The following is a 127,123-nucleotide window of genomic DNA, read 5'->3' as shown; positions in this document are numbered from 1 at the left end:
GCTCACTGTCTCCTACATTCTGGGAGCAGCGGTGTGCAATAGCCTATCCGCTTATTTTAATCAGTAGTTTCTCCAAATTATTGTTCCTCTTTTTTAATATACTAGTATATGTTTTTATTTACTTCAGAGAGGAAGGGAGAGAGAGAGACAGAAACATTGATGATGAGAGAGAATTGGCTGCCTCCTGCATGCCCCACACTGGGGATCGAGCCCGCAACCCGGGTATGTGCCCTTGACCAAATCAAACGGGCTACCTCGGTTCCTGGGTGGACGCTCGACCACTGAGCCATACCGGCTGGGGTTTCCTTTTTTTTAAACATCTTCAAAGCACTAACTCTGTGACCCGGAGAAACTGTCTATCTGCCGGAAGCCCGTTCCAGCATGTCATAATTGCAAGAGTTTCATCGAAAGGTTGATGGAACTTGGGGACTCAACAAGGGCTGAGTCACATAAGTTATCACCTGTTGGGAATGGCTAAAGGCATTTCCCCAAACCTGAAAAGGATGATTGTTTACTGCCAGACAGCTCAGGGCATCTTAATCTACATGTTATTGCCTCCTGCTAGCCAAATACCTGAACAGCCGTAGGCTATTCCCCATCCTGACAATGGACTCTGTAGCCGGAACCCTACCTTTTGAAGTGTATATCTCCACCTTGCCTTAGGACAGTGGTCAGCAAACTGCGGCTCACGAGCCACATGCAGCTCCCGAGCCGCGGTTTGCTGCTCTGTTGACTAATGAGTTTGCTGACCACTGGGATAGGGGCTTAATCACAAGGAACAACAACAGCCAGTAATTATTGGAATCGAGAGTCTAGGTCAGTGGTTGTCAAACTCATTAGTCAACAAGAGCCGCAGTTTGCCGACCACTGCCTTAGGACAATTTGTGTTAATAAAAAGCAAGGGGTCCTGAGACAAGGAGAACTTGGTTTCTTCGGCCAAGCTCCTCTGACCCCCAATGCCTTTCAAAATTATCTTTCGTCTCTGGTCTCTTAAGTTACACACAGCCTTTCTCCAGATTGCTGAACCCTTCTTAATGCCGGAACCAGAACTCTGGCATCTATCAAGTGAAACGAAGGCTCACCCAACCTGCTGGCACCCCTCTGCTTCCTCAGAAATGAGTGTGCAGCCCACAGAGGGTCTGCACGGCTGTGTTTCCCATAGTGTTCATTCGTTAGCTTCCAAGAGATCGCAGGCGGCAGTGTTATCAAAACCCCAGCGCATAACAGAGATCACCATTCTTCCAGCTGACGTTGCCCTAGGCCAGTGCCACCATGCCACACCCGTCTCTGCCTGTCAGTCTTCATGACGCACAATACAAAGCCTTACGTCTCGTTCCTGCTGCGTGCCCGTGGCTGGGGCCTCGCTCGGCACCTCCGCCCTCCAGGATGCAGGCTGAGAGAGCAGGCAGGACCGTGAGCACGCCAGGCTCAGAAGCAGAGGGAGAGTCGCAGAAGGTCACAAATTGACCATTGGATGCTATGGCCCTGAATGGCACACATACTCCTCTTACAACTGATTGGCCAGAACTAGTCATGTGGTCCCACTCAACCCAGAGAGCCAGGAAATGCAGCCTACCGTATGCCCTGAAGGCAGCTAGCAGGAAATACTTGGTGTGCAGCATACCCCAACTGCATATGTGTAAATATTTCTCTCTTTCCCGCGTCCAGCGTGGCTAGAGAGCGGGTCCAGTTCCTGAGTAGGAGCGGCTGGGGATTGAGAAAAACGAAAGAAAGGGACAAGACACAGAGATAGAAGGAAAAAGCTGGGGCAGGGTCGGAGCGCTGCCCTCCTCTGATGGAGACACAGTGACCCAGAGCCGATGCAGCGAGTTTATTTTATACCCCAAATACCAGGAAGCTTTCCTATTCCTTCCTGGTGCTTGGCTGGATTTACATAATAAAACCCGCCCCCTGCACCTGGGCTGAAACGAAGGTCAGGCTGATAACACGTCTGCCTTTTCGGCAGAATGTGTTTCCAGGGCGTGGCTTTGCCCACCGCCCTGGATTCAGCTGGCAATTTAAAGAAATGCCCATGTGCCTTCCCAGGCGCTCTCTACACCTACGGGGTGTCTAATCAAATGCACTCTAGGCCTGGCCGGTGTGGCTCAGTGGTTGTGTCAGCCTATGAACCAGGAGGTCACAGTGCGATTCCCAGTCAGGGCACATCCCGGGGTTGGGGCTCGATCCCCAGTAGGGACATGCAGGAGGCAGCCGATCGATGATTCTCTCCCATCACTGATGTTTCTCTCCTTCTCTCCCACTCCCTTCCTCTCTGAAATCAATAAAAATGCATTTTTAAAAAAATGTTCTCTCGATGGGTGAACCGAGACCCAGGTCCCCAGAACTGCAGCCGCCGCCCATTCCTGCCCTGAGGCCCTAGCGCTTCCCAGCACAGCCCATGCTCCCACGTCTCCCAGTCGCCCAGAGGTGTCTGTGGTGACTCTGCCAGGTGAGGAGACCAGGTAAAGGGGAACCCCCAACACTTGCATTTGCAATTCACCTGGACTCCGAGATGAAGCCAGTTCCTTGCCCCAGACCACCAAGCTGGTCCCGCACCTAGCTGGTCCCCCAAGCAGGGACGCAGAGCGTCAGGTCATCGCGGTAGCTTTGGGCAGAATCTGCAAGCCTGCAGGGTGACCCCAGGTCCTGAAGGTGTAGCGAGAGCAGACGCCTCACTCCCGGGAAACACCCCGACTCCAAGACCCGGCCAGTCTGTGGACAGGAAAAGCCCCCCAGAAGCCCTCCTGGCTCGTGGGCGAAATGAAGAGCAAGGTCACTTCACGCCGGCCAGGCGGGTGTCCTCCACGCGAAAGGACCCACGGCTGCTGTCCACACGGGAGGGGCCTGGCTAAGCCCTCGGAGAGCTGCGTGATGGACGGGTGGTGAGTCCTTGTTCTCCCTGAATAACTGACACCACGCCAGATGCAACCCGCTTGGCAGCTTGAAGGAACCGACTGGTTTTTCTCCTTCTTGAGCTGGGATTTCAAGTCAACCGTTTGAAGAACATAACTGGGTAGGAACAAAGCATAAGGGACCTGAGGGTAATTCTCTAAACACTGACTTGTTTTTTTTTGCGTTTTTTGCTGTTTTGAACAAACATCTTAAATATCACCATAGTCCCCACGCTCTTGTTGTCTTTTCCTTTTGTTGTTGTTGTTAATCCTCCCCCAAGGGTATCTTCCCATTGGTTCTTAGGGAGAGTGGAGGAGAGGGAAAGACAGAGAGAACCATTGATGTGAGAGAGACACATCTATGGGTTGCCTCCTGCACGCGCCCCAACCAGGGCCCAGGGCCGGGGAGGAGCCTGCAAGCAGGGCCACTGTGCGTGCATTTGACCAGAATCGAACCTGGGATCCTTGGGTCCGCAGGCCAAGGCTCTAACCACTGAGTCAGGCTGGCGAGGGCTTATTTGTTATCTTTTTTTTTTTTTAAATACATTTTATTGATTTTTTACAGAGAGGAAGGGAGAGGGATAGAGAGTTGGAAACATCGATGAGAGAGAAACATCTTTCAGCTGCCTCCTGCACACCCCCTACTGGGCATGTGCCCGCAACCAAGGTACATGCCCTTGACCGGAATCGAACCCGGGACCCTTCAGACTGAAGGCCGAAGCTCTATCCACTGAGCCAAACCCGTTAGGGCTCTTTTCTTTCTTTTTTTGTTTCTTACTATTAACCCATTCACGTCCCTCAACTACCAGCCAGGAGCAGGGACTGTGACTTTGTGTGCGCAGGGCTCAGTGTCCGCGGCACCAGTACAATTCGGTTTGGTCTCCATTTCCCCGGCACGGTTGGAAACCTGTTGTTGTGCAATGTTTGAATGCGTTCATGCTTCCAACAGGGTTGCCAGATTTCGCAGATCAAAATACAGGCCACCCAGTTCAATCTGAATTTCTGGTAAACAATGGGTTTTTTTTTTTAAGTATAAGTATATCCCCAGTGCTGTACAGACTACACACTGATTCCTTGTGTATTTGACATTTCAATGCAGCGAGGGGTCCTACGTGTTGTCTGACAACCCTAACCCGCTGTGTGGAGACGCAACGCCCTGTTTGGCTCTGGCTGTCCTGACGCTGACAGGTGGTTCTCCTTTGACCTTCCGCTGCCAAGGTTTTGCCTTTGCGGTCTGTTTCCACAGGGAGGCCGAAGCCCGCCCTTTGCCCCGTGTCCCCAGGCTGCCAGTTTTCTCTCTTCTTTCATGGCCATCTCTGTTTTTACTGATACTTCTTTTTTTCTTTTTTTTTTTATATATTTCTTTATTGATTTCAGAGAGGAAGGTAGAGGGATAGAGAGATAGAAACATCAGTGATGAGAGAGAATCATTGATCGGCTGCCTCCTGCACGCCCCCTATTGGGGATCGAGCCCACAACCCAGGCATGTGCCCTTGGCTGGAATCGAACCTGGGACCCTTCAGTCCGCAGGCCGACGCTCTATCCACTGAGCCACACCGGCTAGGGCTGATACTTCTTTTAGAAACTTACTAGAGGCCCTTTGCATGAAGATTCGTGCAATAGGCCTTCCTTCCCCTGGCTGCCGGCACCCGGGACCCAGGCCTTCGCTCCGGCCGCAGCCGAGAAGCCAAGCCTCTTCAGTCTTCGCTCCGTGCCTGTGCATGCAAATTAACCCGCCATCTTTGGTGGGTTGATTTGCATACGCACTCCTGATTGGCTGGTGTCATGGAGGTCCAATTTGCATATTTCTCTTTTATTAGGGTTGATTATATTGATTTCAGAGAGGAAGGGAGAGGGAGAGAGGGAGAGAAACATCAATGATGAGAGAGAATCATGGATGGACTGCCTTCTGCATGCCCTCCACTGGGGATGGAGCCCAAAACCAGGGCATGTGCCCTGACCCGGAATCGAACCCGAGACCTCCTTGTTCATAGGTCGTTGCTCAACCACTGAGCCACACAGGCTGGCCTTACTGGCACTTCTTATCCCTGCTCCGTTTGCTGGCTGCCACCTATTTGCCGCCTCATTTTCCTTCCTATGACAGCTGAGCGCAGTGTTTTTACGTTTAAAGGCAGACACATTAGGGGCTGCATCCCAGCTCATGTCTCCGTGGGTAGAGGAACCTGGGAACAGGGTTTAAGGGCGGAAGGCCTCAGGGCTCCTTCCCTCAAGTGCAGGACTAGGGCTGCCTGGCCGGGGAGGGCTGCCTGAGCTGAGGCCGGCACACTCCTTGCTGCTCCTACCATTCAATGAGGGAGCACCCGGCTCCATGCGGCCTGCGCTCCAGGGCTGGTGCCGGAGCTGCCCTGCAGGCTCTGCCTGCTCCGGGACGTGGCCCCCGGGAGCCCAGCCCAGCGGGGCGGGCGGCAGGTGCTGGACCCGCCCGGACCCAGCGGCGCCAGGACAGCAGGGCAGGGGGATGGGTGTGGACCGGATCCCAGCCCAGAGACGTGAGCGCATCCCCTGCAGGTGCCCAGACGCCCCAGAGCTGCGGGGCGCAGGAGGAGCCAGGGCCCGGGAGGGAGGGAGGGAGAGGGAGGGGGAGGGGGCGCCGGGTCCGGGAGGGAGGGAGGAGGGAGCCAGAGCCCTGGAGGGGGAGGGGGCGCCGGGTCCGGGAGGGAGGGAGGGAGGGAGGAGGGAGCCAGGGCCCGGGAGGGGGAGGGGGCGCCGGGTCCGGGAAGGAGGGAGGGAGGGAGGAGGGAGCCAGGGCCCGGGAGGGGGAGGGGGGGCTGGGGCCGGGGCCCGGAAGAGCCTGGCGTGCGCTGTGGCCCCGCAGGCGGTGTGGCCCGGCCCCGCCCCTGCCCCAGGCCTTTGCCCCGCAGGCCCGGCCCTTCCTCCCGGGGAGCAGCCGGCGGGACGGGGCGGGGGGCCGTGCCGAGGCGGGAACGGCGGGGCGCGGGCGCGGCGGCGGCCGGAGCGGCGGCGGAGGGACCGGCACCGGAAGCGCTGGCGGCGGGGACGGAGGGGACGGCGGGCGGCGCCGCGCGGCAGGGGGCGCGGGGGACCCGGCGGGCACGGCAGCCCCGGGCGCCCGGCCGAGCTGAGCCGCCGGCCCCCGAGCGCGCGGCCGGCCGAGCGGGGCAGGTGAGCGCGGGGCGGGCGAGGACCGGGCGGGGGCGCGAGTGACACGTTGCCGCTCCCGGGCGACGTGCGGGATGTGCGGGCGGAGGAGGAAGGGCCCGGGGGAGGGCACCGCCACGCGTGGGGAGCCGGGGCGAGGGGGCCGGGCGGGGGCGTTCCCCGTGACCCCCGGTGACCCCCGCGCCCGATGGCTCCGCCCACCGTCCCGGGCGCCGCGCTGAGAAGCCGCAGGGGCTGCCGGACATGGTGAGGCTGGTGCGGGGGCCACGGGGTCCGGGCCAGGGGGTCCCGGCCAGGTGAGGTGGGGGGGGGCGGCCAGGTGAGGTGGGGGGGTCCGGCCAGGTGAGGTTGGGGGCCCGGCCAGGTGAGGTCCCGGTGGGGAGGCCGGCCAGGTGAGGTGGGCGGGGGCCGGCCAGGTGAGGTCCCGGTGAGGTGGGGGGCGGCCGGGTGAAGTCTCGGTGGGGGGGTCCAGGCCAGGTGAGATGGTGGGGGGGGGGGCCCGGCCAGGTAAGGTGGGGGGTGGGGCGGCCAGGTGAGGTCCCGGTGAGGTGGGGGGCCGGCCGGGTGAGGTCCCGGTCGGGGGGCGGGATCCCGGCCAGGTGAGGTCCCGGTGGGGGGGCGGTCCTGGCCAGGGGGGCCCCTGTCGGAACCCCCGGGGTGTCTGTGCGGGGAGGAGGCTGTGAGTTCAGGTTCACTTACAGCCGCTGAGCGGCCGCGGCTCCAGTGCAGCGGGAACCTTGGTAACTGGCGGCCTCGCTGAGTGCTTCCTGCTTTCGAGGAGGCTGTTAGGGCGGCACGTGAAAGCGGGGCCAGAGTTAGCCGCTTCGTTTCTGCACTCCTCCGGGCCGGTACGGATGGGACTTGGGGTTCCTCCTCCGTGCCTTCCCTCCCTCGCCCTGGTGAGCTCCGTTCGCCCCTCCAAAGAGAAGGACTCCTGAGCATCCCCGCGGCCAGCGCCCCCCAGCCTGGTCCTCCTGCTGGGCCAGCGCCCCCCAGCCTGGTCCTCCTGCTGGGCCAGCGCCCCCCAGCCTGGTCCTCCTGCTGGGCCAGCGCCCCCCAGCCTGGTCCTCCTGCTGGGCCAGCGCCCCCCAGCCTGGTCCTCCTGCTGGGCCAGCGCCCCCCAGCCCTGGTCCTCCTGCTTGGCCAGCGCCCCCCAGCCCTGGTCCTCCTGCTGGGCCAGCGCCCCCCAGGCCTGGTCCTCCTGCTGGGCCAGCGCCCCCCAGGCCTGGTCCTCCTGCTGGGCCAGCGCCCCCCCAGCCCTGGTCCTCCTGCTGGACCGCTGGGACTCAGCTCTCCACTGCTTGCTCCCACCGCCCCGCGCTGAGTCTGGGAAACTCACCTCCGCTGTGACCTGCACAGGAGCGGGGTTGCCGGACCACCGCTGCCGCCTGCGCCCTCCCGTCCCCCCTCCACGTGCGCACAGCCCAGGCGAGGCCCCCTCTGGTCACTGCTCAGGTGGCTGGGAATAAACCCATGTCATTCAGGGCGGCCTTCAAAGCTGGGAGCTGTCCTTGGCTCCAGGGTCCCTTTCTTTTTTGTATTTTAAATTGTTTTAAAATTCAAAAAAGAAAGAGCGGAGGTGTTATCCCAACCAACCGGAGTAGTGGCTTTGAAATGTCATTTCGAGCCTGGGCCCGCTGCCTTGGCCTGCTCACACCCTCCTTCCTGCCAGGCGGCCTTGCGTGCCACCCCTTCTTATCCGCTCTCCGAAGGCTACCGTTCGTCCAGCGCATTCTTCTTCTCTCGGGTGTTGGGCTTCATGAATCTTACACTTGTTCTGTTTGCGTTGTGCTGTGGTTATTTGAGGAACTCATCCTATGAGAGTATAAGCGGTTTTGTTGTTTATTGACTTCAGAGAGGAAGGGAGAGGGAGCGAGAGATAGAATCATCAATGATGAGAGAGAATCATTGGTCTGCTGCCTCCTGCACGCCCCACATGGGGGATCGGGATCGAACCCCCAACCTGGGCATGTGCCCTGACCGGGAGTTGAACCATGACCTCCTGGTTCATAGGTCGATGCTCAACCACTGAGCCACACTGGCTGAGCTAGAACGTAAGCTTTTTAAGAGAAGTACCTATATCTTTTAAATGCCTTGAGTACTTTAATACTTGAGCACAGTATTGAAGATACTTTAGACTCAATAAATAATTGCATTAAGTCAGAAAGACAGCCAAATTCTCATGGTGCTCCCGGGGGTCAGGATACTCCTGTGTTGTAGTGTAACCTGGTTTCAGACTGTCAGTAACAGCCTTTACTTGAAAGCCCTTTTCTGTTCCCTGTTTTAGTCCTTCATTTGATCCTAGGAGTCAGTTTTTGAGATAATATAGTTATTCTCACTACTGTAGGAGGAGGAAAGTAATTTGCTCTCTGCTCTTCTGAGTTCTTAGCTGAGACCCCTATAATAAAAGACAGATTAACGAGAAAAGCAGAAGTTTATAAACACGCATGCTTAAGGTCAATATGGATGGGCGGCCTAACCTAGGTTTCAGCCCGCTAACAAGCAAGGGCACCCTAAGTCTGCGCTCTCGGTCCTGGGGTCCAGAAACTCGCAGCAATACTGCCGGGCTGACGTCAGAGAACAGAGTCAAGGAGAGCTTCCTGGAGCAGGGCGGGGGGCCCCGGAACCTGCCGCACGCTCGGTGTGAGAGCCTTCTGGAGCCCCGGCCTGCGGCACGCCTGCCCACAATCTTACGCCCGTTCTCACCGGGCACCACCTGGAGGGGCTGGGCGAATGTGTTTGAGTTTAGCCACGTGGACATAATTGAATACGAGGTGCCATCGTTCCCTGTGAGAGTGCCCTGTTGCCCTGCGGAGGCCTGGCCAGACTCTTTCTGGAATTATTTGAGTGACGCGCGTCTTCCACGCGGGAGGATGCGCCCCAGGAAGAAACAGATCCTGTTTGTCTCGTTCATGGTTGTGTATCCGCAGGAAGTGCCTATGAAATACGGACGGCAGGTGTGAGATCCTACTGTTTACTGCTGCCCCAGTCTCCTTAGTCCGAGCCTTTACTAGGGGCTGTGGCTCGCGGGCCCCCCCGTCTCCACTCCCGCCTGCTCTGTGGGGCACGGGCAACTGCTGCCTTGGGCTGCGTGGCAGGAAACCAGTCGGAAGCGGTGGGCAGGAGAGGCAGGTGGGCGAGGAGTCCCTGCGACAGGTGGTCTTCCCAGTCCTTGGCTGGACAGAAAGTACAAACCGAACACTTCGTAATCTAAGAATGAAAATGTAAATGTGATACGATTATAGAGCTGAAGGAATATTGATTTTAACAATGTGTGATGCAAATTCCACAGACTATGAAAGAGCAAGGTAAAAATTAACTCGCAGAAAGTTGACATTATGGTATATAAACAGTCTCCTGATACCTGGAGGAAGAAAGGGCGGGAGAAACAAGGAAAAGTTGTCTAATGCCAACGGTTCTAGGGCCGTAAACCCGTAAAGATTAGAGTCGGGCGTGGCAGTGGGCAGGGTTACACTTTCCTCTGAGCACTTAAGAGGGAACCGAGTTCGTGGAAGGGTTTGTTTCCATCCTAGAGGGAAAGTAGAATATGCCCATAGTGTGAATGACCTGGCTCACTTCTTGCACTTTTATGAAAAATAAGATTTGGGGTTTCCCCAGCACTGCCATGGATTCCAGCGACAAGGTACGCTTGCCCCTTTTTGAGGAGCTGGTCTCCTTCGAGGTCTCTGGCCAGCTTGTCTTCTTCGCCTTCCAGCGTCTCCTGCTACTGGCTTCAGTGTTCGGTCCAGAGCAGAACGAATGGGGTGGGACGTACATACTGCATCCTGTTTGCGGCCTGATGGCTCTTACTGGCTTTTTTAATATATCAGTTTGTTTTTTCCAGTATGGTTTTTAATATATAAGTTTATGTTTTTTGTTCACTTGCCCTGTTTGATTTGTTTCTCAGGCAGATGCAGATAAAACAATGTCTGCGAACCTCAAATACCTTTCCTTGGGGGTCCTGGTCTTTCAGACCACCAGCCTGGTTCTCACCATGCGCTACTCCAGGACTTTAAAGGAGGAGGGGCCTCGGTACCTGTCCTCCACGGCCGTGGTTGTGGCTGAGATTCTGAAGATAATGGCCTGCATCTTATTAGTCTACAAAGACAGCCGTAGGTATCCAGGTTTTTGTTTGTAAGTCATTGACATTTATTTAATTGTTTGGTATTATTTGTATACTAGAGGCCTGGTGCACGAATTCGTGCAGGGGTGGTGTCCCTCTGGGTGGCCCGCAGGGATTGGCCGAAACCCGCAGTCCAACGCCGCCTGCAACTTCCTGCAGCTCCTACCTGCTGCTCCCGCTCCTCCCGGCCCCACTGCCTGCCGCGGGCTCGCGCCCCATCAGTCCCCATCAGGAGAGCCTTGCGCTGCTGCCGTGCTTGCCAGCCATGAGCCCTGCATCTGGTGCCCTCCCAAGGGGAGTGGCCTGCGGGATCGGGCTGAAACCGGCTCTCCAACATCCCCCGAGGGGTCCCGGAATGCGAGAGGACGCAGGCCAGGCTGAGGGACCCCACCGGTCCACAATCGAGCCGGGGAGGGACCACAGGAGGGCTCCAGGGCGTGTCCGGCCCATCTTCCTCAGTCCCAATCGGCCGGACCCCAGCAGCAAGCTAACCTACCGGTCGGAGCATCTGCCCCCTGGTGGTCAGTGCACATCAGAGCGACTGGTCGACCAGTTGACTGTCTGCTCCCTGGTGGTCAGTGCACGTCATAGCGAGTGGTTGAGCAGCCTTAGCATATCATTAGCATATTACACTTCACTTTGATTTGTGGGTTGGTTGTTCTGCCATTCGGTCTATTTGCATATTACCCTTTTATTATATAGGATGACATATATGTAAATACATGTTGGTAACTACACATTTGAACACTACTGCATTATCTAATACTCTAGTATTAAGAACATTTCAATATTTGTCGTTTTATTAAGACTGCTTTTTTTTTTTAACTGATTTTTTAGAGAGAGGGGATGGGAGAGGGAGTGAGAAAGAAACATCCATGTGAGAGCAAAACATATATCGGCTCCCTCCTGCACGCCCCCCACCAGAGAGAGAACCCGAAACCCAGGCACGTGCCCTGATCGCGAATGGAACGGGCCACCTTTCTGGGCACGGGACAGCACCCCACCGGAGCCACATGGCCGGGGCTCGGGGACCAGTAGAAGGGTGTACGGATAATGCTGTTCTGAATATGCTTCCTGATAATACTTAACATTTGAAAACGTAGCCTCGTTAAAGGTGTAGCTTAGACCTAAAGTATCTTAACATGTAGCCCAGTACCCTGTTTTCACGAGAGAGAAGGCAGGCCTGGAGGGAGGGTACGAAGTACCCAGTCGCCCCCTGCCTGACGTCCCTGCTTCACGTTTCCTCTAGAGTGTAGCCTGAGGGCACTGAACCGAATGCTGCGCGATGAAATCCTGAACAAGCCTATGGAAACCATCAAGCTGGCCATTCCGTCCGGCATCTACACGCTTCAGAACAACCTGCTCTACGTGGCGCTGTCCAATCTGGACGCAGCTACCTACCAGGTGCCCAAGGCGCATTCCTCACGGTCCTCTTCACCAGCAGACCCTCGGCCGTGACTCTCTCACATCGCTGTCTCTCTTCCAGGTCACGTATCAGTTGAAAATTCTTACGACGGCGCTGTTCTCTGTGTCCATGCTGAGCAAAAAGCTGGGTGTGTACCAGTGGCTGTCCCTGGTGATCCTGATGACCGGAGTGGCTTTTGTACAGGTAACTGTTCCACATCCGCACACCTGTCATCGTAGCGCAGTTCCACTGCCTTCTCTGCTGCGCAAGGACAGGGTGGCTCTGCTGCCTGGTGAAGCGAGTCAGCGCTTATTCTCACCCCTGAGATCTTCTGAGAGCTTCCTGTGAGCGATACACCGGGGCGGTCACTGGTGCTCAGAAACGTGTGAAACCCCAATGGTCTCACCAGCCAATTAGGGAGTAGGACACTGCGGTGTGGAAAGGAAGCTCATGTCCAGCGGTCCCCAGGAGCGTCGGAGGTGACGGACACGCTCTCCCGCCACCAGCGCCCGAGACCATTCCTTCCGCTCTTCGCCCTCCGTTCTCACGGTTCCTCACTGGTTTCCTCCGGGTCCCCTTGCTTGGCACCGCCTTTGAGGGCCTGGTCCGTGGGAGGCTCGTGACTTCTTTAGTTATGTCCTTATTTGTGGAGATCCCGTCATTTGGAGCTTTCATTAGCACGGCGTGCGCGAGGCTCCTGGCTGGCTGCCAGCTGCTCTGGCTGTCACAGGCGGTGTCAGATTTGTGTGTCGAACCCCTGCTGGGCATCATGGCTGGGCTCTTCAATCGGTGATAAGCGAACGTGACCTCCCCGCCCCACTGCTGTCTGTCCTGCCGTCCCTCTTACTCAGCCGGGCTGGGCCTGGCCCCTCCCTTCTGCCCGGACGTCCAGGAAGCCCCCGCCGTCCCCTGCTCCCCCAGCTCTGTCCTGCCGCCTGCACAGCGCTGCCCCGCTCCTGCCTCTTTCTCATGTGGTCGTTTGGCTCCCCCAAAGCACTATCGTGGTGGGCTAAAAAGGATATTTTTCCTTCAGGCCTACCTGCCCCCCACATTCAGCCTCCACGCAGTCACCACTGTGGTCTGTCCAAAAACAAATCCTACCCCGTCACGTTCCTGCCACTCAGCGGCCCCTCGGCACTTTCCCAGAGTGAAGTGTGTGTGCACCTTGACTAAATCTTTTCCACGTTCATTTTAAACGGGTTCAACCCAGGAGCGCTGAGGGCAGGGTGCAGCCCCGGTGGTGGATGGTGAGCAGGGCCGGGGTGCCAGCAGGGCCTGGATACAGGGGAAGGCCGGGGTGCAGGGGAAGGCCGGGGTGCAGGGGAAGGCCGGGGTGTAGGGGAAGGCCGGGGTGCAGGGGAGGGTCGGGGTGCAGGGGAAGGCCGGGTGCAGGGCAGCCCCAGGCTCCCGTAGCTACTCCACACTTCACACTCGAAGTCTCGGCGGCCGCGGGGCTTGGAGAGGCTGCTCCGAGCGCTGCAATTAGTCCCTTCCTCTTCCTCGGGTCGGCTCTGAGGTTAGAGTCGACAGGGATGGCGCGGTGGGGTGTATAACCTCTCTATGGCTGTCTCTCAGAAGCCCTCTGCAGCCCCAGGGCAGCCGTGCTGGCACCGTCCTTCGGGCTGAGCTGGCCCTGTGCACGGGGGCTGTGCGGGGATTGAACTGCGTTGTGTTCCTTCGCCCAGTGGCCCTCGGATGCCCAGGAGCTGGACGCGAAGGCGCTGTCGGCTGGCTCGCAGTTCGTGGGGCTCATGGCCGTGCTCACGGCCTGCTTCTCCAGTGGCTTCGCTGGGGTGTACTTTGAGAAAATCCTAAAAGAAACCAAGCAGTCGGTGTGGATCAGAAACATTCAACTGGGTAAGTCTGACGTATTTTCTAATGTGCTGTTTTACGGTGGTTACATGGTTACATTTAAAGATTTCTATAGCCTTTCATGAGACGTGCTGTGGATCCAAGTATCTGGCAAGGTTTGGGCGCTTTAAAAAGGTTGTATTTTAAATGAATGCCTTGTACTCAAGAACGTGGGGTTTGAGGTCTGTGACGTGAGGTGGGTGGAGGCTGTTTCTGTCCTCAGCATTTGGCGCCTGAATAAGTAGCCACAGTGGCTGCGTTTTCCCCGGAAGATGTTGCAAGTAACATATGGATTTCCTCTCCTGTAAAATGATCTTACAGGGCTTGCTATGTTGCTCCGAGGATTAGAGAGAGAACACATGTGAAGTGTTGGGGATAAATGCCTTGCACACAGTAGGCCCTGATGTCAGCTGTTGCCATTCAACATGCAAATATCAGAGGAGAGAGAGAGATAGTCAAGGTTTGTGTGAGTTGCCCCAGATTTCCTTGAATTATAAACGAAACATGGAATCAGTTCAGAATGATGATTCTGTGGAACCTCATGGAATTCTGTTCATTGCTCTGACCTCACACACAACCCAGTGGTGAGCTGGCTGAGGTCTTGAAAGGACACACCGGTCAGTACAGAGCTTGGAATCACAAACCATGAATTACAACGCTGTAGCATTTTTCAAACGCGCAGATTGATATAACCTGTTGGTCTCCGTTTGGGAGTGTTAACACCGTTTAAGTAGATAAAGTCAGCGATGCACCACTCCACACCGGCAGGGGAGTGTCGCTTCCGCTGGGCTCGCAGAAGCTCGGGAAGACAGGCTGTCATTTCCGCTTTGGTTCCATTGTAGAATGGGGTGTGGAGAAGGCTGGCTAGTCATTGCCAAGGGCTCACCTAGTGCAATGGTCAAGGTCGTGTCTCCAGGCCGCGGTGGGGACCCAGTCCTGAGCCCATCCCTTAGCTGTTGCGTGAGCCCAGCATGTTTACTTAGCATCTCTGGTCCAGTTTCTCCAGCTGTGAAATGGACGAGACTGTCTACCCCGTAGGTTTGTTGTGAGTTCACACGCGTAAATCACCCAGAACAATTCGTGTTGTATGTGCATTTCATGTTATCGTCCATACAATGGACAACTATGCAGCAGATAGGAAGAAGGCAGATCTGCACATACTGTACCTCTGTACCCTCCACATCTGGTGCCCCTTGGCCCTTACCCAGTGTTGTTGTTCTAAGAGGAGGCCGGGGCCCGTGCGAGGACTGATCTCTGCAGCATGCCCGTGTTACCTTCGCGCTCAGAACGAGACACACTAGAAGGCTGGAGTTGGCATAAACGCGGTTTTGGAAGGATGACTGCCCTCCCCGCCAGTCCCCTCCGTGGAACACGTTGGTTCCTTACGGCTTCATCGAAACTGCTGCCCTGCGCCTGCGGCTCATTTCCTAAAGGCGGCCCTGAGGGTGTCTGTGTGCCCCCTAACTCCACTCCCGTGGAGGTTGGGAACCTCTGAGGTCAGGGTCCTGGGCAGCCCTGCGGCAGGAGGGGGGTGGGCGCCGTCAGTGAGGCACCCTGCTGTCCTGGGTGACCTTCCCCCCGGAGGCCTCGCTGCCCGCGACTGGCTCTCTTAGCGCCGATTTTCCGTTATTACTCACTGACCCTTCACAGCTTCCTGGTAAGGAAGGAAAGGTGCGTGCCACACACATGAGCGCATATGCCTGCAGGTGCATGTGACTATAGGAAAGTCTGTGTCTGGCTGCAGGAAGGCGCAGATGCACTGACATATGCCCAAAGCGAGCATTTTCCAAATCTGCGGGGGGACAGCGTGGATCCATGTGATTTCTGCATTGTGCTGTGTTAATGCTCCGAGGTTAGACCGGTCACCACTGCTCCTTCCTATCCTCGTGTCTTCCTCTTACATTCATGGCACTGCGTGCACGTTTGTTAAATTACACGGATGTCCCAGTAAAAAGTGTAAAAGAATAGAATCACTCCGAGTGGCCAGGCCCTCTCCCACATGTGACGTAGCCTCGTTTCGCAGGTTTCTTTGGGAGCATATTTGGATTGATGGGCGTGTACGTCTACGACGGGGAGCTGGTGTCACAGAACGGGTTTTTCCAGGGATACAACCGGCTGACCTGGGCAGTTGTTGCTCTTCAGGTAAAGCATTTACTTCCCTATGTGACGCTAATGCGCTTGCTCTAATGCAGAGGATCAGAGGGGTGCAATGAGCTGGCATAAGGGGGCGGGTCCCCCTGACCGCGCTCAGCCCCCCAGGAAGTGGCTGTGAAGAGGGGCGGGGGTAGGGGCTCCAGGCCTTCACTTGAACCGGAGGAGATGCCACGGGAGAACAGGAGGCTGGAGCCGGGCAGATAGAACTTCCCGTTTCTCTGCCATCACACAGGAAGGCGGTGGTCACCCATCAGCGCAGGAAGCAGGGCCAGAGGTGCAGCTGGGGACCGCGCGTCCCTCCTGTGGTTACATGTCGGCTCAGTTTATGCCCTGAGAGGGTTCAGGCTGAGCAATTCCATCTCCAGGCCTCTCCCCAGCCCGGGAGGTAGGAGACGCAGCTGCAGGTCCTGCCTCGCAAAGCCGCTCGGAGGAGCGAGGGTCCCTGTGGGAGGTGGTCAGGGAGGCCAGGGAGCTGGGCCGCGAGAGCAGGAAGGATGCTCTGTCTAACACAGAAGGAGACGAGGGCGAGTGCACGTTCAGAGAAGCCGTGTAGACAGGAAGTCAGGAGAGTTCCGTGCGACGGCTTTGACCTTGGAGAGGAAGCCCTCTGCCCTTAGGAAGTGGCTGTGAGACAGAAAGGATGGGACCGCCGGGCTGAGGGACCCACAGGCGTGAGTAGGAGAGAGAGCATTGGGAGACGGGACGCAGACATCCCTGCGGTGATCGGGGCCTCTGCTGACTTCCTCCCTAAGGCTCTGTCCCTCCCTGTGGCGAAGTGAGGCTCCAGGCGCAGGGGAAGCGGTCCCCGTGGCCTGGCAGGAGGGAGACTGCGAGGATGGCCACACCCCTGCTTACTAGCCACAGTGGAGTCTGAGGGGTTTGGTAGGCGTTTCTCTCTGCTCCTAAAGAAAGAGCACGGATAAAACTGCTTTAGGAAAGTGATTGAGAGCAATGAAAGGTGGGTTGGATGGGGAGAAACGGGGCGGGGCGGGGGGGAGTGAGTGAAGTTAGGAAGCCATGAGATCTGGCCAGGGTAACTCTCAGGTGACTGGCCAGGGTAACTCTCAGGTGACAACGGCATTCTTACTCAAAGGGAAACACCGCACCAGCTGGCAAGCAGCCTTCCACCCCTGTCTGCACTGTGCTGCTTGCACTAACTTGGGTGAGGGCCGATACTTGATTGGTGATCTGATCGGACTCGTTATAACGCCGCAGGTTACACTGGGGGTCACTTTGTCAGACAGCCTCGGAAATGAGGGCTCCGGAACAAAACCCAGGAAGGAGGCCACTGGGTGGAAGAGGGTCTAATGGAAACCACTCACTAGTTGGGGTTAAGTTTGTGGGACAAAAGCTTAAAGCTCCACTGAGTAATGACATCGTTTTGAAAGCAGTTTCATATCTGTTTGTTTTTAAAAACAATCTTTTAACACTTCCGCAGGCACTCGGAGGCCTTGTAATAGCCGCTGTTATAAAGTATGCAGATAATATTTTAAAAGGATTTGCAACCTCTTTATCCATAATATTATCGACACTGATATCCTACTTTTGGCTACAAGATTTTGTGCCAACCAGGTAACATCTTTTCTTTAAATCTCCAAAAGTACAGGAAATAAGGATTTTTCTTCCGATCTGGTCTGAAAAATGTTGTTCTGTTACAGCTTTTGAAGAATCTTGGAAAGGTCATGAGGGTTCCTTTTAGCTCTCTTTTTAAAAAGGGTTCAAATTATGTGCACGAAAATATCTTCCCCTGGAAACGTCTTTATACAGATTTGGCTGACCAGGAGTCCCGATAGATCTGAATGGGGTTTTTCTCCCGGAGGAACAGTCATATAGAAGTCATATTTAACAGTTCATTGGCCTTATAAAGTCATAAAGTAAGCCAAAAAATGACATTTAAAAATTTTTGAAGCTTTCATTTTCTTGAACGTACATGTCAAAAGTTAGGATTGGTATTCTAGCTTATGTCCAGTTTAAGGTCCAATACCAGTTTAAGTTCATTTCCAATTCATAGTAAGGGATCGTATTTATGGATAAAATAAAGAAAGCAAGGGTCCCTGCATTGAGTCTTATTTTCTTTTCAAGAGCATCCTAAAAAATTGGTCCTGAGTTTTGCTGATTATACCTTGGATTTTAAGCTGAAATTGACTTTGGTTTGAAAAGAGTGTCAATTTCCCTTTACAGTTTCACATCTTAAAAAAAATGAGGTCTTATTCAGTGTATTGCAGGCACAAGGCATAGTAAGATGAAAAACATTTAGACATCTTTGCTTTGGGGGACAGTACAGTGAGGAGGAGGAGGAGGAGCGAGCTGGAGCCAGAACCGGAGCTCTGCACCCCGCTTCTCGAGGAGTGGTGGGGCTGTGAGCAGGTGACTTCACCTCGCTGCCTTCCGTTTCTCCTCGTGTTGGAAAGGGGGCGCGATGCCGCCGCTTCCTCGCGGTGGTTGTGAGAACGGAGAGAGAAGGCATGTGGACACAGCGGGGTGGCTGGGAGGCAGCGAACACAGGCTGGGTTCACCCGGTACCGGAGCATGTCCCCAGCCAACTTGCTAGAGTAAAGAACGAGAGGAACTTGTTTGCTTTTGATCTGATTTTGTCTTTTTCCTTTTCTCTTCTGTTTAGTGTCTTCTTCCTTGGAGCCATCCTCGTAATAGCAGCCACTTTCCTGTACGGCTATGACCCCAAGCCCGCAGGCAATGCCACCCGAGCGTAGCGAGCGCTGCGCTCACGGCTCGCAGCGTGCCGGGTCGGCGGGAAACCCGCGGGACTGCTCAGACCCCGGAAGGTGTCGCGCCGCTCTGCATGCTGTCCGCATGGCTGGGAAACACGAACGATTCGGCTAACGTGTGTGTATATGTAACAGAACGCCTATCGCATCTAGAGAGCCAAGCTAGAAAGCATTGCCGGGTTGGAATCGCGGCAGGGAGCTGGAGATCCGAGGTGAGAGGGACCGGCCGTTCGGGTCGCCGCAGGGTGGCCTGTGCTCTCTGCCAGAGCGCACGCAGCGAGCGTCAGCAGCCACTTCTGCAGACGAGCTCCTTCCCTCCGCTCGGGGTCTGTGTGCCCGCCCCTGGACAGGTCAGCACCCGGCGGGAGAGTCAGGGTTCGACAGTGCTAACCATTGCCCGTAAAGCTGTGAGGACGTGGAAGGACGGCCTGAGAAACCCTTTCGCGCCCCCGAGATTTCTGTATTTATACAAAAGAGTGGCAAACACGCGATCGCTCGATGTTGTTCACCTACATAAAAGCTGGTGAGGTGCCCTTCTGGGTGTGGCTTGTCAGAGTGCAAGGCAGAGTCCACATTCACATTCCACGGGGAGAAACACACCCATTTCTCCATCCGCCTGTCAGGGCTTCCAGCGCCTCGGAAGCGTCCCCGCTCCGTGCGGGTGGCCCTGGGCCCTTGGGTGCTGGCGGAGCGGCCCTCACCACCTGCTGCTTTCCTGTAAACCACATCAGTCTTTAGGATTGCTTTAGCTGAGTCCCCGTGTGCTCCCTTAAAGTCTTACTATGTCCTCTAAAGGGATCACATACTCATTCAGTAACTTACAATAAAATAATTCTTGCCTAGTATCTCCATTTGGAGACTTTTGAACTATCAGAGCATGAACTGTGCACATGAGGACGTTTTTAATGAGTATTTTACTCATTGATCGGTAAACTCTACAACTGTTGACAAAAACAACCACCGAAGTAGGACTGACATCAAGGAATTGAGACCAAAACGACTTTCCTTGGAGACATTCCAGGTGGCCACGGTATCACCTGATATCAAAGGCGCTCCGACTTACACCCAAGGCCGCTCGGCGCTTCCCAGGCGCTCCCACCCGGTCCCGGGGGCTCTGAGTCCCCGGGGCCCTGAGCGCGGGAGGCGGGAGGCGGAGGCGCTGGCTCCCTGTGCTGCTGACACGGGTGTCTTTTCCCTTTGCTCAGCGCCGCAGGTGAAGTGGCAAAGTGCCCGAGTTATTTACCGGGTGGTACAGGGGGAGACCAAGCAGAAGAGACGAGAGGCCGTGGTGGGCAAAATACTTCCTGAAGTTGGAATGTGGGTTTATTTATTGACGCCAGGATCACCAGAGAGTAGAATTATTTTACTTTATGTTTTTCATCAGACTTAATATATTTTTAAAGTTTCCTGTTCTAATCGTATAAAAACTAGAAGGTCACTGTAATGGACTTTGCTAAATGTTATTGACTTCTTCTCTCTCCACTACTTCATTCATTACAAAAAATACGCTAATTCATGGGAGGAAAGTGCCAACTGATAGTTCTGTGAAAACTAAGAACGTGGTATTTGGGAATAGAAGTTGAGATGCCGCATGAGGTTGTTCCCTCGCCGAGATGGGGTCACAAGCACAGAATTGGGCTCAAAATAGTATTTTCCAAACTTGGGAGCTTGTCGCCAGCAGGCGTGGCTCTTTCTTGGTTGATGCAAGCCTGGTCTCTTCAGGGCACAGCTGCCTGGTCCTTCGGAGTTTAAATGTGTGCGAAGTCACAGAGTCCTTCCAGGGCCTGCTGGTGACTCCAGACGGGCCCCGAGGAGATGTTCTTGGAGCTGGCTTAGGTGTTCGGTGACCAAGCGAAGGTCCCGGTCAGGCTGAGTGTGTGTTCAGTAACCACCACCCGTCGAGGGGTGCTTTCAGACGAACAGCATTCACACTCACATCTGTGACCTCCTGCGAAGCGAAACCCAGTCTCAGATGCTGAGAACTCAAGACTAAATACTGTAGGAAGACGTGCGTTCAGCCCATAGGAAGTAGTGGTCAGGTAATTACAGTCATTCATATGTGCTCACAATTAATTAATCGTTAATTCAGGTACGGTCTGTTCCTATTTTAACATTTCAAAAAGTAACCCAGGAGCGTGATTGGATGTCAGATATGCTATCTACAGTGATGATATATTTTCAGGTGTCCAAAATAACACAATTTTCAAGATTCCTAACTAAGTTTATAAAATTATAATCAAGAGTTGTAAGAAAGGAGAAAGTAGCCTAAAGTATATTTTCAAAGCAAGTTTTATTTTGCTTTTCTAGTCAGTTTGAAAATGTTATTAGAGATTGGTTTTAGTTTATACTTTTTAATCCCTAAAGAAATAGTTACATTTGAGAAGATGAACCTTTATTCCAGATCATGTCATATATAGGGTGGCCCCCCAAAATGTATACACACACACACTGAGTAATTATAAAGGCAGTGTTTATTAAAATACATTTCATGCCCGGCCAGCGTGGCTCAGTGGTTGAGTGTTGACCTATGAACCGGGAGGTCATGGTTCAATTCCTGGTCAGGGCACAGGCCCGGGTTGCAGGCTCGATCCCCTGTAGGGGGCATGCAGGAGGCAGCCGATCAATGATTTTCTCTCATCATTGATGTTTCTCTCTCTCCCCCTCTGCCTTCCTCTCTGAAATAAATAAAAATATATTGAAAAAAATAAATCCATTTCATTTTCACAATTGAGCTCTCAGCTGTTAAAGTGTGTAAGCACTTTTTGGGACACCCTGTGTATGCAGACATGCCATTTTCTTGTGTGTGGCGTGGGTTTTAATACAATAAAAGCCTTATTGTATTAAATCCTTTATGACAACTCCTTGATTATTTAAATTCTTATACTTTTTAAAGTTTACTCCACTACTTTGTTCATTATAAAAAATATGCTAATTCATGGGAGAAAAGTGCCAATTGACAGTTCTATAAAAATTAAGAACATGGTATTTGGGAACAAAAGTCTGAAATGCCACATGAGGATGTTTCCTTGCCGAGATGGGATCAGTCCTGTGAAAAGTGACGTGGAGGTGGTGTAGGCTGTTTCACGGAGGATGCAGAATCTACACGGTTACATCCACTTATATTGAATGCCACGTTTCATAGAAGGAGGGGTGGTTTGATATGTAAACTAGATTGTAAGGAGACAGACTCTGAAAGGAAATGAACTTTGTGCTCAGTAGACCTAGTTAATGCTGACTGTTCTTAAGAATGGGCATACTTTTCCTGCTTACCAAATTATTAGACTTCTACAATGTGTCCTATTGTCATTCAACTGAGTTTCTTTTATTTTTTTTAAATATATTTTATTGATTTTTTACAGAGAGGAAGGGAGAGGGATAGAGAGTTAGAAACATCAATCAGCTGCCTCCTGCACACCTCCCACTGGGGATGTGCCCGCAACCAAGGTACATGCCCTTGACCAGAATCGAACCTGGGACCTTTCAGTCCGCAGGCCGACGTTCTACCCACTGAGCCACACCGGTTAGGGCCAACTGAGTTTCTTTTAAAAACAGGGTTTTGCATTGCTCACTTTCATCGTTACCATATGTCATCACATGTGGATGCGTGCTGTCTGTCCGGGGTTACAGAAGCCGGTTGGCTCTGTGGAGTCACGTGATCGACCTGTAGGACATGTAGCACATTCAGAGTCTTTACGGACCAAAGACAGAGCACCTTCATCACAACCTGTTCTGTGCCTGGCTTCGCCCGAATCCCTGACTGTTCCCTGGAGGCTCTGACTGTGACTCACAGCTTTGGGCTCTGAGGAAATTCGGTGTTTTAAGAACAACCAATCCGCTGTGTTGGCTGTCTCAGCATTTGCTCAGGACCCCTTACCCAGCAGGCTGTTCGGGTGGGTGCCCTGTACAAACACTGGTGGCGGCCTGACGGGCTCACAGGCTGTTGGGTGGGTGCCCTGCACAGGCTCGGGAGGGGTGGGGGGTGGGGGGGGACAGAACCGACTAAGGAATCGCCCAGTCCTCCGGCACTGCGCTCCTCCGACCTGGACAGTCGGATGGAACTGTCATGCTTTCGCTTTATCTCTTATGAGATATCATTTACTGTGATTTAAACAACATTTTACAGTAATTTGGGTTCTGAGTTTGTCTGTATGTCTCTGTATTTTATTTGTTTAGAAAGATTCTTTTGGGCTTGGGAATGTAATTTGTATGTTTAAATTTTGATGACATAATTCAAAGAAATATATAAACTGGCCTTTTGTTAAATGGCTTTTTAAATGGACAGACTTCGTTGTCCTTTTTTTGTACCCGGTTACCCACTTAGTGGGCTGGTGAAAGTGGGTCATTTTCACTGTCAGCGACGTAAACGTCTGTGTTCCCTGGCTCCCCACTCCCATGTCAGACATGACCCGTGAGTTGCCCCCATTCTGTGCCAACAGCGACCCCACACCTTCCCCGCCTCTCCGGGTCCCGGCCCCACAGGTGACCTCTCCTGGCACAGGCTCAACCCCAAGAGACTGGGTCTCACTCACCCGAGCCCCGACGTCTCTCCTCCCGTGGTGAGGCCAGCCCACCTAGGGAAGGGTTTTGTCTCAAATTTATTCTCTCTTCGCTAGCCTCAGGGTTGGGTGATTACCGTAACTAGGACGGATCTTCTTCGTAATTTGAATATAATTGTTTCTTCCATGGCTCTCAGCTCAGTGCACAGAGGTCAAATGATAAGCCACATACAGGGTTTCATTTGCACCTCTACCACTGGAGTAACCTTGTACAAAATGCTTCATCTTCAAAGATGGCTAAAATAAGAATATCAGACTTTTTTAATGTATAATTTTCTTTGGTATCTTCTCATGAAAAGCACTTATTTAAATTTGGGGGGGGGGTAATGGGAATATTTCTTTTGTTGAAAGTATTGAAAAACTAAATAAGTAAAAGAAAATGTCCACCTGGAAAAAAAAAAAAAGGAAGTACTGTCTACCCCAGTTCTTGAGTCCCGGGGCCATGCAGACACACCTGGGAGTCTAAACCTTATCGAAGCGACTGCTGTTCCCGTCAGAGAGTGACACGGTGGCCGTCCGAACGGTCTTTCTGCCTGTCCTTCCAGCGCCTTCCTTCACAGCCGGCCGTGTGCGCACCCACTCCAGAGAGGAAACAGCCCACGGGAGAGATCAGTGGGAAGCGTCCCCAGGTCTGATCGGGTGAGACGATTCATCCGCAGACCAGGACTCACGGGAGCGGTGTGACCCGCAGTCCGCTCATCACAGAGGAGCCACAGACCAGGAGCAGCCGCAGGCAGACGGCGCGAGTCCGCGGGGCACCAGGCGCGGGAGCGCTGCCAGCCGACAGCCCCACGCTGCGGCGCCCACGTTTCCCTGGCAGCTTTGCTCCTGGCATCACCGACGGGTGCTTTGCCCACGTGGTGGACTCACGCTAGCCCTGCCCCTCTCTGGAGATCTGGGTCCAGGGACGCCCCCTCCCAGAGTCACCTTGTGAGCATAAGTTACCAGCTGTCATCTGGGGGGCCGCCAGAAGTCACAAGACACCCCATCGCCTGGGCCCCCTCAAGACCAGCTCCCTTACGCAGGGACTATGCATCGCTGTACGTTCCCCGGGACTAAGGAGGGAGCCACAGCAATGACAGCTGTTCATAGAGGCCTTTCATGATACACTGTCATTTTTTTAAAATACGGAACACTTCATGAATTTGCATGTCATCCTTGCGCAGGGGCCATGCTAATCTCTGTATGGTTCCAGTTTTTAGTGTATGTGCCGCCGAAGCGAGTACTACACTGTCATTTTTTAAAAATATATTTTTACTAGAGGCCCCATGCACAAAATCTGTGCAGGGGGCTCGGCCCTTGCAGCCTGGTTTCGATGCGAAGGTCATTCCGCTGTTCGGTCTAATTAGCATGTTAGCTCGTTATTCTATAGGATTGATTTCAGAGGAGAAGGGAGAGGAAGAGGTAGAAACATCAGTGATGAGAGTCATTGATCGGCTGCCTCCTGCACGCCCCCCACTGGGGGTCGAGCCCATGACCCAGGCATGTGACCCTGACTGGAATTGAACCCGGGACCCTTCAGTTCTCAGGCCAATGCTCTATCCACTGAGCCACACCAGGTAGGGCTACACTGTCATTTTTAATTTCAGAGATGTGGTCAAATGATTCTGAACAAAATGTGACTCAAGGTTAGGAAAACGTGGCTGTAATCAGAGAAGCAGCATGTATAGTATCATTTAATTTTCAGTTCTGCTGTTTAATGACAACTTCATTAAGTGCTGTGAGGGCAGTGAGCTGCGGTTCCTTTAACACAGGGTGCGTTCGGGGTTTCAGACTCTGTGGTGCACAATCTTGTTTCTTTAGGAATATTCACTCTTAGTCACGTGCCCTCTCTCCAAGGGGCCCACTCTCCCCCAAGGTGCCTCATGAGTGGCTTCATGAGCTTTCTACACCCCCCTTGTTTCCAAGCCTGGTTCTCGGCCTTCACACTAATCTGGGGAACCCCAATAGCCTTCCCCATCGTTCCCTTGCTTATGTTAGCCAGTGCTGTAACCCAGGCACCCTACATACAACCTCTTCACTGAAGTGTGAATCCTCACAACCCAAGGCGCACACAGCCACCGCGTATAACCATGAGTCTGCTGCAACCGGACCCCCGCTCCCTTCCTCCGCAACCCTCCCAGCACAACGTGTGCGCGCCAAGCTTCCCCTCGGTGTGTCCGGTGTGTCCGTCCTCCGGGTGCATCACTTCCAGCCCTCTTCCTGCGTCACGGCGCCCTCACCGCCCTGCAGTTACCTCCCGTTTGTGTTGGTTTCGCAATGTGTGCTCCAGTCGAACGCGAGCGCCACGCAGATGACGGCAACTGCGCTGTTGACCGGTCCCCCGAGTCGGGCAAAGCTGCGTGTTTCTTTTTTAATGACTGGACGGGAGTCAGTTGCTAAGGATGGCAAACGATCTTGCCAGCCCCTGTCCATCCACAGGGAGACCCGGGAGGGCGGCCAGCGCTCCAGTCCTCACTGCTCTCTCTCAAGAGCTCCGGGCTGGCCTTGCACTCGTGTCTCAGGCGGAGGCCTTTGGAGCAGACGACGAGTTTCCCTGTTGATGGGCACGTGTCGCTGAAGTACCTGTCGGCTAAAATGCCTTCCTTTTCCCCATGGAACTTGGTTTGGTTTGTAAACGCCGTTACAGGAACAGAACAGAAAACTCAACCGAATTTATTTTTAAACTCTATTTTGAAACGCTTCAAACTTACAGAAAAGTTGCAAGAAGAACACAAAGAACACCATTCCCTTGCACTTGTGCGTTCGTTGTCTGGAGCTGCGCGAAGATGGCCCCAGGCTCAGCGGCTTGGCACGTGCTCCTACTCCCCGTGCCCAGAGCCGGACCAGGAGTGGCGGCGGGGCGCCCCGGGTCTCCTGACGGGGCTGCAGGGGCGGGCAGGTGTGGGCAGGGGCTGCAGGTGTGGGCAGGGGCTGGAGGGGCTGCAGGGCGGGCAGGGGCTGCAGGTGTGGGCAGGGGCTGGAGGGGTGGGCAGGGGCGGGCAGGGGCTGCAGGTGTGGGCAGGGGCTGCAGGTGTGGGCAGGGGCTGGAGGGGTGGGCAGGGGCGGGCAGGGGCTGCAGGGGCGGGCAGGGGCTGCAGGGGCGGGCAGGTGTGGGCAGGGGCTGCAGGTGTGGGCAGGGGCTGCAGGTGTGGGCAGGGGCTGCAGGGGCTGCAGGGCGGGCAGGGGCTGCAGGGGCTGCAGGGGCTGCAGGGCGGGCAGGGGCTGCAGGGGCGGGCAGGGGCTGCAGGGCGGGCAGGGGCTGCAGGGGTGGGCAGGGGCTGCAGGGCGGGCAGGGGCGGGCAGGGGCTGCAGGGGCGGGCAGGGGCTGCAGGTGTGGGCAGGGGCGGGCAGGGGCTGCAGGGCGGGCAGGGGCTGCAGGTGTGGGCAGGGGCGGGCAGGGGCTGCAGGGGCGGGCAGGGGCTGCAGGGGTGGGCAGGGGCTGCAGGGCGGGCAGGGGCTGCAGGGCGGGCAGGGGCTGCAGGGGCCGAGGGCCTGGCCGGGACAGAGGGTCTGCTCCCGGGGTGACTGGCGCGCGCGTTGGCAGGAGGCCTCAGTTCTGGCACCTGGGCCTCCAAAGGCTGCCTCAGTGTCCTCCTGGCGTGGCCGCCGGCCTCCCCAGACCCGAGGGAACGGAGCCCGCAGGAGGGTTCTGTGCTGCTGTGACCGGGGCGCCCCGCTGGCGTCTGTGCTGTCACGTCTCCATTCTGTGAGAAGGGAGCCACCAGGCGCAGCCCACATTCCGGGGGGCCGGCGCCCACCGGCTCCGGAGAGCTGCAGGCGGTGTAAGCGCATCATGGACCGGGACGCTAACCCCCGCCACGCCCGGCTCGCGCTGCATCCGCGCCCCGGCATCCGCCGCGTCACCGCCCTCCTCACGCGTGCGCGCCACACCTCTAACCATTGGGGGGGTCGCAGCGCCCCGGCCTGCACTCCGTAAGGCTCCGTGGATATCCGAGCAAAAGGACAATCTCTTACCCAACAGCGAACCACCACCATCCAGACCTAACGTGCCCTACGTTCACCTGCAACTGTCCTTTGTAGCAACCCACCCCCTGCCCCTCCATCAAACTGACTTTTAAACAAAATGGCAACACAGGAAGCGGGCTCCGAGGCGCGGCAGGTAACACGTGCAGACAGGCCAGGCAAAGGGCAAGGCCCGGGCCGGGCGGCTGCGGGAGGCGCGCGCTCAGTTCGGCCCTGGGGGCCGCGCCCCAGACGACAAGGCTATTTCTGGACAATGGTTTGTCCTGGCGATGCGAGCTGCTCCCTTCGGTTCCCTTTGCTTAACAGCGGGAGAGCGCGCTCCGATTCCGGGGCGACCGTTTGAAAGCAGGTGATTTACAGGCACGAACGTCTCGTCACCTGCGAGGGGGCTCCAGCGCTCCCCGCCGCCCGGGCTGTGTGAGGGCCAAGCGGGCGGTGGGCGGAGGGCACGGGGGACCCCGCAGCTCCAGCGTCCCCGCCGGCTTCCCTCCCGCGCGGCGCAGCCCAGCGGCCGAGGGGGCGGGGCGACGGCGTCACGTGGGTGCGGGCGGTGTCGCGGGGCGGGGCAACGGCGTCACGTGGGGGCGGGCGGTGTCGCGGGGCGGGGCAACGGCGTCACGTGGGGGCGGGCAGTGTCGCGGGGCGGGGCGACGGCGTCACGTGGGGCTCAGGCGGCGTCGCGGGGCGGGGCGGGGCCGGGCGGCTCGTCGCCGATCGCACGATGTGACGCGCCGCCCGAGGCAGGCCGGGCCTTGAAGATGGCGGCGGGCTCCGCGAGCGGCTCGGCCCGGCAGTAGCGGCGGCACGGACTCGCCGCGGGGCCGCCGCCCCGGGAGTGGCAGCAGCAGCGGCGGGACTCGAGGATGGTAAAATGACCCAGGGGAAGAAGAAGAAACGGGCCGCGAACCGCAGTATCATGCTGGCCAAGAAGATCATCATTAAGGACGGAGGCACGGTGAGCGGGGCCCGCCGGGACGCCCCGGGCCCACCCGACCCCTGCCCCCGCGCTGCCGCCCCGCCCGCAGGGGACCGCCGTCTCGGGTCCCCGGGCCCCGGCTCCGCGGGCTTTCCTGCCCGGCCCGGCCTGCGGCCTCCGGGGCCCGATCTCGGGGAGGGGCCGCCGGCCCGTCCTCACCTGCCGCCCTCGCCCCCGGCGACCCTTGGGGCCTGGCCGCGACCCACGTGCGCCTCCGCCGGGGACAGGGGATGCCGGGCCCCGCGAGCCGTGGCCGCGCTGCCGAGGGACCGGGAGCGGCGCCCGCCCGTCCATATGCTGCTCACCGGGGCACCTCGCGCGGCCACCTCGCAGGGCCCGGTCCCCGCTCTCTCCTTCCGGTGGTTCGGGGTCGGCGTCCGCCCCCGGTTGCCCGCCCCCGTGAGCCGGCGGAGGGGGGCTGTCCCCGCCGCGCCGGGGTCACCTGGGCCTCGACCGAAACGGCGGTTCCCGGTGGCTTTAAAATCGCCTCGTGTGTCTCAGTGTGCAGCGACCCTCAGCAGGACCGACCCGGCCTGCGGGTCAGGAAGACACTCTGCAGGAGGACGGATGGAGGGCAAGAGAAAGTTTTGCTTCTTGGAAACAGTTGTCATCGCGATAAACTTCATGCCGAGCGCCGTGGGGAGCCCGCCGGGCCGGGGGAGGGGGTTAATTGGGAACAACTCGCCCAGACGTCCTGAGGCTGTAATTTCTCCGTCGCTGCACTGGGCGGCCTTGCTTGCATCCTTCGGCCCCCCGTTCCGCAACGGAACGGAAAGGTGAAACCGAGCCTCGCTTCCCTGGGAAGTGTGCAGAAATGGTTCCTTTTACCCCGTATTTCTTCACACGGGGGCCCGGGTCGGCGGCTAGGCCAGAGCTACATATGCATGGGCCACGGAGCGTTTGCTGAACTCATTTGAAATAAATACCTTGTTTTTTGGACATTGCAGAATAGGGCCAGTAAGCATGCTAAAATTTAGAAAGCTTGGGACATACGGGACAGTTTCAGAGTATACTTTTAGGTAACTGTCAAGTTTCTTAGATGTCATAGATTTGACATTTGGTGGGGGGAAACTTTGCCGTTCAAGTCCTAAGACTTTTTGTTGTTCTTGGTTAATGAAAGCATCACTTGGATCAGGTGTGGGGAGTCCTGACTCTTGAGCACGTTGGTGAACAGTGCCAGGTAGAGAAAAGCTTGAAAGAATACGGGATGCCTTTGTCCGCCGAGGCGCTGCATTAAATTCCTAATGCGATCTGCACATCGAGGCAGCACAGGGCAGGATTGTATAAGAGCGAGTGGTCAGATGGAGCTGATGAGAAACACTTTCCTTTTCTTGTAAGTCCGTGTTTCCTCTCCTCACGGTTTTGACTCACTTCACAGATGCGCTCATTGCTCATCCTGTGAGAATGAGATTATTTTTCATCTTCTTGCTTATCAGCGCTGTAGTGAATTCATGGCTTGGTTTTGGACACAAGCCAGTCTTCACACCAGCAATGGTTTCAGGCGGTGCAGAGGATAAATGAAGCCTTGGGGGTGGGGGGCGGTGGGGATATCATCGTGTGTCATCTGGATGCACTTAGGTTGTGCCTCCCCTCGGAGCACTGGACACCCCTTTAGAATAGGGCTTTGTTTGTGCCTTGATTCCTTCAGGGCCTGGTATGTGAGTCCAAAGTGGCAGAAACACATTTAATGTGATAAAATGTGTGTGCCAACACATTGCTAGATGGTTTTTATTGTAATTTTGCTTATTCCTACATATAATCAGGAGATAGTTATATTTCTGTACGTGTTAGGGTAATATTTTGCAGGGTTTATATTTTAACCCACTCTAGCTGTTGTTTTTTTGTTTTGTTTTGTTTTTAATATATTTTATTGATTTTTTACAGAGAGGAAGGGAGAGGGATAGAGAGCTAGAAACATTGATGAGAGAGAAACATCGATCAGCTGCCTCCTGCAACACCTCCCACTGGGGATGTGCCCGCAACCAAGGTACATGCCCTTGACCGGAATCAAACCCGGAACCCTTAGTCCGCAGGCCGACGCTCTATCCACTGAGCCAAACCGGTTTCGGCCACTCTAGCTGTTAATGAAAACAAGCATAACTTTGCGAGTAAAACTTTTGCCCTGGCCGGTGTGGCTCAGTCGGTTGGGCACCCTCCGGTGCACAGGAAGGTCAGGGCACTTGCCCAAGTTGATCCATCCCCGGTGGGGGGCGCTGGAGGCAGCCCATGGGTGTTCCACTCTCTTTGTGGTGTTACCTTCCCTTCCTCTCCCTCTAAACATCGATTTAAAAAATAATAAATAGCCCTAACCGGTTTGGCTCAGTGGATAGAGCGTCCGCCTGTGGACTGAAAGGTCCCAGGTTCGGTTCCGTTCAAGGGCATGTACCGGTCAAGGGCATGTACCTTGGTTGCAGGCACATACCAATAGGGAGTGTGCAGGAGGCAGCTGGTCGATGTTTCTCTCTATCCCTCTCCCTTCCTCTCTGTAAAAAATCAAAATATGTTTAAAAAATAATAAATAATGAAAGTAAAAGTAAACTTTTATAAAGTCACAGACATGATTTTAAAATGGCCTTTGGTTTCCGGCCTCTCTGCTTGTAATTGGTCAGATTACCACCGTTACAGACGTTTCTTAAGAAAGGGAGGAAAACGGCCGTTTGATATTGTTCACTTCTTCCCGCGTGTAAGCTGCACGGGTGGGCGGGTTTATTCAGAGTCCAGTGCCTGGGGCACCTGGTCATGCGCAGCTCTGGACGCAGCTCGCTCCTGCCCGGGGTGCCCTCCCCCGCAGTGGTTCTGCTAGGTGCTCAGTAACCGCAACACAGTGGCTTTGCTTTGTCCTTTGCTACGGGCGTCTTTCTAAGCCTGGCCAGTCACCCTAACATGTTTCACAGGACGAAATCCCCGCTTCATCCTCAGCTCCTGGATTTCAGCGGGCTCTGGGCCTCTGGGGTGGGGTGGGGGCGGTGGGGGGGGAGGCTAACAGTAGGCTGCCGTTTGAGCCCGACACAATGAAGGTAAATGACATGGAGGTGTGTGATTCTACACACAGGGGCAAAGTGGGCTTACAGTTGTGCGTGTGGCAAATACAAAAATAACAATAGAAGAGTAAACTGTTTCACACACTCGCACCTGTAAACCCACTTTCCCCACCCTGGGTGCCCGAGGTCCTTCTTGGGTCTGCTCACCTGGGGCCTGTTTGCACTGTTCGCTTGGACTTATGTTTTTCTAGGCAGGTTTCCAAAAGGGTCTGTATTTCCTGGAAGCGTAACATAATTCACTAGAAAAGTCCCCCAGGTTAAACTCAGCAAATAGGTAACCACCTGCTGTGTGCCATGTCACCGATGAGGTGCTGCGGCCTTATCCCAGTACTGGGGGCCCGGTGCCGGCCGGCCGGCGGTCATCTCCCGAGGGGTCCTGGACTGCGAGAGGGCGCAGGCCGGGCTGAGCGACCACCACCCCCCTGTACCCCCCCACCCCCCCCACCCCCCGTCCCCAGTGCACGAATGTCATGCACTGAGCCCCTAGTGCAGGAATAACAGTTTTCATTAAAACCTTTATGTATGCAATGTTTTGATATATCTCTTATTCAGTGTGGACCATTTGGGACAGATGAATTTAAAAGTGTTTTTTTAAATTACAGTTGACATACGGTATTACATTAGTTTCAGGTGTACAACATAGGGATTAGACATTCATACACCTTACAAAGCGCTCACCCCAATAAGTCTAGCACCCATCTGACACCATACATACTTAGTACAATATTACTGACCATATTCCCTATGCTGTACTTTACATTCCCATGACTTTTTAAAATACATTTTTATTTCAGAGAGGAAGGAAGAGGGAGAGGGAGAGAGAGAAACATCAATGATGAGAGGTCGGCTGCCTCCTGCACACCACACTGGGGATTGAGGCACAACCGGGCATGTGCTCTGACCAGGAATCGAACCTGGTTCATAGGTCGACAGTCAACCACTGAGCCACGCTGGCCAGGCTCCATGACTCTTTAAAACTTGCCGTTTGTACTTCCTAATCCCTTTTACTTTTTCACCGCCCTCGCACCTTCCCATCTGGCAGCCACCTGTTTGTTCTGTGTATGAGCTGATTTCTGTTTTTTAAATTCTGTCCTTTAGATTCCACAGATAAGCTAAATCATGGTGTTTGTCTTTCTCTGTCTCACTTCACTTAGCAAAGTACCCTCAGGGTCCATCCATGTTGCAAGTGGTAAGATTTCATTTTTTTTAAAATATATTTTTATTGATTTCAGAGAGGAAGGGAGAGGGAGAGAATCATGATTGCCTGCCTCCTGCACGCCCCCTACTAGAGATCGAGACGGCAATCCAGGCATGTGCCCTTGACCCGAACTGAACCTGGGACCTTTCAGTCCACAGGCCGAGGCTCTATCCACTGAGCCAAACCAGCCAGGGTAGATTTCATTCTTTTTTACGGCAGCATAACATTTCACTTCACATACACACACGTGTACATGTATAGCACATCCGCCTTATCCATTCGCCTGTCGATGGACACTTAGGTTGTTTCCGTGTCTTGGCTATGGTACATGATGCTGCTGTGAACACGGGGAAAGGGTACGTAATGTCTTTTTGGGTTAGCGTTGGGGTTTCTTTGGATGAAGCATACCCAGAAGTGGGATTGCTGGGTCATAAGGCGGCTGCGCCGCTCTGCATTCCCGGGGACAGGGCACGGAGGGGGGGCCCTTTCCTCACACCCTCCCAGCACTAGTCTGCTGATGGCTAGGTGAGGCCATCTGACAGGTGTGAGGGGCACCTCGGGGTTCCATGGGCGTCCCTCAGACCCGTCCCCATGTCTCCAGCCGCCTGTGTGTCCTCCTGGAGAAGCGTCTCGGGGTCCTCTGCCCATCTCTGACCGATCGCCTTGGTGCGGAGTGCGCGCCGCCTCGGCATTGAGACCGGCAGTCCCCACCGGCTCTGTCGCCGTGACCCGTTCCCGGCGCAGGCCGTCTGCGTTCGCGGGTGGCCGCTTTGGTGGTGCCCCACGTTGAGGCTGCTGCAGCCCCGCAGCCTGGTTGTTCTCACGTCTGACCAGGCTGTTGATGAGCGAGCGGCCTGTGAGAGCCGGGAGCCCGAGGAGGCTTGCGTTTCAGCAGAAACGGAGCTGCCCTTGGAGTTCTCTGCAGCCTGCTTTCTTACACGACCTCTGGGTGTGCCGGCCGGCTCGGGGACTGCCTCTGACACACGGGACAATGTGCACGTTCTCCCATGTGAACTGCTAAAATGCCCTTCAAGAGGCGCTCGAGGGCGAGGCACAAGCTGTTGAAAGGAGAACTGAGCAAGATGAAGTGTGCCCGGGAGGCGCGCACTCCTGGACGCGGGACGCACGCACTCCTGGACGCGGGACGCGGTCCCTGCTCACGCTCACTTGCTGCCTGCTCCCTGTTTTCCAGCCTCAAGGAATCGGCTCCCCCAGCGTGTACCACGCGGTCATCGTCATCTTCCTGGAGTTTTTTGCTTGGGGGTTACTGACGGCACCCACGCTGGTGGTAAGTAATCTTTTCACTTACCACTTCCTTTAAAATCTCTTCCTACAGTTCCGGGGGGGCTGGGGGGGGGTGAGAGCCTTTCTTCATTTCCGTGTTAATTCTCCTCATACCGTCAGCCCTGCAGAGCGGGTTCTCCTGCTTCAGCTGCTTCCTCAGCCCTGCTCGCCCTCGCTGTCGGGAGGGCTGGGCGGGGTGATTCTGCAGGGGACCTTGTGAGGGGCCCCACCACCGTGCCTGGCGGGGTGGAGAGGGGTCTTACCCGCAGGCTCGGGGACAGGAGTCTGCCCTGCATCACTCACAGGCTCGTTGTGAGATTCACTCATGTGGTTGCATGTCCACATGCAGACTTGGGTTTCAGCCCAGGAGCTAGAGGGGAGCGTGTAGAGGGGATTCTTTGCACAGGCCGAGCTGATCTTACCCAGACGGTCCCACCTCGGGAGCCTTGGAAAAGACCTCCCTGCCAGAGTGAACCAGCCAGGTGCTGGCTAGTGTTCCCTGGTGTAGACGGGACAGGAGGGAGGAGTTAGTGTAGATGGGAGAGGAGGGAGGAGTTAGTGTAGATGAGGGGCAGGAGGGAGGAATTAGCGTACATGAGGGGAGAGGAGGGAGGAGTTAGTGCAGATGAGGAGGGAGGAGTTAGTGTAGATGAGGGGGGAGGAGTTAGTGCAGATGAGGAGGGTGGAGTTAGTGTAGATGAGGAGGGAGGAGTTGGAGAGGAGGGAGGAGTTAGTGTAGATGAGGGTGGAGTTAGTGTAGATGAGGGGCAGGAGGGAGGAGTTAGTGTAGATGAGGAGGGAGGAGTTAGTGTAGATGAGGGGGGAGGAGTTAGTGCAGATGAGGAGGGTGGAGTTAGTGTAGATGAGGAGGGAGGAGTTAGTGTAGATGAGGAGGGAGGAGTTAGGGGAGAGGAGGGAGGAGTTAGTGTAGGTGAGGAGGGAGGAGTTAGTGTAGGTGAGGAGGGTGGAGTTAGTGTAGGTGAGGAGGGAGGAGTTAGTGTAGATGAGGAGGGAGGAGTTAGTGTAGATGAGGAGGGAGGAGTTAGTGTAGGTGAGGAGGGTGGAGTTAGTGTAGGTGAGGAGGGAGGAGTTAGTGTAGGTGAGGAGGGAGGAGTTAGTATAGGTGAGGAGGGAGGAGTTAGTGTAGGTGAGGAGGGAGGAGTTAGTGTAGGTGAGGAGGGAGGAGTTAGTGTAGATGAGGAGGGAGGAGTTAGTGTAGGTGAGGAGGGAGGAGTTAGTGTAGGTGAGGAGGGTGGAGTTAGTATAGGTGAGGAGGGAGGAGTTAGTGTAGATGAGGGAGGAGTTAGTGGAGATGAGGGAGGAGTTAGTGTAGATGAGGAGGGAGGAGTTAGTGTAGATGAGGAGGGAGGAGTTAGTATAGGTGAGGAGGGAGGAGTTAGTGTAGATGAGGGGAGGAGTTAGGGGAGATGAGGGGAGAGGAGTTAGTGTAGATGAGGAGGGAGGAGTTAGTGTAGGTGAGGAGGGTGGAGTTAGTATAGGTGAGGAGGGAGGAGTTAGTGTAGATGAGGGGAGGAGTTAGTGTAGATGAGGGAGGAGTTAGTGGAGATGAGGGGAGAGGAGTTAGTGTAGATGAGGAGGGAGGAGTTAGGGGAGAGGAGGGAGGAGTTAGTGTAGATGAGGAGGGAGGAGTTAGGGGAGAGGAGGGAGGAGTTAGTGTAGATGAGGAGGGAGGAGTTAGGGGAGAGGAGGGAGGAGTTAGTGTAGATGAGGGGAGAGGGGTTAGTGTAGATGAGGAGGGAGGAGTTAGTGTAGATGAGGAGGGAGGAGTTAGTGTAGATGAGGAGGGAGGAGTTAGTGTGGATGAGGAGGGAGGAGTTAGTGTAGATGGGAGAGGAGGGAGGAGTTAGTGTAGATGAGGAGGGAGGAGTTAGTGTAGATGGGAGAGGAGGGAGGAGTTAGTGTAGATGAGGAGGGAGGAGTTAGTGTAGATGAGGAGGGAGGAGTTAGTATAGGTGAGGAGGGAGGAGTTAGTGTAGATGAGGGGAGGAGTTAGGGGAGATGAGGGGAGAGGAGTTAGTGTAGATGAGGAGGGAGGAGTTAGTGTAGGTGAGGAGGGTGGAGTTAGTATAGGTGAGGAGGGAGGAGTTAGTGTAGATGAGGGGAGGAGTTAGTGTAGATGAGGGAGGAGTTAGTGGAGATGAGGGGAGAGGAGTTAGTGTAGATGAGGAGGGAGGAGTTAGGGGAGAGGAGGGAGGAGTTAGTGTAGATGAGGAGGGAGGAGTTAGTGTAGATGAGGAGGGAGGAGTTAGGGGAGAGGAGGGAGGAATTAGTGTAGATGAGGGGAGAGGGGTTAGTGTAGATGAGGAGGGAGGAGTTAGTGTAGATGAGGAGGGAGGAGTTAGTGTAGATGGGAGAGGAGGGAGGAGTTAGTGTAGATGAGGGGAGAGGGGTTAGTGTAGATGAGGAGGGAGGAGTTAGTGTAGATGAGGAGGGAGGAGTTAGTGTAGATGAAGAGGGAGGAGTTAGTGTGGATGAGGAGGGAGGAGTTAGTGTAGATGAGGAGGGAGGAGTTAGTGTAGATGGGAGAGGAGGGAGGAGTTAGTGTAGATGAGGAGGGAGGAGTTAGTGTAGATGGGAGAGGAGGGAGGAGTTAGTGTAGATGAGGAGGGAGGAGTTAGTGTAGATGAGGAGGGAGGAGTTAGTGTAGATGGGAGAGGAGGGAGGAGTTAGTGTAGATGAGGAGGGAGGAGTTAGTGTAGGTGAGGAGGGAGGAGTTAGTGTAGAGGAGGAGGGAGGAGTTAGTGTAGATGAGGAGGGAGGAGTTAGGGGAGAGGAGGGAGGAGTTAGTGTAGAGGAGGAGGGAGGAGTTAGTGTAGATGAGGAGGGAGGAGTTAGTGTAGATGAGGAGGGAGGAGTTAGTGTAGATGAGGAGGGAGGAGTTAGTGTAGAGGAGGAGGGAGGAGTTAGTGTCGATGAGGAGGGAGGAGTTAGTGTGGATGAGGAGGGAGGAGTTAGTGTAGATGAGGGGCAGGAAGAAAGTGTTCAGTCATCTAGACCAGTGGCCGGCAAACTCATTCGTCCACAGAGCCAAATATCAACAGTACAACGATTGAAATTTCTTTGGAGAGCCACATTTTTTAAACTTAAACTACTTCTAACGCCACTTCCTCAACATAGACTCACCCAGGCCGTGGTATTTTGTGGAAGAGCCACACTGAAGGGGCCAAAGAGCCGCATGTGGCTCGCGAGCCGCGGTTTGCCGACCACGGACCTAGATGGAGAGAAGAGAATGACCACAGTCTGAGGCTCTGGAATGCTGAGGAGTGGCTTCCCTTTTTGACTGCCCTGTGGGCCTAGAAACACGGCCAGTGCGGTTGGTCCCAGCTGCTCCCCGCAGGTCCCTGTGGGGCCAGGACCGGCCCTCTGCCCCGGCGTGTCCGAGGGGATGGCTTCTGTCCTTCGCTGGAGACCGTCCTGGGCACTTCGTGTTTCAGGACTATTGACTTTACTGTCAATTTTTATAAGTTCTTAAAACGCCTCACTTCTGATGTTCTCGAGTTCCCGTCTGAGCCACTTGGGTGGATTGTCTGGTTGATGGCAGCAGAGGAACGGGGTCCTCTGGTGGAGGTTTTCCTGAAAGGTGACGGGAGGCACACGCAGCAGTTTTTCTGCCCAAGGGGAGCCCCCCCTTCCTGTCCCCACTGCCCTCCTCTGGGTCTGAGGGCCGGGTCTGTGCGGCGGTGACGGAGCCGGTGCAGAGTGATCGGGGCTGAGCACGCCGTGGAGGCCCGGCGCAGGTTCAATCTCGGCACCTTCCCTCCGGCTGCTGTCACACCAGGGCTCTGTGGCCCTGCCCCTCGGGAGCGGACCCAGGCCTGTGGTTTCCCCCACGGGGCCTGGGAGCACAGAACAGCTCCTTGGGCATTTCCATGGGCGGGTCCAGATCCACTTTCTGCAGTTCACATGTCCCTAGCGTTTCCCAGGCTTCCCTCGGGCCGCTGAGAGCACGCGCCTGTCTGTAAGGGAGTGACAGCAGTTGGTCACACGTGGGAGCAGACTGGCCGGTGATCACACACGGACGTGCACACTCTACTTCCTGGTTCCGTTTTGGTTGTGCCACTTGCGTGCGGCCTTGGGCAGAGTCTGACCATGTCTCCGTGTCTGCATGGGGTCCTTACCGGGGACAGGGTGTCTGTGAAGGGCCTGGTTAGGCCTGGGATGGTGGACGCCCCGCAGTGCTCGGTAGTAGCATTTCCTCCCAGGCCCAGCATCCTGCAGAGCTGAGCTGCAGGAAGTGAAATTAGGTTGTATTACGACAGGATGGTTCAAAATGGAGGTAAGACGTTTTACTGAGACAAACGTAGCCTGAGGTTTTTCTTCTGTTCTGGTTCTTTAGGTATTACATGAAACCTTCCCTAAACATACATTTCTGATGAACGGCCTGATTCAAGGAGTCAAGGTAGGATCAGCCGTGTATACAGTCATGCATGCGTGTGCTCACACCCAGCACCTAATACACTGGCATGCCATGTAATGTGCCAGGGTGTGAGGCTGGTTAATTGACCCCGTAAGTGTCCATGTTTACAGCCAGAGTGGGTCTGGGGTTAAGTGTGTAAACTGGGCTTTAAATCTCACTGTAGCCAACTGGGTGCACGGGTAAATCCCTTCCCGCGGCTCCCGGGAGGGTGGGTGTTGGCAGAGATCTGAACGCTTTTGTAAACCACCGGTGAGAATATAAATCGAAGAGAAAAGAACTATTGTAGGAAGGCAGAAATGTAGAACTTTCTCAGCCTGGCCAGGTCTTGCATATTCGGCATGTTCTGTGCTCTGGGTTTCCTGTGGCCAGCAGGTTTTATAAGCAAGTAGCCTGTGACTATAAAAGCGTAACACGATAGTCTTCCTCCACCTGCGCACGTGGCGTTCCCGGGGCTGAGGAGCCACTGGAGCGTTTCACAGTTAACGCGCAGCGCGGCCCTGCAGGTAATCAGACCAGCGGCGCCAACCTTCTGGGCCCCGCGGACCGACCACCGGCTGGCGGCCGCTGGTCTGGACGGTCCTGGGAAATTCTGAAATCACACACAGACGAGAAATGAGTCGTTCCTCTAAAATTTGGCGACACGCTTGTTTCAGAAACAAACCGGTTAAGACTCTCCGTGGATCCCCTTTGGCTCATCGTGTGCGTGACCGCTGTTTCCCTTCCCGCCGCAGGGCCTGCTGTCCTTCCTCAGCGCCCCGCTCATTGGTGCTCTTTCTGACGTTTGGGGCCGGAAGTCCTTCTTGCTGCTGACGGTGTTTTTCACGTGCGCCCCGATCCCTTTAATGAAGATCAGCCCGTGGTAGGTGCCCGCCGGGTTGCAGCAGCGAAAGGCACCCCGCTCATTGCTGCCTCTCCGTCCCCGTGCCCCTTGGCGGCCCTCCCGTCCGTGGGTTTTCATTGTGTGCTTGCACTCGAGTCTTCGAGGCGGAGAAGAGGCCCTTGCAGGCGGAGTAGCCCAGTGGTGGGTCCCCAAGTTCTCAGAAATAGAGGCGACAGGCAGCGTGCAGACACCTGCAAGCCAGCCGCTGGAGTTCAGAGCCTAAACTTCAAAACCATGTTTCAGGGACTTTTCATTTTGTCATGTGGCGTGTTAGCACAGGTCACCGTCACTATCTGTATTAATCAGCAACCGCTTTTGTTACGTACCAGCAAAGCCCCAAATACTAGCGTAAAGTTAAGGAGACGGATGCCTGTCCACGTTCGGGAAGCCTGGCCGTGGCTGCCGCCGAGCAGGCGAAATCGCACACAGCCCTCCGGGGAGGCACACCTCCTGGGCCGTCGTCCGCTGTCGCCTCGCTGTCCACGGGGCGGCCTGAGCTCCAGCTCGTGTCACACTCCAGGCAGCCAGGTGGCAGGGCGGGCACCGCGCCTTCCTGGAACGTCATGGGGATCCCCCCGCCCCAGCGGCGTCTGAGTCAGGCACGGGCTGCTCGTGGTGTCACAGCTGGGCTCACTGTCCCTGGTGCAAGGCGGCATCTTCACCGGGGAGGGCGGGCGGGCGGGCGGGGAGGCGCCGGAGAAGGGCTGGCCCAGGCCCGGAGCCCAGTTTAATGGCAGCTCCGTTCGCGCTCTGGCGGAGGTTCTGGTCCGCCGAGTGTTGGCGTTAGTTCGTCTGCATCAGAGGGACCAGACCCTTATGAACGCGAGTGACCCACAAAACGTCCCAGCGGCTGCGGCAATGAGCGGAGGCCTGTGGGAAGCAGGGCTGGAGAAGGTCTGCGGGCAGCACGGTCCCTCTGCCGACTTGCTAACGCTCACACGCGATGTTGAAGCTGCCGTCAGCGTTGGGAATCAGCTCTGACCATCTCCTGTTCGCGCTCTAGCAGCTTCCCACTTCCCGCCGAGCACTCCGTGGCCTTTCCCTTGAGAAGCCGGGGCTGCCCGCCTCGCCAGCACCCGGAGCTGGAGGCGATGGAGGACTGTCCGGTTTCTGTACACCGGCCCACAGGGGTGCGGAGACCTGACGGACTGACGGGGCCTTGTTTCTGTGTTAGTGCTGTGGGCCACAGCAGTGGTTGGACTGCAATAGCTCTGTCGCTGTTTTAAGTAGAAACAACAACAAAGTCACTTAAAAAGGCCATCCGGTTGTCAAGGATGGGCGGGAGACACTGGCTACTCTGAAGTGCTCCTCACGGTCATGCGTGGAGGGCGTTGCTGCCCCGGGGCCGCCAGCCGGTGCTTTCCGAGCCTGCAGAGCCGAGCGGCCGGGGAGGCCAGGTCCTCACCGCTCCTGTCCCTTCTCTCCCTCCAGGTGGTACTTCGCCGTCATCTCGGTGTCGGGGGTGTTCGCAGTGACTTTCTCCGTGGTGTTCGCATACGTGGCCGACATAACCCAGGAGCACGAAAGAAGCATGGCCTACGGACAGGTGCGGGCGCTCCTGCCGCCCCGGGGCCCTGGCGTTCTGTGCTCCCACGGGCCGTGCGTGGCGTTGCATGACACATCCCTGATGCGATCCTCCCTTCAGGCTGCACTACACGGGGTACACACGGTGTCACGTACAGAGCCTGTACGTGTGGATGCTGGCGTTCCGTATGTATTAGTCCCACACGTCAGATTGGAAATTACGGAACGTTGTTACATGATTGAAGTCCTTTTGGACGTTACACTAAGCCGAAGGAGTTCGTTCCTAGGTCATGAGTTGCACATGGCTGATCTAAGGTCAGGAGGCGGCCGCCCGGCTCCGAGCCCACAGGCCTCTGCGCTGCATGGCCAGGCCGTCCCCCGCGGGCTCAAAGGCAGAAGCCACACTGGTCTAGGCCAGTGGTCGGCAAACTCATTAGTCAACAGAGCCAAATATCAACAGGACAACGATCGAAATTTCTTTGGAGAGCCACATTTTTTAAACTTAAACTTCTTCTAATGCCACTTCTTCAAAACAGACTCGCCCAGGCCGTGGTATTTTGTGGAAGAGCCACACGCAAGGGGCCAAAGAGCCGCATGTGGCTCGTGAGCCGCGGTTTGCCGACCACGGGTCTAGGCCCACAGCTGGTGCCTGGTTTCCCGTTCAGACTGTCTCCTTCCCGCAGAGGAAGAGCGTGTGAGGCGCGGGGCGGGGGGCCACAGCAGAGGCGGCAGCCTGCTGTGGAAGGAAGGGGTCCGGTCCTGGCTCTCACCTCTGACCTTGCCTGGCCCCAGGTCTCCGCCACGTTTGCCGCGAGCTTGGTGATCAGCCCTGCCATCGGCGCGTACCTGGGCCGGGTGTACGGGGACAGCCTGGTGGTGGTGCTGGCGACGGCGATCGCGCTGCTGGACATCTGCTTCATCCTGGTGGCTGTGCCCGAGTCTCTGCCCGAGAAGATGCGGCCCGCGTCCTGGGGGGCGCCCATCTCCTGGGAGCAGGCCGACCCCTTCGCGGCAAGTTCACCCCCTTCCCTTCTCTTGGGCAGAAGTGGGTGCGTGAGTCCGGGCAGCAGTAACAGGTGGGGGGTGTCTGGGGAAAGCGCTGAGCCCTTTCCATGGTGTGGGCGGCGGGAAGGGACTAGAAAAGGGCTCCGCGCGGCGCTGACAGGGTGCTCCTTGGCGGCTCTAGTCCCTGAAGAAGGTGGGCCAGGACTCCATCGTGCTGCTCATCTGCATCACCGTGTTCCTCTCCTACCTCCCGGAGGCGGGCCAGTACTCCAGCTTCTTCCTGTACCTCAGGCAGGTGAGCCGCCCGCCCGCCCGCCCCGCTGGGTGCTGGGATGGCAGGGTGGGAACTCTTTGTCGGAGGGAACCGGGCTGGCGGGGGCTTGAGACACGAAGGCCGTGTGGGACGCCCCGGCTCACCGGGGTCACTTCCGCGTGGGCCGCTGTTCTTGGGCAGAGATAGCCTGGCGGTCAGGGTGGTTCAGGCGGGTCTTTGCTGCCCACGCGGTGCGGGGCAAGCTCCGGCCGCTCGGGGACTGCAGCGCCCGTCAGCAGAGCAGCTGCCCGGAGCGTCAGTCTCCTGCCCTGGTCGGGGCGGCGGTGCACCCAGCAGAGCACAGAGCCTGCTGCTGACGGGCCACCTGGTTCTGCGCGCGGGATCGCTGTCCCCGGTTTCGTGCCTCAGTCTAGCAGGTTTACATTTGCTGAACTCGTGCTAAGCGGGCATGTGTTCAGCGCGTTAACGCTTACGGTAAATGTTGATTCTCGGGAAAGCCAGGTTTTTCCTCGGGAGAATTCTTGGCCTACAAATGAGTAGTTCGATTTTTTTCTGGCTCCGTGAATGTTGACACGCAAGCCGTAGCATTAGGGTGGTGTTTGCTGTGCTTTTTTGTTCGTGTAACTTTTCTGGAAACCTTCCAGATAATGAAGTTTTCACCGGAAAGTGTGGCGGCCTTTATAGCGGTCCTCGGCATCCTCTCCATCATCGCTCAGGTGAGTCTCCGCCAGGCACGGGCAGTGGCGTCACGGAGGGAGGGCCCTGGCTGCATCCGGCTGCGCCTCCACGATGCTCTCAGGACGGGGTCTCGGGGAGTCCCGTGTCAGGCTCCGTGGGCTACAGGCTCAGACACTTGGTCTTGTCAGGCAGCCAATATGGATGAGACGCGGGGGCCTGACTGGCTCGTCCCAACGTCTGATGTGTAAGTCAGAGCGACAGTGCATTGACTTCCACCAGCAAGCAGGTGTACAGCTGTATAAGGACAGGCTGGACCTGGCGTGTGGGGAGCAGCAGGCAGGGTGGCTCTGGGGAGGGGACAGGAGAGTCGGGACAGGAAGTCGTGAGGTGGAGGGACCCCTGTGGGCCTGTGGGCGCCTGACTCCAGAAACAGGAGGCCTTTGGGGGCCTGGGCAGGGGAGCGGCTTGGAAGGGTGTGTCTCGGGACCCGGATGTGACTGGCGGTTTGAGGAAGGATTTGGACTTTCTCAGGAGATCTGTTTCCTGGCCGGCAGCTCCGTTCCACAGGCAGTTCTAGTCCAGTGAGCGGCACCTCCTGCCGGGGGGGGGGAGGGGGGGGGGAGCCCCGCCCGCTCCTGGCCAGGGGGCTTGGCTCCTTCTGGCCCTGCAGGCGACCGCACCGCTTCCCACGTGGTCCAGGCCATGAGGGCCCGGGGCCTGCTCACGAGGAAGGAGCGTCGTGCCCATCCCTTAGCGGGGCGCCCCCTGCAGATCTCATCCTGTGTGTGGGGAGCAGTCTAGTGATGCACTTCAAATCTGAATCCCGTAACGTGCCTCCGCCACGGCCCGCCAGTGCCCACGCGTGACTGAGTGTTAGTGCCGTTGCTGACGCAGTGCATCCCGACAGCCCTGGGCTGGGAAGCGCTGCGTGTGGACACTCACCCGCCCGCGGCCTCCCGAGGGCCCTCGGCGAGTGAGCCAGTGGAGCACGAAGGACAAAAGGACAGGCCACGTGGTCAGAACGGAGCTGGGCGTGTCCGGCCAACCTTGCCTCCTGGGGTTCAGCCCAGCTGCTCCCGAGCAGAGCTCTCTCTCAGGTGCCCGAGATGAGACGGCGAGTACTGGTTTGGGGTGTGGGTGGCGAGGCCGGGCGGCACTCAGGCTGAGGCACGGGCTCTCCCATTGCCGTCACCGTGCCTGCAGCCCAGCAGGCACCAGCTCGGGCAGGGGCTTCCCGAAGCGCTTCCCACGCTTGAAGAGTTAGTAGTAAAGCCTGTCGGATTGGGGGGTGGGGCTTATGTGAAACTGGGTATGCAGTGCCCCCTCATTGGACAGTGCTCTGAGCCTTGCTGTCCGCCTGCCACAGGACCCAGCACTGGCAGAAAATGTGGTCCGTCCTGTGTGCCGCTAGGTGCCGGCCAGTCCGAGCTCCTCCTCACCTCTGCAGGCAGCTCTCCTGACCTGAACCCGCCATCGCCTCCCTCCCTCCCTCCCTCCCTCCTTCCCTCCCGCGCTTGGCTCCATCAGTGGCATCACCAGTCTCTTGGTTGTTGAGGCCAGAAAACTGTTCCTCCTCCTCCTCACCCCAGCCAGCCCCTCCCTGGCGTCTGTCGCCGCATCCAGCAGACATTTTGGCCCAGCATTCCCCGACGTCCGCTCCAGGACCCATCCTGAGCCGTGGGCCGCCCTTCTCTGCTCCCACACTGCCCCCTCCAGCTCAGTCCCCGCTCAGCAGTGCTTTCTGTAAACGCAGTTTCCGACAAACTCATTTCCTTTGCAGCCAGAATAAAATCTAGACTTGATGTGGCCTTGCCGCCTCTGTGCTCCATGTTGAGTGCCCTGCGGTCCAGGCCCTCCCTCCGCCCCCCCCCCCCCCAGAAAGGCTGTCCCTGCCCATCGGGGTCAGGCAGCCCCTCTCACACTGCCCGCTTTCCCTCATGGCACCGCAGCCTGGAAGTGCCTCGTGAAATGGGCGCTGTCCGCTTCTCTCCCCCAGCTCGGCATCTGCTGCTGACCAGCACCTGGCCCTGTTCATTGGCCGCACGGGCATTGCCCTCTGACCCAGGGTCCAGTGGGGTATCGTTGGGCCCTGGCAGGTAGTTGCATGACTGACCGCAGCTGATGTTGGTTAACTATTAATATTAATCAGTTGTCACCTTGGTTACGTCATCCGCCAGTCCGTCTTCAGCATGAGTCACAGTACACGACGGGACAGGCGTTGTTTCCTGCTGTGTGGTACCCTGTATATACTAAGCAGTTCGTCCCATTGAGAATGCCGTGACGTTGAAATCCCCTGGTTTTCATAAACACTGAAGAACTCGTGCTGGTGCTGGGGTACACGGATGAGGAACCCCGTGCCCCCAGCAGTGCCCGTGTGCGGGAGGCTGCCCTCTCCTGCTTCCCGCGGGGCGTCCTTCGTGGCTGTGGGTGGGACTGTAGTCCAGGTCCTGCCTTCGGGGCGCAGTCTCCTGCTGGCCCGTGGGAGGGGAGTCTGAGAAGACAGTGCTGAGTCCCCATCCTCAGGACCCCTGTGCTTGTGATGAAACCTGACGAAACTCTTAAATGGCTGTCTTGGAGAATTTGAACCTTGATGATTGTGAGTTTGGAGTCACCAGTCAGCAAGTAGTGATTTCCTGAATTGCTTCCTTCTCTGCGGACTTACTAGCTGTCCTGTGTGGTAGAAGCAGCCCCTTCACTAGAAGAGCGGGAATACCGTCCACCGTCCCGATCACTGCCCAACGTGTGACCTTAGAAAGAGAACGAGAAGCAGGAAGCCCATCAGCTCCTCGCAGTTTACTAAGTGCTGGTGTGCCCTGTGCTGATCGGGACGGGGGTGAGCGTGGCAGGGTCTGAAGTAGGTGCTGTTACTCCAAATGGAAGAAGCGTTTTGTAGGAGACGGAGACTCTGAAGTGACTTGGCCAGGGCCACACAGCCAACATGGGGCGGGGGGGGCTGTTTGCCCCGGGGCAACCCTGGGCCGCGCTGCTCCCAAGTCCGTGATAAACGGGTCACTGTTCAGAGGCCCTGGTGCCAGCGGCGGTGAACGCAGGCGAAGGCCGCGTGAGTAACTGCACGTCCAGGTTTCCTTTAGTCGGGGAGTAAGCGTTGCAGAGTGAAGCTGTCACATCAGAGGGCTCCCCACGTCCTGGTTGGAACCCTCCGACCTGCCACCTCGACCTCAGAACTGCTCAGCGAAGCTCACTGTCCCGTTCCCCATTCCCCAGGTCCCGGCCTCTGCCACCCGGGGGTGGCTCCCTTCAGGGCAGCTGCGCGGAAGCCCCAACTAGGAAAGTGGAGTCCTGCTCCCGGCGGGAGGCGTCACCCCATATTTTAAAGTGACAAACCGTTTTGGTCTTTTGTTTTCCAGACCATCGTCTTGAGCTTACTCATGAGATCCATTGGAAACAAGAACACCATTTTGTTGGGTCTGGGATTTCAGATCTTACAGCTGGCGTGGTATGGCTTCGGGTCAGAACCTTGGTAAGTGTATCATTTTAATTTCCGTTAAACGGTTGGTGTTGGCCTTGTCTCAGCTGAGGTTTAGACCTGTCTTACTGTGCTTTCCCCTCAAACTGTATCATACACATCTCTCCTGTGTGTGTGACTTGCCTAGGATGGCCTGGGGACAGAGAGGGGACACTTCAGAGCTGACTCACAGGTTGGGTTTTTGAACGAGGTTATGGAGCCTTTGAATCTCTAATGAGCATTTACTGCCTCCAGCAGTTTGTCGTTAGGAAAAAGCACATAATCCCATAGCACCTGGGCCTGAAATCAGTTCCCTCCTTGGAAAGAGAAAGTCCAGTAGCCCCAGTGGCTATACCGACAGCAACGGGGGTCTGGGAGGGAAGCCCAGGGGTTCCGGTCCAGCCTCCTGCTGGACACGTCTGCCCTTCCTCCCAGGCTGGCTCCCTGCACGAGGGAGGGGATGGGCGTCCCCGTCCTCAGGCGTCAGGGCTGAACTCCAGTTGGGACTAACGTTCCCCAAGCCGAACAGTCTCTTCGGACTTGGTGTGTTCTGGTGGACATTTATTTTCTAGTCTAGCTTTTAGTTGCTCACAGTTGATAAAACATTTACTTTAAACATCAAACCAGGAGCATCCAAAGTTTTGATCAGACCAGTGATGCCTCCACCGAATCAGAAGCCGGTGGGAACCTGCAGGAGGAGTTACTGACCACGTGTTTGGAAACATTTCATGTTTATTTTATTCCTTATTCTCCACATTTGGGGGGAGGAGGACCCGCCCAGGGTCTAATGGCTCCCAGCAGCGCTCACACGGCGCCCACCGAGACGGGCGGGTGGGGAGCAGGGCTTAGCTTTGCCGCTCTGCCCGCAGGATGATGTGGGCCGCGGGGGCCGTGGCCGCCATGTCCAGCATCACCTTTCCCGCCGTCAGCGCGCTCGTGTCCCGAACTGCTGATGCCGACCAACAAGGTGAGTTGCTGGGTTCGTGGCAGCTGTGTGAGCACAGAACGTTCCAACCCTGTCCTCTCCTGGGGGTCACAGCCTTGGCCTCACGCTGACCCCTCATGTCTGCTCGGGTGCCCTAGACGGACCCCTGGGGGCGCTCTCACCACCCCGGGCAAGTCTCCCGGTTCGGTGCTCTGAAGGCACAGGGCAGACATCTGTGTCGTCCTAGCTTTGTGGTCGGAGCTCTTACCTCCTAACCTGCCAGTAATTACTGGAAATGGCAGCGAGTCGTAAAAAGGGTCTGACGAGAGAGGCCGTGGCCACTGGGGCAGTGAGGAAGGAAAGCGAGCTGCACTTTGGACGAGGTCATCTCAGGGACCCGTGTGTGAGGGCAGTGAGGAAGGGAAGCGAGCTGCACTGTGAATGAGGTCATCTCAGGGACCCGTGTGTGAGAGGCTGCCTTTGACCGCCGGGACAGCCGTGCTCCGGAACTGGCCGGACTCGTCGCCTGGGAACCTCTGCGGGGGGATAAAAGGCTGCGCACTTGCCCCTGCGTCACCCGAGCTCCCCTCCGCAGCCAGGCACGCTGTAAGCCGGTGGCCTCGCGGAGCTTCCTGTGCCCTCACAGCATCGGCAGCGTCTGAGGAAGGCTCTGGCTGCCCACGGGGGGTGCAGGTTCCAGGGTCGCCAGGACCCGGGGTGCATGGAGTGACAGAGGCTCTGTCCCCCCATTTAGGTGTTGTTCAGGGGATGATAACAGGGATCCGGGGGCTGTGCAACGGTCTGGGACCCGCTCTCTACGGGTTCATCTTCTACATATTCCACGTGGAGCTGAAGGAGCTGCCAATGACCGGGACGGACTTGGGGACCAACACCAGCCCCCAGCACCACTTCGAACAGGTAACAGTATGGCTCCTCCCAGAAGCTGTGACATTCTCGCTCTTCCAGATTGACTCGCACTAAAAACCAAGGCCTGCTGGGCTGTGTGCCTTTCCCCGAGAGGGACAACAGTCTGAGCGTGCTGGCCTGGGGCGCCTCCTGTGGAAAAGGTGGGGGCGTCGTCTGCTAGGCCCCCTCGTTACAGCTGTGGTATCGACAGCAAACAGTCTGCAGACCTCTCAGCAGTCTCCTTGCTCACTAACCTTGTAACCAGCTCAGACTGGTTTTCAGTCAGTCAGGTGGTACCAGGGTTGTGGGCGATCCGTAGGCCTCAGCGCGAGTGCTGGCTGAAACCAGGTCTGGTGCAGGTTTGTCCTGGTTTCTCCTGAACTCGCTGTAGGTGGAGGCCCTGGGTGTGTGCAGATCCTGTGCTGCTGGTGACCCTCTTTCTGCAGAGGCTGCTTTCTGGGGTCTGCTCTCCCCGGGCCCTCATGAGGCTGCCGGCACCCCTGTCCTCCTGAGGGGAATGCTTTTTCTAATGGTGGCTTTACTGCTGAAAGAGAGGAACGCTGGCTTATAACTCATAGTGGTCAGTTAGTACCAGAAGGTAAGCAGTCTCTTCTCAGGGACAAAGATGTCCATGCAGCAACGCTCCTTGTCTCTCCCCCCCTAGAACTCCATCATCCCTGGCCCGCCCTTCCTCTTCGGAGCCTGTTCGGTGCTGCTGGCTCTGCTGGTGGCCTTGTTTATCCCGGAACACACCAACCTGAGCCTGCGGTCCGGCAGCTGGAGGAAACACTGCGGCGGCCACAGCCACCCGCACAGCGCCCAGGCGCCCGGAGAGGCCAAAGAACCCTTGCTCCAGGACACGAACGTGTGAGCGGGCGCTGGCTGCGCCTGCAGAGCTGACGCACATTCCACGTCGCCTCCACGCACTCCAAGGGGGTGTGCAGGACGGGTCTGCATGGACTCCGGGAACTAGAGAAAGAACTGGACCGTTTTCCAAAGATGTTACAATTTCTTCTGAAAAGAAACCTTTTGTTTATCCGCACCACTTCCTTGCCACCAAGCTGTTCATTACCCACGTCCTTTCATTAAAGCTCTACCTGTGACTTCTTAGATCCCAGCAGCGCCTCTGCTGCCATCCCCAGGGTTGGGCTTCCGGGTTAGCCAAGTCACAGCGGACGGAGCAGCGGCGGGGCTGTGGCCTGCTCGCTTAACCTGGTAAAACCCGGGTCAAATGATTCAAAGCCTTAAATGCAGATGCACTGAAGAAATGGTAAGTGAACTGTCTGCAGGAGACAAACTGAATTATACTAAACCTGAATCATGTTTCAAGCCTGTTTGTAACTTTATTTTAAACATTCTTCACTGTTTTTAAAATAAAATGTCAGCCACGTTTCCTTCAGTTGAGTGTTTGGAGCCTGTAACCTACATGTTGGCTCACAGTGGTTCCCCGGCTCCTCACACCACTACCCTTTCACGTTCGCAAAATCATAACCTCAACACTTGAACACGTAACCTAACCTATAGTCCAGCTGGTAGCCTTGAGGACGTCCACGTGATACCTAATGTAGATAAATATATGGAGTGGCCTTTCAGGACTGTCACAGTAACACTTGATTTACAGAGCTAATGTTTGTCCTACATTTTCAGGACCCTGGAAGAGAGCTTTATACAATTCCCGATGTGAATTTCTCTAAAGTGTATATTTTTGTGTCCAGTTATATTATTTAAAAAGTGTTACTTTGTAAAAATTGTACATAAAGTATTGTATAGTTTACAGGTTTTCATCTTGTGTGTGATTATTGCTTAATGCTTTTTAAACTTGGAACATTCACTTACGGTTAAATAAGGTCTTAAAAAATGTAAATATTCTGTTAATAAAATTAAATATTTTAATGATTTTTTTTAAAGTCAGTCTTGATCTGTGATTCCCTCTAGGGCCGGTTTGGCTTTGTCACCATAATCATCATTTCTACAGTAACAAATCACAGCTTTATGCCTTCCCTCTGAATCCATTTCTTTCCCTTCACTATAAAATACTCTTGTAGAAGACAGACAGTGAAAATTTAGTCTATAAGTGAAAGCAAGTTTCTAAGCAGAGGTGTTGTATATTTTTTTTTTAATCCTCCCCCGAGGATATGTTTCCATTGGTTTTTAGGGAGAGTGGGAGAGAGAGGGAAAGACAGAACATCGATGTGAGAGAGACACATCACTGGTTGCCTCCCACATGTGCTCCGACCAGGGCCTGGTCAGGGAGGAGCCTGCTACCAAGGTATGTGCCCTTGACCGGAATCGAACCCAGGACCCTTTGGTCCGCAGTCCGAAGCTCTAGCCACTGAGCCAAACCAGCCAGGGTCATATACTTTTTACATGTCCTACTCCCGAAATATTCTTACTAACCAAACTCACACAGTTCACAGGAACACATTAAATTCAACATTCTCATTATCAGCATGTATACTTTAAACTGCAAAACAAGTTCAAATAAAAGTTTAAGAGGTAGAGCAAAGAATTAGCACACTCAAAAGTCAGTACATGTACATCTAATATAAAATCTTTGGCACATCAAAGTCACCATTTGGAAATTCTAATTTATATTAAAATGTTTAAAAAACTACCTGTATGTCATCCCATCCACACCCTGTCCCTAAACTTCTGTGCACGTTTACACAGTGTTCACAAGGGCAGATCGAACCTAGCCAAGAGCCTTCTTCCCACACTCAGCACGCCCAGGGGCCGTAACCAGGTGTCCTCACCCAGGCAGTGTACGTAAATGAGGAAACCACCACAGATGAAAAGCCACGGCCCAGTAGCGGCCACTGACTGTTGTCGGTGAGTTCCCTCGTTCAGGACGCCTTGTAAGTGCCAGCAGCTGCAAAGTATCAGATTCTATATGGCTTCATTAACAATTAGCAAAGGCTCTTTGTCTGACCCTGGAGCTGTTGGTATGTCAGTATCTTGAAATGTCTCTTATCTGTACAGTATGGTCCTTGAAAAGAATTTTTGAAAGATTAAATGAACATTAGCAATATTTACAAATAAAAACTGACTGAGACGCTGCTTAAGAGAATGATACTCTTGACTGGATGGTTGTCACAAGAAAAATGGGCCCTATGGTTCTGGGTGAATTTTTTAAAATCACCTACTTTTTCCCAAGGAACTACTCATACCTAAAACTTAAACCAAGAGAAAGTGCCTACTTTATTACACACACAATTAAGCTCGTTTTGAAATTAAAAAGCAAGTACAATGGATGTTCATGATGCTCCTTTGTGTAGTACTCATTTTCAGAACAGAACGCCACCAATACAAATGGAACTGCACAGAACGCTAGTAAAACTCCAAAGGAAGGAAAACTGGGGGGAGCACAGACTTTCAGGGAGCAATAGCCCCCGGAAACTGCAGCTCAAATGGCTCGAGCACGTCATACCGAATCTGGTCCCGCAGACACGTCCCAGTTACTCAGCAGCTACCTGGAAGGGTTCAAGGAAAATACTTGCTATGAAGGATTCACTTAACTTTATGACTTTTCCCTTTACTGTACATTATCATCGACAATACAGACACTTCAGGAGATAACCATCTTCCCTCATAATTCTTAGGTGGCAAATTTAAAACGTTTTACCAATGAAAATGATGAAACGAATTACTAGCATCCCCTAGCTCCCATTCCGTCGGACACTGTGACCACCAGGGAGTCACTGTGATTAGAGCGCCCCGTCTAACGATCAGCCTTGCCTGGGAACGTGTACGAGCTGCTCGGGCCGAGTTTAAGAAGCCCCATGCTGTCCTGAAAGCCCCGTGCTCACACCGACTCCGAGCCTCGGTCCCCAAGTCCCCAGGTCCCATCGGCTCCTCGGAGCCGCCTGCGGGCAGGGACAGCAGCAGCAGCAGCAGCAGCACCGAGATGCGCACAGCCTGCTGCCTGGCCTGGCAGCTCTGCCGCTGCTCCTGTGTGCGGGATGTCCCCTGCGGCCGCAGTTCCTCCACCAGGCGGGTGCCGGCTCACGCGGGCAGAGGCGCCGTTAGCTGTGCGGCAGCTGCCCGGGGAAGTACGCCGAGGAGGAGGAGGAAGGGCCCGAGGCGGGTTTGCAGGCTGGCTGCAGCGCTCCCAGCGGGCCATCTTTCTGATGGTCTGCAATGAGGAAGAGAAGGTGACTTGGCCTCCCGTCAGCCTCGGGCCCCTTCCCTCCCACCGCAGCGGACGGGACGCGGGAGGCCTCACCTGCGGGGCTGAAGAGATTCTGGCTGAGCCCCCGCAAAGGAATGCTGTCTTCCCTTTTCTTCAGGTACTTGGGCTCCAGCCCCACATTTTCACCGCTTAACAGGAAAACAGTAATTATTTACTTAAACTCTTGTTTTTCTCGTTAGTAGTTAATTGTGAATGTTCGCCTAATCCATATACTATATATGTTTATAGTTTTGTTCAAAACAAATCCCGTTAGCCCGTTTTCTTCAGCAAATAACCTTTGTGCCCACCAGTGCGGCGCCCTCTTCCAGCGGGTGGATCTGAACACGTAAAGCTGAAACCCGCAGGGCGGGGCTGGGACGTGGGAGAACCGAGCGCTCCACGAGGACCATGCCATACGCAGGGGCCTGCCCTGAGAACATGCTACTGAGACTTTCCCACCTCGTCTGTTTAAATGAATGCCTTCTTCCTTTCCCCAAAAGCTCTTTCAAGTCTGTGCTTCAGAGGGTCATTAACAGATATCACTGCGTACTGGCACAACAGGATTCTGGTTAGATGAACACAAATGTGGTATTCCAAAAAGAGCCATGTCCGCCCCTGGATTTTCTCTCTCTGCCCCTGCATCCCTTCTTCCCACCTGCCCCGGTGCAGCTTCTCTCGTGGCGTCCTTGCAACAGGAAAGTAAAAGTTCTTGCTAAACAATGACCTGATAACCTTAAAATTAGAGGAAGGTCTTTTCCCAATTTTCAGGAAAGATGAATAGGTATTTTTTCCATTTTAACGTTTTTCCTTCTTTAATCTTTGATCCTCACTGCCACTAGCTGACAACAATTTAAAAACCTAACCAATTTCAACAGAGAAAATGCAAAAAACAGCTGACCAGTCCTACTTTTACGGACACGATTTTTTGATTCTTATTCTGCAAACACGATCGCCACACGTTGTGCGAGTGAGCTGGGTGTGACCTGCGTGTGTAAACGCCCCGGAGTGGAGAAACAGGAGGCTCCCGCACTGACTGTTTCCATACTGGTCGGGGGCGGCTTTAGAGCAGCCCCGGGCGAAGGGCCGGGGGCCGGTAAGAGGCCTCTGCGCCGCGGTAGTCTCCTAGTGTGACTACATGGAGGCGGCCGCTCATGGCCACCAGTGCCAGCAGGTGGCCCTGCCCGCCCTCACACTGTAACCAGGAAACAGTGTTATGAACATGAAGCCCGGCCAGAGACCAGTCTGCACATCTGAGCTGTTTAGTTCGGCCACAGCTCGCTGATTCGACGGACGGCAGGTGAACCCTTGTCTCAGAGCCGAGGGACAGGAGGAGCTGGGCAGGCCCAGCGGGACCACGCGGACAGGAAGCTTATGTATGTATGCATGTTCGCTGGGACATGTATGTATGCATGTTCGCTGGGACAATCTCATCAGCCTGTACTCTTACTTGCCGAAGGGTCCCAGCAGGTTAATGAGCTGCTTCCTCAGGTGACTATTAGGAATTAATAAGATTTCTAGCTATCTTTTAGAAAATAAAATTTTACTATATATCTAACTGCATCCTACAGTTTAAAAAACATATGAAAAACCCCTTCCCTATAGCTAAGAGTGAGTAAGTTCCATGGACCATCAACTGAAAAGGTCGCAGATAAACAGGCGTCCTGGCTTTTCGGGCCCCGGTGCAATCCCTTCGGATGACTTCCAGAAGGGCGAACGTTACGCGTTTTGTCAAGAAGTACTTACTTCTCCTTATTAGCGGCGCCGGGCACACTAAGAGTTGTTCCTGACTGAACATCCCCTAGTGACGGACTTGGTTTTGTCAACTGCAAGTTAAACTGAACCTGTGAAGCGAGAAAACACCTCATGTAACTGAACTGGTGAGGACGGAGACAAGCTACACGAAGCGAGGTGCTTCCCCGTTTTTCCTGATAAGCGAGAGCACAGCGGTCCAGGCGCACTGTAGTTCATTACAAACACGCTTTGTGGAGAGGATTTAATACAAGGATTTTTCCCCTTGCCCCAAAGGTTCCTATCACACAAGCGAGATGAGCGGCGGAGACAAAGCACGAACACATTTAGACAAGTGTATGCACAGAGTTACTCATAAACGCGGCTAGGAATTTGGATTTTAAAATAGAAGTAATCCAACAATCCATGTAAAAGTCCAAACCAAATACCAGCATGTGATATGGAAGTCTATTTAAAGACATAGCGACTGTGACTGAGTGGGTCTCACGCCAGGGATGTGTAAATGTATCTACGTCAGGAAACCCACAAACACGAATCCCCACCAACAGATCAAAGAAGGAAAGGCACACGAAAACCATGTCTACTTTTGATAAAAACGCCTAATGAAGTCGGCATAGACAGACACCAGTGTACCAGGATGAAATTGGAAATCAGAAAGGTAAACGCTGCTGTCCTTGGATATCAAGGTTCAACAGCCTCAAGATACTGGTTTTTACCACAGCGATCTACACATTTAACACAGTAACATCAAACAGGAATAGGAATTTTTAAAAGCCAGACAGGATGATTTTAAAACTCATTAAAAAATCAACATGCAAAAGGAGTGAGGAAAACTAGAATATCAGATATTAATGCAGAATAGAGTTTCTGACCACCAATCATAAACAATTAGAAAACTGGAGAAAATAAACAAAAAGAATGTTATCAAATCTGGACCACACTTTGGAAAAATGGGGCAGTTTCTTAAAAATTAAATCTCTGCCCCAGCCAGTCCTTCTATTCATGGTATTCACCCAGGAAAAACACAGCTGCACACCTCGGTCCTGGCGGCTGTTTGGAGTCAGCCCCAAACTGACAATGACACGGACGTCCATCAAATGGCAGACGAGGGGCTAGCGTGGCCTCCGCACGCAGTGAGCAGCACGAGCAATTGGAAGCGGGCCCTGATGCGCACCACCACCCGACAAACCGCAAACCGCGGTGCTGAGGGAGAGAGCTGGGAAGCGACACCCTGCACGGTCCCATTCCCACGAGGTGTAGGGGCAGGTTTACAGCGACAGAGAGCACGTCAGCAGGCGCTCAGCTGCTCAGGGGACGAGCGTGGGTTCCGTGCGGAAGCACCAGGGAACCTTCCGAGGAGAACCGAGTGCTCTCACACCGCACTGCTGTGACGGCCTCACCGCCGTATGAACTGACCGAATCAGTAAACAGTGAACAACAACGGGAGACGTACGGTACGTACATCACACCTTAGTGACGTTTTAAATTGAAAGGCACCAGACGGAGACAAACACGACAAGTCCAAAACAGGGCAATAACCACAGTGGAAATATAAAACCAACAGTAAATGTCTGGAACATATAAAGAACAGTCATGACATCATTTTATAAGGATTAAATCTCCCAAACGAAGATGAATAAAACGGATAAACAGAAACCTAATAGAAGAAACACAGCCCATAAATATATAAAAAGATGTTCCCCACTTAATTCCCAGGGAAGTGCCAGATGAGCCAAAATGCCTACGGCCCAGTTACTGTCCGGAATCCACCCTACACATCCGCTGCCTAAGGCCGCAGAGACACCGCTAAGCGCTGGGTGCGGACTGAGACCGCAAACCGCCAGCGGCCCACGGCGGGCACCCGCGGGATGGAGGAGCACCGGCTACACGCAGCGGATGCCAGCACGAGGCCACCCAGGCGCAGTCTCCAAAGCAGGCAGCGACCACAACTCCATCGAGTAGAAGACAATCCTGTAATTCTGACTTACACAGTGACTAGCCAGCCATGGGCAAACTACGGCCCGCGGGCCGGATCCGGCTGTTCTATCCGGTTCTCTTGCTCTCCCCTCCGCTCCTTTACTTTGCATTTATATTAGTTCACACAAACACTCCATCCATGCTTTTGTTCCGGCCCTCTGGTCCAGTTTAAGAACCCATGGTGGCCCTCGAGTCAAAAAGTTTGCCCACCCCTGCACTAGACAGTTGATGATGTACTCATCCAACACATGACCTAATACAACTGACCACAACAGTTTTTAAACAGTTTTTACAGATGAAGAGGGCGTGTAAGCTAATAACTGGCTACATGTAGTTCCTTAAGTGTTCATTTCCTTACCTTTGGGCCTGAAGCCGGGTGGAGGGCATTTCTGGCAGACACAGCCTGGGGAAAGGTGTTCTGGAAACCAAATGCAGCGGACACAGGGTACCCGAGGCCACAGGTTGGGTAAGCCAGTCTACCATCAACCTAAAAATAAACATACACCGCATTGAAGGATGAGGAATTGCTTCTACGTAAGCGTTTGCTGATCCGAGACCCGAGCATCTGCTATAACAACTGAGTGAACAGCACCACCTCAGGCCAGTTTTGTCCATCACGACACCACAAACGCCGCTTTGTTCCACACCCCGAGGCTGGGGTAGCTCGGCTCTCCCAGGGGCTGGGCCAGCTCAACCGACCAACCCCTGTACCTGCCTCAACCTATTTTTTAAATACCCTTTTATTGATTTCAGAAAGAGGAAGGGGATTGAGCCCACAACCTGGGCACATGCCCTGACTGGGAATCAAACCCAACGGGTGACCTCCTGGTGCATGGGACAATGCTCAACCAGCTGAGCCCACCGGCCGGGCTCCTGGAACTATCCAGACTCTGAGGTATCTTTGGTTCGCTCTCATGCCACACACCCAGCCCTAAAAAGAGGGGGGAGGGAGGGGGGGGAATAGACTCACAGATCAATAGAGCCATCAGGGATACAATCCTTTTCTGCCAGAGTGAGTAGCAACAAGAGCATCCGTGTTCTTAAACTGACTGATGGAGACAATGGTTTGCTTTACCAATACTTTTCATTATAGTAACGACACCATTAACCAGTGACACGGAAACCGTTTATCACTGAGGCCAACTGAAACGCTCATCTTCAGTCTGTGTACACTAGTGGCTGCGTGACAGCACCCCTCCCCTGGCTCCGCGGCAGTCTTTTCAGCTCTGTAATTCAGCAGCAGGCACTTCTTTTCACCTTTTGCCCCTCAGCAGAAATCCCCACCTTTTTTTTAAATCTTCACTTGAGGATATTTTTCCATTGAGTTTTTAGAGTGGAGGGGGAGAGACAGAGAGAGAGAAACTTCGATGTGAGAGACACATCGATGGGTTGCCTCCTGCACAGGGATGGAGCCTGCAACTGAGGTACATCCCCTTGACCGGAATCGAACCCAGGACCCCTCAGTCCGCGAGTTGGCATTCTAGCCACTGAGCCAACCGGCCAGGGCTCCTTTCCCTTCTTTAAACACCAGGACTGCCCGGCTCACTAGAGCAGATGAAAACTGTCAGGCATTTGAGTTGGAGGTCCTCGCCAGTGCACTCTGGCCAGGACTACAGGGACATGCACGGTGGACGCGCTGGGCTGATCACTGCTCCGGGCGTGAGGGAACCGCCCACCGTGAGGAGCCACAGGGGCCTCAGCCACAGGCTGCTGAGGGGTTCACTGGAATCACAGCCAGGCGCGGGAGGGCTTACGAGACGGCTTAAGGAAGTGGGGCTTTCCTGTGGCCTGGAGGCCATCAGGAGGTGAGGGTGACTGTCTGCCCGGGTGTCTGAGTACATCTCACCTAACGGCAGGGGGAATGTATGAAGGCCAAAGCTGTCACTAGGAATGAAGCACTCATTGACCACGGATAAGAGGGCTGCCTATTTTGTTGGGTTGGCAATGTCTATATTTTTGTCTTGTTTTGTTTTTTTTTAATCCTCACCTGAGGATATGCTTATTAATTTTCTGAGAGAGAGGAAGGGAGAGACAGACAGAAACAACCGGCTGCCTCCCACACGCGCCACAACCGGGACTGAACCCGCAACCTTTTGTGTACGGACAACACTCCGACCAACGGAGCACCGGCCAGGGCCGGAGTGGCCGTGTGTGTCCTGGGCCGGCAGAGCGGGCTGGTCCGCTGTCCGCCGTGAGAAGCCCAGGTCCGGAGGCGAGCCGAGGCCTGGCTGGGAGGCCCGGTCCAGCTCCTAGCAACACCTGCTGCGTTTCTTGCAAGGAAAAAGCGAGATATGGTTCCGGAAGCTAAAAGCTTCTATCTCGCAGCAGTTTTTCCTAGACCAGTGGTCGGCAAACTGCGGCTCGCGAGCCACATGCGGCTCTTTGGCCCCTTGAGGGTGGCTCTTCCACAAAATACCACGGCCTGGGCGAGTCTATTTTGAAGAAGTGGCGTTAGAAGAAGTTTACGTTTAAAAACTGTGGCTCCCAAAAGAAATGTCAACCGTCCTGTTGATATTGGGCTCTGTGGACGAAGGAGTTTGCCGACCACTGGGCTAGACTGTAGAGCTGAGAAGCCTCTTAACAGGGCTCTTCTCTTTCCGATAGAGTTCCGTTGAGGTCGCTTCCACCACAGTTCCCAACTGAGCCCAATCCTTGTTCTCACCTTCCCGAGGCCTCCTAAGTATATATATATATATATATATATATATATATATATATATATATATGTGTGTGTGTGTGTGTGTGTGTGTGTGTGTGTGTGGTGTGTGTGTGTGGGGTGGTGTATGTGTGTGGTGTGGGTGGTGTGTGTGTGGGTGGGGTGGTGTATGTGTGTGGTGTGTGTGTGGGTGTGTGTGGGTGTGTGTGTGTGGTGTGTGTGTGTGGTGTGTGGGATGGTGTGTGTGTGGGGGGGTGGGGTATGGGGTGTGTGGTGTGTGTGTGTGTGTGTGTGTGTGGTATGTGGTATGTGGTGTGTGTGGTGTGTGGTGTGTTTAAGTTTTCGGCTCTTCTGGCAGGACTTAACAGTGAATGATTTCTAGATCTACTCAACTCGTACGAGAAGTGTGCCCTTGAAGTACAGCCTCTCTGTTAAGAGCAGTCCACCTGGTCCACTTGCAGGGAACAGATTCTCCTCGGAGCTAATGACTGGACTCCCGTGTATCAGCACCAGCCCCCGTGTCACGGAGACTTCGTGACAACCTGGGGATGTTTTCTGTTCTAGGGACTTGACTGAGACCTCGCCCATCTGCATGTAAATCTTACCATGTGGGAGTTAGGAGAGAGTCCACTTCTGATCGTGCTGCTAGAATGTACCGGTGGAGTGGCCGAAGGTCCCAGCACGTCCTGCTTTCTCACTAGCTGATTGTCATTTAGTTCTTTATTTAACCATGTGATTACTTATCGAAAACAACAAGAAACAAGGGAAAGAACTTTAGTAAGCTATTTTTACTTCCCTAATCATTTTAAGTATTAAAAATTATGCTGGTTATTTTTTTAATTTAAAATTTTTAAAACTGCCTTATATAACAGAAGAAGATAGGTTAACTTAAATTTTTGTCATTTAAGATTCTTATTTAAAAAAAAGATTATTTTAGCACATAGAACTCCTTATTCTATTACTATCCCAAGTATGTGTCTGCTAGTCAAGGGTCTCTCTGAAGGCTTTTAAGAATGATATCTTACAGTTTATTTAAATTTCACACTCATACCTGACAACCAATACTAGTAACTCAGAAAAATGTTAGTTAAAGGCTTAATTTTGTATTTTAGTTTCAAATAATTTATATTATTACTATTAGGTAAATACAGCAATTGCAAAAGAGGGAAGAATTTAAAAAGTAAATTACAGTAATATTTTAACACTTTTAATTCTGGGTCACTGATATGGGTGATAGAGTTTCTTTTAATGATGGTAACTGTTTTATAGGGCAGGTGATATAATTTACTATAGCAAAGAGAAAAGACAGTATATTTCAAGCAGAAATTATTTGCATATAGCAATAGCCTGATTTTCCTAGACTTTTCTATGAATTCAAGTATAATATTAAGGTTCTGAATAAAAACAATGAATTTCATTTACATAAAAAGATAACATACTTACACTTTTCATTATTTTTTAGAAGCTGTTTGCTTTCCTCAAGTTTTTGAACTGTAGCTTCTAACTGTTCTTGTAATTTGCATACCTGAAATAAGTCAATCCTCATAAATATAATAAAGACTACATTAAAAACTGAAGAAATATACTGACTGCTATTAATTTAAGAGTTCATTACTTATTATTAAGTAATGAAGGCTCACCTATTTAGGAAATGAACACTAAAGGTATGTGAGTCATAACTAACTTTTCAAACAAAAATAAGTTATTCACTTCTGTTGAATCTAGTTGAAGCCAAAGCCATTCTCTAATATAACAAAGTAGAAATCTGAACTATACTTCTGAGGCAATGTGTTATCTTTTACAAACAATCACACACAGAAATACAAAATATTCTCCACCTCCTGCTCTTTACTTCGGAGAGACTGCCCAACGTCTTGTAATTCCTTTTGTTCCTTTTGTAATTTTTCTTCCTTTTCAGCCAAGAGTTTCTCCTGCTGAATGGTAACTGTATTCTTCAGTTTCAATTTGCCCATTAGAGTTTTCAGATCCCCTTGTAGCTTCTTGATAATTTCGTTTGCCTGTAAAAGAGCTTCAGATGTATATTTCTATGTAATCCAATAAAACATTAACGTTCTGTTAAGTTTTCAAAGACAAACCTTAAGCAGTTCCGCTGATAATGATTTTATAGTTGCTTCCAGTTTTCCTATGTGTACCTGATTTTTCTCGCGGTGTTCCTCTAAAGCCACCTGGTATGTTTTTAAAAACATGAATCATTAGGGCCCTTTTTGAGGAAAAGCATCACCATAAACGTGATCATCAATTTGTTCACAACACCGTGAAGCAGACCTTTTGTTCCTGGATTGTATCGAATGCTTCTTTTGTTCTTAGGACCAGCTGGTCCTTGTCCTTGATCTCCTGTTCTAGAACAGCCACTTTGGTCTGCAGCTGATTAGCATGCTTCTCCTTCTCGTGGCACTCGGCATCTAGCGTAGAGTTCTCTCTTCGCAGAGACAGCACTTCCTGCTTCGCCCGCTGCAGCTCCTAGAGGCGGTAAATAATGAGGCACCGCGACAAAGCAAAGCTGCCGGCCTGGTCGCCTATAGTTAAGATGCTTAAAGTATAAAAAGTCCTCAATAATGGTGAAGCTCTAGTTCTGATGTGTTCTGAAGGGTACAAAAGCCTAAGGGTGTCTGTAACTTGTAGATTCGGAATACAGTTGTGAATAGGCTAAAAACTAACCCAATCACAAGGAAAAATAAAACAATCCTAACTTGTGAATAAATTACAACTTGAAAAAACTAGCTAAGAAATGTCTTGAAATCTACAGTTTTAAAAATCACTTGGATAATAAATACTGATTATAACAGAATTTCAAAATACATAAAATAAAGACCTTATCATTCCACCATCTACACAGTGGCTCTCAAACTGATGTGCATATTGAAGCACCTGACAAGTTTTAAAAACCACTGTCCTCGCTAACTGTGGGGCTCTGGAACCCAGCCCGAGGTATCTCCAAGGTCTGTCTGTCCTGATGCCTGGTGCCAGCCTCGGGAGAGTCTGATCAGTTAATATGAGGTATGGCTCGGGCTAGGCCAGTAAGACCCCTCCAACTGATTTTAAAGACAACCAGGGGGAGAACCATAAATCAAGAGTGAACAGTTCTCTCTGTCGCTCACACTTCTTTACATCGGGGGAAAGAACCAAGCCCGTCGCTCGATACCTCCTCAACTCCAGCCAGCTTTGCTTTGAGCTCTCTGATGGTGGAGTCGCCTTTGTATCTCCTCTCGGTGAGGTCTTTGTTAGCTGCTTCCAGCTCCGACAGCCTGCTCTGCAGCTGCTGAGTGTTGCGCTGGTGGAGGACTTCTAGCTCCTTTTTCTGCTGCTCATGCTGCTGTTGGTACTGCATCTGCGCCTATTATATAATAAAATAGAGCACCAAGTTCAAAGGAAAAACATGTACGGGAAGGTGCGAAGAAAAACACAATCCGTTATTCTTCTCTGTAATTATAAGATTTCCTTGTTTTGAAGAGGAGCTGTTTTCAATCATGAACTTCATGACGGAGCAGGTAAGGTCAACAAAGGCAGATTTACACTCTACTGTCGTTCATAACTTCTGCTCCTCCTGAACACACGTTTAGATTTAATGGTCTTCAAGTTCAGGGAAGAAGAATACAGGATGAAGTAAAAAAGCAAACTGCAAAATAGTATATAGAGTGTGAACCAAATGAGAGGGTCCATAAGGAACTGTCAGTATTTGCTTTAAACACCATTATATTGTTTCCATTTTTTAAACGTGTTTTATAATGAAAACAACAAAAAACCACACACCTACATTTGTGAAATCAGCAAGGTATTGTGCATTAGTTCAGCCCTACATTTAGTAGTTACATTTTAGCTAAACTAAAATCTGAACATGGTGTTAACTGTGTATGTAATACCATGTTGCCTGTTTGACTCATACCACAAACATATCTTAGTAATTCCTGTTGAGTACTATCAAATCCTAAATACTTTTTAGAAATAAACTACTTTTCTAATTATGACAGTTATACATGCTATTAAAGGCACAAAGAAATCACAAATGGCCAATAATCTCATCCCGGGACTCATTCTAAAGATTTAGGAATAACATCCCTCATACATACACAATATGCATATTTAAATTTAACGTATTAGGACTAAGCTATTTATACAATTTAATCATGCTTTTCATGCCCTTACCATTTGCACCTTCTCACATCATTAAAAAAAAAAAAATCTGTAGACATGTGAGTAGTTGCTCAACATTTCACCCATAGCTGTACCTTCTTTCATTTAATCCCTGCCCTACTGTGGTCACTGAGTTTCCAATTTTTCACAATTACAAGTAAAATGATTCCTATTACTGTACATAGATATACATCCAAAATTCAGACTATTTCCTTATGATTAATTATAGGTCAAGAATGTGAATAAATATGAAGCTTGACACAAGTTCTAAAAGTGCATTACAGCATGTTCTCTCTATTTCCCCTTTTCTCTCTCCTAAGCTCCAAAGTCCATTCTTTTATCTCTGTGACTTGTTTCCTGAGCCCACCCAGCCAAGCTGACTCAATTCTTCCATGGTTCACTTTTCATACCTCTATAAGTTTCTAAATAAAGTTTTGCTTGTTTAAAAATAAAAATAATAAAAGTAAAAATAAAATGAAAATAAATAAAACTGCATTTCAGGAAAGTTGTACCCATTCAAAAATTCCTACCACAAGTGCAGGAAAGTATCCTATATAATAAAAGGGTAATATGCAAATAGACTGAACAGCAGGACAACCAAGCAACCAATCAAAGCATAATATGCTAATGATATGCTAAGGATGCTCAACTGCCCGCTATGACGTTCACTGACCACCAGGGGGCAGATGCTCTGACTGGTAGGTTAGCTTGCTGCTGGGGTCTGGCAGATCGGGACTGAGTGAGATGGGCCAGACACGCCCTGGAGCCCTCCCGTTTTGTAAAGTAGTAATGTAACATTCCCAAAGTATTTTATGAAAAGGACTAGAGGCCTAGTGCACGAATTCATGCACCGGTGGGGTCCCTCAGCCTGGCTTGCACCCTCTCGCAATCTGGGACCCTCAGGGGATGTCGGAGAGCTGATTTCAGCCTGATCCTGCAGGCCACTCCGCTTGGGAGGGCGCCAAATGCAGGGTTCATGGCTGGCGAGTGTTGCTCTGGCAGCGCAAGCCTCTCCCAATAGGGACTGATTGGCGTGAGCCCGTGGTAGGCACAGTAGGAGCTGCAGGCAGCAATGAACTGCAGGTTTCGGCCCGATCCCTGCAGGCCACATAGAGGGACCCCACCCATGCATGAATTCGTGCACTGGGCCTCTAGTCTTTTTCATAAAATACTTTGGGAATGTTACGTTACTGCTTTACAAATTCCCTCATTTTTTAAAAACTGGAAAGGGAGGAGAAGGGAGCAAAAAACATACAACAGGTAAGAGTCCAGATAAAACTGCGAGTGCAACCTTGGAAGACATCACTGAAGGGGCAATCAGAAAAACAAGCAGAGCCACCTGGGAGAGGTGCTACCTGCGACCGGCTAAGGGTAATCGGACACGCTCATGGCAACAAAGGCAGTAAAAGGGAAAACGGTTTTATCCCAGTGATCATTACCATTTTGAAGTGTTTTGTTTTGTGTGTGTGCACGCACGTGCGCCTGTGTGATTTTTTTTAAAGTTGAGGAACAGAATTACATCATTTAGATTTTCTACTTTATTTCAGATGGTTCTGATACACATCAAAGTTTTAGATTCACTGCCCTATAGAATATCTATCAGCAAAAGGAGAACAGAGCAGCTGGTTTTAAAGTCTCAAAGGACTGATTCACAACCTATCAGAAAATGCAGTAGGGAAGGCAAACAAATCCTTCAGTCACTTTGACGTTATAGTATGCAATATCCATTAATATTTTATATGGGTATATTGCAATCTCACTTCTAGGAACAAGGAATGTTCGTTACAGTATTATTTACAATAATAAAAAATTGGAAGCATTTAAATGTCCACCGTTGGATAAGCAGTTAAATAATTTGTTATATCCAAACACTGAATACTATGCAGCCACTGAAAAGGAATATGTGAACCAAAAAAGAATGATACCTACAGTGTCATGTGAGGTGAAAAACATTCCCGCCAATAGATCCAGTAGGATCTCAGTAGCAGAGGACAAAACCGAAACCCAATGTGTGTACACATGTATCTATGATTATAGGTAGTTTACACATTTCAAATTTTATAAACATAAACAAATACTTACAAATTACCTATTATTTACACGTATGGAGAAAAGTCTGAAAACCCCATTAAATATTTACAGTTTATCTCTAGTTAGTAAGACTTTGAAGGAGACCATTTTTATAGACCCTGTCAAGTCGAACACTTTAAAGTATGCGCACGTCACTTTTATAATGAACACGATGACGAAGCGTAACAAAACATTTTCCCAGTTTCCTCTGAGGTTCATACCTGCAAGGCCTTTTCCCTCTCACTGGTCAGCTCCTGAGAATGCTTATTCGACAAGTCTGCTGTGTGGGATGCCCATTCATTCCGCAACTTATCTAATTCTTGAACTTTTTCTGATAATGTCTGCATCAGAGTTCAATACAAAACAGTAAGTCTCTCTTAAACAGGTCATCGGGTTAGAACATGCCAATATTTACAAGGATATCAAGGAATATGGAAGCAAAGATTTTTTGAATTTGAGGAAATCAAGATTAGAATAAAAGCAGTTTCAGATCTGAAACGGTCCACCGGCCAAGCTTGTCTACCTTTAACCTTGCAGTTAACTCTGGCTCTTCCCCACCCGGTCCCCTCCTCTGGCATGAAGAAGTATACACCCCAGCTGGATGGAGCCAGACGGTCAGAAGCATTCACTTAATACGTGAAGCCTGGGCACAGGTTCCCAAGGTGGGCCGTGCTGTGCAGAATAGCGGATTATCAGATAGTCTGGTCCTCAATTTCAAGTACTAGGGGCAAAAAGTAGTAGCTATGACTGAGACGATAAACCTGTCAGAGGAATTAATTCTAAACATAACACAAGGGGAAGGTTTCCAGGCCACCTGAGAGGCCACTTCAGACAAGAGGAATGAGGTAAACGAGAGGAGCAGGGAAGGAGCCTGTCACAGACACTGTACATCATCTGACTTAATGAAGACCGCGAGGAAATGTGCCATGTGCTGGGGACAACAAAAGTGTTCGGATGGAATAAAACATCAAAGAGATAAAGCATCGGATTAAGATAACTAACTGGTAGAAAAGGGTGGAAGAGAAGGAGGAATTGTGTGATAGCATGCTTTAAAAAAATACACTAAAGCCTGAATGGGATTCCAGAGGCAATTCAGAGCCAAGGTTTGGATGACTTACAAAGAAAAAGGAAACCTGATTTACCTTTTGTGTGAAATTCAGTTGCCTAGTAACATCCTCTAGTGATTGTGTCAGTGATAATTTTTCTTCCTGTTTATAAAAATAAAATGATGTAGCTTACAATTTAATTATGCTACTGCTCAAACTTTAGCAAAGTACAGCGTCAACATCAGGCTGGAGTTGGTTAGAAACTCGAATCACAGGCCCCACCTCAGACCTCTGAGTTAGAATCTGTGGCAGCGAGATCCCTAGATTTGTGAGCAATTAAATTTTGAGATGCACTGGTCTACAGCATTTGACGAAGGAGACTTTCTGAAAATGCTTAAGAGGCCTCCAATGCTGCTATAGAGCACTAATTTTATTTCATTCAATTTAAGATGGGCTATTAGGGTTCCTCAAACTACGGCCCGTGGGCCACATGCGGCCCGCCGAGGACATGTATCCGGCCCGCCGGGTGCCGCTGCCTGTCCTGCTTAGCAGCCAACTCGTCCCGGGCCCGCAGTGCGCATAGGAATTTGTTCATAGTTTTTTTTTTTAAACTATAGTCCGGCCCTCCAACAGTCTGAGGGACAGTGCACTGGCCTGGCCCCCTGTTTAAAAAGTTTGAGGACCCCTGGAGATAATCCTACACGTATCGATAAGCTGACGAAACCATGACCCCTAGAGTTTAAGTGACCTGCCCGAGATCGCAGAAAAGTAGTGAAAACCCTGGAACCTAACTTTCTCAGTTCCTAGTCCCATTCTATCTTTGACCCTTGAGTAAATGGAAAATAAATATACTCATTACGTTACAAAAATTTTGTGGACATCTTATTCAGAAAACCAAAACTACAAGCAATATAGCTCTTCAGTGCTTTGTTTGAGTCCTTCGGTAGTTATTTTAAAAGAACAGCTTGAATTCAGATCTTACCTTGCTACATTTCAAACAGCCTGCTAGGAACTTCTTTATCTCCACGTCATTGCCAGGTAAAAGTTTTAGTGAGAGGTGGGTAAGATGCTTAAAAGGATTCGTCTCTACCACATTGAGGAGGACAGGAGAGCTATCCAACACAGCTGCTGGAGACACTAACTGCAGCAGGAACCTTGGGAAACGAAGGTCACGTTATCACACGGTTATGAGGTAGGGAAACTCCCCCGCTGAGTCACAACCCCACTGCATCACGTTCCATAACTCAGTGGATCATCAACGAGTAGAAGGATCAGGAAAGGGGGCATACTGAAATCCTAGGGGCCCATGTGAAAGACTCCCAATGGTAAAATGTGATAAACTGGTGTCAATAGTAAAACGTGTAACTTGGATAAGAAAAACCAACTAATTGAAACATAATGAATATATTAATGCCCATGATTTCACGATGAAAGACAGATGAGAAAAAGTGAAGAACTAAAATAAAAAACAAACTGAAACCACAAAAATAACTAGAGCAACAACTTCATACTCTAAAAATTGACAATTTAAAAGAATTAAGGATTTATCCTTTATTGTATGACTTTTCAGAGTAATCAAATCGCCCTAATTGATGAGGGTAAGTTCTTGATTATAAATGAATTACATCCAATAAATATAGACAGAGTAGGATTAGAAAAGCATACTTTTGTAGTCTCTGCTGACATAACTGATTTGCTCAACAACCCCCAGCTGAAGAAGCAACAGGTAAAGGTTGGAGAGCTTTACCGTGAAAGGGTCAGGCATCGGCACCTCATGAACACCCACCCACACACACACCACTCATTCTCTCCTTTTTCCAACCGCATTATAAAAACATACGCTTGATGCTATTAAATATTTCAGATAATGGAAATTAAGAGTAAATGTTTCTGATTTTAATCGTGAGATTAAGTAAATTTAAGATTTCTTGGAGCCCTGGAACCCCCGTTTTTAAGATGGACAGGGACACCTCACACACAGAGAACACTGTGCCATCCACCCGTCCTATCCCGAGAGCCGGTACTGAGAGAAGGCTGGAGACGCGGTGCTGAGACTCACCTGGGGATTTCCTTGGCATGCTCCTGCGTACACTGCTGAAGCAGATCTATAAATTTCTGCGGGAAAGCTAAAAAGTCTACCAGAAGACCTTGCTGGAATTTTAAACTACACAGAAAACAGGAAAAGATATTTTTAGAAAATTTAACTACTATCTCTTATTACAATTAACACCCTGGAAGATCATTTTTTTCTTTACTAACCATACATAATCAAGATTTAATAAACTAGGGAACTTTCATTTTTATAAAATTCATTCAATGAGAGGGAAAAGGTCAATAAACTTAGCTAAAGATCCAAATTTCTGAGCCACTGTAAGCAGAACTCTAATAATCTATGCAATACTTATTTTCCCAAAAGCATTCTGAGTAATTAGAGTATAAACAGTCCAGTGTCCCCAGAATACCTAAATGTCCCTAACAGTGTGTATGTGTCTCAGAGAGAACAGTACCAATGCATTCACACAACTTAAAAGCTTACTTATTCCTAGATTAAATAGAAGATCAGGAAAGTAAATTTAGTTACCTCTGAAAATCTTCCTCAGATATAACAAGGTTATAGAGGAAAAATGGATCAGTGTCATCGGTCAGACGGATAACTAAATCCTAAAAGAAAGTGATTTTTAATGTGTTTAGTAGCTGTGGCTTTGAGTAAAAAGTGAGATCACCCAACATCAATGCACCCGCATCAGGCTTCAGCTGGCTCTGCTTCCTGGAGCTGCTGGCTTTCCCGAGTCTTACAGACTTCCATCTTCACAGGAGCCACAGGGGGGCGAGGGAGGAGGAAGTGAAGTAAACGCCAGCAGTGTTAAGTTTAGGAATATCACCCTAGCAGAACCTTAGGAAAATTCAGACCCAGCCCTTGCTGCACTATGACACGGTGACAAAAATATTCTTTACCACTGACGGCACCATAATCAACTGTATTTTCAGTTTCCTGCAATTTAACTGTCTGGTATGTCAAAAGTGGCAAACACATGAGCAGAAATCACAACCGTCCACCCTGGGAGAAAGGAGCATTTGTCCCTCGGGCAGAGGACGGGGTATCAGGTGACATGCTGCCAGTCGTCCTCCTCCGGGCCACCCCCTGCTCCAGATGGCCTCATGGGGAACCCACCTGCCTCAGCTTCAAGGGAGTCAACAGCTTTCATCAAGACCTGCTTCCAGATCAAGTTTACCGTGTGCCAGCGCATCACAGCGGCCAAAGCTGGCAGAAAAGTACACCGACACCAGGGACTCAGAGGACACGGGTGTCGGGAAAACAGGCAGAGCGACAAGGTGATGAAGGAGACGATAACGAAACAAGCACTGGGCTCAGAGTAAGGGTCCACTGGACGTGAAACCCACTGTGGCTCCTGAGGAACTGTTAGGGGCCCTGGGAAAACCTAACCACCCAGGAGGAGAGCCAGAAAATGAAGAGGTCCCACGGCACGCACAGGAATAACACGGATAACCTCTCCCCAAAATCAGCAACCCAAGCATTTGCTCTGCCTCAGATGCCCTGTTCTCCAAGCAACTGCAATTGAAGTGCTTCCTGAAATCCACCCCAAGATGCTGTAAAAAACTGAAGCTGCTGCCAGTACTGCCAGGTCCCTGGATATTTTAGAGAAAGCCGTGGTGGAGAAAACAATGCCCCACTTCTCAGCCCTGTAGTCTGTATCCGTCTGAAGGCCATATAGGACTGCTGCTCCAAATGCCGCTCTTCAAAAGGCAAAGGGAAAGATTTAAGAATAGCTCCCTCGGAGATTCATCCATCCCGTTCTCACATGCACACCATGGAACGCCAGCTCTCTAGGGTAGCAATAGATATTCTAGCATCTTAAGTGTCCTGGCAAACCTCAGGGGCCCAGCCTCCCAACCCCCATCTTCTGTGCTTTAGAAATATGTGGTATCATAATCGCTTAGTTATCGTAGTACATTCTACCACTCCGGACCTACAAGTTACAAAATGGCCCCAAATTAAAAGCAAAATAGGTGTAAAAAAGATCTCACAGTCTTAAACAACAAAAATAATTATCTGCAATGTAACAGAAATTATCATAGTTCAGAAGCGAAGTGAATACCCACCTTTCTGTGAACCGGATTAGACACTGCTTGCAGCTCAATGCTCACTCTAACACTGACTCTCCTGTGGGAAGACACAAGCCCGACCGTCAGTAGTCACAGGACACAGGTACACCACCTCCTAGATCAGCGACAGGGCCTTCCACAGACGTTCCTCCCTGTGAGATGCTGGGAAAGCACCATGGGTTTGGAGTTCAAGTTCTTACTCTCCCACTGGTAAGTAGCAATCAGGTCTTTAACCTGAGGCTAAATTTGTCTCTCCTGTAAAACGGGGTTGTCATGAGGAGGAAGAGGGATAAACGAAGGGGAAGGCCTAGCCTGGACCATAACCTTACTATCCTGATTCTGAAACAGCATCTGTTGAAAGATAAACCATCAATTTAATAACTTTTCACATTAAAAAAATTACCGATTCAAATAAATGATTTATGAGAGATTCCATTTGAAAAACTTAAAATGTGATGTAATATTAAGATACTGGAATGTTGAGTCAAGGACTAGGATAACATATTCCCTCCCCTCACACACACAAAATGTGTTTTTTTTTTCAGATCCACAAAGTACATCTGTTCAATATACTCCGTGCAGTATATGCACAGAAGTGTCACCAACAGGTTACCACCTATCTTATTCCAGAGGAACTCGAGGCCCTAAAAGGAAGAAACCGTAGTTTTCCACATTCTATACTGCACCCTGCAGAATCCAGTACTGAACAGAGGCATATAAATAAAGGTGCTCATAAACATTCACCAAATTGAACAAAGATATTTAAATAATTAGGAAATAAAGAGAAAATATTGGCGAAAAACCATCTCTACATAAGTGGTTCTTAAACTACTGTGCTAGAATTAAATAACATGGAAAAGGAAAGAAACAAATAATTTGTTCAATATTAAGTTATCCTTCTAAAGGTGTGTTTGAAACCTTTCCCACAGCCCACCACTACTTACATGCTACAGAAATAGAAAGTGTGGACAAAGCAATGCGCACGGATGGAAAACCTGGTAAGAGCTGACCAAAGCTAGCTTCAAGTGCTTGATTTTTTATGCTCTGACTTATTAATTTTACATTGGCTTAAAATCTTAGCTCATATGATGAGGTTACCATAACTTGTGTCTGTTATTTGAAAAGAAACAAGCAGAGCTAGTGAACACCACAAAAATAGGAAGAATTATCTTTAAACCCACAGAATGTTTTGTTTCTGTTTTGCTAATATCTAGAGCAGTGGTTCTCAACCTTCCTAATGCCTCGGCCCTTTAATACAGTTCCTCATGTTGTGGTGACCCCCAACCATAAAATTATTTTCGTTGCTACTTCATAACTGTAATTTTGCTACTGTTATGAATCGTCATGTAAATAAATATCTGTGTTTTCCGATGATCTTAGGTGACCCTGCTAGCGGTTCTCAACCTGTGGGTCGGAAAACACAGATATTTACATGACAATTCATTAACAGTAGCAAAATTACAGTTATGAAGTAGCAACGAAAATAATTTTATGGTTGGGGTCACCACAACATGAGGAACTGTATTAAAGGGCCGCGGCATTAGAAATATATTCCAAATGCTTATATGCATTAGATGTTGGGAGAAAGAGGGAGGAAAGGCCCACAGACTAACCCTGCTCCCCGTGTTTATTTCAGCTCCCCACGCCTCCCCAAATGTCTTATAGAAAAATCTGCGCTTTCAGAGGGTATACTACCTGAAATCAGAAATCCTGTTTTAGCGATTGTAATGGCTAATGTCACAGGAACATTATAAAACACATCAATAAAACCTCAATAAACGTGCTATTTCTCAAAATAAATGCCACATTCTGAACAATGCATACATGTACAAAACATCTTCCTTGGCAGGTAAATCTGGCATTAGCAGACCTGGACTCCAGCCCACCTCTCCCGCCCAGAAGCTATGATCTTCAACTCTCAATTCAAACAATTGAAAGCTACTCTAAGCCAGGTACTGTGCTGGGTGCTAGGGTTACAAACAGAAACAAACATGGTCCATGTCCTCACACGGAGATCTGGTTAAATGACCTGGCCCCAGATTTGCTTCTGATTGTATTGTAGGGCTTCCAGGGAGGGGAGGGACAGTCCCGCTCGCTGAGTGCCCACACTGCTGAGCCTTGCCAGGCCCTTGGAATACACCACCTGAGCTAACACAGTCATCTTAAGTCAGACCATCTGTCCTACAAAGGGAGAACCTGAGGTGCAGTTATAAACCTGGTGAAGGGCACACTGCAGAGCCCAAACCAGAACTCAGATTTTTCACCGACATCACGCTATCTGAGAAATAAGCTCAATTAATCAACTCAGGCAACCTTGAACAGAGCCTTAGGTGGACGGGATTTAAGACCGACCTTGAAAGTTATGAAGAAAGACGCACTGGAGGCGGAGGGGAGCAGGACTAGAGGCAGGGCACTGAGAGAGAATGAGCTGCCCTCGGAGGGTAACACGTAGTGTGACTACATCATCGGGGAGGGGAGCTCAGGAAACAAAAATGAAAAAGCAGGTTGGTGTCAAATCATGGGCTTCAAAATTTTCCACTTTCCTCCAGACAGTTCTCCGAGCAGTGCCACTGTCTTAACGGAACTGCCTCCTTCTCTATGACGTCAGTAATTTGTAAACTTCATGCATTCATCACACGTTAATAGCTAATGTTTAGTGAATGCGTACTGTGCTCCAGGCACGGTTTGTTCTAAGCACTTTAATATGTATTCACTCACTTCAAAGTCATAATACTCCCATGAGGCAGGTACGTTTATCACTGATTTAAAGATGGGCACAGAGACAGTAAGTAAACAAACTGACAACAAACCTGTACAAAATGAAGGTCAGTAAGTGGCAGATCTGGCCCCCCAGCCTGAAATCTGAACCCGTGCTGTGCTGCCTCTCCCGGGAAAACGGCTGACCCTATTGAAGCACGAGTTCCTTGAGGACCAGAATGAAAACGGGGGTTTCTGTTGTTCTGGGGCTGGAAGTGAGGAGCTAGGAAGCTTTATACTCTTAGCACCTCGGACAGTTCCTGTGCATAGTGGGCATTCTAAATTTATTGGTTGAGCTGAACTGGCCTTGAATCCGTAACTAGAGAGTCTGCATTATTTTCCCATGGGTCACTGTCACAATTACTCATCTCCGCCCTCGTAGCTAAAAGCAGCCCCAGAGGCTTCCTTAACAAACGAGGATGGCTGTGCTCCAGTAAAAATAAGGCTTTATTCACACAAATGGGCAGTGGGCCCCCTGGCCATGGGCTCTAGTTTGCTGACCTCTACTACGGGGATAGGAAAGGTTTCCAAACAGGAGGGTGAAAAGGGTGACATTGTGTCTTAAATTCTGAGGTAGTCTCAATTACCAGTAAATGAGAGCCGGAGAGTCAGAGCAGCAGACAGGAGTAATTAACCAGTTAATAGCTATGGGCCAGCAGACAAAAGACTGCTGGGATTTCAGGCTACCTTCCAGGTGGCTATTTCTACGATTAGCTGAGAGAGAACAACCTGGCGCCTTCCAACCCCAGGAGCATCCGTTTCTGGTTTACACGTGAACTTCTCTGCTGCCCACAGCGAACCCTGAGCAGAGGACACCGCCTTGGGGACTCCGCCCCCAGCCCAGAACCAGCCCGCTTCACCTTCGCCCACCCCTTTATCTAGAGCCAGTGTAAATCCTCTTAAAACAACTTACATCAGTCTCCCCAGCGCACGCGCACACACACACACACACACACACACACGATGTATACAAACACTCGCCCACGCCAGCACGGCTTTTCCACGTGGCGTGCTGCTGGCAGTTTAGGTTTCATGCCTAGCAATGGCCCAATAAACCCTCTGCTTTAAAAAGACCTTCAGCTGTGGCAGTTAAAATTTTTTGCTCAACAACATAATGAGATGGAGAAGAGCTAGGAGTTTCAATGTTGGAATCAGAAATTACACCCTCACCTTTCATCTTTCTATACTCATTCTAGAACGGTGCTGTGTCTGGTCGAGAAAGAATGGAGGCCACGAATATGAGCCACATAATAATTTTACATTTTCCGGAAGCCACATTTAACCCAACATACCCCAAATATCGCCATCTTAATATACATAATCAGCATAAAAGTCGAGATATTCTACACCCCCGTTTTTCATAGAGCCTTCAAAGTCCATTGTGCATTTCACTCTAGGGCACATCAGTTTGGATCCGTTCCAATTCAAACGTCCAGTAACCACAGTGGCCGGCACTCTGCGCAGCAGGAAAGAATGACGGACAGAAATAACCCGCACATCTCCATCCTGGGCTGATGGTGTGGGTGTGGCACCACCTCCCTGCCAGGCTTGCCAACGGATTTTGGACCTAATTAAACGACACACCAGTTTCACATTCCTCAATAAGTCCATGTCCTTGTTTTCTATGCCACATGTTCACACCTGACCCTCCTAACAATCACCTGGGCAGGCATGTTAGACCAGTTTTATCAATGAGAAGCTAAGAGACGCCTAATGAGTGGGGGAACCAAGACAACACTGCACTCTCCTGGGTGGGGGAAGTTTAAAGAGAGTAAAGGGGGGTATACACGCGGTGACGGAAGGAGACTTGACGTGGGGTGGTGAACACAATACAAAATGCAGACTTGTACACCTGGAACCTACGTAATTTTATCAACCAACGTTACCCCAATAAAATCAATAAAGGGGGCGAGGGGTGGCATGGCTCAGTAGCTGAGCCTCCATCTATGAACCATGAGGTCACCCTTGGATTCCTGGTCGGGGCACAGGCCCGGATTGCGGGCTCGATCCCCAGTAGGGGGCGTGCAGGAGGCAGCCGATCAGTGATTCTCTCTCATCATTAGTGTTTCTATCTCTCTCTCCCTCTCCCTTCCTCTCTGAAATCAATAAAAATATACTTTAAAAAGGGGGGGGGGGTATTCCATTATCTGACTTCTGGTCCAATCTCTCTATTGAAGCGCCGCCTCCTCAATGAAAGTTGTCATTGCGTTTGCCTGTGAGATGGGTCTTTATTTCCGACCTCACGGGGCTGTCACCCCACGGAGACAAGGGCCGTTTACCCGACACTGTGGCCCCAGCGCGGGGCCAGCGTTTGGCACGTCGGCGATATTTACATGAAGGACTGAAATTTCTGGCTGGCCCCTATGGTTTTTAGCCGATTTTAGTCACTTCAAGTGTAGTAAATGGGAACGGGCGATACACCATAAAACTGGCTGTTCTGAAGGCGAAGCCCAAATGCACTTGTGACAGAATCCCAAGACCGGGAGCCACGGCCCGCGTCCCAGCGCGACCCAGCCGGGCCCCAGTTCCCACCTGTCAAAGCGGAGACGGGCTCTCATCTCCACGGTCCCCACACTCACTCCGGGCGGCTCCCCGCCTCCTCATCCGCCTCCCTGCGCGTCCTCGGCAACGGCCACTCGGCGAGACAGGTGGCCCCGCGTCCCTGCTGAGTCCCCCCACCCCCGCGTCCCGGGGCCGCCGGCCCGACACCCCGCCGCAGGCCGCAGCCCACCGGCCCGAGCCGCCATCTTCCCCCCTCGGCCCGACCCCAACCGCCACCCGCAGGCAGCGGGGACCGCGGGCCTCACCTCTCCTCGCAGTCTCGGCACTTCACCTGCAGCGGGACGAGCTGCTGGAACAGAACCTGGCTCATGCTGCACCGCTGTCCCGCCGCTGTGCGCAGCGTCCGCAGACCGGGGCTCCGGCACCCGCCTCAGCGGCGTCCCGGTCCAGCTAAGGTTTGAGTTTGGCGCTCGACTTCCGCTGAGGGGGCGGGGCATAGAAATAGACGGAAGCTGAAGGCGGGTTGGACCTCGCCGGCCACCGTCCCCTTCTTCCGGTCGGCCGGGGGCGGGGCTAGCACAGCGGTAGTCCCGGCGTCCAGCGGCGTGGCGGGCCCGAGGCGGCCATCTTTGATAAGGGAAAGGTTCCCGCGGGGAGCTGACAACTTTCCCTCCCTTCTCTCGCAGCTTGCCTTAAACTATGGCGGCCTCTGCGCCGACTCCGCACGCGACTGGCTTCCCAGCCGAGGGTCGCTGCGGTTACTATGTGACAAAGAAGAAGAGGTTCTGCAGGATGGTGGTGGCCGCCGGGAGGAGGTTCTGTGGCGAACACGCTGGCGCCGCGGAGGTCTGGTATCTCCCCGCTCGAAAGTCGGAACCAAGTTTCCCGGCCCCGCCCCTCCCCTCTCGCACCGATTTCGGCTTCAGTCCCCCGGGTTTTCCAGCCTTTTCGGTTCATCCGCGCGGTTCTGGGCCCCCACGGGGCGAGGGTGAGCCGGCAGGGACCCGCGACGGGGAGAGGGACCCCCATCTCACTTTTACTCCAAACTCGCGCGTCTGCCGCTTCGCCGCCCTCCCGGGGGGACCCCGTTCCCGACGCGCGGGGATCCCCGACCCCATTTGTGTGCTCGTGGTTTCGTGAGCCGCCGATCGCCTCCTCTCGGCAGTGCGGTGGAGAGAAACTTCTTAAAGAAGTGTAACTGGAAAGCACGTTATACCCGCTTTGCTGGAAAGGGGGAGGAAAGGGTTTGTCTTTATTTTTCGATGACAGTTGACATTCAGTGTCATTTTGCATTGGTTGGAGGGGTACAGCATAGTGTTGACGAAGTGACCCCCCCCCGCCCCAATTTCCAGTTCCTGCAATGAACAGTCCGCGCGGACACCCGGGCTCGCCCCAAGGATGGGAACCGCCCCCCCGCCCCCCCCCCCCGCCCCTAGCTCCTTGAGGGCAGAGTTTTATTTTTATTTTTTTCAGTTGCAGTTGACACTCAATATTCTATTAGTTTCAGGTATACAACAGTGATTAGAGATATAACTTAAGAGGTGACACCCCCCCCCCAATAACTGCAGCAGCCAGCCGGCCACTTAGTAGTTATTACACTGTTATGACTATATTCCCTGTGCGGTGCTTTACATCCCCGGGACTGTTCCGTGACTGCACATCTTTTTCTTTTTTTTAAATCTTTATTGTTGAAAGTGTTACAGATGTTCCCTCCCCTCACCCCCCCTCACCCCCCCCCCGCATTGACCCCTCCCATCCATGGGTTATGCATATATGCATACAAGTTCTTTGGTTAATCACCCACCCACCCCCCCGTCGTCTGTACTTCCTAATGGGGAGGAAAGATTTTAAAACATGTTAAGAATCCACTCTCCCTTTAAACATGAAAACAGCCCTAGCCGGCTTGGCTCAGTGGGTAGAGCCTCCGCCTGCGGACTGAAGGGTCCCGGGTTTGATTCCGGTCAAGGGCATGTGCCTGGGTTGCGGGGGCGGTTGATCGGTGGTTCTCTCTCATCATTGATGTTTGTCTCTCTCTCTCTCCCTCTCCCTTCCTCTCTCAAATCAATAAAAAATATATTTAAAAATAAATAGAAATGAAAACAGGCAACAATTGTGTTCACCAGTACAGTTCCACCCATAATGGGACTGTGTATTTGGGGTATAGATGATAGGAAAATAAGAATGGGGACAAGAGGAGGGGGTGCCGGTGGGAAAAGACCCGGTCGATAGGTTTTGGGTTAAGAGAACAGGCAGGTGTCTGTTTTGTGCCTTTGGGGTGCCCAGGACTGGGTGTGTTGTTTTCGTTAGTCCCAGGTTCACCCTTCTAGGCTCCATCCACGACAGCTCGGAAGGGGCCCTTCACCTGCCACTGTCCGCCGTGGCCTTAGCTCTGCTTCAGATGTTGAATGGACTGGTACTTGCCCAGAGGGAAGCACCCTGAAACAAGCTAATTCTGGTTTGGGGGTGTGGGCGGCCTGTGACTTAGGGGCAGAACTCTTGGAAGTACACCCACAGGTGTGTGGGCTGGCTTTGAGGGGACCAGCAAACATCCCTGGATTGAAGAATGAGATGTATGGTTTTGTTCTCACTCTGAGACCTCGGACGTGACCTTAACCACACAGCTGGAAGGTGACAGCAGGTGACAGTAGACTCAGCATCAGTCCTTACTGGCCGATCGATCGATCGGTCGGTATTCCCCGAGAGCCAGCACTGTGCGAAGCAGGTTTTTAAAAGATTAGCTCACTTCGTCTTCCTCCACCTTTGGAGGCAAAGTTAATTGTCATGTTTGGGTGGAGGCAGTAAGTCCACCTAAGGTCACAGCGTTAGGAGCTGGAGCTAAGAACCAGGCCTCCGAGGACTGCCCTGTCCCCTACAGATCCGCGGGAATGGCGGGTAGCGTTGCCAGCACTAATTTCCTTTGAATTTTCCTAGTGCATGTAGTTCCATCCGTGACTTAGAAACAAATAGGGTGTGACTCTGCTCGCCTGCAGAATTGGGCCACTTAACAAATGGTTAAAATGCCCTATTTCATCGTTTCTAAGACCCTTTCTTTGAACATCTCTGAAATCAGAATGTATCCTGATATCAATGACATCACAACTTAAATTGGCAGTATTTTTTCTCTCTTAGTGGTGCCTAAACTAATAGTGCGTGTTTTCGTCTGTGCTGTCATAGATTCAGTTTCATATCAGGCCTTCTTTATAACCTCTTTGAAGCTGCAGAGCCTCGTTGTCCAAAGCAGTATTTGCTCATATGAACGTAAGCCAGCTACACTGGACACTGTAATTGTTGACCCCTGTGACCTAACTGTGCCCATGTTTTATTAATGGCCACTTAGGAGTCTGCCTTGTTTCAGGATTACACCGAAGTCAAAACTAGTACCTGTAAGCAATGCATTTGATATTTTATTCAAATAAATATATCCTTTTTCTTTACTAGGAAGAAAATGCTCGAAAAAGAATCCTGTGTCCTTTAGATCCGAAACAGTAAGTACGGGGTCAGATAAGGGTTTTTTCTGTGCCGGAAACAGTAATTGTCACAAGTCTTAATTTAAATAATTTTCTCTTCAAATGTAGCACAGTCTACGAAGATCAATTAGCAAAGCATTTGAAAAAATGTAACTCAAGAGAGAAGCCAAAACCTGTAAGTAGTTGATCAGTAAAACTGAATGGTGGGCGTGTGCTGTGTGATGTTCGTACAGACGCAGTGATTACAGATGTGAACATGTAACTCTCGTCGCCAAGGCTTGAATGTCACTGCGTTTGCAGGTGTGAAGGCCAGCGCTGTAGCCAACTGAGTCCTCGTTCAGATAATAGAATTTATGCAACCAGAGTGTAGTTCAGAGAGTAATTTCACAATGTGTTTATTCAGAAATATTCCCTCAGTGCCTCCTAGGGTTATTCCAATTAAATTGATCCCAAGGGGCTTATTTGAAACTGGTAAGCAAGCTGTAAAGAACGGGTATCGTAATAAGGTCAATGGAAGGAGTGCACATGTGGTAAGAACACACACTTATGTAAAAATTAAAATTAAGTCCAAGAGACCAAGAAAGGCTTCCCAGAGAGAATGGTTATCTATTTTCATTAGTATTTTAGGTGGAAGAAATCAGACCTAAATATTGTAACATCCGTATCTTATCTCTGGTGTTGGTCATGCTTCCTGTCTGATCAGCAGCAACGGGTATAGTTGATGCTTTGTTTTTGCTTTAACGCTGTAAATAGAACGGACACAGCCCTCAGTCTGCGCTGTAGTGAGGTTAAAACTCTCATAGAAAATTACTGATGAATTTCTCTAGACTACAGATGATCACAGAACCACTCACTAGGATAGAAGATCCGTGAACACAGAGGTCTTTGTTCTGTTCTCTCCTGTGGTGACTCCTCCGTATCCAAAGCTAATGAAGGGCCACAGTAGGGCTCAGTAACTATGTAATGAAGGACCACAGTAGGTGCTCAGTAACTGTGTAATGAATGACCACAGTAGGTGCTCAGTAACTATGTAATGAATGACCATAGTAGGTGTTCAGTAACTGTGTAAGAAGGACCACAGTAGGGCTCAGTAACTGTAATGAAGGACCACAGTAGGTGCTCAGTAACTGTGTAATGAAGGACCACAGTAGGTGCTCAGTAACTGTGTAATGAAGGACCACAGTAGGTGCTCAGTAACTGTGTAATGAAGGACCACAGTAGGTTCTCAGTAACTGTGTAATGAAGGACCACAGTAGGGCTCAGTAACTGTGTAATGAAGGGCCACAGTAGGGCTCAGTAACTGTGTAATGAAGGACCACAGTAGGGCTCAGTAACTGTGTAATGAAAGACCACAGTAGGGCTCAGTAACTGTGTAATGAAGGACCACAGTAGGGCTCAGTAACTGTGTAATGAAGGACCACAGTAGGTGCTCAGTAACTGTGTAATGAAGGACCACAGTAGGGCTCAGTAACTGTGTAATGAAGGACCACAGTAGGGCTCAGTAACTGTGTAATGAAGGACCACAGTAGGGCTCAGTAACTGTGTAATGAAGGACCACAGTAGGGCTCAGTAACTGTGTAATGAAGGACCACAGTAGGGCTCAGTAACTGTGTAATGAAGGACCACAGTAGGGCTCAGTAACTGTGTAATGAAGGACCACAGTAGGTGCTCAGTAACTGTGTAATGAAGGACCACAGTAGGGCTCAGTAACTGTGTAATGAAGGACCACAGTAGGTGCTCAGTAACTGTGTAATGAAGGACCACAGTAGGGCTCAGTAACTGTGTAATGAAGGACCACAGTAGGTGCTCAGTAACTGTGTAATGAAGGACCACAGTAGGGCTCAGTAACTGTGTAATGAAGGACCACAGCAGGTGCTCAGTAACTGTGTAATGAAGGACCACAGTAGGGCTCAGTAACTGTGTAATGAAGGACCACAGTAGGTGCTCAGTAACTGTGTAATGAAGGACCACAGTAGGTGCTCAGTAACTGTGTAATGAAGGACCACAGTAGGACTCAGTAACTGTGTAATGAAGGACCACAGTAGGGCTCAGTAACTGTGTAATGAAGGGCCATAGTAGGTGCTCAGTAACTGTGTAATGAAGGACCACAGCAGGTGCTCAGTAACTGTGTAATGAAGGACCACAGTAGGTGCTCAGTAACTGTGTAATGAAGGACCACAGTAGGTGCTCAGTAACTGTGTAATGAAGGACCACAGTAGGTGCTCAGTAACTGTGTAATGAAGGACCACAGTAGGGCTCAGTAAATGTGTAATGAATGAATGGGTCGAAGGGAGGCACAGACAAGGGAAGAAGGGAAGGATCAGTTTTTCAGTTCAGTTTCTGTGAGCTCTTCACATTAATAACAGCATTCTTATGGTTTTGTTTTGGTTAAGGACTTCTTTATTCAAGATATTAATGCAGGCCTAAAAGACGAAACAGAAATACCTGAACAGTTAGTAAGTACTTGACTTTCTACTTTTAAACAGTATTTATAAGCTGTCTCTACATTGAATAAGCTGTGTTCCAATTTTTGTTTGGAATAAGTTAATTTTTTAAAATTTAGAATGCATTTTCCTGTAGAATGGATATTCTTAGTGATCAGCTCACTCCTCATTTTTTTGTATGTAGGTTCCAATTTCTTCTCTCCCTGAAGAGCAGTTGGAAATGTTAATTAAGAAGTTGAAAAAAGCAAGTGAGGGTAAGTCTGCCTGAAGTTCAAGAGTTTTAAGAACAGTTAGGTGGTACGTGAACGGCACCCGTGGCTGAAGGATGTTGCCACCATTGTCCAGGGCCCTGTGGTTTCGGGTTTGGTTGCTTAAGCTCTTGTGCTTACATTTGGCACAGGTTTGAACTCTACACTTAAAGACCAAATTATGTCCCATCCAGCATTGCATGAGGCCCTTAATGACCCTAACAATGGGGGCGCTGCTACCAAACACCTGAAGCAGCAGGTATGTGAGGGCCATGCTGACCCTAACCATGGCTCTGGTCTGTCAGCAGCTAACCTTCTGTTCCTTCTAAGCATAGCTACTAATGAGCTTTCCCGCGGTGCCTTCCGGGGACGGAACCCTTCCAATCCAAAAAACACGTGTAAACGTCTGCTAAACTGTTTGGCCCGACTCTGGGTCCGAGTGCTGCGTGGTAAATATTTAAAAGCAAAGCAAGAGAAAGCAATTTAAAGCCACACAGACGTCTTCCCTGTGACCATGCCGCCTTCTGTAGCTTTACCTTCTGCTGTTTCTCCCACTTGAGCCAGATGTGTTTGCTCCCGTTTATAAAATAATCTCGAGAGGTTTGCAGGCTTCTATTTTAGGTAACATTGAGAAATTAAAGTTACTTGGTCCGAGAAGATGCTTTGTTGAGTTTGGAGCAGGAAAGGGGAAACTGTCTCACTGGGTTGATATTGCCTTAAAAGATGCCGAAGAAGTTCACTTCATCCTCGTAGAGAAGGTGCCCACGAGGTTCAAGGTGAGCGACCACGGCACGCCCTGTACCCGGATGTGCTCGCACTTCCTCGTACACAAGAGGCATGTCTCTTAAAGGGGATTTTGCCCTGAACTTCGAAAACAAATACAACTGGTTTGTTTTCATAAAGCTTTTTCTTAAACGTAAAAAAGCCGTAGTTAAAATAACGTTCTGTTTGTGCAGGTAGATGGCAAACACAGAAAGAAAAATTCAGTGTTTCAGAGACTCCAGATTGACATTCAACACCTGTGTTTGAGTGAGTTGCGTCACTTTCTGTTGTCTGCCATAAATCATAGACGTTTCCAACGCGGGTTGCTTGGGAGTCCAGCCACGCATGACACCCTCCAGGCGCGAGGGCCAGGCCGGGTCAGGCAGCTGCCACGCTGCTCGTTCCCAGCCCCCATGCTCCTCCTCCAGCTGCTGCGTCTTTGAGCCGCATTCCTAAACCACCAAGTGCGAATGTTTGTTGGAGTCTCTCAGCCCTAAGATTCAAAGACTCTACTTAGTCCTCTGCTTGGGGAGGCACCAGGCCTCGTCCCACGAGGGGCTGACTTTGTTCTCCTCTCCTTTGATTGCAGACAGGATTCCCGTGCTGAGCAGGCAGAGGCTGCCTGTGGTAGGAATCGGAAAGCACCTGTGCGGAGCGGCCACAGGTAAGCAGGCACACCCATCGCGTCTACCTGCTCTCGGCCCCGCCCTTTCAGGGGTCTCTCCGTGTTCCTGTCACAGGTGGTCTGCGCGGTAGCACTGGCCCCGTGGGCGAGCAGACAGGGCCTCCTGCTCGGCTGCTCGTGGCCCCGTGTGAGGTCATGTTAGATCAGACACAGGGCGCTCCTGCTCCCCTTCTTGAATGGGGTGCTTCTCCCCGGGGGCTCTCTTCCTTCCTGGTTCTCCCTCTGCGTCTTCCCTCCAGCTCTCCTTTCGGGACTGGCACCTCGGCCAGCCTGCACGGGCACCTGCCTCTTCGTTCCTTTCTGTGGCTTTTCTTGAGATGAAAAGCTCCGTGGCTTGTAAGTGTAGGGAGGTCAGTTTGCTCCGGGCAAGGCATTTCCTCAGCCAGGGCAGGAGACCTGAGGTCAGTCCCAGGATTTGGACTGAACGATTTTGCAAACTAGACCTTAAACTTCGGACAGTTTTACTGGGAAGTAGACTTTATGCAGAATAAATCATTCAAGAAAGTGAGAGCAAATCCCAACAAAGCTGACCATTTGGAAGAGATTGATCACTGGTGGACAGGACAGCTAAGCAGGTTGGCTGCTCTTGGTTTGGGGTTTAAAGGCCACAGTGCTCCCTCGAAGTGGAAGGACTCATGGGAAAGGCGCTGCCGGGGGGCCCGGGGCTGTGTTTGCAGATCTCGCATTACGCTGTCTGGTTGAAACGTACGGTGCCAGTCGTGAGGAAGGGAACGAAGAGCCTTCAGCCAAACGCATAAAGAACGATAAAGCAGACAGAGACATCGACACCGAGGACGGCGGCGAAAGAAACGCGGCAGAGGCGTGGGCCCCTGTGGCTGGCATTGTGGTCGCGCTGTGCTGTCACCACAGGTGCGATTGGACACACTATGTGGGCAAAGACTACTTCAGGGCTCAGGGCCTGGGAGCCCAGGAGTTCCACTATTTCCAGCGCATGAGTAGCTGGGCGACGTGTGGGATGCGGACAGCTGCTGCGGAGGCCTCCCGTGTCCCCAGGACGAGAGATGACCAGAGCGAGGACGGCGAGGAGCATGACGGTGGGGGACACACAGGCCCTGAGGACCGCACCGGGACGTGGCCCGGGTAAGTGACGAGGACCTGGGCCGCTCTGGGGCAGGACTGTTCATCACCTCTGTTTTCAGGCCGATGCTGCCAGGGTTCGTTCATGAACACGTGTTGGGCCGCACATTAAAAGACCCGCGTTTTCACTGCGGTCATAAGTGAGGCGCGCCTGGGAAGCACGGGCCACAGCGCCAGGGTCTGGCGGCTTCCCGGTGCACGGGAGCGATCGAAGAGCTGTCTGTAAACTGACAGGCACGGGCGTGGCTGTGTGTGTGCTCTGCCGCAGGTTTCTCCCTGTGGAAGAGAAGGCGAGGCTGGGGCGCCTGTGTAAGCTGCTGATTGACCAGGGCCGCCTGCAGTACCTGCAGCGGAGGGGCTTCCGGGCCGCGCTCCAGCGCTACACGGACCCGGGGGTGTCCCTGGAGAACGTGCTGCTCACGGCCCTGCCGGCGCAGGCTCCGTCCGCAGGCACCACTGCTTAACGGAGAAGCAGCGGAACACCATCTATCTGTCTTCCACCAGGAAACAAGGCCGCTACCCTGTATTTTTATATTCACGAAGACACCATTTATAGCAGGTAACACGAACTTTAAAACAACGTTGTGCCTCATTGCACTGTGGTACTAGCTTTGTTTTTTACTTGGGCAGAGTCCAGGCTTGAGAGCATTCTCCAGTCACTTCAGCAGGCGCCCTGGGTCCTGTCAGCCGTCGGGGTCTGTGGAGGCGGGGGGAGAGGTCGCACAGTCGGCTGCGGCATCTGAAACACACACAACAGGTTGCCATGGGACCAGCACAGTCACTTTCTAGTTATGTGAATTTTGGAAATCCATTTTCCTTCGGTTTTATTTAGTCCTTTTCGTTTCTCAAGTTCAAGATGTAATAGTCAGTTGTCAGTTTCTAACAGGGCCAGCCTGAGCATTTGGCTTCTGTGGGTTTTTCTTTCCAAGCAGATCTGGAAAGAATTGTCAGTTATGCTTTTTTCCTTTGCAAACAAATTCAGAGCTATTTGCAGTCAATCAGTAAGTTCACCTTCAGATTTCCAGGGTCAGACCTGTGTTTATATGTTATCAGAATTTGTCCAAGCAAACTCCAAAACCAAAGCGATGTTTTCCAGGGGAAGGAAAAAGGATTTCATTCTGTTGGTGTTATGCAGCTAGAACTTCCAAAAGGACACTGAGAAGCCCGCTTCACAAATTAAGTCGAAATTTGCAAAGAAGTTCTGAGGTTAATTACCTCACACCTTTTAGCAGGCTACTTTTACATGTGTAAATGCAAATATAACTGTTCTCTCTGGTTCAGGAAAGGAATTTGGGGTGCAGTGAAAATTGGGTAGTGAACCAAACACCACACACAGGCCTCACTTAACTCATAGTTTCTGGGCACAGCGACAGTAAGCCGGTCACATGGTGGGACTGATGTTCACGTCTCATCCTCGAGTGATTCTGCCTTTATTTGTAAACACATGTGCTAATCGTGGTATGTTTGCCAAGACAAAGATTCAGAATTACTAGTTTTGGATTAATGATACTGTTAGGTAACCTTTTTATAGGTCTATGGTCACATGAATTGTAAATTAAACAGCCTATTTTTAATTCCTGACTTTTCTATTTTAATCTCATGTTTTGTGAAACTGATATATGTTTCTTTTTTTAATTTTATTTTATTGATTTTTTACAGAGAGGGAGAGAGAATTAGAAACATTGATGAGAGAGAAAGATCAATCAGCTGTGGGTGCAAATCACAACCTCGCAGTGTGTGACCTTGGGCAAGCTACTTAATCTCTTTGTGCCTCAATGTCCTCTTTTTTAAAAAAATATATTTTATTGATTTTTTACAAAGAGGAAGAGAGAGGGATAGAGAGTTAGAAACATAGATGAGCCCTAACGGGTTTGGCTCAGTGGGTAGAGCGTCAGCCTGTGGACTCAAGGGTCCCAGGTTTGATTCCAGTCAAGGGCATGTACCTTGGTTGTGGGCACATCCCCAGTGGGGGGTGTCCAGGAGGCAGCTGATTGATCTTTCTCTCTCATCAATGTTTCTAATTCTCTCTCCCTCTCCCTCTCTGTAAAAAATCAATAAAATAAAATTTAAAAAAAAAAACATCGATGAGAGAGAAACATCGATCAGCTGCCTCCTGCACACCCCCTACTGGGGATGTGCCCACAACCAAGGTACGTGCCCTTGACCGGAATCGAACCTGGGACCCTTCAGTCCACAGGCTGATGCGCTATCCACTGAGCCAAACCAGTCAGGGCTCAATTTCCTCTTAAAATGGGGGTGACGACAATAATAAAGCCTGCCTCGCAAGGTTGTTGTGAACGTAAGATGAGATTATGGATGTAAAATGCTTAGAACAGTCGGAGCACAGAGTTAGTACTCAGTGAATACTACCTGTTCTAAATAGTGCTAGTTCCTGAAGCTTATTCTCATTTTAATAAATAATAAGCAGACTTGGTTGTATTGACTGTTTAAGTTACAACCTTTTTCTCTTGTTAGAAGTTGTATGCAAAGTATTAGTAAGGTAAGGTAGTTTGATTGTATTTTAAGTTAGTTACTCATGCCCCCCTCCCCCATTCAAGGAAATATAAATGAAGATAATACATCATTCAATAATTAACCTGATATACTGGGTCAGACGATGCTCATTTACATTATACCATCCGTTTTGTACCATTCAACAGCTCATGCCCAGAAATAAGTGATTATGCTATAGGAGGCATAATCACTTAAGTTTCATAAAACATTTACACACACACACACACAGAGAGAATCACACTGACACAGCCTTGTGGCCCATTGGTGTTTCTGACACGGGTATCTAGTACTTTATGGGAAGTAAAGATGGCCCTTCAGTATGCCAGCCGTAGGTCAATTACAGTTTTCCCCAACCCTGTTCATTTCCCTTCGCATCCTGACTGATACGTGGGACATGCACCTAGCTGTTCCTCACCTGCAGAACCTGCAGGGTCAGCTGATGGATGTGTTTCTCTCCCATCGGTGCTTCCATCTGTCCCTCTTCCTTCCTCTCTCTCTAAAACCAATAAAAACATGTTTTAAAAAGATAGAAGAAATCCACAAAGGAGTTCAGGTACATAAGCATCCTCCACCAGAGGAATACTGAACCTGTGTTAGGTACCAGCCGCATACCTGCTTGTCTCCGGGACTCCTGGATATAGGTGCGCATGAACTGGAGGCCGAATAATTCCTGCTGCTCCTCCTCCTCGGCGCTCTCAGTCGGGGGAAGGGTCACGTCCAGTCTCAGCGGGTTGTCTCTGAAGTTGACAAACCTAGCAGAGTGCCAAACACAGTGTTTATAGGTGCGTGGAAGTGTGCACTTCCTTCCCTGGAGACGGAGCGTGATAATGTTCTAAACAACTCTTTCTACTGGTTCCAATAACGGAACGTCTTGGTGAGATGTGATCTATCCCAGGAATCTTTAAGTTTCTTTCCTAGAAGAAAACAATACTAGCTTGAGGCAGCTGAACTCCAGAGCTTGTAAAAGTAACTTGTTAGTCCTGGCGGGTGTGATTTGGTTGGGCGTCCTTCAGTGCACAAAAGGTCACCGGTTCGATTGGTCAGGGCTCATTCCCAGGAGGAGGCATGCAGGAGGCCGCTGATGGAAGTTTCTCTCATCAACCTTTCCCTCTCTCTTTCCCTCTCCTCTCCTCTCTAAGATCAATAAAAACATTTTAAAATAAATAAAAGCAAGCAACTGTTAGCAGCACAGACTCAGTGTGGAGCAGTGGAACTTCCAAGGGCATGTCTCATGCATCTCGAACACACACATGCTCCTCGACCCGACAATGGGGTTATGTCCCGAAAGGCCCACTGTAACTCGAAAGCAAGCTGAAAATGCATGTAATTCGCCGAAGCTACTGGATAGGATGGCTTCAGCTGGCGTACCTGACACATGCTCAGAACACTTCCATCAGCCTGCACTTGGGCCAGGCCACCCAGCAGAAAGCCTGCTTTATGATAAAGTGCCACAAAGCTCATGTAATTCATTACACATGTCACTTGTGCACCATCAAAGTCCAGGGACCGTCTGTACAATGAACGCAATAAACTTAAAGTATGCGTATTTTATAGACTTGTGTGTGTCTTCTTATCATTGTAACTTCACCATCTGGTACTGGCCTTGGTAGTCGCTGCACAGGTGAATGAATGAGTGAATGAATGAATGGTTTTGTTACAGATGTGGGGTTTGTCATGAATTCTCATGTCTCATGTTCACTGCCAAGAAGTTAAATTTGGGGAGGAAGATACTAAAGGAGTTTTAATAGTAATGAACTTCGATGATTTTCATGAAAACGTCACCCACAGAGGGCATTTCTCGCCTGGCCGTTGTGCTCAGTGTTGACCCAGAAACCAAGAGATCTCGGTTCGATTCCAGGTCAGGGCACATGCCTGGGTGGTGGGCTTGATCCCCAGAATGGGGCGTGCAGGAGGCAGCCGATTGATGATGTTTCTCATCAGTGTTACTATCTCTCTCCTCCCTTCCTCCCTCTCTCTTTAAAAGTCAATAAAAACGCCCTGGCTGGTTTGGCTCAGTGGATACAGCATCGATTGGCCTGTGGACTGAAGGGTCCCAGGTTCGATTCCAGTCAAGGGCATGTACCTTGGTTGCAGGCACATCCCCAGTAGGAGGTGTGCAGGAGGCAGCTGATCGATGTTTCTCTCTCATCGATGTTTCTAACTCTATCCCTCTCCCTTCCTCTCTGTAAAAAAAATCAATAAAATATATTAATAAAAATAAAAGTCAATAAAAACATATTAAAAAATATAGGGCATTCCTTGATGCTGATAAATCCCAGCACTGCTTTCGTTTTATGGACTCAGTATTATGTGAATCCTATTTATAAATTAGAGTTTCAAAGTTGGACACATCTTTGAAATGCGTGTATTCATCTGAAGGAGAACTCAGATCTGTAGTGATTTCTCTGTGCGGCTGTTCCGCAGCCAGAAAAGAACATGTCAGTTCGGTGTGGAGAGCGCCTTACCGCAGGCCGGTCATGTCGCCCATGCACGCCGGGATGTCTTGCAGTTTGTTGTTGGAGAGAACAAGCGTGCCCAGGTTTTTCAAGCTGCTGATGGACTCAGGCAGGCAGGCGATTTCATTCCGCTGCAGCCATAACGTGTGCAGACTTTGCATTCTGAGGAATTAAAAGAGGTTTCTGCGATGAGTCGATCACACACAATGTGGACACCCTGGTTCTTAGGAACTTAACAATCAAAGAAATGTCACCCTCTTTAGCATCTCCACTAGCCAGTATACCATCGAGGGAACTCGCCTCACCTCACCTGCTTATAAGGGGAACGGCATTGGGGAGTTCATCTCTACAGGGCCGCGCACACGGCGCACAGTGGAAATGAGACCAGTGTGTTCTAGACTTCTTCACTGTTCTCAGCGTTTCTTAAAGAGGGGCTGCTGTAAATGGGGTCGAATCCGAGACAGAAAATCAGACATTACTAATATGCTCAGAGGGCAAAGGAAGTGTGCATGTGGTTAACACCACAGACTCGGGGGCCAGGCGGCCTGGGTTCAAATCCCCGATTGCACACTTACTATGACCTTGAGCGATCCAGCCTCCTCGTCCATTCGTAAAGTGCACAGAAGTGTGTGGCATGCACTATGCAATATTGTCACCATTGCGGCATGTTCTTGTCACATTGTGGAAGCCAGATAGCCAGTTTTGCTCTTTTACTTTCCTCCTCCTCCTCCTCCTCCTCCTCCTCCTCGTCCTCCTCGTCCTTCTCCTCGTCTTCCTCTTTTTTTTTTTTTTGAGTAAATGAAACTCTTCCATTAAATGGTAGCACAGTTAGAACTAGGTGTATCTATTGGGCTTATGCTTGGGGTCCCCTTCATTTTATTTGTTATTTCTTATCCTAGATTACTTTATCACGCCTGTTGGTAGCATTAAAAGTTGTTTGCTTTCACCCTAATGGGTTTGGCTCAGTGGATGGAGTGTTGGCCTGCGGACTGAAAGGTCCCGGGTTCGATTCCGGTCAAGGGCATGTACCTTGGTTTTGGGCACATCCCCAGTGGGGGCTGTGCAGGAGGCAGCTGATCGATGTTTCTCATCGATGTTTCTAACTATCCCTCTCCCTTCCTCTCTGTAAAAAATCAATAAAAATATATTTTTTTAAAAAGTTGTTTGCGCCCTAACCGGTTTGGCTCAGTGGATAGAGCATCGGCCTGCAGACTCAAGGGTCCCAGGTTCGATTCTGGTCAAGGGCATGTACCTTGGCTGCGGGCACATCACCAGTAGGGGGTGTGCAGGAGGCGGCTGATTGATGTTTCTCTCTCATCGATGTTTCTAACTCTCTATCCCTCTCCCCTCCTCTCTGTAAAAAATCAATAAAAATATATTTTAAAATAAAATAAAATAAAAAGTTGTTTGCTTGCCTGGTTGGTGTGGCTCAGTGGTTGAGCGTGGACCTATGAACCAGGAGGTCACTGTTCAATTCCCGGTCAGGGCACATGCCCTGGTTGCGGGCTCGATCCCCAGTGGGGGGTGTGTAGGAGGCAGCCGATCCATGACTCTCTCTCCTCACTGATGTTTCTCTCTCTCTCCCTCTCCTTCCTCCCTGAAATCAGTGTGTAATAGAAGCCGCTTGCTTTACCTGTCTATGGCATCAGGGAGCTGCTCGAGTTGGTTGCTCCCCAGGTCCAGCCACTCGAGGGCGGGCATGCTCAGCACGGCGGGAGGGATGGCGGTGAAGCTGTTCATGCTCAGGTCCAGGTGGGTGAGCTTCGTCAGGCGGCCGAGCTGAAGAGGCAAGCGAGGGTGCCCAAAATGAGGGAACGAGCTGGACCCGCGCATGGCGAGGGGGCTCTGTTACAGCAAGGAGAGCTCCCCGAGGGGGGCTCGGTCTCCTCATGGTGGAAATCAAAGTAAAGCTGAGTGACCCCCAGCATATGAAACACTCGCCCACGGAAAGCTCGTCTATTCCAAGAGAAGTCTCTTCCGGAGTAACCCAGCCCCAGGACTGCAGACTGCGGGAGAGACTTCTGTCCTTTCTCACAGTAAACATGCTCTCCTTTCGGCCAGGAGTGGGGATCGGTATGGAAAAGCGCAAATTCCAAATAATTTTAATGGAACCCTCTTCTCTGTGCTGATGCTTTGGATATGGTATCTCAGGCACAGAATTTACTGTTTAGTCATTCCATATATATACATATTTTTTAAATATTTTTTATAGATTTCAGAGAGGAGAGAGGAATAGAAACATCCATGATGAGCGAGAATCACTGATCGGCTGCCTCCTGCACGCCCCACACGGGGGATCGAGCCCACAACCCGGGCCTGTGCCCTGACCAGGAATCGAACCCTGACCTCCTGGTTCATGGGTGGACGCTCAACCGCTGAGCCACGCCGGCTGGGCAAGCAAACAACTTTGAATGCTACCAGTGGGCGTGAAGTCATCTAGGATAAGAAATCTCCATCGAGTAATTGGTGTCTCTCCAGCTTTAGAGTGTAAGCCATGAATAAAACACTTTTTCAAAATCTGTCGTCAGACTTCTACAATTTTTAAATGGCTCAGAACAGAGTATAAAGAAATTGTTTTTACATCAGCATAAATATGTTTGGGTGACCTGGCGGGTGTGGCTCGGTGGTTGAGCGTCAGCCTATGATCCAGGAGGTCAGGATTCGATTCCCGGTCAGGGCGCATGACTGAGTTGTGAGCTCAATCCCCAGTAGGGGGCGTGCAGGAGGCAGCCAATCCATGATTCTCTCTCATCATGGATGTTTCTATCTCTTCCTCTCCCTTCCTCTCTGAAATCAATAAAAAAATATTTTTAAAAACAACCTGGGCACTCTATAACAACCAACTAGTTACCAAAGGGTTTTTTCTATCAACACATTGTGCTTCATGATGACAATCCATTCGATAAGCATTTATTATCAACTACATCCTAAGCTGTGCCTTCGCCTCCAGGAACAGAAATAAGTAAGACTCCCTCTGGCCTTCAAGTCATCACCGTCTGGTCAATGAAGGATGTCAGTACTGTGACAGTAACAGAAGTATCTTTTATGCTAAGCAGAGGTCTCCCTTATTTAAACAACGCCTTTTACTTAAAATAACAGGAAACAGCTTTCACCAAATATTTCCTGGAATAAAATGGGTAGCCTTGCTTTACGAGTGTTGCTTTTAAGGATCCTCCCGCTGGGAGAAGCCAGCCTCCAGCAGATGGGAACTGGGCCGCCGGCACTGTCCCTCTGACCTCCTGAGGGAGCTCGCAGATGTCTCTGTTGACAGCCAGTTCCAGCTTCTCCAAGCTGGCGCAGTTGCTCAGCTCCTTGGGGACAGTCTTGATCTTGTTGTAACTAAGGATCAGCTCCTGGAGGCTAGTAAGCAGTCCTACAAAAACAAGGCACAGCGGAGACCAGGTGGGTAGACAACAATGTTTCGTTAGGAAGTATGACACATTAAGAACTAGCCAGGCCCAGCCCGCGTGGCTCAGTGGTTGAGTGTGGACCTATGAACCAGGAGGTCAGGGTTCAATTCCCGGTCAGGGCACAGGCCCAGGTTGCAGGCTCCCCAGTGGGGGGCGTGCAGGAGGCAGCTGATCCATGATTCTCTCTCATCATTGATGTTTCTCTCACTCCCTCTCCCTTCCTCTCTGAAATAAATAAAAATATACTTAAAAAAAAAAAAAAAGAACTTGCCAGTTTTATATTGATACGTTCACAGTTGTCAGATAAGGGGCTGGTTTACCAGTGCTTTAGGCAAAAACACATTTTTTTCATTCCATTTTATCTATACTACATCCTGACCAATTTTCACTTTGGGGATTTCCTTTCTCCTTTAAGTGATCTTTCTTTAAAAAAAAAAAATATATATATATATATTTATTGGTTTCAGACAGGAAGGGAGAGGGAGAGATAGAAGCAGCACTGATGAGAGAGCATCATTGGTTGGCTTTCTCCTGCATGCCTCCTAGTGGGGATCGAGCCTGCGACCCAGGCATGTGCCCTTGACCAGAATCAAACCCAGGACCTTTTAGTCCGCAGGCCGACACTCTATCCACTGAGCCAAACCGGCCAGGGCTAAGTGATCTTTCTAATTTCCTTTCTTGCCTTCTCACTGTCTCCTTCAAGGAGGAATTACTGAACCAGGAATATTGGGTTTAGAATCTATACAATTACATTTCTGAAGAGATGCTTCTGCATGGATCTCCTCATGAATCACCTCAGTAAACACAGGAGCGTGGACCCCCCAGAACGTCGATGTGGATCAGAATATTTAAAACGTTCTCAAGACTCAGTGTGAAGGGACAACGAGATCTTTATTCCATGTATCAAATTTTTTTTAATGTACGATTTTTTTTTTGGAGGGAGAGAAACATCGATTTGTTGGCCCACTTATCTATGCACTCTTTCAGGGATTAAACCCGCAACGTATCGGGATGATGCTCTGACCAGCTGAGCTTCCCGGCCGGGGACCTGAGACAAGAATCTTACTGAAAAGCACACCTGCAGGTGGATGAGACGGCGCGGGGATAAAGGCAGTCTTCCTTACCTATCCCGCGGGGTATCTCTGAAATCGTGTTTCGAGATAAATCTAACACAAGGAGGTTCTGGAATCTTCCGATGAACTCGGGGATTTTCAACAAACCAGTTCTGTGCAGTTGCCACTCCTGTAGCTGATTCAGTTTCAGGAGAGAAGAAGGCAGGGTCTGACTCGAGAGGAAGGAGAGACAGGATGTTACTTCCATCACTCAGTGTCCTGCTGCACTGAAGTGGGGTCAGAGAGGGATTGTTGCATTTGTAAGAGAATCTTGGAAAGTGGGTGATCTTTCCAAGTGCTTTATGCTACTCACTTTTTTTGGGGGGGGGAGGGGGGGCTGTGTATGTGCACGCATGTGTGTGCCTGTGTGTGTATATGAGAGTTGGTGGACCGGATAAAAAAAATAATATCCATTTCCATTTTGTGAAGTCTTAACTGAGTTATTTGCTTCAGAAAAGCTATGTGATTTTCATTAGGCAGATGGTCATCCTTTATTTTAAAAAAATGAGAAATTACTTCTGAAAAGGATTAGAAGGAGAAATATTACAAATGATTTAAGTTTATGCAGAGTAGAAGCAAACTGAGTTTTTGCAAACACACACACACACACACAAAAAAAAAACCCACAACAACAACCATGACATATTTCTTTTCAGTTGTTCATTCCTTTGGGCATGTTATTTTTTTTTTTTTTTTTTTTTTTTTTTTTTTAATATATATTTTATTGATTTTTTACAGAGAGGAAGGAAGAGGGATAGAGAGCTAGAAACATCGATGAGAGAGAAACATCGATCAGCTGCCTCCTGCACACCTCCCACTGGGGATGTGCCCGCAACCAAGTTACGTGCCCTTGACCGGAATCGAACCTGGGACCCTTCAGTCCGCAGGCTGACGCTCTATCCACTGAGCCAAACCGGTTTTGGCTGGGCATGTTATTAAAATTAGAATTTTTTAATGCATTCCAGTCTTAATGACACAGTCTCGGGATCATTCTCCTGCAGAAAGCAGAATGCGGGCAAACAATCGAATGTTACCGGCCACACTTACCTTCCACTCCTCCTGTTCTATCTTCAAAATAACTCGGCCGTTCTCCCTGGTGACCTTTTCCTTCAGCCTCGTCAAGGTGATCCGCTCCTCCCAGATCCGCACGAGCCTGGGAGACAGGAAGTCCCTTAGCTCACAGGCCAGGACAGAGGCCACGCTCACCTTTCTATCAAACTGATCAGAGCGGACACCACACTCGATGTCAGCCATCGCATTCACTTTTCTATGAAGAAAGGCCCATCAAAAACAACTGACCAGCCGTGTCTGGAGATCAAACAAGAATTTATTTTTTGAAGATGTTACATGCGATCAGCATCACAAATGCCCTGTTTTCACGTCTTTGGGAAGTACCATAACTCTCCATGAGTCTGTGATAGCGGCTTTATTGAGATGCAGCTGACGCGACGTAGAAACAGATCCTCTTACAGTACAGCCCGGTGGTTTGGGTGTATGCATAGAGTTGTGCAGCCATCTAATCCAAAACGCTCACGCAGTCATCAGAGAACAGAGGTTTAAATCATGTGGATATTTCTTTGCCAAAATCTCTTGAGCTCTGGGAGGTAAGATATATTCTTAACAGTTTTGCCTATGAACTGATCTTCAGCCAGGGTTTTATTTTAATGCACAAAACCCAGATGCTCTGAGAGTGTAACGCTTGCTGTTTGTGTCTGTAAAATATTTCTATGGAGCCTGCCTATTTTCATCTGCTACTGGCCCAAGATGGAACTAATCGGCTAACAAGGGAAGGTCGGTGTGTGTGGCCTTCTAGACGGAACAGCTGAGCTGCTGATGGACAATGGAATTGTTTTAAGATTAAAATTAAGGGAAGATTACATTTTGCAAATTCCATGTAAAGGCTCTAGCTAGAACTAAAGACTAACTTTGGTCTAGGTGCAAAAAAAGATAGGTATTTCCCCTAAATTTATCAAATGGTATCTGATTTTCTTTTCCCCTAAAGATGGTCAGAAATCTCTAATATGGCTTATAGTGATTATAGCTGTTAGCACAAGTCTTGTCTGTAACCCCAGGGCAGACTCTGGGGGTGGTTTATCCTTGCGCCCCCTGGTGCTCAGGGCCGGTGAAGGTCAGTTTGGTGCATGAATGAATGAATGCCCCCAGGGGCTGACCTCAGTAAGGGCCCAGAGGAACTTCCAGACCTAACCTTAGTGATGGAGGAGGGGTGTGTAACAGCGTTTGGAATTTACATTTTACTAACAGATAGTCCTCCCTCCCCATCACAATCTAGTCCTGAAGCCGACAAAGAAGAAACGGGGAAATAAGGCACACTGCTTACTCTTGTACAGAGAGAACGCAGAGCTGTTGCTAGGTCATAGGTGAAATTCAAGAGTTTAGAACCACGCCATGATGCCTGGCCACTGTTTTTTTTTTTTTTGTTTTGTTTTTTAAATATATTTTATTGATTTTTTACAGACAGGAAGGGAGAGGGACAGAAAGTTAGAAACATCGATGAGAGAGAAACATCGATCAGCTGCCTCCTGCACACACCCTACTGGGGATGTGCCCCAACCAAGGTACATACCCTTGACTGGAATTGAACCTGGGACCCTTCAGTCCGCAGGCCGACGCTCTATCCACTGAGCCAAACCAGCTAGAGCCTGGCCACTGTTTTAAAAACGAGTAGGATTTATTAAGAGTACGGTAAAGTCAACTTGATCAGAACTGTGGACTCTAAGCATAAGGGGTTTCATCAGAGTAGCTCTTTCTAGACAAAGCCAACCCAGGGAAATGGGAGACCTGGGGTCGAGGTAATGCACACGGCGTCGGACTGCGTGTGTGTGAATACGGGTCCCACGTTTGTTAGCAACGTGATCTTTGACAAGTGACTGAGGCCTGTCCCTCGGGCTTCCCATCTTGAAAATGGAGAAAATAATAGGACCCATGGGTGACCGCAACTGCTTATCGTCCCCAGTATCCGTTACCCCTCTTCTTAGTAACAGATCGTCTAAATTTAATGGGGCACAAGGTGTCATTGGGCCATCCCCCCTCGCAGCCAGATCCGCGTCATGGGAAGCCTCGGCCAATGGGATGCTGGCAGGAGCAGGGAGTGCATTTGCCAGTTAGTGTTTCTATTTGGGGCCGTGGGGTGACGGCAGGAATGAAAGCCACGCACAGCTGAGCAACAAGGCAGACGCCGGAGGGTGTGGCTCAGTGGCTGCTCTTCCAGCCCTGGGTCCCTCCACCGGGAGGAGTTGACATTCCTGTGTAAGGCACTGAGCTGCTGGCTTTCCTCCCCGGAGGAGGCTGTGTCAGCGTGGGGAGAGGATTGCACGAGGTGGTGCAAATACAGTTAACAGCATACCTGGTCAGCAGGCAGTGTGCAGCGAGTGGCTGCCACCTGCATCGCTGTCAGCAGCATCATTCTCTCCCGGCTTTGGCTGGGAGAATGGCCCCTCCCCATGCAGATCTTCTGCTTTTAGGGACAGTTATCAGACACCTGCAGCTGCTTATCAATAACCCTTTCCTCCTCTTCTTTGCTGGGAGAATACCTGTTGTTTTCAGCCGTCTACACTTCCCCCAAGTAACCCAGGTGTAAGCCTGAATGTGTCTGAGTCAATCACACAGTCTCATTCCCGGGAAGGTAAGTGGAGGCGGGGTGAACGCATGAGCCAATTCCGGCCACTAAAGGAACAGAAGGAGTTTCCATTCTTCCCTTCCCTCCTCTCTGGTGGCCGGCTGTGGGGCCTGGGAGTGCAGTCACCCTGCGACACTTCGGGGAGCTCACCGGAGGGTGCAGTGGAAGGTGACAAGAGCAGCTGGCTCTGCAAGGCTATCGGCGTTTTAAAGGCCTCGCCTCGGGACTTGCTCCGCTCACGCCATTTTCGGTTGCATTGTCTGTTGTTTGCTAACTGACACAAGACCGTGTAGGCTGAGAAAGAACTGAGGAGCGGAGCTACAGGGGACCAGTGAGGAAAGGGACTCTTCTCTCAAGGACAGCAGAGCACTGGAGACACTCAGTGGGGGCAGCAGGCAGATACAAGAAGGCAGATGAGAGCGCAACGACGTAAATACAGCCAAATCTAGCAGTCAGCCCTGACCAGTGTGGCTCAGTGGATAGAGCATTGGCCTGCGGACTGAAGGGTCCCAGGTTCGATTCCGGTCAAGGGCATGTGTCTTGGTTTCAGGAGGCAGCTGATCGATGTTTCTCTCTCATTGATGTTTCTAACTCTAGCCCTCTCCCTTCCTCTCTGTAAAAAATCAATAAAATATATTTTTAAAAAAAATCTAGCAGTCAGAGGATTCCTGGGGTCCCTGGCTGGAACTCACTGCTACTGAAATAGGTGAGAGTCTACAGAGCCTTCTGCCAGATGTGGTTTTATTTTCATTTTTTACAATATATTTTTATTGATTTCAGAGAGGAAGGGAGAGGGAGAGAGAGAGAAACATCAATGAGGAGAGAGAATCATTGATCGGCTGCCTCTTGCACACCCCACCCTGGGGATCCAGCCCTCAATCTAAGCCTATGCCCTGACAGGGAATCAAACTGTGAACTCCTGGTTCATAGGTCAGCGCTCAATCACTGAGCCACGCTGGCCGGGCCAGATGTTGCTTTAGACCCTAGGGGATGTGATGTTGAGCAAACCATCACTGACAAGTAGACTAAATGGTACTCATCAAACTTGGATGAATGCTGAGCAGAGTCCTCTGAGGACCTAGGAGAACCACGGCTTTCACAGGTAGATCCTTGTGTTTTCCAAGCCATCACATGGCCACTCTTAATGGAGTAGGGTGTCTGCTTTGGGTATGTTGATTTTTCAATAAATAAACATCTCGCCCTGGACGGTTTGGCTCAGCGGATAGAGCGTCGGCCTGCGGACTGAAGGGTCCCAAGTTCGATTCCGGTCAAGGGCATGTACCTTGGTTGTGGGCACATCCCCAGTAGGGAGTGTGCAGGAGGCAGCTGATTGATGTTTCTAACTCTCTATCCCTCTCCCTTCCTCTCTGTAAAAAATCAATAAAATATATTTTAAAAAATTAAAACAAAACACCTCTATCAAATTCAATACTGAGACCTGTGACAAATGCCCTTTCTATAAGGAGGCCATGCATTTCTGCTCACGCAAAAGAAGAAAGGGATGGTAGCCTACTTCTGCTGAAACTCCTTCTCTCGCTTCCGGTCTTCAGTGAGTATCTGTATCCGCTTCTCCCACACTTCCTTCACGGCGTTGACAGCCCCAGCGCCAACCACGTTTCCTGACATGGTTCCTCCACATTGTCACAGGGCCCCCAGCTTCGTTAGGGTTAAATAGCGGGATCACAGGTGCCTCTCAGAAAGGACCTAATTGTATCAGAGGAGGAAAAAATGCATTTCAGAATGCTCATTGAGTACGTCACGATCAAATAGCATATATGTGTGTGTGTGTGTGTGTGTGTGTGTGTGTGTGTATTTTTTATTGATTTCAGAGAGGAAGGGAGAGGGAGAGAGAGATAGAAACATCAATGATGAGAGAGAATCATTGAAAGGCTGCCTCCTGCACGCCCCCTACCAGGGATGGAGCCCGCAACCCAGGCATGTGCCCTTGACTGGAAACGAACCCGGGACCCTTCGGTCCACAGGCTGAAGCTCTATCCAGTGAGCCAAACCAGCCAGGGCTGCTTTTCATTATTAATTGCCTCTACATTATTGATTTCTTTAAAGGAGAAGTATGCAAAAAAATAAATAATAAATAAAGAAGTATGCAGTATGTGTGGTAAGAGAGACCAAGACAGACAAATAGTTGATAACTAATTGACAATATGCAGAACACCCTCAGGAGAGTGTCCGTGTTTCTAAGCAACGCCTGCAGAACCCACACAGGAGAGCATGCGGGGTCCTGTGCCATTTACGAACCTTGGGATACAAATGCTCAGAATCCCACCACCCGGCTGTATCACAGTCAACCTGCAATTTGTCTCAGAGGTAAGCACGTCTGGGTTATTTGCTTCTCAGACCATAAAGTATTTATTAAAACCCCAAGGGTCTACATGTAAATGTGTGTTTTACTAGTCTTGTATGTGCTCACTCATTTCCTCATCTGCCATCAACGTGGGGCACCTTCAATTTTCCGGTAACCGCGCGACCACGTTCCCTAGGACTTCCGTCTCCTCCTTGGTTACCCGCTGACAGGCCAGCGCGGTGCCTGGCCCGGAGGCGAGGACGGCAGTGCGGTGACCGGGACACTCAGCTTCCCAAAGTCAAAAGGAAAGAAATACAACCTCAAAGGAGCACTCCTGAGCCCTCCAGAGAAGGACAATCACGTGAGTGGCCAGGAGCCCCCAGCGTCGTTTCGATCCAATGCCACGTCCAGTTGTACATTCTGGCCAATACAGGCACCGTCCGCAGCAGTCTATTTATATGTGAAGGTGGAGGAAAAACATTTTTTTAGAGACTTACCGTCATCGATGGGGGCCGAAGCTGACATGCCCCACGCTGGCGGCGATCAGCTGCGGGGATGGCAGGCAGACCTGCCTCCAGCGTGGCTCTGAGTGAGTGAACCCTCGGTCAGACTGTCAGCAAGTGAGAGCAATGTCAGCCTCGTTCTAAATTTAGTTCATGGGCAAAGCTGAGAATAGCAGGCACCATGTGCAGCTTCTGAAGCATCAGCGGGTGCCGATGGGAGTGCATTCCCACCGCGGCAGAACGCTGAGCCGCGGGCACCGCAGAGCAGCAGGCCGGCCGGCCTCTTCCTGCGCTCCTGAGAAAGAGTTCCTACGGAGAGTCCTTCCACTTTGCGTGACTTCCACATCGTCAGTATTTAATACAATTTTAAATGTATATGTTTTTATTGATTTCAGAGAGGAGGGGAGAGGGAGTGAGAGAGAGAGAAACATCAATGATGAGAGAGAATCATCGATCGGCTGCCTCCTGCATGCCCCACACTGGGGATGGAGCCTGCAACCCAGGCCTGTGCTCTTGACCGGAATCAAACCCGGGACCCTTCAGTCTGTGGGCTGACGCTCTATCCACTGAGCCAAACCGGCTAGGGCTAATATAATTTAAATATATATATATATATGTTTATTGATTTCAGAGAGGAAGGGAGAGGAAGAGAGAGACAGAAACATCAATGATGAGAGAGAATCACTGATCTGTCTGCCTCCAGCACCACAACCCCCCCGACACACACTGGGGATGGAGCCCACAACCGGGGCATGTGCCCTGACTGGGAATCAAACCGTGACCTCCTGGCTCATAGGTTGATGTTCTCAAGTCCTGCGCTATGCTGGCCGAGTGATAGCTGTTCTTCAGGCTCTGTCTGTGCAGTCTCTTCTGCAAAAACCGGTCCTCGTTTTCCTTTGCCTCTGACCTCCCTCCAACCGCTTATCTAGTCGCCACTTCGGGCCCACCGCAGCCATCCTGGCCTCCGAGATCAGCCAACCCCGGTTTTTGACCTTAACTCCCGATTGCCCAGCACCCTGAACTCCCCAATTCGTGGGAATTATTCCCCGCGGTGGAGGCCCGTCAGCCGCCTGGTCCCCCGCCTCTGCGGCCCCCACACCCACCTCTCTCTGGGCTTCTGCTTCCACCGCCAGGATGTGGCTCTGGGGGCGCGGGCTGTTTCCCCAATCGAGGAGAAGCCAAGGGCGCCCAGCGTCCCTTAAAGATGCAAGGCCAGCGTGGCGGCCGCTTCTCTCCCAGGACGCGCCACAGCCTCCCCGGGTGAGAGGGTGACACTCAGGACGCCCGGAAGCCGCGGGGGTCTTGGAAAGGAGCCTGACCCGGCCCCCGTGGACCTGCAGCCCTGGCGCTGCCCGCAGACCCTCAGGCTGACTTCCTGCAGAAGCACTTCCGGGGCAGGAGGTGAAACTCATCAGGAAGGTGGGCAGCACCTGGCTCACCTCCGCAGGCGGCCCCCAGGCTGGGCTTGGCCAGCGGTTCTTCCAAAGGCTCCCCCTTGCCCGACCGGCGTGGCTCAGCGGTTGAGCATCGACCTATGAACCAGGAGGTCACGGTTCGATTCCCGATCAGGGCACAGGCCCGGGTTGTGGGCTCGATCCCCAGTGGGGGGCATGCAGGAGGCAGCCGATCCATGATTCTCTCTCATCATTGATGTTTCTCTCTCTCCCTCTCCCTTCCTCTCTGACATCAAAAACAAAAATTTTATATGAATACTTACCTATTTATATATACATATATATATATATATATATATATATATATACTCAGTATAATATTTTTTAAAAATGGGAATGCCTTGCATTTACATATCCATGTTTCTAATATTCACCAACTTATTAGGGCAGTGGTCGGCAAACGGCGGCTCGCGAGCCACATGCGGCTCTTTGGCCCCTTGAGTGCGGCTCTTCCACAAAATACCACGGCCTGGGCGGGTCTATTTTGAAGAAGGGGCATTAGAAGAAGTTTAAGTTTAAAAAATGTGGCTCTCCAAAGAAATGTCAATCATTGTCCTGTTGATATTTGGCTCTGTTGACGAATGAGTTTGCCGACCACTGGTCTAGGGGAATGAGTGCCATAAATGACAGTGGTGGTTTGAAAAAAATCAGGCCCCTCCGTGACCGTCTGTCCTGCTCTGTCCCAGCAGCACTGGAGCCGAGGGCCCTTCTAGTCCTGCGCCAGGAGCACAGGGGCCAAGGCCGGGTCACGTGCAATCGCGAAGCCCCTGGTTCGCAGCCGTGTGAGGGCGGTGCCCAGCCCCGGGCCGCCTCCCGGTCCCGCTGGAATCGCTAATGTCCCCAGTCGTCTGACTTCCATGCGTCCCTGCAGGCGGGTTTAACTGGGTCGCACCTGCCGTCCGCGTCACTGGCCTCTGCTCCCGCGGTTGGCACGCTGGCTGCATTTTTCCAGGAAATTAAATCGCTAGGTTTTTCCAGGCGGTTGCACTCTTGTGACTCCCGTACAGACGTTACAGCCTTGTTTTTTTCAGTGTACTTTCTAAATCACATTTTCAGAGCTACCACCCTGCGTAGGACTTCCCTCTCTGCATGTTCTTAGAACGGTTACTCCGCACGTGGAGCATATTCAGGACCTTCTTGCAGGAAACTGAGTGAAGCAGGGATGGCGGCTCACAGGGTGACGGCTGCTGGGGGAACGCGGGCGATGGGGGGTTAAGGGTGCTGCCTCCTCCGCAGGCTGAGATGAAGGGGACCCTTCTTGGACTGTTCTGACTCCCCAGATCTCACTAAATCCTGCCCGTTTGCATCGCTCTGTGCTTGCTGTCACGGCCGACCACAGCCGCCCCCATGCCCGGCCTGGTGACATGCCGGGGGCGCTGAGTAGCAGCCGAGGGAGGGAAGGCCTCTTAGAACAGCTGCAGCTGTGCTCCTTGCGTCTGATGTTCCTGTGGCTTCGTCTGGACGTCTCCAGCTTCCCGGGCTCAGCGTGGGCGAGTGGCCTGCCTTCCCCGCCGGGGGCCACCAGCTCGGTCCTGGGGCCGCCTCGCCTCGGGATCGAGCCATCTCCGTTGCATTCTGAGCTGGCAGACCTCCAGGCATCGTGTTCGCTTAGGTGGTGGTGCGTCCGGTAACATGAAAGAGCCCTCTGGTCACTTCGATGGGCGAACGGTAACATGAACCATGTCAGGTTCGGCATCAATTATTGAGAGTGGGCTGTCCCCTTTGCCCTTGGACGTCAGCACAGAGACCCCCTGTGGCTTCTCCCCTTAAGGTCAACCTCCAGGAATAGAGCAAAGCCTTATGGGCCCACCGCCCACCCACGGGGCTCCTGGCCTGGGATACAGTAGCCGTTTGATATTGAAATGTATATTAAACACACACAACAGAATACTTTGCAGCCATTTAAATGTGTGATAATGTAGAAGTGTTTATTGACATCTAGTTACCCATAACATAATGTTAAATTTAAAAAAATAATAAAATAGTATAGTATGACCTCACTTTTATAAAAAGAATTGCTATGTATATAGATACATTGATCAGCATGTTCATAGTGGTAGGATTATGGATGCTTTCTTTTCTTTGCAACTCTTCATATTATCTGAATTTAAAATATAACCACATTCAGTTGATTCATGAATTTATTTTTCTTTATTATATATTGATTTTGAGAGAGAGGAAGGGGGAAAGAGAGAGAGGGAAACATCGATTTGTTCCACTGACATACGCATTCATTGGTTGCCTCTTACATGTACCCTGACCGGGGATTGAACCCACAACCTCGGTGTATGGGGACAACGCTCCAAACAACCAAGCTACCCGGCCAGGGCCACCCTATTGTTTTCTAACTTAAACATTACTTCCGTTATTAACGTGCACAAGTGAGTACATGTTGAAACCATTTTTTTCTAACATGTAACTTCACTTGCCGTTTTTTAGACATTTGAAACAACTACGTTTCTGAATCAAATCAGAATGTCGTGTTGTATTCATCTTGCTGCTATTTCTGATTAAAGTGGGCCTCCACCCAAATGACATCTTCATTTCTATATGAAATTTGTTATTTTATTCTAATGTCCATCATTACCCATTTGACTCCTCTCTCTTACTCTCTTTTTCTTTTTTTAAATACTTTTTATTTCAGAGAGGAAGGGAGAGGGAGAGATAAAAACATCAATGTGAGAGAGAATCATCAGTCGGCTGCCTCCTGTATGCCCTGCACTGGGATGGCAACTCGGGCATGTATCCTGACTGTGATTGAACTGTGACCTCCTGGTTCATAGGTCGACACTCAACCACTGAGCCACACCAATCGGACGGCTCTCTCTCTTTTTTACTGGTTACAAAACTATAACTGGGCATTAAGATCCACTTATAATCTCCCCCTTTAAAAGATACTAATTTACATAAATAAGGCATTGACAATGATGACCTCTGCACAGTAACATACATACCCCTGGGTATCTTAGATCCGAAGGATAATTGCACTTAGTTTATACAGCAATTGGCATTACTGTGGGGAAACGGAAGGTATTTTTGTATACAGACCTTTTCCCACCTTAGTGTAATCAAAACGTTTCACTGAGTCAGTTTCAGAGAAGAAAAAGAAAGGAATAGGGCAAATACTGTCTATGGCTACCTGTCTTCTAGGGATACGAACTGTGTTGTTCTTGGCAGTTTCAATCCATTGACACAGCGACCTCAGCACCGTTAAGAACGAACACCATGACCTACACAATGTGACTACAGCCGCGGAAGAACCAGCCACCGTTCCTCGCTTTCAGGAGAGGGTATCAGAGCAGGGGTACGCGTGGCGCCTCAGAATTGAATCACCCAACACAACGGGCAGGACGCCGACTGTCCGGGGGCGCGGCACAGCGAGGCTCTCTTCTCTTTGGAAGCTCCAGCAGCTCGGGACGGCCCGGCTTCACTTCAGGTCCAGGAGCATGGACGCCGGGTTTTCCAAGTAGGACTTCCACAGGTTCGAGAAGCGCGACATGGTGGCGCCGTCGATGACTCTGTGATCGGCCGACCAGCTCACCTTCATGATCTGCGCCTTATACACGTCTCCTTTCTGGGTGAACCGAGGAAGGGCCTGGGAACGCAGGAAGAGGGGGTCAGAGCAGGAGCGGGGGCGCAGGCCTGGAGAGGCTGCGCACCTCCCTCCTCGCGGGCAGGGAGGCCCTCCTGCTGGCCTCCCCTTGGAGAACGGGCCCCCGTCTCAGCTCCCCCCCGGCAGCCGGTCCCGGTACTGCCATACGCACCGTGAATGTCATGTCAGATTTCAGCTACTTAACCCGCGTTTACTGAGCACCGGCTACGTACCAGGCCCCTTCTAGGCCCCGGGGATGAAGCAGTGAACAGAACAAATAACCCTTCCCTCTGGGAGCGAGCATTGTAATGGGGAGAGACAGACAGGAAAAACAGGTCAAATCCACAGCGGGTCAGACTGTGCAAAGCGCAGAAGAAACAGTTGGCAGGGGGACAGCGTGGAGAGAGCAGAGGGGAGGGGCATCTTTCCGGACAGGGTGGGCAGGGGAGCCTTGCCACGCAGGCCTCCTCACCGGGCAGTGGGGACCCGCCACGTGGGTGCCGAGACAGAGACGGCGGGAGGAGACGGCGGGCAGGAGGCCAGCAGGGGGCAGGCGGGTGAGGGTGGAAGAGGTCACGTACGGAGCACGCTGTTCAGAGCCACCGTCTCCGTCTGTCTTTGGGAAAGGACCTATATTTTCCCCAAGTTTCCAGCCCACTGATGGCTATTTAAAAGCGAATGACTTAAAAAAAAAGAAATAAAAAAGCAGAAAGGTTCTTTTGAAATCCTAAAGATCAAAATCAAGGTTGATGCAACGACAATGACACCAATAATGGTGCCACAGAAACGGCATCCAGGACCTTACCGTTTACCTCTGGGGGTTCTGGACCCTGAGTTAATAGGGATGCCCAGCCCCACCCCCCAAAGTCTGATTCAGTTGGTATGGGGTGAGCTTGGACATTAAAAAAGAAAGGAAAAAACCCACGACTCTCACGTGTAGCCAGGTTAACAACCCTCGCAACCCTTACTCCTGGGCGTTCTGGAGCAAGGGCACTGGGGTGGAGGCAGATGGCTTATCTGTGATTCTCCATGAAGACTCGCAGTGGGACCTGTGGGACCCACAGGGGCGGACCCCAGGTGGACCCACAGCGGGGGACCCACAGGGGCAGACCCATAGGGATGGACTCATAGGGGAGGATCCGCAGGGGCGGACCCACAGCAGGGGACTCATAGGGGTGGACCCACAGCGGGGGACCCACAGGGGTGGATCCACAGCGGAGGACCCATAGGGGTGGACCCACAGGGGTGGATCCACAGCGGGGGACTCATAGGGGTGGACCCATAGGGGTGGACCCACAGGGGTGGATCCACAGCAGGGGACTCATAGGGGTGGACCCACAGGGGTGGACCCACAGCGGGGGACTCATAGGGGTGGACACACAGCAGGGGACTCATAGGGGTGGACCCACAGGGGGGGACCCACAGCGGGGGACCCATACGGGTGGACCCATAGGGGAGGATCCGCAGGGGCACAGTCAGATCACCACCTTCCCTACAGGCAGCTGGAATCGCTGGCCGGGGCATCAGTAAGAAACAACGGCTCACCCAGTGAGCATTGCACTCAACTCTGCAAAGTGAGGGGAAACCTCAGAAATGGTTACTCTTGCCCTAGTAGTTTGGCTCAGTGGATAGAGCATCAGCCTGCAGACTGAAAGGTCCCGGGTTCGATTCCGGTCAAGGGCACAGGCCTGGGTTGAGGGCTCGATCCCCAGTAGGGGGCGTGCAGGAGGCAGCCGATCCACGAGTCTCTCTCATCATCGATGTTTCCGTCTCTCTCTCCCTCTCCCCTCCTCTCTGAAATGAATAAAAAAAAGGTTCCTCTTGCTGGGGCTCACCCTCCTGACCCGCTTCCACGCTGTTCGGGTTATTACACCAACGCACCTTAATTGACCCCAGAGCCCCAATGGCGACTTCGGGCGGCAGGATCACTGCTTTGGCGTAGGTCCCGCCGATCTGAAGACCAAACAGACCAGGACGAGCGGGCACGTTAGCGTGTGAGGAGCCCGTGGCCCGGGACACTTGTTTGGAGTCGGGCGGGTAAGTGGGCGGGCACTCACGGAGCCGATGTTGGAGAGGGTGAAGGTGCCCCCGGTGAGGTCGGCGGTGCTGAGCTGCCCCGCGGAGCCCAGCTTCTGCAGGCGGTTCAGCTCCGCCGCGATGTCCACCACAGAGCGCGCCTGGACGTTCTTCACGTTGGGGACGATGAGCCCCTGCTCGGTGTCCATGGCCACCCCGATGTTATGAGACGCCTAAAACAACAACAACAACAACAATAATAATAATGATGATGATGATGATGCAGTCGCCTTCTCACAGCCAGCAGGGAGGACCCCTCCACTGCCTTGTAGCAGTGGCCAAATATCCCTTCGCCAGAACGGGACGGCTTAAAAGAAATGATTTTTAAAGAATTTCAGGACTTCTTTTGAAAAAGAAACTTTTTCTGTCGGTAAGAATATACATTGTTAGTGGAAATGTAAGCTGACACAGGCTTTCTGGCGAACATTTAATAACAATACGAACCAACAGTTATAAAAACCTGTTACAGAGAGAAAGACAGAAGCACGGAGAGACACACAGGGATGCCGAGTTCAGACTGTCGGCAAATTTGAGACACTGAAGACAACCACAATGTTTACACTAGGTCACTGGCTAAAGAAATGAAAATAGAGCATTTACTGACAGGTAATGATGTCCATAATGTATTAAATGCAAAAGAAAAAGTTTTTATAGAGTTCAAAAGTTAAATAAGCAATATGTGTAATTCCATGTACATATATATAATGTACATATATATATTTAATGTATATATAGATATATATTTAATATATGTAAAAATAAAATCCTGGAAGGATGCACATCTCAGCATAAACAGCTGAGTTATCCTAGGACCATGGGATCGGAGATAAACATCGTTATTTCCTTGCCTGAACTTTTTGTAACCAGCCTCTCCTCAATCAGGAAATGGTACTGGCCGCCTGGGAAGACTTTAGGTACAACCCCTCAGAATATCCACGCTCACTTCCCGCTGGCACACTTCTAGTGAGACACACAGTAAGAATTAGCATCCCCAAGAGTTGTCCTAATCGACTTTCACTCCAAACGGAAGAGCTCACTCAAATGGAATTCAAACTTTCCCTACTTCCCTCATTTAAACCCTCCTTGTTTTAAAAATGGCACGGATCCCGTTTTGAGAGAGGTTATTCTGGGAAGGGTTGGTGGGATGGGTAGAATGACCCACTGCCTCATGTTGTGTATTTCCATTATTTGAGCCAAAACCCAAAAGGGCTTAAAAATGCACAGCTGAACCGTATCAGTAACCAGCAAACCCGCCACAGCCACCACCAGTTCCAGGGGTGGGCAAACTTTTTGACTCGAGGGCCACCATGGGTTCTTAAACTGGACCGGAGGGCCGGAACAAAAGCATGGCTGGAGTGTTTGTGTGAACTAATATAAATTCAAAGTAAAGGAGCGGAGGGGAGAGCAAGAGAACCCTCCGCTCTTTCGGCTCCGCGGGCCGGAGAGAACAGCCGAACGGGCCGGATCCGGCCCGTGGGCCGTAGTTTGCCCACGGCTGAGTTAGACTCAGCTTACTTCCTCCTCCCTCCCTGTGACCCCAGTCTAAGAAAGGTCGTGCTTGCGGGGCCCCAGACGCCTCACTGACAAGCACACCCGCCCACGTTCTGTGGCCAAGCACAGTCTCACACACACAGCCAACCTTGTAGGTGACCTTCTGGCAGCTCTCGTCCATCGAGGCGTTGAGGATGGGAAACTGCAGCAACCCCAGGGAAGCGGCCTGGCAACAGAGAGGGGGGTTAGCACGCGGAACTCAGGAAGGGGGGGTGTGGGGGTGGGGGCGGGGCGCTTGCTTATGCCATGTTCCACTGCACGTCCACATCACCGGGCAGGTGACTGCCCAGCCAGGTGGAACCGGGTCACCTGTTGACTTAAGGATAAAAGAGAAAGCAGCCAAGTAGCTCGTAAACATCAAGATTTTCTCCCCCGCCCCCCCAAAATTTTTAATTTAAAAAGACTTTTCAAAACAACTACAGGGTGGGACAAAAGTAGGTTTACAGTGGTTTATATGGAGATAATACAATACTTAATCAATAATAAACAGCAGGCCCTAACTGGTTTGGCTCAGTGGATAGAGCATCGGCCTGCGGACTGAAGGGTCCCAGGTTCGATTCTGGTCAAGGGCATGTACCTTGGTTGCAGGCACATCCCCAGTGGGGGGTCAGCAGGAGGCAGCTGATTGATGTTTTTCTCCCATCAATGTTTCTAATTCTCTATCCCTCTCCCTTCCTCTCTGTAAAAAATCAATAAAATATATTTAAATAATAATAATAATAATAATAATAATAATAATAAACAGTAGGCTGTGTTTGGGGTACTCACACTGCAAACCTGCTTTTGCCCCATCCTACACATGGCTGGCCAGGCCCCAGAAAAAAAATGCCTCCGTTCCAAGGGGGTGCCTCACCCGGGAGAGTTCCGGTGAGAAGCAAACCCAGGTCCCCAGGCGGAAGCTGTGTCCCTGTGTGAAAGGACAGCCAACGATTTCCCGGGCACGGACCCTGCAGGCTCCCTCCCCGTCCTGGGCCAGGAAAGGGCAGAGCTGGTGGCAGTCACTTGGGGGCGCGTCCCCCGTCTCCCCGCCATGGGTCACATTTACGTCTTCCCGTCTGCCTTCTCCCCAATCTCTCTCCTTTTCTCTCTTCCTGACACCATCCCTCTCCTGCCCATGCTCAGGCTCCCCTCACTGTCCCCACACGGTCTTTATCGCGGCTTTTCTGCCATCGGGACCCAATCCAGGCTCACTTACTGCATGTGGCTGCCATGCCTGTGTTAAAGTTTAAAACAGGAAAATAAAGGTGCTTAGGAGTGTCCTCGGAAAGAATCCCTTCGCCCTGGCCCTCCTAGTCCCACTGGGACCATGTTATATGCGTTGTGTGTTACTTCTCTCTGTGCGTCAGTGCTCTTGACAAAAAAATAAAATAAAATAAAATCGTGTTCTGAACTGGAGAGTTGAGGCAAGTATTATGAAGCACTTGATAACTGCAACCTTCATCTTTATGTAAATTTATAACTAAGGGTTAAAGTATCACACATCAGAACAGGGTTTTGAGTATAATCCTACGTGTAAAACAAACAAACAAAAGACAAGGTGTGTGTGTCCAGGTATTAGAGGTCATTTTTGCCCCTGTACAATACCTCGTAATATTTCCCAAATGTTCTGAAACTTACACAGGCAGGAAAAAATGTTACTTTGAAACAGATAACGCATACTGAAATTCAGGCCCAAAATAAAGCTCAGGTATTTCAATCAGACCGGACACTGAGGAAAGGAGTAAAACGTGCCTTCTCGGGTGCTGATCGCGTTAAGCTGGCTAACTGGAAGAAGCCGAAGACTAGAAGCTCCGCCCTGCCCCGGCTTCCTGAAGAGTTTACCAGGGGCGGGCAAACTTTCTGACTCGAGGGCCACAATGGGTTCTTAAACTGGACCGGAGGGCCGGAACAAAAGCATGGCTGGAGTGTTTGTGTGAACTAATATAAATTCAAAGTAAAGGAGCGGAGGGGAGAGCAAGAGAACCCTCCGCTCTTTCGGCTCCGCGGGCCGGATAGAACAGCGGAACGGGCCGGATCTGGCCCGCGGGCCGTAGTTTGCCCACGGCGACACAGGCCTGCCCAGGAGGGAGCCGTCATCTGAGGTACCACAGTCTACCACGAACCAGGGCATAGACAGGGAGGAACCTAGCAAGGCCTGAGTGATCAAACTCCACCATTTACTTACCGATACTTCCTCATCTGCTTTCCCATCAGCATGTGGACTGCCTTCCTGCCCTTTCATGTCCAACCACTACCCCCATCCGTCCCCCCTTAGCGCGAGGCACATAGAAGCCTGACCGGCCAGCCTTGGTCTCATATTCTGATGGAACCCTCGTACGTACATACGTGATAACGTTGGTCATTTCCTCCTGCCAGTCTGCCTCATGTTAACTTGGTTATTAGTCCAGCCAGAGCTTAGAAGGGAGGAGAAAATGACTGTTTCCTCCCGCACGATATCCATTCCCCAGCTCACTGCAAGCGTCTACAACACTGCATCCAGCCAGTCTGGCTGAGGCCACGTCAGCCTCTTAATTACGAGTCCAAAGCCCATTCCCATCCCTATCCCAGTTCCTCTGTGATGCGGATGACCGCTATCTGCTCCCCTCTTAAAACACTTGTCTTCTCCCGCGGTGTGCGAGGTTGAAGCAGTGGCCCCCAATCTTTCCTGCCTCCCCTCCTCCGCACTCAGGGGTGCTCCTGTAAGCCGGTTCTGAGCTCGGTCATGTGACTTGGTCGGTGCGTTAAGAACCAGCTCAGTGCAGCAGAGCCGGGGAAGTGCTGTGTTCTGCGTCCTCTCTTCATCCCGGCAGCGCTAGGAGACCACGTGCAGGCTAGGGTGCCGGGGAGGTAAGTGAGACACATGAAGAGCAACGCGTCATCTCTGCCAGGGCCATCCGACACCAGCAGCCTCTCTGGCCAGCCCACTGGCCGCCCAAAGACAGGCGTGAGCTCTGCACCATCAGCTGACCGGCCTGCTCACCCGCTGACTCATGGGAAGAATAAATGGCCGCTGTTTCAAACCATTAAGTTGGGGTGGTTTGTTATGTAACAACAGACAGACTTGGCTTCTAAGTGGCTCTTTCCCGTTTTCCTATCATCAGACCGGTGACCCCTCTTCCCCTCTTCCTTTGTCTTGGCCAACTCAACGTCTACTTCCCCCTTAAACTCTGGTGTAAAACCCTGAGCCTTCGTTTCTTCCCATTCACACACCGTTTGGGTGATCTCGTCCACACGTTTCAACTGCCATGTCTCTACAGATGACACGCTACAGCTGTAATACAGTCCGGATCGCTCGTTAATCGACATCGATCACATCTCGTGTTTACAGAGCACCCACTTGCTTGTAAGAGTCGTTGCTAAAGAGATGGGGATAGAGGAGGAGAGTTTCCGCTGAATGAGCTCAGCACCCACTGACAAGACGCCTGAGTGAACACTTTCAATGCACGGCGACGCGCACCACTGGGAAAGGAAGCGGACTGACTCACACTGTAACAGCCCCAGGGGGCTTCCGGAGGGGGCCGTCCCTGGGCACAACCTGAGACTTAGGGTGCAAGGATCTGAGCAAGGCGGGCGGGCACACGGCGGCGGATGGTCGCTCAGTCTGACTGGAACAGGGGAGCGACTGAGAGCTAGTTCTGCAGAGGGCGGCAGCGCCTCTTGGTGGCATCTGTATGCCACACTCGGGCGTTTGGAGACCATCTTGCAGGCGATGAGGATCGGGGAATGACAAAAGAGTTGATTTATGGAAGCTCAGTCTCGGTGCAGTGCGGGGAAAGGCTGGCAGGAAGCCACACTGCAGTGAGCGATCACGGAATGCATTTTGAGTAAAGCAGACCAGAACCGGACATTTAGGGTCTCGCTTCTGTGGGCCCCCATTTCCTTAAATGGGAAGTGGGGGGTGACAGGGTCATTCTGAGAATTAAGAGAGATCCCGTATGCAGCATGCTTGGTACGGGGTCTGGCACATGTGACAACTTTGTAAGTGGTGGTTCCTGTGAGCTAGACTGTGAGCTGCTCAAGGTCAGTGGATGGTCTGACTCCATTTTACACTGGTCCCAAGGCCTAGCGCTAGAAACGATTCTCAGGAGCCTCAGCGTGAGTTTGCTGAATAAATGGAAGGGAGCCCTGGTTGGTTGAGCATCGTCCCATGCGTCCAAAGGCTGGCGATCCCATTCCCGGTGCGGGCATATGCCCGGGTTGTGGGCTCGATTCCTGGTAGGGGGCATGCAGGAGGCGGCTGATCGATGGTCCTCTCATCGGTGTTTCTCTCTCTCTCTCTCTCCCTCCTCTCTCTAAAATCAATAAAAACGTATTTTTTAAAAAATGGAAGTAAATATATACGCAAGATCAATACCAAGTCTCCCTTTGTTTAAATCGGAGCTTCGCTGGAGTGGTCCTTACAGAACAAAGGCTTCACCCGCTGACAGGACCAGCCTCACCAGCTCCAAGAGGCAAGTGGGTAAGAACGGGGCACGTTCTTCTAGGTGCTATGGTGAGAAGTCGTATTTTTATCCAAACCCGTAGTCAACACGTTGGACATCTGGAAAAGAGCACTTCCATGCCCCACCCCACCCTTGCTGGCAGTGACTGGAAGCTCACCTTTATGAAGAAGGGCATGAAGGAGAGTTTAATCCCACGCGCAGAAGCAACGGGCTTCAATTCTTCCCGCAGCTTAACCAGCTCGGTGAGGTCGACCTCGTCACAGTACCCAAAGTGCGGGATCTTCAGGGCTGCGGTCATGGTCTTGACCATTGCTTTCCGAAAGCCTGGAAAACAGTATGTTTTCAATCCTTAAATCCTTTAATCCTTCTCCTTTTAACCTAAAATAGAAGGTCAATGTTGTTTACTCTCAATTACAGTCTTCCCCGCGTCATTATGGAACTCAAAAGCCACGAGTTTCAGTGCTGAAGGCCTGACTGCCGCACAGCCCCAGTGCCAAGTTCAGTAACACAGCAGGTGGCCGTTTTCCAGGCTGTGTGTGCAGACATTTCTATAGGCTGCGGGCCAGGACCCGCCAGCGGCTTCCCTGAAACATCCCTCTTCAGGAAGTTATCATCCTACGTGTTCATAAACAACAAGTCAGACGTAGTTACTTTGAGAGCTAACAAAAACGAAGAATATTTAAGATATTTGGAGACTTCAAACAGAACAGTTATTCGTTTACACATTCATATTCCAAGAAACTGGCTAACACGTTACTCTTCAGAAATGAACAGTGTAAATTGGGAAAACTGTTATTTCATCATTAAAAATAAATTGTATGCTGAACTTGAACTTTCCTTTCCGTAAGAATTACAAACACCATGGTATTAAAAAAACATAAATAAATAAATTTTTTTAAAAAATCGAAATACCATATTAAATGCACGGACCTATGGAGGCAGCTTCTCCCCAGTAAACGGCGCTATTGCCGGCAGTCCCGTTACTATTACCTGTTATGGGCTCGGTCCTGTCCTGGCCTGTGAACACCACAGGTTTTGCTATTGGGGTAGGAAGAGGTGTGTCTTTTGGTTTCGGTGGAGGCGGCATTATTTCGGCTTTTGGTGAAGGAGGTAATATGGCTCCTGTCTGCTTCTCCAAGAAGTTGAGAATATCTTCTTTGAGTATTCTGCCATCTTTTCCTGAGCCAACAACTTCACTCAGCTTAATCTAAAAAAGGATACACTTAATGTGAAAGATAACACCCCCTGAAAATAAATCAACCCACATTAAGGTCGCTAAGTGGAATTTAATGCATTGTAGGAAAAAAAAAAAAAAAACACCTCTGCCCAATAAGTTAGTATAAGGAAGTACCATTTCCATGATCTTAACAGAGCGGGTAAGAACGGCTCCCTCCTACGTCATCACGTTACTTGTGCACACGCTGTGCCCCTGCCCACGTGGTAACCTGCGGCATAGGTAATCCACTCCTACTTAGGAAAACTTAGATTTTTAAACAATCAACTCTTCTTACATTTCCTGCGTGATTCTTAATTGGTTTTTTCCATTTTTAGAAACTACCGAGAACAGAGGTCACCGGATGCCCCTAATGATCCAGTGTTCCGTATGATTATCTCTGAGTTCCGTTATGCTAAATGGTCTTCGCCTTTGAATACATTTAATGGCGAATAAACTGCCATGAAGGCTCTAGACCAGGGGTGGGCAAACTTTTTGACTCGAGGGCCACCATGGGTTCTTAAACTGGACCAGAGGGCCGGAACAAAAGCATGGATGGAGTGTTTGTGTGAACTAATATAAATTCAAAGTAAAGGAGCGGAGGGGAGAGCAAGAGAACCGGATAGAACAGCCGGATCCGGCCCGCGGGGCGTAGTTTGCCCACGGCTGGCATAGACCATAACTTATGTAGGCATTTCCCTGATTTGAACACGTGCTTTCTCATTTTTGGCTATGAAGTCCGTGAAGGAATACGCCCTGGATCCTTCCCTGGGCTAGCTTCTGGAACAATGGTCGGATAACTGCTTAAGGGATGTGAACACCTCAACGACTCTTCTACTTCCAGAATGTACACGTTTGTTCTTCCCACTGGAACCGAGTTAACTCTCAAAAACAAACACCTGCCCGTGGGCCCTGGAAGGAGGCGGATCTGGGTCCCAATCCCCAGGTCAGCTCCCTCCTCGATTGCAGGCAACTTCATCAACCCCGCCCCCCCACATCTGCAAAATGGGGACAGTCCGCACCCCCGCCGGGGCTACTGCGGGGGTCAGCGGGCAGCCTCTGGCTCAGGTCTCCCATGACGAAAGCAGTCAGTGGAGCCCTGGAGACGGACTTCAGATCCTGGCTCCACCGCAGCCCTGTGACCTTGGGCCAGTGCCCTGACCTCCTCCTATCTTATCTCACAGAGCTGTGAAGATTAGGTGAACCAGCGGGTACGTTCTCACCGCCTGCCCGGGAGGTTAGGCACCAAGGACCGGCCGATGAGAGGGACACCAAAGGCCAGCCTCCTTGACCCAGTTCTGGGGTTCTCCCCACCTCCCCGGGATCAGGGCATATCCTAGAGACCACATCCTTGCCTGGCCCATGACCCGCCTCTTCCCTTCCCTGTGCTCATGCCCAGTAAAGGTGCTCACTCTTTCAATCAATCAATCCATCCATCAATCCATCAATCAATCAGTCATCACATGTCCCCAATCCTTGTCTCAATCTGCGCTCCTGGGGCACCTGACCTAAGACACGAGTGTTTCCAAGAGCTGCATCAACGGTGGCCCTGACTGTTCCCAGCTCTAAGAAAGCGTAACACCGTAAAAGCACACTCCTCAATCAGCAGAAGTAATGCGTTCACAGTGCTTTTCTCAGTAAAAACCACGAGTACCTTTACGCAACTACCGCTTTTCGGACAGACATTCCCGTGTTCTCTTCCCTCCCAACATGAGCCATCGCAGCGGGACAGCTGGCTAATCGTTCAGACGCAAGCACACACTCTCTCCATGCCTCACGTGCACCCGCTAAGAAAACGTACGTTGTTTTCCATGGCCAGGCGGCGCACTGCCGGGGTGGCCAGCGTCTTCTGCCCTTTTATCTCCTGGTGAGTGTGTTCGTCGTGGGACACGGCGGGCGTTTCAACCACATCCTCCTCGGAATCTGAGAACAAGGTAAATGTTTGCGCCTCAGTTGAGAATATATAAACAAACTCTACAGTCAAAAGGCATAATAGCTGGGCTACTTCAGAAAGGAGAAACAAACAGGGGTGTGTGTGGGGGGGGGGGGGGGGCGGGTTACTGGGATCTGGTGGTGTTTCCTGTCTCTTGTTCCCTGGTCTCTGCTTCATTTCTGCTGAAATCACGTAGCCAGCTGCCAGTTAAAAAAGGAGTGCTTCTCCCATCAATTTTATTTCATTTTTTTAATATATTTTATTAATCTTTTACAGAGAGGAAGGGAGAGGGATAGAGAGCTAGAAACATCGATGAGAAAATTACTAATTTTCTTTCTGGTCAAACAAGCTGGCATACACGCCTATAGTTCAAGGCGTAATTTTGGGAGAATTGTCTGGGAGGACATACACTGATGTGTTAAGAGTGGTGATTTCTGCCCGGCTGGCGTGGCTCAGTGGATAGAGCGTCAGCCTGCGGACTGAAGGGTCCCGGGTTCGATTCCAGTCAAGGGCACATGCCTGGGTTGTGGGCTCGATCCCCAGTGGGGGGCGTGCAGGAGGCAGCCGGTCCATGTTTCTCTCTCATCGTTGATGTTTTTTTCTCTCTCTCTGTCTCTCCCTTCTTCTCTGAAATCCATGAAAATATATATATATTTTTAAAATATATTTTATTGACTTTTTACAGAGAGGGAGAGGGATAGAGAGTTAGAAACATCGATGAGAGAGCAACATCGATCAGCTGCCTCCTGCACACCCCCCACCGGGGACGTGCCCGCAACCAAGGTACATGCCCCTGACCGGAATCGAACCCGGGACCTTTTAGTCCGCAGGCTGACGCTCTATCCACTGAACCAAACCGGTTTCGGCTGAAAATATATTTTTAAAACATTAGCCCTGGCTGGTTGGGCTCAGTGGATAGAGTGTCAGCCTGCAGACTGAAGGGTTCCGGGTTCGATTCCTAGTCAGGGCTCATGCCCGGGTTGCGGGCTCGGTCCCCAGTATGGGGCGTGCAGGAGGCAGCCGATCCATGATTCTCATCATTGATGTTTCTCTCTCTCTCTCCCTTTCCCTTCCTCTCTGAAATCAATAAAAATATATTTTTTAAAAAAAAGAGTGATGATTTCCGAGTCTTCATCTTCTTATTTCTGGCTTTCCGTATCTTACAACTTTCTCTAATGCAGCGTCCTGCTTTGGTAACAGAAATTAAATAAATGACGGAAGGCGTCACTGAGCTACCTCCCAGCTTTCGGAGGGAGCTGGTCACGGTGCATAAAGACGCAGGACAGCCGAGGTCTACACTGGGCCCTGTCGCTGCCGCTGGGTTGGGTTTAGCTTCTCCATCGGTCCCACAGAATTGCTCATGTGTGAGGATAAGCGGCCGTCAGTGCGAGACCGGACAGACTGCGAAGTGCTCACAGCTAGTGGTCACCGCCTGCAGGGCCTCCGTGACTCAGCCACCTCGGGCCTCTGCCTCTCACTGCGGGCCTGTCCGAACCCCGGCACTGCCTCCAGGTTGCAGGTGAGGGCTGCCTCCCCGCGCTGTTCCTGGACCACAGAGCCCTGGGCTTCGGGGAAGGCGGCCGGCTGTGCGCCACTGCAGCAGCCCAGAGCCCGTTTCCCCGGAGCGTTCTCATGTGGAACTCATGTCAGGGCGTGCACTGCAGTGAGACCCACGGCCGCTGCTGCTTGGCAGCGCGGGTCTCTTCACCGTTCCCCCGGCTTTTCCTCCCTTTCGCTCCTGCGTCTCCTCTCCGGGAAGCCTGGCTCTCCCAGCCATCACCACGAGTGCCGTTTGGTTCCGTGTCCGCGGCACACCGAGCCATCCATGTGCACACTACACCTTCTGTTAGCAGTGACCAGTGTCCTGAATCTTCACTGCTGCTTCTGTCACCACTACGGTTTCCAGAAGCCTGGCCACCAGGTCACTGTTACTGTCCACGTAGTTACCATGGCGACTGGTCAAAAGATCACCCAGGACCCTTTCTATTTCCCTGACGTCCTGTAAGTTATTAACAATAAACATCCCTTTCGATTGGTACCCAAAGACGCAAGGACAGCAGCGATCGATTTGGCAAACAGGGACATGCACTTCAGTACCTTTTAAAGCTTCCGTTTCTATGTCGACGAGTGGCTTCCCCACGTAGGCCGTGTCCTCGAGGTTATAGTACAGTTTCTTAATGACTCCATCGTAACGGCTGGTGATAGTAACAGACGCTTTGTCGCTCTGAACCTCACAGATGCTGTCGAACTGAGACACGGTGTCTCCTTCCTTCACGAACCTACAGGAAACAGGCGTCAGACCTGCCGCGTGACCAAGGACCGCCGACGCCACGCCGAGTTGGGTCCTATCCACCCAGGCTGGCAGTTAGTCCCAGAGGTGCACCGAAGAATGTTCCAGAAAAGACCATCATGGTTTCCAGAACCTCTTTGGTGTTATCTCCAATACCAACTTTTAAAAACCATTCATAGATCTGTAATCTGAAAATTTAATTGAACTTTCAGGTTTCCTGCTCCACCCACTCCTTGGAAAAAGTTCTAAAAAAGTATTTTAAACGTGTGTGTGTGGTTTTTTCCCCCCCTCTCATTGTTTTATATTAGCCTGTGTCAGACTTTAAAGGGTGTCTATTATTTCTAGAATTAGATTGAAAAATTGATGTCCCCAGCACACATCCTTTGTAATTTCATGAATTTTGGCTTGACTTCTCTTCTAATTATTTTTGCCTGTCCTGATCTCGCTATCCCATAACCATTTTAAGTGCACTTTACCAAACAGAACAGGAAGAAGGAGACCAACCTCAAATACTACATGTGATTCTGAGTCTAACACCATTCTTTTTTTTTAAATTTTTAAATTTATTATTATTTTTCTTTATTAAGGTATGACATATGTGTCCTTCTCCCCCCATGGCCCCCCCACACCCCTGCCCATGCCCTCACCCCCCTGGTGTCTGTGTCCATTGGTTAGGCTGATATCTAATGCCACTCTTGACGTATCTAGCACATTCCTGGCGTTTTACATTAATTCTTCACTAACAACACTATTGTTCAGTCATTCTCATGCCTTGTCTTCCTGTCCTAACGAGCTCTCGGTCCACATCACACACCGCCCGCCCGTGACAGGGACATGAGGAGTGAGAGTGCCTCTGGGGGCTCTCCCTTCCAGACAGAGGCAGGGCCTCTGGGATCCCGCTCCTCCGGAAAAGCAGCAGGTACTGACACACGTCATCCCTTAGCGGTGAATGTCTCTTCTTTTAGCTGAAATGGGGGGTGGGCTGTGACGTCTTTAAAAAGAGGAGAAAATGATGCGTAAGACATTGCCCAGAGTAAGATGCAGTGGTGTGTGAACTGGCTCGGCAGCATGCCGACACCACCAGCTAGTTTCACCCACTGCTTTGAGAAAACGGCCCGGGATGTGAGAGCAAGTTTCTCCCTTTAAACAGAGACCTGCTTACGTTCACTCCGATTATCTTAAGACTGACGTGCACTTTGTTCACAGTCACTTACCATTCTTTGACAGTTACTTCTCTAATGCCTTCTCCGATGTCCGAGAGTTTGAATTGAACAATCTGTCCCTGTTGACCTTCAAAGACAAATGAGAAATACTCTCCTTAAATATGTCACGTGTTGTTAAGAGATGCTTTTACACCTAAAATCAGAAAATATTCTCCAGCAGAGGCAGAAATTATTTCATTTTACGGATAAAAATGTCACAATTTTTAACAGCATAATCATCATTCATAGCCATCAAAGATTTAAGTAAGTTCACCGAGGACACCGGCCCACCGCCACTGCCACAGAACTCCCGTTTTCCAGCTTCCAAAACCATGTCCTGTTACAAGGGGATGGAGGGCCTCTGGCAAATGGCACGTTGGCACACTTACAGTAAACAGACTGTAAAACACGACGTGTACTAAGGGAGACCCCCTGCAGCCCCTTGCTTCATGTTATGAAACTGTAATAACCACCAACAGCCTGCTTCGACGTCTCTTTTGACCTGGTGTTTCGGCTTCATACTCTCATTCTTTTTTTTTTTTTTTAATGTATTTTATTGATATTTTACAGAGAGGAAGGGAAAGGGATAGAGAGTCAGAAACATCGATGAGAGAGAAACATCGATCAGCTGCCTCCTGCACACCCCCCACTGGGGATGTGCCCACAACCAAGGTACATGCCCTTGACCGGAATCGAACCTGGGTCCTTTCAGTCCACAGGCCGACGCCCTATCCACTGAGCCACACCGGTTTCGGCTTCATACTCTCATTCTTAGTGGCTAAAGATCAGGCAGACCCCTACACAGGAGACTCGATGGGAAATTCTTATTGGCCCAAACGAGGTTCTGCCAACTTATCATTAAATTTGAGTCTTTTCCTTCCACTTTCCACTTTTACCCCTTTTCAAAGATCTACCCCCTTTTTATAACACTTGGATGCCAATGAAACTTTATGGTAATTATTCCCAAGAAAGTCAGTATTTTTGGTTAGCAAATGGCTCAGAACTGATTTAAGAACACGCCTCTATTTTTAGACTGCTAATAGCTACAATTGCTTATAAAACACACAAACAGGCTGATTAAGGAGCACATTTTCCTTCAGTAAATATGAGAGGTAAGTTAGTAAAGAAATGTGTCTTTGAGACGGAGGGCTCCGGAGCCTCGTTTCCACTCCAGGAAGCAGGCCCTCTCACAGCCTGCTGCTCATTTAAACTGGGGCCTTTCGGAAAAACAGGTTGGTACCAAGTATCAAAAGCCTTAAAAAAAGGCCCACAACTTTGAGCCAGAAACTAGTTTGAAGCCTTTTTTGCCCGAGGACATAGAGGCACACCCAGGTCAGTGCTCAAGAACAGTTACCATGGAGACCGGGACCCAACCTGAGTGATTAAAACGAGACAGTAAGTGCACGATGACACCTCTGTGCAAAGCCATGTTATGCAAGGAACATAATGAGCCGACGGCATGTGCAAGAGCATGGAAACGTGACAACATGGTTAGGGAACGGCCGACAGTTCTACGTGGCTGAGGCCAGGACATGTGGCGAGAAATCAGCCCAGACTTTAAAAGGCGTTGTGTGCCAGGCGGAGGTGAGGTGTTTGAAATGTATCCTTCAGGTAATCAGGGGCCAGAGCGGGTTAGTCTATTTCACCATTCCTACAATCTATGCTGGCCTGCGACTTGCTTTCACCAATAGAATGTAGCAGAAGTGAAAGTGTGTAAATTATTTAAAAATATATATATATTTACTAGAGGCCCAGGGGTGTGTGTCCCTCAGCCCAGCCTGCACCCTCTCCAATCCAGGACTGCTGGCTCCCAACTGCTCGCCTGCCTGCCTTCCTGATTGCCCCTAAACCGCTTCTGTCTGCCAGCCTGATCACCCCCTAACCACTCCCCTGCCAGCCTGATTGATGCCTAACTGCTCCCCTGACAGCATGTTTGCCCCTAACTGCCCTCCCCTGCAGGCCTGGGTCCCTCCCAACTGCCTTTCCCTGCAGGCCTGGTTGCCCCCAACTTCCCTCCTCTGCTGGCTTGGTCACCCCTAACTGCCCTCCCCTGCAGGCTTGATCGCCCCCAACTGCCCTCCCTTGCAGGCCTGGTCCCTCCCAACTGCCCTCCTCTGCTGGCCATCTTGTGGTGGCCATCTTGTGTCCACATGGGGGCAGGATCTTTGACCACATGGGGGCAGCCATCTTGTGTGTTGGAGTGATGGTCAATCTGCATATTACTCTTTTATTAGATAGGATAGAGGCCTGGTGCACGGGTGGGGGCCAGCTGGTTTGCCCTGAAGGGTGTCCCAGATCAGGGTGGGGGTTCCCTTGGGGTGTGGGGTGGCCTGGGAGAGGGGCCTGTGGTGGTTTGCAGGCCGGCCACGCCCCCTGGTGACCCAAGCAGAGGCCCTGGTATCTGGAGTTTATTTATCTTCTACAATTGAAACTTTGTAGCCTGGAGCGGAGCCAAGCCTTCTTCTTGCTCCGTGGCTGCCGCCATTTTTGTTTGGATTTATGTATCTTCTATCATTGAAACTTTGTAGCCTTGAGTGGAGGCCTAGGCCGGCAAGGGCAGGTGGAAAGCTTGGCTTCCTCCATTGCCGGGGAAACCCAAGCCTCCCTCCTGCTCTCTGTGGCCATAGCCATCTTGGTTGGGTTTATTTGCATATTCGCTCCTGATTGGCTGGTGGGCGTGGCTTGTGGGCATAGCAGAGTGATGGTTAATTTGCATATTACTCTTTTATTAGAAAGGATTGATTTTAGAGAGGAAGGGAGAGGGAGAGAGAGATAGAAACATCAATGATGAGAGAGATTCATGGACCGGCTGCCTCCTGCATGCCCCCTACTGGGGATGGAGCCCAAAACCTGGGCATGTGCCCTGACCAGGAATCAAACCCTGACCTCCTGTTCAACACTCAACCACTGAGCCACACCGGCCAGGCAAAAGTGCGTAAATCCTGGAGCCTAGGCCTCAGAGGACCTCCACCTCACAGCTTCTCCCTTGTCCCTCTTGGAATGCTGCCTTGAGACCCCCCTGCAAGGCAGCTGACCTAACTTGGCGGAGTGTTAGAGGCCAGGTGGTGGAGCAATGCGATGTCCCAGCTGAAAACCAACACTAATCGTTAGACGTGTGAGGGAGAGCGTCCTGGACCCTCCAGCCCAGGTGATGCTCTAGCCTAGGGGTGGGCAAACTTTTTGACTCGAGGGCCACAATGGGTTCTTAAACTGGACCGGAGGGCCGGAACAAAAGCATGGATGGAGTGTTTGTGTGAACTAATATAAATTCAAAGTAAAGGAGCGGAGGGGAGAGCAAGAGAACCCGATAGAACAGCCGGGTCCGGCCCGCGGGCCGTAGTTTGCCTAAGGCTGCTCTAGCCAAACAGAGTCACATCAGCGAGCCGGGCCGACGCCCAGAATCCTGACAGATAATAAAGCATAGTCGCTTCAGGCCGCTCCGAGGAGGGCTGCTATTCAGCAGTGACTTGCTCCCTGGGAGTCCCAGTGGCCATTTCCGGTCTGTAGCTTTAGGTCTACCATTTAGGAGACAATTCTCTCCGGCAGGAGTGTGGCGGAGAAAGGCGGGAAGGGGCGGCAGGGAAGGCAGTTAGGCTACTGCAGGTTAAGAAGCTGAATAGATTTATACATTTCTGAAGCTGCCTGAAAAGGAGAAGACAGGTTTAGAAACACTGTAAAATGAATAGGTCATGGTCCTCAGTTTGAGGTGAGAAAGGAATCGGGCTCTAGGCTTCCAGCTTAGCTATTAGAGAAGAGGGTGCATCCCAAGCACCCAGAGCAGTGCCTGGGCACACAGTAGGTGCTCAGAAATATCTGTGCTGAATGAACTGACTCTCACACCAATACAGAGGGTCAGACGCTTATGATTACTCCCGTTTTCCAGGTGGGATTAAGTCACTTGCTTGAAGTTACACAGCCAGCAACTGGCAGGCCACGGACCTGGAGCTCATAACTGCCTGCACACCGGAGCTTCAACGGCCTCTATTTTCTCTAACCAAAGACCGACGTTGGAAAATAAAAATCTTTAAAAAAAAACTAAATGGTGAAAGTAGGTTTACATATCTTAGGGTGCTGTGGAAGACGGCGTGTCAGGGGCACGGAAGGGCCTCAGGTGGGTCTGCCTGGAATCCCCTACTTTTCACTGCTAGCCCAGACCCCGGTGCCCATATCTGGCCAAAGGGTAATGATACAACAGAAGTCCGGGGTTCCTTACCAGGTTTCTAAAGAGAACGTCAGAAAAGAGAGTTTTAGTGTCCTTGCAAATCTAACACTTAAAGCCTCGAGTTCTTCAGAGAAGGTAGAAAACTGGGCGGTGCGGGGTGGGGGGGGGGGGGGAATTAAATGGTAAAAGCAGGGAACCTTGTACTTAGGGGCACCTCCGGCTGGTTTCATCCCACCATCCACTAGGACAGATGAAGTCCTCCTCCAACAGCCAACCCGGCAGGGAGTACACGGGCACAAACTATTCTTACAGACAACCAAGTCACATTGACCTGGACAGAGAGTCTATCCACGCTTCCACGCTGACTATTGCACGCAGATGAGCCAGGTGATAAAGAACAGGTGGCCCAAGACAACCCATCCCCAACTCCATGAAGACACACGTATCAAGGGAAGGGTGTGAAAGGGGAGTGGGGTAGAGGTAGGGTGCAAAGACAATTAAAAAAATAAAAAAGGATAAATGTGGGGAGAGCAAGGCGGGCCAGGCTAGGAATAAAAGGCCCACTTTAAAAAAAAAAAACTTTGATAAGTCTACAATCATTTAAAATAAAGTGCTGAGTTTAAAAAAAATTAAAAATAAATAAATTTTTAAAGAAAGTGCTGAGTAAGATACAAAACGTGATCTCACGCGGCGACGTAGGTCACACTCACCAGCAGTTGTTTTCAGCGGCCGGTGCGGATGGCTAGACTTGAAGGAAGGGTGGCTGAAGAAACACACATATTTGGGTTTCAAAGCATGAACAACACTCCATGTTTGGAAGTAGCGAAGACAAACCTAGCGATGAGAAGACCAAAAGGAAAAGCTCTGATACGTGATCTTTTTTTTTTTTTTAAATATTTTATTGATCTTTTACAGAGAGGAAGGGAGAGGGATAGAGAGTTAGAAACTCTCTTGCACACCCCCTACTGGGGATGTGCCCACAACCAAGGTACATGCCCTTGACTGGAATGGAACCTGGGACCTTTCAGTCTGCAGGCCGACGCTCTATCCACTGAGCCAAACCGGCTAGGGCTGATACGTGATCTTTATGGTTTACCTCTCTAAGTACAAACGGAATGTCACGTCGGTTCTAACAGTGGAACCATCCTTATCGCTGCATACACAACGTGAAGTGATCTAGGGTTCTAGGCCCAAATCAGAATGCCGGACATCGAGCGGCAGGAAGAAGAAGATTGGGGAGCGGGTGCCGGGGAAGCCAAGGGTGGGGAAGCTCTCAGGGGAGCGAGGCCGGGACCTCGTCAGGTGCTGCTGGGGACGGCCGGCTCCTTCTCCTCGTTACCTCCTACTTCTCTTCCCCGAATCTCAGGTTAGGCAACGTCCTCTGGAACTGCGGTCCGAACGCCAGGACCGTTCCTAGGAGTTCCTGTAGCTGCAGGACTTGTCCATGCCTAGCACGTCTTAGGCTGTGCTGTACGGCTTGTCTAAGGCCTAGCTCTGTCTCTGTCTGTCTGTCTGTCCTCCACCACAGGCTGCCGTTAACCTCTGTGCGGGCAGGGATGGTGTCCGTCTTATTTATATTTGCATCCTGGGTGCCTAGCAAAGACCTCCTGAAAGGCTTTGTAAGATTAGGGGTCGGCCGCTGCAGAAAGCTCTGGGGCAGCGGGGACCCGGGGGTAGGAACGCTATACAAATCAGATGAAACACTATTCATTGCCTCGTGCTAAAAGTCGCGGGAAAGTGGGGAACTGCAGGGGTAGTGGAGGTGGTGGGTCGGTGGGTCGTAGCTGCATGGAAACAAAGGTTGGGGAGACACTGGTGCAGACCTGGGAGGCAAGGACACGCCCCAGGGGTGAGGCTGGAGCAGGTGTCTCCGCTGCTGCTCCGGGGCAAGGACCGTGCAGCTATGCTTTGCTCCAAGGGCCTCTTCCTAGACTGTAAGTCCCTTGAGAGCTGGGGTCGTAGTGTCGTGCCTGGCACCCAGTGGGTGCTCCCTAAATGCTCAATGGCTGCATCCCCAGTGCCTGTCACACCGCCAGGCACCCAGATGCTGCTCAGTGACAGGCCAGCTGGGCCTCGGGGTGTGGAGGGAGCGGGAGGGCCGCCGAGTCCCGCCAGGTGCGCGCCCAGGTGCGGGGAGGGAGCGGGTCTCCAGACCCGTCGGCTCCCACCTTCTGTGCCCTTCGCTCTGCGTGTGTCCCTCCACCGCTCCATCACGCGTGGCCGGTACGCGTGACCCTCGGAGGACACACGAACACACCTCCCCCGCAAGACCGCGGACACAGCACTCCTTCCCGACCTCAGCCCGGCCCCGACCCGCTCACCAGCCGCCCGGCTCTCTGGCTCCAGGTCCGCAGCACGCGCACTGCGGCCATCTTACTCCGGAAACTACAGCGGCTCCGCGGTTGGAGGCGTGGCCTCTGCCCGGCCACCTATTAGAACCCGGGAAACGCACCTCCCCCTGAGCGGCCAATGAGAGCGAAGGAGCGGCCCACCGGACAGCCAATCAGGGAGAGGGGCGGGGCCGGAGCGACACCCACTGCGGGGGCGGGGCGGGAGGGAGATGCCAGGAGGCAAAAAGCTGGAAGATGGGGAGCAAGTGGGAGGAGGGCAGCCCAGATTTCCTTTCGGGGACAGTGTTGGACGTGTGCACCATCGGTCATCTTTGCAGTCCATGCAGGGAGGGGGGGGAGGGCAGTGTCAAGGGAACACAAAGGAAAGGCACTTACCTGGAGACAGGTGTGTGACTCAGACCGGAGGATGTGCAGGAAAAGACCTCCCGTCTTCAGCCGGGATTGCAACCACCTCGATGACTTGGTGCCAGGCCGTCCCACTGGTGGAGTCACGAGCCTGTACTGAACTATATCCCGACGACGGGCAGCTCTTACTCCCAGCGAGCATTCCTGCCCGTTTGAACGGGCCGTTCAATATTCTTTCATAGAAGATGAACAAGGTTACCCGGATGTCTAAAATAAGCACGTTATTAACACGTTCTTTCCTTCTCGGCACAGGAAATTTATGTCACAGACATATGAACCTGCTTTATTTGCCTCTTGGAGAAATGTCAAATTTAGAACCAGGAAAGATAAGATCAGGGCTTGCACAGTCATGTTTCCAGGATGACATTGGTCTGTTTTTGCCTCTTACCAGGAACGAAAGTCTGCACAGATGTCTAAAGAAATACATACACACACACACACAGAGAGAGAGAGAGAGAGAGAGAGAGAGAGAGAGAGAGAGAGAGAGAGAGACTGGAACAAAGAGATTACAAGTCCTCAATTTTGAAGATTAGTGGCTGTGAAACAAAATCTCAGGCATTACACAAATTCAATGTCTAATATTATCTAAACCCACCCTTTTTTTTTTGCCTTATTTACCTTTCAGTGTATTTCTCTCTCTCTCTCTCACAAACACACACACACACGCACGCACACACACGGTCTGCTGTGAGCAATAAATCAAAGTCATTACCTTTAAAAGAAAATCTAACAAAACACTTTATAAGCACTGTTAATATATTTGATAATACTACATGCAAGTGTTTACATAAAAACACTTTGAAGTGAATTATTTTCCCCCCTAAGGTCCCTTTACCACCTCTTCCTCTTAATGTCCCTTTATCTCTACCGTCTCCCAAGAAAATATCTAGTTTATTTCCTTTCTTTTATCCTGTTTTACCTCAATGGATTACTGCTTCCAAATTCAGTATTATGTTTTCTTACCTTTCTTTCCAAAAGCGAGAGACATGCCACCTACTCACTAGTCAATCCTTTCCCTCAAAAGAGACAAAGAATTTCTTCTCTTTTTTAAAAAAACTAATAAATATGACGACATCCCAGCAATTCCTCCCCCAGGTGTCTACCCAAGAGAAAGGAAAACATATGTCTACACAAAGGCTAGTACAACAATGATTACAACAACATTGTTCATAATAGCCCAAAACTAGAAACACCCCAAATTTCCTTCAACAAGTGAATGGATAAG

At 51.3% G+C, this 127,123-nt stretch overlaps 6 protein-coding genes across 19 annotated transcripts; 3 read left to right on the top strand and 3 right to left on the bottom strand.

Annotated features, from left to right (window-relative positions):
• Positions 1-5,355: 5,355 nt before the first annotated feature.
• SLC35A3 (solute carrier family 35 member A3) lies at positions 5,356-22,570 on the top strand. Of its 4 annotated transcripts, none has more exons than XM_080648165.1 (8): positions 5,356-5,420; positions 9,940-10,144; positions 11,405-11,559; positions 11,642-11,764; positions 13,246-13,417; positions 15,435-15,553; positions 17,004-17,137; positions 18,186-22,570. In XM_080648165.1, the coding sequence occupies exons 2-8, from the start codon at positions 9,958-9,960 to the stop codon at positions 18,274-18,276; spliced, it is 981 nt and encodes a 326-aa protein (XP_080504291.1). In that variant the 5' UTR covers positions 5,356-5,420; positions 9,940-9,957; the 3' UTR covers positions 18,277-22,570. The 4 variants fall into 4 exon arrangements, with proteins under 4 accessions (XP_080504291.1, XP_080504290.1, XP_080504289.1 ...); XM_080648164.1 differs by lacking the exon at positions 5,356-5,420 and adding an exon at positions 5,902-6,035; XM_080648163.1 differs by lacking the exon at positions 5,356-5,420 and adding an exon at positions 6,238-6,278.
• A 4,895-nt stretch (positions 22,571-27,465) lies between these two features.
• MFSD14A (major facilitator superfamily domain containing 14A) lies at positions 27,466-49,192 on the top strand. 2 transcript variants are annotated; one of them, XM_080649219.1, is made up of 12 exons: positions 27,466-27,768; positions 33,221-33,316; positions 37,670-37,732; positions 38,482-38,609; positions 40,062-40,176; positions 40,947-41,165; positions 41,341-41,454; positions 42,078-42,149; positions 45,480-45,592; positions 46,447-46,544; positions 47,257-47,420; positions 48,073-49,192. In XM_080649219.1, exons 1-12 carry the CDS (start codon positions 27,685-27,687, stop codon positions 48,277-48,279), a joined length of 1,473 nt encoding a protein of 490 aa, XP_080505345.1. In that variant the 5' UTR covers positions 27,466-27,684; the 3' UTR covers positions 48,280-49,192. The 2 variants fall into 2 exon arrangements, with proteins under 2 accessions (XP_080505345.1, XP_080505346.1); XM_080649220.1 differs by lacking the exon at positions 47,257-47,420 and having other exon boundaries at positions 27,534-27,768.
• A 1,395-nt stretch (positions 49,193-50,587) lies between these two features.
• SASS6 (SAS-6 centriolar assembly protein) lies at positions 50,588-75,093 on the bottom strand. Its single transcript, XM_080649218.1, has 17 exons — positions 74,916-75,093; positions 69,349-69,409; positions 67,808-67,887; positions 67,286-67,390; positions 66,209-66,380; positions 65,323-65,388; positions 64,402-64,521; positions 61,122-61,313; positions 60,245-60,439; positions 60,055-60,144; positions 59,797-59,976; positions 59,402-59,483; positions 58,564-58,697; positions 55,661-55,789; positions 53,320-53,417; positions 51,631-51,725; positions 50,588-51,540 (listed from the first exon to the last, which is right to left on the bottom strand). The coding sequence occupies exons 1-17, from the start codon at positions 74,978-74,980 to the stop codon at positions 51,431-51,433; spliced, it is 1,974 nt and encodes a 657-aa protein (XP_080505344.1). The 5' UTR covers positions 74,981-75,093; the 3' UTR covers positions 50,588-51,430.
• A 133-nt stretch (positions 75,094-75,226) lies between these two features.
• On the top strand, positions 75,227-87,373 carry TRMT13 (tRNA methyltransferase 13 homolog). 4 transcript variants are annotated; one of them, XR_013959409.1, is made up of 12 exons: positions 75,227-75,456; positions 78,049-78,095; positions 78,186-78,252; positions 80,471-80,533; positions 80,706-80,775; positions 80,922-81,028; positions 81,378-81,545; positions 81,726-81,798; positions 82,121-82,195; positions 82,894-83,317; positions 83,583-83,873; positions 86,968-87,373. XR_013959409.1 is itself a non-coding variant. In XM_080647572.1 (11 exons), the coding sequence occupies exons 1-11, from the start codon at positions 75,310-75,312 to the stop codon at positions 83,776-83,778; spliced, it is 1,437 nt and encodes a 478-aa protein (XP_080503698.1). In that variant the 5' UTR covers positions 75,227-75,309; the 3' UTR covers positions 83,779-83,917. The 4 variants fall into 4 exon arrangements, 3 of the variants coding, with proteins under 3 accessions (XP_080503698.1, XP_080503699.1, XP_080503700.1); XM_080647572.1 differs by lacking the exon at positions 86,968-87,373 and having other exon boundaries at positions 83,583-83,917; XM_080647573.1 differs by lacking the exon at positions 86,968-87,373 and having other exon boundaries at positions 80,964-81,028; positions 83,583-83,915.
• Positions 80,331-99,390, bottom strand: LRRC39 (leucine rich repeat containing 39). Of its 4 annotated transcripts, none has more exons than XM_080647577.1 (10): positions 99,243-99,367; positions 97,957-98,147; positions 93,854-93,959; positions 92,819-92,975; positions 91,521-91,657; positions 89,918-90,063; positions 88,294-88,446; positions 86,441-86,580; positions 86,244-86,324; positions 80,331-80,500 (listed from the first exon to the last, which is right to left on the bottom strand). In XM_080647577.1, exons 2-10 carry the CDS (start codon positions 98,067-98,069, stop codon positions 80,490-80,492), a joined length of 1,044 nt encoding a protein of 347 aa, XP_080503703.1. In that variant the 5' UTR covers positions 98,070-98,147; positions 99,243-99,367; the 3' UTR covers positions 80,331-80,489. The 4 variants fall into 4 exon arrangements, with proteins under 4 accessions (XP_080503703.1, XP_080503702.1, XP_080503701.1 ...); XM_080647576.1 differs by having other exon boundaries at positions 80,464-84,053; positions 99,243-99,390; XM_080647575.1 differs by lacking the exon at positions 80,331-80,500 and adding an exon at positions 83,812-84,248.
• Positions 99,391-102,609: 3,219 nt separating this feature from the next.
• Positions 102,610-126,301, bottom strand: DBT (dihydrolipoamide branched chain transacylase E2). 4 transcript variants are annotated; one of them, XM_080647444.1, is made up of 11 exons: positions 125,464-126,301; positions 123,853-123,976; positions 118,993-119,068; positions 117,586-117,767; positions 115,357-115,478; positions 113,333-113,549; positions 112,500-112,666; positions 108,010-108,087; positions 106,352-106,543; positions 106,176-106,247; positions 102,610-104,297 (listed from the first exon to the last, which is right to left on the bottom strand). In XM_080647444.1, exons 1-11 carry the CDS (start codon positions 125,512-125,514, stop codon positions 104,130-104,132), a joined length of 1,449 nt encoding a protein of 482 aa, XP_080503570.1. In that variant the 5' UTR covers positions 125,515-126,301; the 3' UTR covers positions 102,610-104,129. The 4 variants fall into 4 exon arrangements, with proteins under 4 accessions (XP_080503570.1, XP_080503572.1, XP_080503573.1 ...); XM_080647446.1 differs by having other exon boundaries at positions 125,869-126,148; XM_080647447.1 differs by having other exon boundaries at positions 123,853-123,905; positions 125,464-125,534.
• Between the last annotated feature and the right edge of the window lie 822 nt (positions 126,302-127,123).

Source organism: Plecotus auritus (assembly GCF_963455305.1).
Source record: "Plecotus auritus genome assembly, chromosome: 12".
In the NCBI taxonomy this organism is placed as follows: Eukaryota; Metazoa; Chordata; class Mammalia; order Chiroptera; family Vespertilionidae; genus Plecotus; species Plecotus auritus.
This window is presented reverse-complemented; position numbering and strand designations above follow the sequence as displayed.

Bases quoted from the DNA above. Each gene is read 5' to 3' on its own strand.
- SLC35A3 (XM_080648162.1), top strand. From the start codon at position 8,480: ATGCTTAAGGTCAATATGGATGGGCGGCCTAACCTAGGTTTCAGCCCG. The intron at 11,560-11,641 runs GTGCCCAAGGCG...TCTCTCTTCCAG, and splicing joins TGGACGCAGCTACCTACCAG to GTCACGTATCAGTTGAAAAT. The intron at 17,138-18,185 runs GTAACATCTTTT...TCTTCTGTTTAG, and splicing joins CAAGATTTTGTGCCAACCAG to TGTCTTCTTCCTTGGAGCCA.
- MFSD14A (XM_080649219.1), top strand. From the start codon at position 27,685: ATGACCCAGGGGAAGAAGAAGAAACGGGCCGCGAACCGCAGTATCATG. The intron at 41,166-41,340 runs GCAAGTTCACCC...TGGCGGCTCTAG, and splicing joins AGCAGGCCGACCCCTTCGCG to TCCCTGAAGAAGGTGGGCCA. The intron at 45,593-46,446 runs GTAAGTGTATCA...CTCTGCCCGCAG, and splicing joins GGCTTCGGGTCAGAACCTTG to GATGATGTGGGCCGCGGGGG.
- SASS6 (XM_080649218.1), bottom strand. From the start codon at position 74,980: ATGAGCCAGGTTCTGTTCCAGCAGCTCGTCCCGCTGCAGGTGAAGTGC. The intron at 60,145-60,244 runs GTCTGCTTCACG...AAAACATACCAG, and splicing joins ATACAATCCAGGAACAAAAG to GTGGCTTTAGAGGAACACCG. The intron at 58,698-59,401 runs GTAAGTATGTTA...GTTTTCGATAAG, and splicing joins TCTAAAAAATAATGAAAAGT to TAATCACATGGTTAAATAAA.
- TRMT13 (XM_080647572.1), top strand. From the start codon at position 75,310: ATGGCGGCCTCTGCGCCGACTCCGCACGCGACTGGCTTCCCAGCCGAG. The intron at 78,253-80,470 runs GTAAGTAGTTGA...GTTTTGGTTAAG, and splicing joins CAAGAGAGAAGCCAAAACCT to GACTTCTTTATTCAAGATAT. The intron at 81,029-81,377 runs GTATGTGAGGGC...AGAGGTTTGCAG, and splicing joins CCAAACACCTGAAGCAGCAG to GCTTCTATTTTAGGTAACAT.
- LRRC39 (XM_080647575.1), bottom strand. From the start codon at position 98,069: ATGTCAGGAAACGTGGTTGGCGCTGGGGCTGTCAACGCCGTGAAGGAA. The intron at 90,064-91,520 runs GTCAGAGGGACA...TTGCCTCTTCAG, and splicing joins TCTGCGAGCTCCCTCAGGAG to CTCGGCCGCCTGACGAAGCT. The intron at 84,249-86,243 runs GTGAGGAACAGC...AATTCTTTCCAG, and splicing joins TGACCCTGCAGGTTCTGCAG to ATCTGCTTGGAAAGAAAAAC.
- DBT (XM_080647444.1), bottom strand. From the start codon at position 125,514: ATGGCCGCAGTGCGCGTGCTGCGGACCTGGAGCCAGAGAGCCGGGCGG. The intron at 119,069-123,852 runs GTGAGTGTGACC...TTGTCTTTGAAG, and splicing joins GCCGCTGAAAACAACTGCTG to GTCAACAGGGACAGATTGTT. The intron at 106,248-106,351 runs GTGAGTGCCCGC...TTTGGTCTTCAG, and splicing joins CCCTCTCCAACATCGGCTCC to ATCGGCGGGACCTACGCCAA.